This window comes from Quercus robur, chromosome 4 (genome assembly GCF_932294415.1).
Source record: "Quercus robur chromosome 4, dhQueRobu3.1, whole genome shotgun sequence".
NCBI classification, from domain to species: Eukaryota; Viridiplantae; Streptophyta; class Magnoliopsida; order Fagales; family Fagaceae; genus Quercus; species Quercus robur.
In genome coordinates, this window is record NC_065537.1 from 42,181,098 (window position 1) to 42,322,427 (window position 141,330).

A 141,330-nucleotide genomic window follows, 5' to 3' on the forward strand; every position below is an offset into this window, starting at 1 on the left:
GGTGATAGAAGGCCAAATGCGACTCGCTAGGCTCGTCGCCCTCTCACCTATACTCCATGCTCAAAGTGGAATGAATGTAGGCCTTTGCTTGTACTAGCTCCAACGCTAAGCCATCGGCCCTACTCCTAGCCTCGGCCCTACCAACCTCCAGTAAGGCCCTCTCCTCTTCCCAAGTATGATCCAAAGCGAAAATCCGCTGAGTAAGATCCACAAGCTCATCGTACAAACCCGCGACCCAAGATCTCAGCTAAACACACTCTGGCTCCGTGCCAAGAGGGGTTGGCCCCCTCCGATCAAGCTCTACCCTAAAAGTAGCGAGCTCACTCTCATGTCCACTACTCATCTCCTCAATATCCTCCATAATGGAATCAGCCAGCTCCCTACCATAGTCTCTATCCCTGACAGCCTCCTTTAGGCACTCCCACAGATCCATAAGGGCCCTCTCAACCTTGATCTCAAACTCTAGAGTATAGTCTCTCAAAACATCAGCCGAAAGTGGCAACTCGGCTGAGATTGGTGATGATAAGTCAAACACAAGGCTAGGATCTTTGGTGTCTCGCCACACTCTAAACTCAATAGAAACACTCCTAGTCATCCCTAGAACAAAGGGGGAAGTCAATGCTCAACTTGCGCATCTCCTAGAACTCAGTAGTATGCCTTATTACTGCTACATTGATATCCACGAGCCTGTACTCACAAGTGACAATAGAAAGATCACTAAGTTAGGGGATGTGTTGGATAGCCCTAAACTACCGCATAGCCATGCCTGGAAAGTACCCCGTGTACCCCCAGCTACCCACTAGAGGAATGCCAAGTAAACCAACGCAATGGGTTTGCCCCTACCATCTAATGATACCCCACTTGACTCTTTAGGTCCAATTAGTGAGACTTAAGCTACACAAGTACCTCAGCCAACCCTTAGTATCCCCAACAAAAGGAAGATCAAGAACTACAGTAGCCTGGACTCCATTCCACTCACAAAGCCCACAAGCTGATCCCTAGTAATAACACTCAGGTGGCTACAAAACCACAGTTGTAACATATAAACATAACAACCTAGCCTACCCCTATCGGTCTCCCGACATAAAGATAAGGACCTAATCGTCTTTGAAAGCAGAGCAAGAATGAAAGAGATACCATGAGGTAGGGCGCTCATCAGAGGGAGAACGGCAAGACTGACAGCTTCGAATAATGAAGGAAACAACACTGCACCAAAAAAGGCCACTAGGAAGGCCTGATGTCGGTAGGATGTCCACCGCTCCTCTAACTCCACAAAGCCATCTTGATAGCCAACAAGACACTCCAATGGGTGGAACCAATCATCAAAGGACATGTTCCCTCCTATCCCGTTGTCATACCAAGTTACCGCCTCCACAACAAGCCTCTTCAAGCCCAGCAAATCAGTGAGTCTCTTGCAGGGACGGAGCCAAGACTTTGAGTTAAGGGGGGCGACTCTGACCTTTAGTTCAGCGGCTTCTTAGCTGCAGAGGGTTTTTTTTTTTTTTTTTTTTTGATGTGTGCGTTTGTTGAGTAAAGATCAAATTATTCTGTTTAAAACTTTTTAAAGGGCCAGTTGTTTGTTTGATTAAAATTGGTTAATTGGACTTAATTTTTTTTAGCTTTGCTATTGGTGATTTTTGTCGTTGCACAAATGTTTTTGGGCTAGTATATGTTGTTTTAGATTTTAGATCTATATATTTTTTAAATGGCCTTTAAAATGAGGAAAGTGCTAGAGATATATTGTTGATATAGTGAGTGATTATTGGTAAGTAAAAAAAATGATGTAAGTGATAGACCTAGATGCAAACCAATAAAAATTTATACCTTAACAATTTATAAAAATATTATAGATAAATTTGTAACTGTAACGTTACTCTAAAAAGAATCAATGATATTGTTAAGAGGGCATAATGTAATTTTATATAACTAAATTGCTAAAATTAATGCACATATATATATATATGAATATTTTTTTTTTTTAATTTAGGGGGGGCCATTGCCCCCCTGGTCAATTAATGCCTTCGTCCTTTGTCTCTTGTGATAGTGTGGCCGCACTAGTGGAACAAAAATAGTGCTCAGAAGGGTAGAAAGGGAAAGAAAATGATCATACTCCTCCAAGGTAGGCACCAAATCAATATCTCCAATGGTGACACATCTCAAGATGGGGGTCCCAACAAGAGGTAATAATCTCCAACAAGTGCCAATCCAATGAGGTGTGAAGAGCAGTAGCATCTCCAAGAAGTTATCGAATGAATGCCTGATCACCACAAGAAAAAGAGCCTAACCACCTCTTAAGCTTCTTCTCATAGTAAGACTCCCTCTTGACCTCAAATAAAGTGTCGTACAAGTGAGTACCAAGAGCATCCATGAACTAATCCTGTTAAATCTGATGAGAATCTATGCAAAAAATGATGAAAAGCAGTGTTTTCTACATGTTTTGGGTGAAGAAAAGGGTAGGAGAAAACCCTAGAAAATCACAAACCAGAATGAGCTGGGGTTGGGCTAAACCCAACCTTTATACACGAAAATTGAGATGACGGCCCTTGACCCTTGGGACACGTGCCAGGGCTTTTCAGCCCCTCAAGCACAAACCCAACTTTATTCTGACTACTACCCCCCTTATTTAGGATGTTTTCAACCACCTTGCAGTAAAGATTCCTCTATCTTAGCACCTGCTGTAGTGCACGGTCGGCCTAACAGTGAACTGGATTGTCAGAAACTCCCTCTCATGCGTTTGAGAGTGTACAAATCCTACATTAGGGCAGTTTATCTTTGTCTGTGTCATTCAGCACCTCTAGATATCTTGAACCTCATTTTCTAAAGCTCGATTCACCTGGTTCAAGGGTCGATTCTGCCCTGGTAATCAAAACTTACAACAGAAAGACACTAAAGCCCATTCTCAGCCAGGTGGTAGCTTTTTTAGCTTGTTTTGAGGATGGAGGGAGCCATTTCCCACAAGGTCACCCCAAGAAACCCATCTTTGAATTGATAGCTGACTCAGGCAATAACGGGAGCAACCAGTGCATACCGCCTTAATGCATGTCTAAGGAGATCTCGTTTAGAATGTCTGCATTCATTATCCGCATTTGGTGTGGTCTACAAAGTCAAGGCCATTTTCAGCCAGTCTACAAGCTTGGAACCTCGCAAAACCCCAAACTGGGGCAATTTATTTTGCGCAATTCCCTCCCCTTTGTCCAATACATAAGAATGGGTCTGTCCTGCTAAGGATGTGTCTCTCATGTCGAGAATCGCATGAAACCCTAAATTGGGGCAGTTTATTTCACACGATCTCTTTATTTTCTCTCCCCTAGTAGGATGATCATTGTCAAAATCCACCAATAAACCCGTGAAACTGCGGTGCAAAACAAGTCAGTGTGACACAAGCTAGTTCAAAACCACCATCCACGATGAATATGTGATAGTGCATACATACAGTAGTAGCCCTTTGAAAGGCGACATCCAGAATTATACATGTAAGTCCTACCTAGAGACATTGTTTCTTACACATATCCACAGCCCTTTTAAAGGCTATTTATCTAGAATTATACATGTAAGTCCTACCTGGAGGCATTGTTTCTTGCACACATCAAGGGCCCTCTCAAAGGCAATTTCCGTAATCATACATGTAAGCCCTATCTAGAGGCATTATTTCTTGTTGCAGCCTTTTCAAAGGCAATTTTCTAGAGTTATGCATGTAAGTCCTACCTAGAGGCATTGTTTTCGCACATGTAAGCAGCCCTCTCAAAGGCGATTTATCTAGAGTTACACAAGTCCTAATCAGAGGCATTGTTTTTCACATATATCAGCAGTACTCTCAAAGGCACTTTTCCTAAAGTCATACATCAGCCTTCTCAAAGGAAATTTCCAGAATCGCACATGTAAGTCCTAATAAGAGGCATTGTTTTATACATACATCATGAAGTAATGAGATAGTGTCATACATTAAGGCCCACTATTGGGCAATATAATACACACATGTCCAGGCCTATCAAAAAGCAATGCATAATATACATACATAATTGGCCCACCATGGAGCAATGTTTACAAGATACATGAAAAATACATACATGCCCACGTAGGGGCTACATCATGCTACAACAAAAGCTAACCCTACTAAGAATCATCATCCCTAAAAAACTAGTCAGCATCATCGTTGTCGTCATCATCATCATCACCAATAAAAGGGTTGGTAGAAGGACCAGCTCCACCTGAAGCACCTGGAGTGTATCTTGGGTCCTAAGAAGGCCCCTGAGTATAAGCAAAAGAGCCCCAACCGCCCGAACGACCTGGAGGAGCTGGCATATACCCAGGCTTGTATGGAGGAATAATGGGCCCCTAGCGTGGAATATGAGACAGAGGCAAAACATGAACACGAGCCGTCGTATAGCCATGAAGCATGGCCAGCTCACCCTGAAGCTGGGTCATCTCTCTATCTACGGCAGTAGCATGGGCCTCTTTATCCCTCTACCAAAGCTCCCTCTCTTAAGCTAATGCTCTAGCAATCTCCTTTTGCATATACACCTCTCTAGCAGCAATAGCGGTCTTAAGCTCTGTCACTATGGCCTGCAAAGTCTCGGCCCGTGATCTCCACTTAGCTGCAAAAGCAACCTGGGCACAAGTGATGCCTCCTAACACTCTGCCTCCACTCACAAGGACATCTCCCATAATAGGTCCCGTAGAGAATGCTACAAACCAAGTGGCATAGTCTACGCTAGTATCCACATAGGCGTCAAAAGAGCCCGTCGCGTAAGCCGGGTTTTCCATGACAATGAACTCAAATGACAAGCCAAGAGGAGGCAGATCTCTAGGTACTCCAAAGACTGGCATAACCTAATGGAAGGCCCTCTCAGCCAAGAACAACTCCCAACTCGACAAGGCCCAAAACCAGTGTCGTACTCTCGACTGGCCCATGGCAATAGTAGGCTTTGGTCTCCCCAGCAGTGAGCCATCACAAGGGCGAACCACTGTCTTGCCCCAGGTGATGCAATCCAAGGCCACAATGATAGTAACACGCCGCACCAGCATGACTCTGGTAATAGTGTAGAGGGACCAAGCATAAGCCCGAGGATAAACGGTCACAGACAATCCCATGAACTATGGTCGCAAGGCTGGGATATACTCGTAGGCCCACCACGTCAGAATCTGCCAGCACCCCTCCAAGCTCCTGAAATTCCGCTGTATAGCTCGCCTAAAAAAGGCTATGAAAAAGCCAAAAGTTATAGACCCCCAATCATAACTCCCAATGTTTGAAACTGATCTCAAAGCCTACAGCAATTGGTAAGTCAATACTGATTAATTGTTGCCAAGAAAGAAACTACCGAGGAAATACATGAAGAACCACTGAAGATGAATGTCGATGGGTGCTATACTCTAGGGGATGCTACCCTGCAGCCACTCAATGCAGATCTGTGGCGATGCAGTGGGCCCAAAATATGCTCTTATGTCCTCCGTTAATGGGAAAGGGATGCCTAAAAGCTTACAGGCTATCTCAAGGCTCATGTCATCAGTCAGGATCGAGTATCCACCAAATCTAATGCCTAGGATGGCCATCGAGTCAAAAGGGAGGATTGCATACTTCCCATAACTCAAGTGAAAAGTGCTTGTCTCGGCATGAAACTGTCGCACCAAGGCCTCCCCAATCCCGAGCCTCATGGTATATGGAGGGATCCTCAGAAAATCCTCTAATCCCTGCTCTCTCAGGAAGTTTGCATAGCACCAGTGGGTCCCAAGATTAGATAACCGCCGAAGGAAAGTAGACCAAGCACCCCGACCATAGATCTTGTTGGGCCATTGCATTCAAAACCAAAGCTACCCATTAGCATATGCATTCAATAGGAATCTACTGCTCCCTTGTAAGCATCATCCCGGCTTGACATGGCAAAAATCTTAACTTTGCCCGGATAGATCTCCTCCTCACTAGACAAATCAGCCTCTATATCAAAAAGGAGATCCTCAGCTAGCATCTCTCCTCTAGAGGTCCCTCTCCCTGTAGCTGGAACGCACCGTGAGGAAGCCCCACTGGAAATAATGCAAGACTCCACGGAAGCATTAACTGCCTCGGCTAAACGCCGTCTCCTAGATTGGGTCTCCATAAGTATATCGTCGATGGGTCTGATGTCATCACCCACACGGTAAAAGTGGCTTTACAGAACTTGAGCCACTTGCTCTCCAGCGGATACACTCTCCTCATCAAAAGAGGAATCCCCCTCAGAAAAGACATAGATAATGGCCTTCCCCCAATCTCCTCCTAATCTCGTCCTCCATAACATGATCTACAAAAAAAATTAGAAATTCAGAAACAAGTGGTAAGCCTATGAAACAAATGGCAATACAGATAAGCTAACACTGTTTCCTAAACATGTTGTGCAGATTTATCCTACAACAGGTTAACTAGCAGTCACGCCGTATGCTCGCACCTTCTTTGGAGGCTATCTAGCAGCTACACCGTACGTCTCTAAAGTGGGTTAACTAGCGGTCGCATCATATAATCACATCCTACAGCGCGATAACTAGCAGTTGCGCCGTATGCTCACATCTTCTTTAGAGACTATCTAGCGGCTGTTTTGTACATCTCTACAGTGGGTTAACTAGCAGCCACGCCGTATGCTTACATTCCATCTTGAGGTTAACTAGCGGTTGAGCCATATGCCTCACCATCACATAGCTATCAAGTCACTAAAAAGTTTTCGAGTTCTTGATCTATAGTGGGTTAACTAGTGGTCGTGCCGTATGCTCACATTCCATCTTGAGGTTAACTAGCAGTCGCATTGTACGCCTCACCATCATGCAGCTATCAAGTCACTAAAAAGTTTTCAAATTCCTGATCTATAGTGGGTTAACTAGCGGCCGCGCCGCATGCTCACATTACATCTTGAGGTTAACTAACGGCCGCGTCGTATGCCTCACCATCACACAGCTATCAAGTAACTAAAAAGTTTTCAATTCCTGATCTACAGTAGGTTAACTAGCAGCCGCGCCGTATGCTCATATTCCATCTTAAGGTTAACTAGTGACTACATCGTACACCTCGCTATCACATAGCTATCAAGTCACTAAAAAGTTTTCAATTCCTTATCTCAGTAGGTTAACTAGCAGCCACGCCGTATGCTCATATTCCATCTTAAGGTTAACTAGCGACTACATCGTACACCTCGCTATCACATAGCTATCAAGTCACTAAAAAGTTTTCAAGTTCCTGATCTACAGTGGGTTAACTAGCGATTGCGCCATATGCTCACATTCCATCTTGAGGTTAACTAGCAGCTGTGCCGTACACCTCACCATCACACAGCTATCAAGTCACTAAAAAGTTTTCAAGTTCCTAATCTACAGTGAGTTAACTAGTAGCCACACCGTATGCTCACATTCCATCTTGAGGTTAACTAATGGCCACATCATACGCCTTGCCATCACATAGCTATCAAGTCACTAAAAAGTTTTCAAGTTCTGATTTACAGTGGGTTAGCTAGCAGCCGCGCTGTATGCTCACATTCCATCTTGAGGTTAACTAGCGGTCGCACCATATGCCTCGCCATCATACAGCTATCAAGTCACCAAAAAGTTTTCAAGTTCCTGATCTACAATGGGTTAACTAGCAGCCACGCCGTCTGCTCACATCCCATCTTAAGGTTAACTAGCGGTCACGCCATACGCCTCACCATCACATGATTCTCCTTGTCCGATCCTATTCTGAGACTAACTGGCAGCTGTGCCATACGTCTTGTCATTTTCACTATTTCTAACTACCATGTAAGTCCCCTTACCTATATCCCACATTTTATTTTCATCATTTAAATTCCCGCATACTTGCACACCCATATAACATAGACAAAAAGAAAAAAAAAAAAAAATATATATATATATATATATGCATTCCCCTAAGATAGCATGGCATGAATCATGGCAAAAATATATGCTTATGAAAACTCCAAAAATAAAATAAGCACTAGCATGCACCCCTAGTAGTATTGCTACTAACATGTTGCAGGAAAAAAGAAGAGAAGAAGAAAGATAGACATTGACCTCAAGTGCAGAAAAGACTAAAACAGCAGACTGAAGCTGAAAAGCCGGACCTGCTAAGTTTGTAGTCACTCTAAAGAATTTTTCAAAAGTGGGAAGTCAAAGGAAATGGTGAAATGAGGTCAAAATGAGCCTAAAAGGGGTTTTTATAGGCCTTTGGGGGCAACCTAGCTGCCCGACGCACCTTCTTGGGCTACCGGGTCAGCCCGGCACACCTTAAAGGGCCACCGATCAGCTTGACCAACTCAACGTTGACCGATTGACCTAGTTAAACCTCCAAAAAAAAAAAATTCCTACCCCAGAGCTCAGAGACAAGTCCAGAAAATATTTCAGAAGCAGCTGCAGCAGATCGGTCCAGTCAGGTAAAGTCCAGTCTCGATCCGTGAATAGTCTCCGCACACAATTTGGGGGCGACAAAATACGAAATCACGTTCTTTATCCGACACCTCTCATTACACTCGAGATGTCAGATAAAGAAGGGGCAGCTATTGATACCGTATTTTGTTTGCCCTCGATTTACGTGTGTAAACACTTAATTTTGTATCCATGATTTAATCAAGGAAGATGACTAGAATGACCATTCATGTACCCCAAAAATCATGATTTCATTACATGCATCAATTTTTTCATTGCATATAATAAAAATGATCTTGAGATTCTAACAGTCGTAATGGTATGCCTAGTTTCCAAATCGAACCATCGGATTGAAAGATATCGCATGATCAAGTTTGCATGATCAGCATGCATGTGTCTAGGTAGAGTCGACCACACATGATTAATTTGAATTAATTCTGATTGGCTGAACAATTAAAATTTTAATTTTGTGATTGGTTGATAATTAGTGTTTAAAATAGGTGCTTGTAGGGGAATAAAGGAGATAGTTGGATACAATAAAATTTTGGATAATCTAGACTTTATCAAGATTTATTTTAGGGTATTTATCTACAAGACAATTGTTGCTAAAAAGACTTGAATTATCCAAAAAAGAGTTAAAAATCTTAAAATACCGATTGAAAATATGTCTAAGTGCAAGTCCCAGCTTAAGAAAACCTAAAAAATGAGTCCAAAGAGAACCCTAACTCAAAAGCGTGATTGGCATCCAAGTGTTCCATTCGGCACTTTCAAAGTGCCAAATGGCACCTATTAAGGCTTTGGTCCGACGGTCTTTGGGTGACGATAAAACACATCTTTTTCGACCTTTTCGCAGAAGGACGCATCCCAATTCGTATTCTAATCGTCTAAGCTATTTTTTTGAATCTCCCAGCCTCTATAAATAGAGACTGGATCTCAAAATTTAGCACACTCTCAAAGAGACTTTTTCACACTCTCAAACTTCTCATATTTCTGACCCCTCCCCCCCCTTTTTAAATTCTCTGTCTTACGTTAAAGAGATTCTGGAGACTTTAGTCTTAAGAATTTCTTTTTTGTAAGCAAGGGTTTTTAAAAGACAATTGCATTAATTTCTTTGAACCCTAAAATATCCCCTCAAGAAGAAGAATGCTCCATGCAAGAGGTTGTTTTTCTCACACTTTTTTTTACGTTTCTCTTATTGTGATGATGCATGTTTATATATTTCTTTCAATTTAGTTTCTTTTAAATATTCATATCATGAATTGTTGATCTATTTTGTTGAAATATGTTCTTGATTCTTTTTACTATTGTCACGATCTATTTCTTAGTTTCAAAAATCTGCATGTTATCACATCTTTTTCAAATCAAAAACTGATTTGCATCTTCCTTAGATGCAGATCTGAATTTTTCTTAATCAAAAACTGATTTGCATCTTCATTAGATGCAAATCTAAATTTTTCTTAATCAAAAAACTGATATGCATCTTCATTAGATGCAGATCTAAATTTTTCTTAATCAAAAATTGATTTGCATCTTCATTAGATGTAAATCTAAATTTTTCTTAATCAAAAAACAAATTTGCATCTTCATTAGATGTAGATCTGAATTTTTCGTAATCCAAAAACTGATACACAAATTTGAATTTTCTAAATAAAATAAATTTGCATCTTCATTAGATGCAAATATGAATTTTTCTAAATAAAAAAAACAGATTTGCATCTTCATTAGATGCAGATCTGAATTTTTCTAAATCAAAAAACTGATTTGCATCTTCATTAGATGCAAATCTGAATTTTTCTCAATAAAAAAATGATTTGCATCTTCATTAGATGCAGATCTGAATTTTTATCAATAAAAAAATTGATTTGCATCTTCATTAGATGCAGATCTATTTTTTTTCTTACCATAGTAGATTTTGAAATAAAAAGGAAGGTCATGAGTAGTTTTGTTTGTTTTGTTTGATACATGTAGCATAGATTTATTTCATGAATAAAGTCCTCTTCTCAAAAGATCTTTTTCTTAATTTCTACACGTAAAAAACATATCTAATTTTTCTAAACCCAATTCTATTTTTTACTCACAAAAACAAATCCGAATTTTTAACAAAGAAGAGGATGCATTCATAAATAGACTTATGTGACTTAATTTAATTAAAGTGTTTCATATGTGCATTCATAAATAAACTTATGTGGAACAATTCAGTCATGTATTTTGTATTTAGTTTTTTCTTATTTCTTTTGTAAAATAATAAGTGGTGACTCTACACCACTTATCGAAAAAGAGAGATGCCCTTAAAAGTACTAAAAAATCTCCTTTTTTTTAGAGGCACTTTTGCGGTCTCTCATAGCATGTCCGAGCCCGAAGAATCCAAAAATATTGTTTTCTCTCCATGGGGCTGCAAGAACATTTAGAATGACATGGCATAATCTATTCAGACACCGGAGCACCCAAAGTGCTTATCTCTACTAAAATGCCCAAAATGCCCCTGGTCAACCCGAGGTTGACCAAAGGTCAAACAAGATAAAAATCCCCTCAAAATATCACTTTTCATAGTTTTACATCAAACTCGAGTATTTTGGAGATTTTTGGCAACTTTGACCAAGTTGACCCAACTTTAACTCTCGGCGGGCCGTAGAAACCTTAATTTTGATTTGGCCATCAGAACGGATTGAAACTAACATCATTGTAAAGAGTATCAAATTCTCAATCCAATGACTATTCATGGATTGAAATCAGAGTTAGAATGACCGAGATATCACGAAAACCAGGATAATGCACCGATTGATGTACCACTAACTTCTGGGAGCCATAACTTCTTATCTGATTATTGTATTTTCAAGTTCCATGCCTTTTTAGAAATAGGAAGTCAAGATCTTTCCAAGGGTGTCAAGACTAACCCGATCTGAGGCCATTTGAAGATGTTGGCCCTACAAGGGCTGTGGCCTCATAAAGTATGCTAGGGCTATAAAAGGCCCCAAGCACCCTCCAAACCAAAAAGAGAGACTCCCTTGGTCCTATGCTCTGCTTGGACAAATTTTAAGCTTTTCTCCTCTCCTTCAAACACAAAAACACACCAAAAAAATGCATCAAAGTCTCTTGATTCTTCCTCCCTCACCAAAAATACAAGGTATTGTTCTAATACCCAATCTTTTTCTCCTTGGTTCTACATCTTAGATTTGGGATTTAGGGGTGTGGATGTAGCTTTTTAGCTACTATCCACACCCCTAACTTTCTAAATCTCTTTCTAGCACTTACCTTGCTCATTTTGCTTGAATAACATGATTTATTGCTTTCTTTAGCATGTTTCTTGCTTTATTCATACTTCTAGCCTAAATCTCCTTACTTTTTATGCCTTATGCTATATTTCATGCTTAGATCTACATCCTTTCATGCTTAGATCTACATTCTTACATGCTTATATGTTTAGATTTACATGCTTTATGCTTTATGCCATGTTTTCCTATGCTTTGTTCCTCTTTTTGTTCTAGGTTGATGCTAGGGTTACATGCTCACATTCTTGTATGATGTTGTTGGATATGCCTTGCTTGGATCTGTGTTTATGTGTTTATTTCCATGCTATATGGTTAGATCCTTGTCTTCACATGCTTATTTGCTTAGATTCATGTTCTTCCATGTTTATGTGCTAGGCTTTTACATGTTCATAGGCATGTTTCTATGCCTATATGTCTAGATCTATGTTTTCACATGCCTAAGCACTTGGATCTATGTTCTCTACATGTTTTATGACATCTTCCATGTGCTTGTGCACTCCATGCCATGTTTGTGTGCCTAGACCTAGGCTATGTTTTTCATGGCATATGTTATTGTAGCTCTTTTATCACTTTTGCCTTCATTTATTGTGTTTTGGCCATTGGGTAGGATTTAGATCTATGTTCTCTATATGCTTTATGACATCTTCCATGTGCTTGTGCACTCCATGCCATGTTTGTGTACCTAGACCTAGGCTATGTTTGTCATGCCATGTGCTATTGTAGCCCTCTTGTTGCTTTTGCCTTTCTTTCTTGTGTTTTGGCCATTGGTTAGGATTTAGATTTTGACCCCTTCATGGTCTTGATCATCATCTGTACAACTTGGCCCATATCAAAGAGTTTGGATCATCCTTATTTGCATGTCTATGTTTGCTTGCTTCTATGCTTTATCTTCCATGTTAGCCTCTCTAGTTCTAAGCTTTGCCACGCTTGACGCCATTACCAGGTTTGTGGTTGTGTGGTTACATCCAACGCTCATGAGGCCTTGTTTGGATGTAACCATTTGGGATGCATCACCATGATGCTAGTTGCTTTGTGCATACCTTTCCCCTTTTCCGCTCCATGTGATGATGCTTGCCATGCTTGTTTGTTCCACCCGTTAGCTTTCTATGCATCTTTACACACTTGCTCACATGTTCATGCATGAGTCTTGCTTGCTAGTGTGTCGTCCATACTTCAACACAATGAAGTTATGGATATTCGATCCAAACCTATATTTGTCTCCCGTGGATGCCACCTTCTGTTTTCCTTGTTGCTTGTTTGTATTCTTTCTTGTTTGCCTATTTGCCTTCTTAGTTTCTTGTTTGTTTGTCTATCTTGTGGCTCATCATGTCTCCTGCCATATGCTATGATTGCCATGTCTATGCTTATCTGATTTATTCCTCTTTCACATAATCTTTGCATCTTTTTCCTTCCATTGCTTGTTTGCTAGTTTCTTGTTTTTACCTTCGCATGTACACATATGGAGTGAGGATGCATGGAGCTAGGGCACGATCTCCCAAGCGCAAGCAAAAAGGACGAGGATGTGAGCATATGGATATAAGCCAAGCAACTGTGTTCAGTAGGTTTAGGGGTCTAGCCTCTCCCATTTGGTTATGTACTCTTTTAAACCCACTTCCTTCCTCCCTCCTTTCTCTCTTGGGTGGGTTGTAATAGGTATATCATGCTATGTACCATTTGTTCTCATCTCTAGAGTATGGCGACCCCTGTTTACTTTCCAGCACCTATATTTTTTGTCGTGCTCTAAGGATGTAGGCATTTACATTCCTGCTTTGTGTACTCGCATTGTGCATGATGTATGTATATATATATATATATATACCTGCTCACCCCTTCCAGTGTGATTGTCACTGTAAAGGCCAAGCCCAATACCAAAAAAAAAAAAAAAAAAAAAAAAAAAAAAGGAGAGGATCAGATTTTTGGAAAGCCACACATGTGACCCCATCTATCCATTTGCTCCCCATCATTCATTTTCAAAATATCTCTTTTCTCTCTTAGCTGGCCACACACATTCATGGTTCTTCTTCTCTTTTCATTTTCTCTCAACCAACACACACACTCCTCTCCCTCACTCTCCCACCGATACATTCCACACCACCATATACTTCATTTTTTCCAGCAAGGATCACTAGAAAACTTTATAGGAAAAGGTAAGGCTCACTCACCTCTACAATTTAAAGTAAAAATTTCTAATTTTTTTGTGGGTTTGTATGCTTTGCTAGAGGCTTTCTTTATATAAGCTTTAATAATAATACCTGTTGGAAAAATGCATGTGCATAACAAATCTACTTCATTCGCAATAGATAACATGTGCTATGTAAGTTTTAGAATTTGAGAACAAGAATGCGTACCTTGGTGTGGTGAAATTCAAAATCAAAGATCAGAAGTTCTTGGGAAGACTTTTAATCTTCACTCCAATTCCACTTGATGCCCAAGATGTGTGGTCTTAATCAGTTTCCAAGGAGAGCATAAAGGTTGTCCAACACTCATATACAAACCATTTCATTCTTTGTATGATCTTTATGAAAGACCTTATGAAAGTCTCATCAAAATCCCTTAATGAAATTATGTATGTTTCTTTCCTTATATACAACTAATTATCTAATTGGGCTAACCTTTTGGCCCATTCCAATTAGGCTCTAGTGTGGCTTGGAGTGGGACCAAAATGAACCAATAAGACACTAACTCCAATTGGCCTTGGGCTTTTCTATCAACTCTTCACAAGTCCAAAGTTATCATTACCTATATTTAATACCACTATATAAATATAGTTGCACTCTAGGCCTTATCTATAAATTATATCCCAAGACTTTATTGTACATGCAACCTTTTCATTAAAATATTCGTAGTAATACAAAGTCATGAAATAGAATGCCACTTTGAAAATTACTACATTTTAATCATTGAATACCCGGTTTAATCCTTTATGTTATTCATCATGTATTTATGAAATCCAATTTTATAAATATATACTTTAGTAACTCCTTACTAAAGTGGTTAGGCCCAACACTCTGAATAACCAAACCCATTAAACTTATCTCAAGGGAATATTTTATATCTCCATTAAGAGACTATGAATTCCATCTTGAGAATATATGTTCCATCAACATTAAATGTGGCTACCCAACATAATAAGGTTTTTGACCATTACTTATAGATCTCACTCCTAATATATCAAAGCAACCTACATCTAATGATCAGGTCTATTATTCTCTCAGGATTTAGAGTTATGTAAATAGAAGTCGTGAGATTTATTATTCATTTGATAGTCATTAGGAAAATAATAAATCTCACAGCGGTCCAGTTCAATATGTCTTAGCTCTTAAAACATATCAACATACCAACTAGAAGTCTCCACTTCCATGATCAAAACAAATCATTGTAGTTGATATGTTATAGTCTTCACAGATGAAATGCCCAATTTTATCACCGACTACGAACTAAAATTCTGAGTTTACAAAGAACTTGTGATTGATATCTTCTGTGACTTTTCACATAAATCACATACTATGCATCTCATGGATTAAGATAACGTTTCATTAGTTCATTAATAAATAGTCTCATATAATTAAACAATTTAATTATTTATGTCATGCCAATAAATTGGATTTTAGGGCATAAACCCCAACAATACTCATGTGATTTATGAGCATTAGAACTGATATTTATGTGTTTTTATGTATAGGTTTTGGTCTTGTTGGATGTATTTGATGAGTGGGTTTATGATTTTTACAATGGTGGTTAGCTAAGTGGTGAAAATTTAGGGGTTTTGGCCTTTAATGTGAAATAGTTGATGAATCTAATTTTTATTGTGTATTTGGAGCTAGCGGAGGATTTACATTTGGGGTTTGTAATGGTGGGTATTGTCATATATGTTGTTGTTTTGTGGGTCTCTTGAAAATGACATGTATATTGAGGAAGAAATTCATAAAGTGTTAGGATCTCTTATGGTAAAGGTGAAGCTTGGAATGACATGATGATAAGTTGGAATCTATGCCTTATAATGAAATTGTTGAGAAACTTTGAAAGTGGAATACATTATTTGTGAGGTTAAATGCTAGGCTTGCCTAATTAATTTCTTAGTTAGCAATTTCTAATTCATAGCTAGATGCAATGTCAAGCTTTATGCCTATTGTGATAAATTTGCTTGATATTGTTTAGGTTCTAGCTAATCTTATTTGGAGTTTGGAAAATTAGGCCTTTTTGCGGGTTGCAAGTAGCTTTTTAATGAGATTTTTTGAAAAATAATCATGTTACATAAATGTTGTTTTTGGGTCAAACACATTTTGGGAAATTATATATGTGGATCTATGTTTTCTTAAATGTATTGTGTTGTAACCCTATTATATATTATTATATATAAAAAGGCATCATATTTGGTATTGCATTTGGGGAAATGCATGGATTTTTGACATGGAAAATATGAGCAACTTTGACTTAATCCTATGATAAGGAATTCATGAACTTTATGGTATGTTGGAAACTTAATGGTGCTTATTTATCTTGTCTTGTATTATTTGGGAAATATTGATGCAAAACATTTTTGACAAGAAATACTTTTGTGGATATTTGGTTGGTGTAATACCTTATGAAACTACTTGGAAGTAAATGATGTATTTTGAATACATTGAACTTGTGAGCTTTTGATGTGGCTTTGCCCTTATGCTATGATGTTGGTGATTACCCTGTCTTGGTGACAACAAGCCAGGTTGGGGACTCACACTTTGCATGACACAGGTAAATCATTGAGTGTGTGGGTGAGGCCGTTGCCTAAAGGGCCAAAAGACCACATGCAAAAGGGGTTCTGTGTGACACGTCATTCCCTACTGCCCATGGGGGGGGAAGAGGTAAATCCTTGAGTGTGTGGGTGAGGCTAGGTAGGGCCAAAAGTTCACATGCAAAAGAGGTACTATATGACGTGTTATCCCCTACTGCCTATGGAGGGGATGGGTAAATCCTTGAGGGTATGGGTGAGGCTTGGCAAGGCCAATAGACCACATGCCGAAAGAGGTACATATCATGCTAGTGTGTTTGGTCACTAACTTGTTTGTGGCAGTATGATATCTGGGTGATATCTCTATCCTTGTTGCATCTTGGGTGAGGTTTTCTAGTTTTGAAAAGGTATTGGATATTTTTATGGCTCAAAGTGAATGGAACATAGTTTTATAGTTATTTTCGGTAGTTTGGTACTAAACTATTCCTATCGTTCTTGTCATGTGGTTAGTGAAATTGTTTTTGCATAAATTAAATGGAAATTCCCAAATTATAACATGTTTTGTAAAATGTTTCATTATCATGAAACTTGCATCCCCCCAATTAATTATGCTGCTTACTGGGCTCTGTCTTATTCCATTATTTTAAAAACTTTTTCAAAGTAGGCAACTATCATTTTGAGATAGCTTTTTGATGGCTAGCAGTAATTAGACTAACTGCTAATGGAGGCTGACTTTTGTGATGAAGATAATTGATGATGTATAACTTAAAGTAGGCTTGACCCAATTCTTTTGTATCTAATAGTGGTTATGCCCTTATTTCCACTAATGGGATAAGTTGATGATATGTAATTATTTATTCAAACCTCCATTCTTTTGTGGCCAATGGTCCTTATAATTATTACTTAGAGCTCTAACTTATTTAGAGAGTATATTCAATGGAATTATTATAATAATTCTTGATGTTGGTACTTAATATGATTTATGTGGATTGGATTATCAAAAAGGAAAAATCTACAGGTACTTTGAGATGTCTTTCTCATGCATTGGACCCTTTAGGCTTTGGGGCATGATAGTCATAGTCCATGTCACCTAAGACAAAATGATGCCTAATTTCCACCGCGAAAGTAAGGTGACATGTCACCGAATTTTTGCCGTGGAAATTTGGTATTTTGCTCGAATGCCTTAGGAAAGTATAGATTAGGACTATGCCCATTCAAAAGCCAAACCTTAAATCCCTCCCATGCGTGCAAAGCCCCGAAAGCCAATACCAAAATCATGTTTTTTACTTTCAATATCTGAAAATTAAGGTTTTATCAAAACAAAGGACTATCCTTGGACAAGCATTGTCGGGTGCCTAACACCTTCCCTACATGTAACCAAACTTTTGGACTCAAGAATCAATATTTTTTTTTTTTGCCATCCACACTAGATTAGGAAAAATGCCCTTTTTCTTAGCCTAGGATTGGTAATAAAATCAACTAGAAACGGGTGACCAATCACACCTTAAAAAAACCTAATGATTCGTGGCCACTTCACTTACGTTTGGTAATCCCTTAAAATTTGGCCAAGATTCCTGCCACACCTCCAAAGGCAAACAAACACCTTCCTCCACTGAGAGAGAAAGTGCCCGAAGCACCGTGTGGACCACACGCAATTATCGAGGGGGGCCTCCAACGGGCCCCGCGCACGTGGGAGCATTGCCATGACAGGTGGTCGAACGAAGGCCCAACGGCAGTTTTCCGTTCAGATCGAGGCCTGGCAATGAGAAACACATTTTCGAAAACGTATTTTTCTTGAAGAAACATTCTTTTGAAAACATTTTTTTGTTTATGTAGGAAAAAAAACATTTTTGAAAACACTTTTTTTTGAGGAAACGTTTTCTTTTGAAAACATCTTTTTGTATGTAGTAAAAATGTTTTTTGAAAACATTTATCTTTCAACGTATCAATTTCGGATTTCTTCTCTTTTTAAAATTTTCTTTTATTTTGAAAAACTCTTTAAAATATATATATATATATATATATATTTTAGAAAACTCTATTTTTTATTTGAAAGACTTCATTTTTAAAAAAAGAGGTTGAGAAAAGATTTTGAAAAGCATTTCCATAGAATAGTGTGTAGAGGAGCTGTTTTACCCAAGCATATTTATTTTATGGCAACATTAATGATGAGTAACATAAAGGGGCAACAATTATAAAGTGTAGAAAATAAATTGCAAGGAAAGTAAAGTGCAGAAATTTAAATGGCATTAAAAGTAAAGAGCTGAAATTTAAATGATATGAAAGTAAAGATACTGTGCTCGAAAGGAATGTGACGCAGTGTTCTGTGTCGTTTTTTCTTGAAAATTTTGTATCTTCCAATCCAGGATAGATATTGTCGAGTTCTTTTTATAAGTAGCCAAGACCTTGTTCTTCAAGATGGCCAAATTGCTTCCGTTCTTGCCTAATCAGTACAGTTTATTGCACAAAGATGAGTAAAAAACTGTTAGTTTTTCCTTAAAAAATAGTGAGGATTTTATTAGGGTTTTTGGTATTTTATTGACATCTCATCTATTTTAACTCCGATTTTGGCTCGTAAACTATCATTTTGAGGGGAAAAATATGCCCAATGAGACAATCCAAAATTCAACACGATCGGACAGCTGGATCAAAAAATTTACCTTTTGACCACACCCGATTATAGTTTGGCCTTAATTGCTACAAAAATGGTATTTTAATATTGTGCAAATCTGATCATGTTGTATTTATTTATTTTTTCACCCTTTTTGGCTTTGAAATTTGTGATTTTTCACCTTTTTCAATTTGCTTGAATTTTTGGTCTATGTTTTGACACATGAATTGAGGCCAGACAAAATACAGTATCGACACTAGTTGCTAGAATTTTAATTTTAATTATGCCTTTTGATTTGATAAATAGAGTACAACTGCATCTCCATCTGTAAATTTGGAAAGTGATGATGATATAGTTATTATGGATACTTGCACTAATCATCCTTCACCATCTCTAAGAGTTACTTCAAATTCAAATAAGTTTAAGAGAACAAAAAATGTTCTGAAAAGACCCAAAAAAAAAAAAACCACTTCTAATGTAGATTGCATATTGATGATGATGGGATATGTAAGGTTATTTGTTAATGGTGTAAGAAAGAATATGTGGCGGATAGTCATAATGGAACAACAAGCTTGAGTCACCATCTTCTCAAATGTCCTAAACAAAATGAAGTAAAACAAGATGCTGAAAAAGAAGGGAATGTGTCACAAAGAAAGATAAGTCAAGAAGAGTTTCATGAGATGTTAGCAGAGGCTATTGTTAAACATAATTTACCATTTACATTTGTTGAGTATGAATGCATTAGAACAATTTTCACATATCTAATTCCAGATGTCAAACATATTTCTAAGAATACAACAAAAGCTGATGTTATAAAAATTTACATGAAAGAGAAGGATGACATTAAAAATAAGTTGAAATCAATTCTTGGCATAATATGTTTGACTTTGGATTTATGGACCTCTATTACAAATGAGGGATATATTTGTCTTACAACTCATTATGTAAATGAGAATTGGGAATTGAAAAATATCATCTTGAAATTTTGTCATATATCACCTCCACACATAAGAACTCTATTATCCAAGCAGATTTTAAATTTTTTGGAAGGTTGAGGTATTGAGGAGAAACTATTTTTCATTACCTTAGATAATGCATTTAATAATGATAATTGCCAAGATTTCATAAAGGAAAGGCTTAATGAGTAGGGTTTATTGTTATGTGGTGGTATCTTTTTTCATTTGTGTTGTGGTGCTCACATATTGAATTTTATTGTTCAAGAATGATTGAAAGTAACAAATGCCTCAGTTATTAAGATCCAAGAAACTATCAAATATCTTAAAGGATCAGAGAGTAGGTGTAACGACCCAAAGAAAAGCGCTAGCCACATCTACGCTATACCTCAAAAGGACTAGTCACAATTGAGACTCTTTATAGTTGTTAATAAAGCCAGATCTACCTAGTAAATACCTGATGTGGGACTCATCACAATCTCCCCCACTTAAATCCCTAACGTCCTCGTTAGGACCCACTTTAGGGGGTAGTGTCTCCGAGCCCACACAGGATTACCGGGTCAGCTCTGATATCATATGTAACGACCCAAGGAAAAGCGCTAGCCAAATCTGCGCTATACCTCAAAAGGACTAGTCACAATTGAGACTCCTTATAGTTGTTAATAAAGCCCAGATCTACCCAGTAAATACCCGATGTGGGACTTATCACACATCCACATACATCACACAATCAATCAAATTGGGGCATCATAGTAGGATTGTAGACACCCCCATTTTACAACTTGCATTTAACCAATATTAAAAGTAAAACAATAATGTTGCACTAAGGGCATAATTGTAATTTCAACAGGTAGATCTTTAGATTTGTGATACAAAACAAATTTTGATGCTCTAATCATAATGGTATGTCATGGGCTTTGATTAGACCACTTGATCAAAAGTTATCATACAAATTTTTTTTTAATGATCATGGCTTACTTACACAATGGGCTCAATCACGTCCTATTTTAAACACTTAATTTTGATTTGGTTCCAACAAGAATTAATTTAAAATTAATTAAGTGTGAATTTTGATTGGATTTCATTTTATTTATTTATTTATTTTAATAAAAAAATGTTTTCCTTTATGGCATCTTATCTGCTCTTTTGAAAGCGAAAAAGATATGATCCATAAAAAATTTCAAAAATAACAGAAAATGCTCAAAAAAAAGTTATTATTTTCAGCAGCAATTTGAATTGCATTTTTCACCTGGAAAACATTGAAATTTGGTTTTCTCTATTTCTGGAAAAGTTGTAGAGAACTGAATTTCCTTTCAAAAAACATTGATTCTGAATCAGTTGGAATTTTGAGTAGAAAGTTAGAGCCAAAATACGAAACAGGTGCAGAAGTTAACACAAGTTCAACATCATCTTCAACTTCCTTTCAAAATTCAAATGGGGATCAACACCAAATCTGTTCTAGCTTATCTAAATAGGTTTATCTCCTCCCTTAGCTTCAAAGGAAAGCTAATACCTTAGCTTTAAAGCTAAGCCATCCCTTCTCCAGTAAATAGAGAAGACCTCTTTCATTTTCTAGAAGGATTCCCTCTAGAGAGCTAGTGAGAAAGCTAAAAAGAAAAGCTATTATGCAACCATTGTTCTTACTTTGGTTGTAGTTTAGTATTTCCTTACTTTCTTCCTAACCCTTTAAGTGATTACTTCCCCCTTTAATTTATGTTCTATGCTGGTAAGTAGTTAATTATGTTCTTTAAGTTTCTGCACATGCTTGAATAAATGCTTCTAAATCATTATTTGTTTCTTTCATGTTATGCTTGCATGAACATGCCTATATATCTCATTGATATTCCTTTTAAATGCTTAAATGAACACTTCTAGGATAATGCACAACTTTCTCTTGAATGCTTAGATCAACATGTCTAGGTAGTTGTTTTAACTTTTTTTTAATGCTTAAACAAACATGTCTAAGGGATTTTTCTTTACTTTTTTTCATAATTGCTTGGATGAACAAATATTCTTAAATGTTTTATTTTTCTATTTGCAATTGTGTGGATGACAAATAGCATGACAATTTTCTGTTCTTCACATGCTTGGATGAACACTTCTAAGTTATTATTCGCTTTTCATAACATGCTTAGATGAACATGCTAGGTAGTTGTTTCTCTCTTTTTTGAATGCTTAGACGAACAGGTTTAATTAACATTATGGTTTTTGCTTAAATACTTGGATGAACATGTCTGGGTGATTTTCTTTGTTCTTCTCATGATTGCTTGGATGATTGGTAGGCCTAAAAATAAATTTTCTTTTGCAATTATGTTGATGACAAAAACATGACGATTTTGTTTTCCTTCACATGCTTAGATGAACATATCTAGGCTAGAAATTCTTTGTTTACATTAATTTCTTGGATAAACATGCCATTATTTTCATGCATTCTTTACATTTACATTGTTATCTAACAAATTTCACTTTTTGTTTCTCTTTACTTTAAATTCCCCAACACATATCTGTTTACAATTCTTGCAAATTAACATGTTTATATGTTATATTGTTTGTATTTGTTTGACATGACATGATATTGGCCACCTTAACCTAGGAGACCAATTTTACCAAGTGAAATGGGTGCTTAATCCCTTCTCATCTCGTAAATTAGCCTTCGAACCCAGATCAAGGGTTCTAGACTAGGCTCTTGTATATGCAATTTTACATTTTTTAGAATGTAACTAGGAAACAAAGCAATGTAATTTACTTTCTTAGATTGTATCTAGGACCAAAAAAGCATTGTAAATTTTGTTCTAAAATTGATGTAAATTGTCATATATATTAATGTAACAGAGGCATTTTTTTATAGAGAAGGTTTTCTTATTTTTCCATTTAAATTAAATAAGTGGCAACTCCACTTAAAACCCTCAATCTTGGGGGGAGTACATTTTACAATGAATTTGACATTTTGAGCATCACGATCCCACCCATTCGCTCGAGTTAGGCCCAGTTTGAGAAAAATTGGCGGGCCATGGTTGCAGTCACTCATAAGAAGTGTAGGTTTGATGAATGTGCCAAGATACTTGGTGTGAAGAGAACAAAGAGTTTACTTCTAGATGTGTCCATGTGATGGAATGCAACATATGACATGTTTGATAATACTGTGAGATATCATTTTGTGTTGAATTGTTTAGCACAAGATGATGTTAATTTCAAGCATTATCCATCAAGGGATGAATGGCATAAAGTTGAATGGATGTCTTGGTTTTTGAAACCTTTTAATGACATTACAACTCTATTTTCTAGAATCGATTATCCCACAGTAAATTTATTTTTTCATGGAGTGTTTTAAATTGAATTGCTCTTTGTTAGGGTCATATGTGATGTAATTCGCTAATCCTTTGACAAAACACACTTAATTTATAATTGGGTAGATTTAGGACGGGTTTAGTACTTCAAGAAACAAGTGTTCAAGTCAAAATATTAAAGCCATGCAAATCTAACCAAGAAACAAGTGAAGGAAGTGTTATTTAATAAAGCTCAATAGAAGTCTCGACAGAATCCTTTTTATCGAGATTTAATGTTAAAGCTTGACATAAGTTGTATCTATTGAGAATTACGAAATCAAGTTTTCCAAATCTAATTACACGTATATCCATAAGTATTTATGTAGGGTTTCTTTTCTCACAACCCTAGACATATATAAGGATTATTTTAAAGGTCGTCACACATGATGCAAGGTGTTGCAATTACTATACATGCATATTGTGACCAGAGACAAATTGCTCTAGTTCATCATTCCCTCTGTAGAAGCTATTGCGTCTTTACACCAAGGGTTTTGTGATCAAGGAGCTTCCTAATCTTCATTGTTGATGAACTGAAGAACTTTGCAGTCAACATCTTCCTCAAGTTGATGTGTTAGTCACATATTGGGATTCGTGCATCATTGGTTAGTCACATACTGAGATTTGTGCATTGAACGGAGATATTACCATTACAATACAAGTCCAATTGGGTATTGGGGTAAGAGTTCAACTATAAGTTAGTATTGGGTATTGAGATTTCTTATACTTCTAATCGCTTGTGATTGATAATAATGGATTCTCGAGAGTGGTGACCTTAAATTCACCCGGTGGGGTTTTGCCTCAATGGTTTTCTCCATTCGTAAACAAATCGCTTATGTCAAACTTATTTTCTGCTGCATTCAATTATCTAGTGATTTGTTTGTACTACCACGCTATTGCATGTTAAATTAACTTAGTTAATTAACTTAGATAATTAATTAATTAATTTGCCAAATGGGTCAATCCATTTTTGCCCTATCACTTTTACTTGAGGAAATGGAGAGTCAAGATTCATTTATCAATAATATGACACAACAGATGAAAGGTAAATTTAACAAATATTGGGATTGTTATAGTGTGGTACTAGCTTGTGCTATTGTTCTTGATCTAATGTACAAGTTAGATTTTGTGGACTTTACTTTCAAGAAGATAGAGCCAATTGAACACATTGCTAAAATGAGGGTGAAGCAAGTTCAAACAAAATTGTATAAACTTTTTTCAAAATATGAATGTCCTAAGCCTATGACTACTTCTAATGCTTCATATTGTGTTGGGAGTTCTAGTAGTGGTGATATGGATAATCATGATGAAGATATGAAAGATAATGTAAGTGTATTGAATTTTGGTTGGTATATGTTTGTGGTTTTTTTTAATAATCAAATTATAATGTTGTGTGGTATTGTTTTTTTTTTTTTTTTTAAATTGCAATTACACTAATGATTAGGAATTTAAGCATTATTGTTGGCACAGCAAGAGAGGGAGTACGCCTCGATCGAGTGGACCCAAGCGGAGAAAGAAAATGAAGCCGCCACCTAAATTAGGTTTAGGAACTATATATATAGCGTCCTTCGTGAAAGGGCTGATCTACTACTAGATCATGTATCTAGAATTTAGGTATGGGGATAGGAAGGTATTAGACACCCAACCCCACCCGACCTATAGGTCGGCTTCCACTCATTGTGTCTTACGTCTTAATCTTATTAAAGGCACATTCAATATTTTTATTCTAGACTCACACACACACAAGCATACATCGAAACAAACAACATGTCATTTTCATCCTAAAACCCTAACATATATCTATCATGCAATTCATCACATCTTAAACCCCAGCATGCTCCAATCACGCATCTCATCACATCATATCCAAGGTAGTAAACAACCAACATATTATGTTCAAAGTAGAAACATATGCATTTTAAGATCAAACAAACAAGTTATCACATCCAAGGCAAAGCATTTACAAACATTATTCATGTTCATCAAAGCAAGGTCAAGAACATATCTCAAACAAGTGCATGCTCATGTGAATACATGACTTACCTCACTCACTTTATTGCACCATAGCACCTATGCATCAATGCATAGTCATATCATATGCATGTTCATGGCATCTTAAAGAAAGAGAAGAAGAGAAGAAGAGAAACCCTAATCTAGCATGTAAAGGGCAGACAACAAGCAATCATGGAAAGCAGAGACTTATAGGCATGAAAATAGGGTAAAACAGAAGCATATTGTATAAACAGAATAAAGAAATAGAAGCAAAATGGTCAGATTAAGGTTTCTTGGCATGAGTATGTGTGCGCATACATTGGGCCTACTTACGTAACCCAGTTGTAGGCGTGCGCATGTAATAGGCATACACGCCCAAAACCTAACCCAGAAAATAAGAACAAAACAAAGAAAAAACTAACAACTAATAAACTAACATACTTAAAACAATAAAGCAAAGAAAACCTAAACTAAACAAGCATATTATAACATAAACAAATAAGAAAAACAAAAGAAATGAAGTTCGAAATAAAGAAAAGAAAATAAAAAAGCTGGAACATTATACCTCCAAAGAAAAAAAGCTTCTTAGTTTGATTTTGATCATCCCCCTTAGAATTTCAACACTATTGAGGAATGAGGGCTCGAGTCGTAAGGGATACAAAATATAGTGTCTACAATTATGAAAGTTCTTGTAATACCCAAAAAAAAAAAAAAAAATCTCAATTGGACTTGTATTTAGAAGAGTCTAGACTTAGCAAAAGACAAAATCCAAAGTTGGAAGTTCTCTCTTGGTGGAAAGAACATTACAATCAGTTTTCAGAGCTCTCTTTGTGGTGGTTGTTAATGGCGACAAAAACAACTTGCTTCACTTGGGAGATCACTAATGGAGATGAAAACCACTAAGAGAGGAGTAGTGAGTTTTGAGATAAAAAAAGAGAGAAAAGAGAGAAGGAGCAGAGGAGAGAGAATGAGCAGGCTAAAAAGAAGCAACAATAATAAGAGGGAATTTTCTCTCTCTAAATAAAATAATCATACTTTTACTATATAGCCCTATGACTCATCAATTTAAAAAAAAAACACATACACATACCAACACATAATTATGTTTTATTTTATTTTTTTTCACATTTTAAAATATGTTATTTGAAATATGATACCAACACATTCTTTGTATTATAACGACCTTAAACATATGTTTTCACAACACTTTTTAAACTGCAATTGTTATATAATTTTGAACAACAATACTTGAAAACTGCTATCAAGCAAGCCTTATGTCATTAATCAAATGTTTAAATTTCAAAACTTTATGATCTAAAATCATGTATAAAAATTAAGTTTATCGATCAAATACTAAATAACATTTAATTTGAACGAAATTTTACATACATATTAAGAATATAAAAAACATGCCATCCTATACTTAGATTTTCAAAATTCACCTAAAATAAACAAATATAGAAAGAGTTTGAAGAGTTTTTCTCCAAATTTCTTCAAAAATTAATTTGAAGAGAAACTTTGTCCTAGTGAACACATGTCATGATCCTAACTAACTTATGATTTGATTGAGATTCGCTTATTTTGCTGAAATTGAAAACTTTTTGTTGAAAGTATTGTATATAAAGGTAAAAGTTAGCTGAAATAGTACAGTGAGACCCATGAATAGAAAAAATGCAATAGGACCTATAAATAGTAACAAAAATAAATTGAATAGTAAAATAAGCTGCCAAATATAATCTATCCAAACACAACCCTAGTTCTCAAAATTTGTCTAAACTCTTCAACCCAAGAAAAGTTTGAAAATTTTTTTTTTCAAACTTCTCAAAAAAATTAATTTGAAGAAAAACTTTTGTTGCAGTGAACATGGGTCATAATCCTGGCCAATCTAGTTTTCAAAATCTGTCTAAATTCTAAAATAAAAGGAGGAAAAAAAAAAAAAAAAAAAGGGAAAGGGAAAAGAGAAAAGATCCGCCAAAATCTGCTATCCCACTGCACCATCATCATGCCAATGTTCATCACCATAGACCATCCACAGTAACCATCGACATCATTTCCTCAATACCAAAACTCACAATCCCACCCGCACCCACATTCTCCACTAATTTGAACGGGAATTCAAATTCCCAACCGAATCGGAAAACAAGAAAGAAGGAATTCAAAATCCCAAAATGGCAGAATTCCTGGAACTAGAATCCCAAGACGGAGTCCGAATGCCATGGAACGTGATCCCAGGCACGAAGCAAGAATCCTCCAACTGCGTCGTCCCAGTCTCCGCCATCTACTCTCCGATCAGACCTCTCCCGAACATCACCCTCCTCCCTTACTCCCCTCTCCGCTGCCGCACATGTCGCTCCGTCCTCAACCCCTTCGCCATCGTCGACTTCGCCGCCAAGATCTGGATCTGCCCTTTCTGCTTCCAGCGCAACCACTTCCCTCCCAACTACGCCTCCATCTCCGACGACAACCTCCCCGCCGAGCTCTTCCCTCACTACACCACCATCGAGTACACCCAAGACAGCCAAATCGACCAGTCGCCGCCGCAACCGCCGCTTGTTTTCTTGTTCGTGATCGATTCCTGCCTCATTGAGGAAGAGATGGGGTTCCTGAAGTCTTCGCTCTCGCAGGCTTTCGATTTGTTGCCGGATAACTCGCTGGTTGGGTTGATCACGTTTGGGACGTTGGTGCATGTTCACGAATTAGGGTTTGCGCAGATTCCGAAGACTTATGTATTCAGAGGAAATAAGGACATTTCCAAGGAACAGCTTCTTGAGCATATGAGCTTTTTCGCGAAGAAGCCGAAGCCGGCTGGTGTTATTGCTGGTGCTAGAGATGGATTGTCCGCTGAGAGCATTTCGCGGTTTCTATTGCCTAAGGCTGAGTGCGAGTTCGCGTTTAACTCGGTATTGTTGCTTTGATTTTAATACTTTAATCAATCAAACTAGGTGAAAGAAAGAAAGCTAGAAATGATTTGATGTGTTTTTTGAATTTTTGGTTAGGTTTTGGAGGAGTTGCAGAAGGATCCGTGGGGAGTGCCGACGGATCAGAGGGCCACGAGGTGTACTAGCACGGCATTGAGTATTGCAGCGAGTTTGTTAGGAGCGTGTGTTCCGGGTTCTGGAGCTAGAATTATGGCCTTTATTGGTGGACCTTCGACTGAAGGCTCTGGTGCTGTAAGGATTGCTGCTTTTTTTCTTTGTTTTGTTGTGAATTCGTTCATTGTGATAATGTTTTGATTCATTTTCGTTGTTCGCTCCTTTATGTTTGTTATAACTATTATGTTCTGTTTTAGTAATTGCTATGATGGAGAGTTTGATTGATATGAGGTTAGTCAGGATTTACTTGTGTTTAATATGTTGATGTTATAAAGTTGAGTCCGGTAGAGGTGTAATGGAGAGTGAGGGTGTGGAATTGTGGGATTAGTTGAAATGGCAAATGTTGAACAGAGTATGCTCTGCACTGCTCGGCAACATGTCTGAGTGATCCAAGCTTTGAGATATTATGAATGTCTCAAGCTAACATCTTGTTGTTTGACCACTGTTTCTGTCCTCATTAAAATGAATTCTTGTGAGTGATTAGTTTGATCGCTGGATTCAAAATTGTTATAATTACATGTCAATGCGGACCTTTTTTTTTTTTTTTTTTTTTTTTTTTGTGGCATATATTTGATTACAACTCTAGTTTACAAAAGGTTTCCAGTGTTTGCCAATTTTTCCTAGTTATTGCATTAGCAATGGAGGTGAAATAAGACTTATTTATTTTTTTTTTTTGAATGGCGCATGTCTTCTTGCTTTTGTGTATTAGCTGGTTAAACATTCCTGTTTATGAAATTCTGGGATTTGGTCTCTCTCTGCTTTTGGTTTTTGTTTTTAGTATTTCATGGTTACTCATTTACAGGGCCTTTGGAAGTTCTATTGAGTTTTTCTTTTTGAATCTGTTGCAGATTGTGTCAAAGAATTTGTCAGACCCAATTCGTTCTCACAAGGACCTAGATAAGGACTCTGCTCCGCTTTATCATAAAGCTGTGAAGTTCTATGAGGGACTTTCAAAGCAGCTTGTACATCAAGGGCATGTACTAGATCTTTTTGCTTGTGCACTAGACCAGGTAATATTAATTTCTGTTTTTGTTTTGTTTTGTTTTTATTCTGTTCTTGTATCCCACTAGATAAATTGATTCACAGAATAGTGGTTTGGCTATTACCTATCAATTTTTTCTTTTTTCCATTCCCCTTCATATAGGTATTCTGAATGTTACCATGTAAGTGGTTTCTTTGATGGATTAACTGATTAAATAGTCCATATGATTAACTTGTCAAAAATTTCTCGGGTTGGAAGAGACTTTACTTATCAACGGGTGGTAGGTTCACTTTGTTGAAAAGTACCCTTTCAAGTCTTCCGATTTATTATCTGTTCTTAAAGCTGTGGCTACTAGATTAGAATGAATTTAGTGGAACTTTTTGCGGATCCTCAGAGTTGTGTTTCAAATACCCTTTGGTGGCTTGGGAAAAAGTTTGCTTACCTCTTGAGTTGGGTGGATTGGGGATTTAGAAGTTGGTGTCTTTTAATCAAGCTCTATTAGGAAAATGGCTATGGAGGTATGGTCATGAAACTAATCAGCTTTGGCAGAGGGTTATTGCGATGAAATATGGGGAGGGGAAAGGGGGGTGGAGTACTAAAGTTGTAAAAGGGCCCATAGTTGTGGTTCATGGCTAAGCATTAGTGAAGCGTGGGTGAGCTTTTCTAAGCACTTGTTTTTTTGGTGGGAGATGGTTCTCGTATTCTTTTTTGGCATGATAAGTGGATTGGGGATAATTCCTCAAAACTCTTTACCTTGAGTTATTTCAGTGTTCAGCCAATAAGGAAGTTTTTATTTTTGATGTTCTGTGTCTTCTAGTGGGTGGACATGTCAGAGTGTGGAACTTATGTTTCTTTATGGAGTTCAATGACTGGGAGTTGGCAGCTTCTTTCTCCTTTCTACACTTGATTCAATCTCGGATTCCTGGGGGTGTTGGAAGTGACAATCTTTGTTGGGGCCTCAATAGTTGTATGAAGTTTCTACTCGGTCTTTCTGCCATAAGATTCAAGAGGCTCCTACTTCCATTTTCCCTTGGAAGGGCATTTGGAAAGTTAAGGTTCCTAAAAAGGTGGCCTTTTTTATGTGGATAGTAGCTTATGGCCAGATTCTTACATTGGATAATCTTTATGCTTTGAGGTCGCTCTCTAGCAAATTGTATATGTTGTTGTAACGAGGAATCTGTGGATCACCTTCTTCTTATTTGTTGTTCATTAGCTCATTCTTTGTGGGTGCATATGCTTCAGCTATTTGGGATTCATTGGGTCATGCTAGGTTCTGTTGCAGACTTAGTATTTTGTTGGCAGCAATGGCTTGGGAAACATAATTCTAATATTTGGAATTTGGTTCCAGGCTGTTTGTTGTGAATTATTTGGACAGAATGTAATTGACGAACTCTCAAGGATATTGAGAAATCTCTGGCTCAATTGATAGATTTGTGCCAGTGGACAATCTTTGATTGGTCTTGGTGTTAAGGGTCTCTCGGACTGTTCTTCTCTTATTGGTTTTCTTTTGTCTCTTAGCATAGTTTCTTGATTCCTATGTTTCTTTGTTTTTGTGCTGTTCTTTGTTCATTATCGTGAACACTTTGTATTCTTTTTCTTCTTTCTTTTCAATAATATTACTTTCTTACCTATCAAAAAAAAAGTTAGTTTGTTATGAGGTTGGGGAATAGATTACAAAGTGTGTTACAAGTAGTAATGGATGTAGCCTATTACAAGCATAAGCATGGGGTGGGATAAGTTAGTTTTGTTATGAGATTGGGGATGGCAGTAAGGTACAATTCTGCCATGACAGATGGTGTGGCAATCATGTATTGAAAGAGTCATATCATATCTACTTGCAGTAGACAAAGATGCTTCAGTGTTTTATTTAAAGCAAATGAACGAAGGGGGGCTAGGTCATGGCATATTAGTTTTGCATGTTCTTTTTAATGACTGGGAATTGAAGTCGGTTGTTCTCTTTTGTGATAAACTTTATTCCAACATCCAAGTGGAATGGGTCCTAATCAACTGAAGTGGAAGCCTACAATTAATGGTTAGTTTGATGTTAAATCATATTATGAAGTCCAAAGAGGTACGAATGGGTTAAATTTTCCATGGAAGAACATTTAGTGGACTTAAGGAGTTGAAGAAAGTAGCTTTCTATTTATTTATTTATTTTTTGGGTGTGTGTGGACAGCAACTTAGGGAAAATTTTTGATGGGCAGAGCCTTATCAAAAGAGGAATTGGTAGATTGGCATTGTATGTTCAGCTGTAGCTATGAAAATGTGGATTATTTATTGGTTCACTGAAAAGTTGATCATGAGTTTTGGCGTAGACATATATATTTTTTATGTTTGGTACATAGTGGGTGATGCCTAAGAGTGTTATAGAGGTTTTTATTTGGTTTGCAAAGCTGGTTTGGAAAGTTAGGATTTTATTCTTTTGGAAGTCAGTCCCTCTTAATTAATCTGAGTGATAAGGCAGGAGGAACATTTGCACTTCTAATGGAGCAGATCAGCAGAGTGAACTGTTATTGAGTTGAAATCCAGATTTTTGTGATCATTGTTTGATTGGTCTAAAAGAATAGGCACTAATATTGCAAACTCCATTGTTGATTTATTTGTCACCCTTTCTTTTCATATGTAATTATTGATTTATGTAATTCCATAAAAGTACTTCAGTTCAGGGACTTATTCAACATGTATAAAATACATCCTTTATTTTAATAAAACATTAATTGCTTATTTTAAAAATAAAAAAAAAGGAATTCTTGGGTCATTATCACACATGCTTTCTAATATCTAATTTTTATCATGTTTGTACTCCATATATTTATAATGCTCAAAATTATTTCTAGGCTGCTTCATTTCCCCCACCCCCCAAATCCCCCATTTGATCAGTCTTTGGCTGCTTCAAACTCACTGAATATGAGGTCTGAATTTGGTTTTGGTTATGCCAACTTACCCTAATTTCATGTTGGGTTTGACCAATGAACTATAGCTCAACTAGCACTTCCTCCTCTCATAATAATTGGGATGAATGGTGAGTTTGTGGGTTCTAGACTCACTAGGTGACTGGGTGTGTGTGTAACTTAGCAATAAAAATTAAATGTTGGGGTTGTGGCTATTTCTGACTCTGGTGGCTTTCTTTAAAGCATTGGCAGCTTGGACCAAATTTATATTGGATAAATTTTAGATGAATTATGAAGTATATCTGTTTTTTCTAATTATTAAATATGTATTATATCTGGATTTCAAACTACCGATTCATGTGCACCCTTGTATGTAAATTTTGGAGAAAATTTTAGTTTGTATTGAAATGTTATATGGAGTTCATGTGTTTATACACCCGAAGTAGGGACAAGGCTTTTGGCCTTGCTGCTTGTGCATCTATTGAGTAGAGCTTTAGTCAAGTAATGATCATTTGGAATTAAATATGGTATGTGGTGATCCCTTAGCTTAGAGTAATTCTGTTGACTTCAGTTTCTGTTCATATTTTTTGATAACCATTGCTGTGTCTTACCTTTGTGCCTAGTTATTATGCTTTTCAAGTAAATTTGTTTCCCCTTTGCATCCAGGTGGGGGTTGCAGAACTGAAAATTGCAGTTGAAAGAACTGGAGGGCTTGTTGTGCTTGCAGAAAGTTTTGGCCATCCAGTATTTAAGGATTCAATCAGACGTATTTTCCAGGCGGGTGACTATGATCTTGGTCTATCATCAAAGTAAGGGTTTATTTAATTCATTTCTGTCATTGAAGTATTGCTTGGTGAAATAACATACTACAAATTGTTCTTTTAGAGCCTTAAAATGTATATAGAGGTTCAACTTCATTGTCATATACTTCTTTGGTTGTCCCTCTTTCATCTTAAAACTAATTCAATAGTATGAACATAATTATTTGTCAAATGTATAATGGGAATTGTTGGACTATTTTGTATATTTGTATTATTACACTGTAGATTGACCTCATATTTTGATTGTTTTGTTTCTTGCGTGAATTGTTCCATATGGCCGTAAATTATTCCGTACATCTAATTAATACCTTTTCTATGAATATGTTAAACCAGCATTTGCCAGATATTTGCAGCAATTTTTTTTTTTTTTTGATATTGCAAACTTGTGTAACCAATATTTTGGTGAATGGTGACACTTTTTTTTTTTAATCTGAATATTTTGTAATTTAATAATCGTTAGGCTGTGGTTTTCAACCATCCATCTATAGTGCCAATTTGTATCTGACCATCATTGTTTGCCGGTGGAGGTAGGTGGTTTGGGGATCTGGAGGGTTGGATTTTTTAACCAAGCCTTGCTAGTTTAGTGGTTATGGCGTTTTGGGAAGGAAAGTAACAGGTTATGGTGTCAGGTTACAACAACCAAATATAGGCTAGAGGAGGCTGGTGCACTAGAGGTGTAAGAGGTACTCATAGGTGTGGCCCTGTGGGATGTGGAAGAGCATTAGGGAAGGAGCAGAGAAATTCTTCAGACAGATAGTGTAATGTGGGGAGGGTCATCTTATTAGGTTCTGGCATGATCCTTGGAGTGGGTGGGCATTCTTCTCAAAAGGATCTTTTTCCTAATTTGTTTGCTTGTTCCCTGTCTAAAGAAGCCTGGATTTCTGACCTGGTAGTATCTGCATTAGATTGGGGAAGTAGGAGCTGGAATTTACAATTCTGTCGAGTTTTCAGGATTGGAAGTTGGAATTTTTTTTTTTAGCTTCTTTATTCCTCTATGTTGAGGGGTGAGGGGATGATAATCTAACTTGGAAGTTGACTAAGACTGGCGTGTTTAATGTGCGCTCTTACTATTAGCTGTTGTCTGGTCCTCTCACTGATGAGTTTCCTTGGGAGTGCATTTGGTGTGCAAAGGTACCTAAATAATGTCTTTCTTTTTATAGACAGCAACTAGGGGTGGGATACTCACCATTGATAATTTAGTTAAGAGAGGTCAGTCCTTGGTTAATAGTGTTGCTTATGTTGTTGTGATGGGGAATCTGTTGATTATCTTCTCTCCACTGTAAGTTTTCTCATGCTTTATGGGGTTAAGTTTTTGAGGTGTTTGGGATTTGGTGGGTAATGCCAAAAACTGTTAGCTCTCTTGTTTTTGCTTGGAGAAATTGGTTTGGAAAGCACTTGTCAACCAGATGGAATATGGTCCCGACATGTTTAATGTGGTTAGTTTGGCAGGAACATAATACCCTCACATTTGAAGACAATGAGAGACCCTTAGACCTCTAAAAATCTCCTCTTTGGTACTTTGTTTCAGTGGGCTCGTATATGGGGTTTTACGTATTGGATTTCAATTTCTGAATTCTTATAATCTGTTCGCTTTAGTTCTTGTACTTATTGTATTTGTTTCTTGTTTAGAGTGTTCACCATTGTGAACATGATGTTCAGTTTTTTCAATAAAAGTCTTATTACCTATAAAAAAGGACACAATATATTCATTAGAAGAATGGTGCAATGTTATCATACTGATTTATATTTCCTTGCATGTCAGGCCGAAGTTATCTATTTGTATGTTCTGTATCTTCCATAATATGATTATTTGGTTCAGAGAACCATCTTGGTTGTCATTTTTTTTACTTCATATTCTATGCAGTGGTATATTTGAGATAAACTGCTCAAAGGATATCAAAGTTCAGGGCATTATTGGTCCTTGTGCATCTCTTGAAAAGGTATAATTCAAAGAGCTTCTAAGTTTTTTCTCTTTTCCTCTGTTGCATTTCCATTGTTTATTTTTGGCAACTTTGTGCAGAAAGGTCCTTTGTGCTCTGACACTGTTATCGGCCAGGGGAATACTACTGCATGGAAGATGTGTGGCCTTGACAAAGCTACATCTCTATGTCTTATTTTTGAAGTTGTTAAGAAGGAAAGCCCAGATGCTACCATACAATCTACAAGCAACCAATTTTACTTCCAATTTTTAACGTAGTATGGACTCCAAGCTTATGCCTCTTGAGTAATAAGTTATTTTTTGTGCCTAGCATAGATGGAAACTTCTTTTACTCATTACAGATATTTTGCTCCAGTTATCAGCATTACAGTGGTCAAATGAGACTTCGTGTTACAACACTTTCAAGAAGATGGGTGGCTGGACCCGGAAGCATACAGGCAAGCTTTGCTGTTTGCTTGTGTATGATACATTATTTGTCTTGTTTAGTAGGTTTCTGTTTCCATGTTTGCATATTAGTGACATGGACCTAAAAAGTCATAGCTTGTAATGATGAATGACTTAGGGCACCTTTTCCCTTGAAGTTGTTTACAGATGCCTAACCATGGAATGAATATAAGGCCTGAATTAAAATTAAAAATTGGTTACTGAGTGGCTGTTCATGTTAAATGCATTTGTGGCAAAAGTGAGGTGTTGGTAGGTTTTAAATGATAATCTAACATATGTGACAAAATCATTGACAATAAGTAAGCTGTATTTACTGTATTGTAGGTCTGAATCAGTTGATGTGTACCACTTCATCTGAAGAGGAAGAAGCTGTGATTTAGTCTGAGTTGACATAATCTTTATGTCGTCTTAGCAGTTGCCTAGATAAGTGAGGCGTTGATTACATTTATCATTGTGATATGCCAATTCTTGCAGCTAAACCATTTAGAGAAAGAGTATATTCTCTTTGGCTTTATATATTCATGTTTACTTGTTTTTTATTGATTAAGTTACATTCTGTTGTGACCGGGACAAGGATAGAGATAGGAGAGCAGGCAGGCAGTAAAGGTAGACCTGTGCAAGTGATAAAGCTTAATGTGGATTTGGATGGATTTGATTAGGATGAATAAAGAATTAAAGATTAGCTTGAGTTATTTCAAAATAACATTATCATTGTCTTGTAGTTTTAAATTATCTATCATTGCTTTGTAATTTAAATTATTAAATAGGAGTTGGTTCCATTACATTAGGAGTAGTTGGATGAGACTCATCCCATCTTTGTGGTTCGGCTATTTATGTAAGCTAACATGCAAAATAATGGCAACCAGAATTACACCCCCAAAACTAAAAATGTCTCTTTCTCCCTCTCAAGTTCAGGAGGCTAGTCACTTTGAATTGACTAAATATCATTTTATTTTTCTGGTTCATAAACACATGCAATCTGTCTCACTATAGATGAAACTTTTGAAATGGCATGAGTCAATGAAACCTAAAAAATTTAGTTATTTAGTTACAATATACTTTACTTTATATTAGAGGTGACACAACTCTTGCTAAAAATCTTGTTAGATTTTTGAATAAGGTGAGGGCAGTATAGAAAATTGAAAAAGTATGTACTGCCAGTTGGGACAACTCAAGGACGAAACATTATCATCTATTGTGGGATGGAAAGAGTATTTTTCCCCCCAAATAACCTGATAGAAAATTGTGGCAAAGGATTTAAAAATAATGATTTGATAATTGATTGCTAATTGGAGCTTTTGATTCACTCGCTTTAGGTTATTGATTGCCATAAATGAAAATATATGTTTTTTTATAAATTTGAATGTTTATTGTTATTCTTCTCTAATTTTCTTCTAATTTCGGCTTTAAAACTTTTGTCCTTAAATTTCCTCTATCCTAAATTGCCATACACATTTACTTTTTCTTTTGGGGGTCAAGCATATAATTCTACTGTGTATGCTGTAGGACTTGGTTGCTGGATTTGACCAAGAAGCAGCTGCTGTAGTTATGGCACGGCAAGTCTCTTTCAAAATGGAAACAGAGGTAAAAATTATAATTTACATGGTTTTTTTATACGCTGGATTTCATTTGATTAACTTATAGTTGAACATAGTTATTAGCTTTTCTATATTTCAATGATAATATAACATACATGATTTTTTTTTTTTTTTTTTTTTTTTTTTAAATTGTAATATATTGTAGAAGAAATAAGAGAAGTTTATTCTAATTGAAATGGAGTGAACCTCATGTACACAGGGTGGGTACATAAAGTTCACCTACAAAATTATCTGTGACAACAGACGCTTTTTGGTTTTTACCACTCAAACAAGGTTCTCAAAAATAATGACTTCCAACTTCATGATAGATAGCTCTAGTCCATCAAATGTGCTAGTATTTCTCTCCCTCCATTGTGGCTAGGTCCCTCTCTCTGTATCATTCTTTGAGGTGTATTGATTTGCTAGTTCTTTAACCACAAAATAGTTAGTCTCATTCTCACTGCATATGCACCCTGAACCATTGGTGATGAATCAGCAATTACTCTCTCTCTCTCTCTCTCTCTCCGTGTGTGTTTCTGTTTTGTATAACTTAAAAAGGCTTTTTGGTATACATTTTTGTTTTTCCTTCCCCTCTCCCCCCTCCCCTCCCCATCTTCCCGCCCCCTTTTTTAGTTCTCACCATTTGAAAAAATCCCTCATCTCTAGTTAGGCTTGAACTTTGGTCTAATGTGATCATGAGATTGTAGTTTTTTGTGAATTTGAGTTTGAGGAATATGGAATTGTCATGTTTTCTTATGTGAATTTGGAACTAATATCTATTGTCCTACACTAAAACATATCTCAAGGGATTAGCGTGTAGATGTTCTTGCATTTGCATTTGGTAAACACGGATGTCATTTTCTTTTTTAATTGTTATATTTAATTGTCTTGACAAATGGTGAACAAGTTTGAATAAGTTTTCACATTTTCTATGCATGTGGGATTAGGTATCAGATTTTACTTGTTTACCTATCCATACATCCTAGCTTAGAAGTTAGAAGTTGGAAATTATTATTTACTTTGGCTGAATCTTCTGAGTCTAAATATTTTTCGTTTGTTTTGCATACTCTATATCTGTAGCCTATATGATTACAATTTCCTTGCGTTTTTTGAGGTTTGGAAATAGAATAGCACCACTCTTACTAGCAAGTTTCTTTTCTAATGTTAGTTTGATAGTTGAATAAAGGGATTTTTGTGTTAAAAATAGAAAGAAAAGAAAAAAAAGAACTTAGACATTAGCAGCATTGCCCTAGAACCGTATAACAACACAAACAATCAGTGTCAGATTGTTGGACATGTAAAAATACTTCAAAAATCTGACTGTAATTGTTACATTAGCTTTGAACAATTACTTGGAATAGTTGGTGTTATAGAGTTAATCTCGTGTTCCACTCATTAGCTTGTTTGGCACATTTTATTTTCTTTCTGATGACTTATGACTTGCTTGATCACAACTATTGTGCCATTTTATGACATGATGCTATTGGTATTCAGGCTGAGTTTGACCCTATAAGATGGTTGGATAAAGCATTGATACATCTATGTTCTCGGTTTGGAGATTTCCAGAAGGAAAGTCCATCTTCTTTCAGCTTGTCTCCACGGCTTTCAATATTTCCTCAATTTATGTTTAATTTGCGACGTTCTCAGTTTGTTCAGGTAAATGGTTGTCTATTTGTGTATCATGTTTTATGCGTGAATTTATAGTTCTAAAATAGTTATAACTGCGATCTTGTCAATTCTGTTTGTTACAGGTTTTTAACAACAGCCCGGATGAGACTGCATATTTTAGAATGATACTAAATCGAGAAAATGTCGCCAACTCAGTTGTGATGATTCAGCCATCATTGATATCTTTCTCATTTCATTCGGGCCCAGAACCAGCCCTTCTTGATGTGGCTTCCATTGCAGCTGATAAGATCCTGCTTTTGGATTCATATTTCACTATGGTTATTTTTCATGGTGCAACAATTGCTCAGTGGCGAAAAGCTGGATATCACAATCAGCCTGAACATCAGGTAATGTTTTACAGATGTGGAATATGAATGTAATGATGTGACAGCATGTATATCTTTATTCTAAGTCTGAGGTTGGCTGAATTTTTTTTCCCTTTGGTAAATAATATTGGTGGATATTTCATCCACCTGAATTTTTTTTCTCTCCTATATTTTGTCCTTGAACTATTGAGTGTTCCAATCTAGTCCTTCAAATTTCAAAATTACCTCAGTGTTACCCTTACCATCTTATAGGTCAGACTCATATCAATATAAAGTTATTAAGTAGCAAATCTTATGTATGTGGATACAAATGCACGCACACCATCTAGTGGGAATCATATATATATATATATATATGAAGATATAAATGGTTCCTGGAACGTATTGTATTAGTGAACCAAACATGGGAATTAAGTCAGATTCATGAAAAGTTATGGGATTCTGTGAGCTAAATGACTAATTAATGTGCTAGAAACTTGATTGATATCTAGATGTTCAACATCTGAGCAATATTTAAATATGATAGTTCTCTTTGGTTTATATGATGTCTTTGAGAGTGATTTTAATAGGGAAAAAATCAGTTACAATTATGTAGGAGCTGTATATTAGGTTTCCAATTAAATTTAACCATGCAACACAAAAGATGTGATCTTCCCCCAAGGACATTTAAATTCAACTCTATGGCTTATGACCAATGTAGTCATATAGTTGAATTTAATTAGGGAATGTAAGGTACATCACTTAAGGAGCTGTACCTAAGTTTTGTCTATTTTAATACTATGTTGAAGCTTATGCTTAGTTCCCAATGTTAAATTCAATTTTAAGAGACGTATAGCATTATCACTAGTTCATGAAATTACTCCCCTAAGCAAGAGATGAGCTACCCTTCAGCATATTTGCAGTTTTGCTAGCACATCAGGAAAACTTGCATTTTCATCTCTAGGAGCTGAACTATTTTTGTTTGTTTTATATTTTTTAGCAGTTTAAGAGTTTCTATTGTAATTTTGTAACCTTGTTTTGAACACCATGTGGTATTGACTCTAGGAACTACTAATCTTATAAAAATGATATATTGTTATTTCCTAAGTTTGTATGATATGAAGATAACCATACTACATGGGTAATAAATGAAGATTTGTGCCAAATTTGTGAGGTGGCCATGGGACTAATACATAACTTGGTCACAAGAAGAATCATCTGTATGGGGTTGAACAGTCTGTGGTTTGGTGGCATGCAGGATCACTAGTTTATAGCTCTGTTGTCCTTATAAACATTATAGTTTGAGTTGGCTTAGCATGTCGGGAAATATTTATTCCTCTCATGACTTATCCCAGTCAAATGTTGGCAAGGTCCAAGAGGGTATTCTATTTCACGTATCTCTAAATTAACTTATATTGAAATGTTATTGCTCCTAAATCTGTTATTAATGGTCTGCTTATTCTGGATAACATTCATTTTTTCAAATCTTTTGCAACTTGATAGTACGATACACTCAAAAGCTCTGTGCTTGCAGGCATTTGCCCACTTGCTACAAGCTCCCCGTGATGAGGCAGATTCAATAATCAAAGAAAGGTTTCCAGTACCTCGCCTAGTCATATGTGATCAGCATGGATCCCAGGTACTCCTTAATTTCTTGATTCCACAAATGTGTTAAACAATGGCTAAAATTGTAATTGTCATGGAAATTTTTCTTTTTCACTTCCATCCTCCCTATAAAAGATGTCTTCCCTTGCTAGATTGGCTTTCATTGATAAAATGGTAGTCACTGTAAGCTTGCACCATAACCTAGAGGGAAGAATCTAATGATTCATCTTAAAGATGTAATGGGCCACTGCTTTTGGTTGATTAACATCTTTGATGGTTTTTGCAGGCTCGTTTTCTCTTGGCAAAATTGAATCCTTCGGCTACATATAACTCTGATGGTCCTCTACCGGGAGGAGATATTATCTTCACTGACGATGTTAGCTTTGAGGTCTTCTTGGATCATCTCCAGAGATTAGCAGTTCAATAAAGTAGAACATGACCATGTGCAAATATATTTATTTAAAATTTTTGTACCTTTTCTGATTTCGTGTACAGTAATGCATGACTTGTAATAATTTTTGTTGTTGGTTACTTATCAAGAGAAGGGGGGAAAAAAGAAAAGTTTTCTTGCTGGCTAGGATTCATAATATCTAAAGATTGCAAGTTTCATATTACGACAGCAGTTATTCAAATGAATTTACTACATGATTTCACTTGGGCAATGTTGGGAGATTTGTATATTTTGAATCTGGAATACATCAATCTTAAGCCTAAATATTTATAGTCCTTTGTTAGTGTTAAAACTATGGCTTTCTGCATATGATTATAGTTAAAACTAACAATAATTATAACTTATTATTCTAGCTTGGATTATCTTGCAAATTAGTCTAAATTGGATCTAGTTTTGAAATCTGGGATTGTAATTTGTAAGTTAGTTTGAACTCAACTAAAAAAATTTTAAGCAATTCGGTCTGTAGTTCAGTGTATGAGGTTAGAAGGTCAGGTTGGGCTATGCTAGGACTCCAGGTCATAAACTTTCAGCCAAGCCTGGATTAGTCTCTAACATGGACCAAACTGACAAAATTTTCATTTATGTTTTGACAGAAAAGAAGAGTTTGATTAATATACCAGAAGCGTCACATTGGAAAAATTCCCAATTATAAGAGTGGCCATGGTGAAGAAATGTTTTCCATCAAACGAACAGTTTCGAGCATACAAAGCTAAGGCATGGGCAGCCCATTACAAAATACAATTGACCAATTAAATTCTGCAAAGAGAAACTGTCGAGCCTTCATTAGGCTTCATACAGCAGATGCCCAGCACTCCCAATATGCATCAGTGGAGTTAAAAGCTGCTATTTGAAGTTTGCTATCTCCTTCAAAGACCACTTCGCCGGAACTCCAACTTGCCTGTAAATTGAACTTTCTGGATCACCAAAACAGCCTGTAAATTGAACTTTCTGGATCACCAAAACAGCCTTTGATTCAACATGATTGCGTCCCATGTGAGATTGAACTGCCAACGTTGAGAATAACCGATCAACATCGTAATTCCCACTGATCTGGTCATTGTATTGTGGCAACCATCAGAGTTTATCTTGGTAACATTTTGCAGGGGAAGCTTCCACCTTGCCACTATCGAGCTATCTTAGAAGCTTCACGTCGGTCATGTCTACATCTTGCCTTACTCCCATTTCATCCAATGAATCCCTTCTATCAAAACATAAAATCCATCAGTACCTCAAAGTGATTTATATTATCAAAATCCTTGTGTACATAGATAAAAGTAGCATTTTTCAACTTTTCACTTTTCAACTCAAGATAACAGAAGCAAAAGCAGAGTCCGGAACTTCAGTTCAAAGAACCAAACCAGTCTTCACCATTTGGCATTTTGTGTCGAAAGTAACCAAGTGACCATAATCATGAGGTATCAACTTTATCAAAAACAGTATCATTAGTGGGGGGCAAGCAGTACAATAATTGGGACTTCATCAGGGAAAATATTATAGCATTTTGGCCGTTGTGCAGGCCAGACAAATAGGAGAATCAATCTCTTCTATCTATGTACACAAGGATTTTGATAATGGACTTTGTATCATCGAAACAAACTTCACATTCAGTGCGTGATCCAATCTTCATTGCATATAAAGGAGTATTTGTAGGGAGAATACCCTAACATGCTCTCCACATGAAAGTCGGTCTTATTTGTAACCACCATTTGCCATTGATTAGTGTTTGTACCACCAAATGAACTCTTGCCCACCAAATTCTTTTCGATTCAACCAATAGATGACATGCATGCACTCTTAACTGAATAACACCATTTTTCATTCTGGCTCAGATGAGCATGTCATTTCTCATGCTTCAGCCCAATGGATTGGACTTGATGATCTCAGCTTCAAACGACAAAACACTTGGTCTGTAAGTTGTGCATTTTCGCAGAGGATTTGTTACTATGAGATCTTCAAATGTATAGCATTATCAAGTTGGACTTACCTGGGGAAAATTGTTGGCTTTATGGCTTGGGCTGCCTTCTATAACCCGAAATTTTCAATCACATCCATTCCCCACCATCCATTGTGTACCATGTGTACACACCTCATCACTCACAATTTTCCACATGATAAGTTATGAAAACATTACGTAAGTTTTTGTGTCCTAGCATTGCTCTTCCTAATAAAATTCTTTTTATTATTAAAAAATGTTAGGACCACAATTTTTACAACTTGCCTACATTGCAAGTTATGAATAGGGAAGTAAAAATGGTTGATTTATAAATTCACCGCTCAACTCCAAGTTGCGGCAAAGTTGTATCAAAACTCAATAGTTGTGGTCTCTTTGTTATTTCCCAAACCCACCAAACAGAGAAAGTATACAATGTTTTGGTAATACTAACTTAGCATCTGTTTTGGCATTTCCTACCCAATAAATAGACATGGCAAAATGGGTCAGAATTTTCTGACCCGACTTATTTGACCCGTAACCTAATTGACCCGTTTAAAAATGACCCATGACCCGTTTTGACCCGTAACCCGATTGACCTGACCCAAACCCGACTCGACCCGCCCGTTTTACCATGTCTACCAACGTTGAGTAGATTGAGATTGAGGTGTAATTCTTATAAAATATTTACTTATTCTTCTTTACTTAATATGTTATGTATTCCATTATAGTTTGTCATTCTTTATTTACCACCTTCATTTTCTCTTCCTTCTTTAAACAGATTGAAGATTATACCAAGATTAGCTTCTAGAAAGCTGGAACAAAAGTTGCACCAAATTTGAGTATCAGGCCAAGTGTTTAGTGGTAATTAGTAACAATATCACCAGTGAGAATCTAATCACTGTTAAGGAACTTATAAACAATTGACAGATTGCATCTATTTCCCAAAAAAAAAAAAAAAAAAAAAAAAAAAAACTTGTTTGAAAAATATGGATCAACTCAACCCGACTCGTGACCCGATTGACCTGTTTATAAATAACCCGTTTTGACCCGCGACCCGTTTGACCCGCAAACCCGATTGACCCGACCTACCCCGCCCGTTTTGCTATATCTACGTGATACCTGTTTCAAAAAACTACATCAGATTACTCTAATAAATTAATCACAATTTCTATACTATCGATAAGATAAATTAATCATTTATTGGAGTAGTCTAATGTGATTTTTTGAAACAAATATTACTCATTTATTGAGTAAGAAATACTAAAACAGATACTAAGTTTGTATTATCGAAACATATTATCTCAACATATTATCTCAAACAAACAACGTGAAAGCTACTCACCAAGTCAACTCACCAACTCCCTCCACGCGTAATGTGTAAAGATGGATTTAAGAAGTCAGTCATCGAACTATACACTTTACCAATTTTCCCACTTTACCATTCTTGCAGCTGAAATTCGTCTGTCTTTAATCTTTACTACCTCAAGAACATGGCTGAAACTGCCTATGGCGTCACAGTGAAGCTCCTGGGGCTGATTGGATCCCTTACTTACCTAGAGCTCAGCTTGGCATGGGGCGTTCGAAACGATCTGACAAAGCTTGAGAGCACAGTCTCAGCCATCAAAGCTGTACTCTTAGATGCTGAGGAGAAGCAGGCAAGTGACCATAGGCTGAACCATTGGCTAGGGGAGCTCAAAGATGTTCTTAATGATGCCGAGAATGTGCTGGATGAATTTCACTACCGAGTTTTGCAGAAGGAAGCAATGAAAAGATACGGGAGCACTAGCAAAAAGGTGTGTCATTTCTTTTCTAGTTCTAATAATCCACTTGCATTCCGTTTTGAAATGGCAAATAAAATCAAGGGTGTTAGGGAGAGGCTAGATGATATTGCAGATAAGAAAGATAAATTCAATCTTGCTCAAGGACTTGAAGATGGGAATATAACAATGCACCAGAGGGACATGACTCACTCCTTTGTTCATCCTTCTAATGTCATTGGTAGGGATGAAGATAAAGAAAACATCATACGTCTTTTGATGCACCAAGATGCTGGCAGAAATGTTAGTGTAATTCCTATAGTTGGGATTGGAGGATTGGGGAAGACCACACTTGCCAAGTTGGTGTATAACGATGAAGTGGTAGTTAGCCATTTTCAATTGAGGATGTGGGTGTGCGTTTCTGAGAATTTTAATGTCTCTAGGTTGATAAAAGAAATCCTTAAATCTGCTGTTGGTACAATTGATGAGAATTTGAGTGTGGATCAGTTGCAAATTCGCTTAAGAAAACTTTTAGAAAATGAAAAATTTATACTTGTCTTGGATGACATTTGGAATGAGGATCGTAACAAATGGATTGAATTGGAAGATTTGTTACTAAGCGGTTGCAATGGAAGTAAAATCATAGTGACTACACGGAATAGTTTTGTTGCTACTATTATGGGCACTGCTCCCACATACAATTTAGATGGTCTAATCCAAGAGAATTGTTTTTCTTTGTTTGTCAAATTGTCTTTTAAAGAAGGAGACGAAAATCAGTATCCAAACCTCTTGCAAATTGGAAGAGAAATCGTAAGAAAATGTAAAGGGGTTCCATTGGCAGTGAAAACTTTAGCCGGACTACTTTATTCAAAAGTTGATGAAGGTGAGTGGAAATATGTGAGAGATAACGAGATATGGAATTTAGAACAAAAGGAGGGTGACATCTTACCTGCATTGAGGCTCAGCTACAACCAATTACCCTTTCACTTGAAGCAATGCTTTGCCTATTGTTCTCTATTTCCAAAGGATCATGTATTCACTAATCTTCAATTGATTCAATTTTGGATGGCTCATGGAATTCTTCAATCACCTGTCAATGAAAATCAAGAGTTGGAAGATGTTGGTGACTTGTATATCAAGGAGTTGTTGTCAAGATCTTTCTTTCAAGATCTTGATGTGCAACAAATCTGCTTCCATACCTTTAAAATGCCAAAGGTGAGTGTTCAATAGTGACCAAGGATTCCTCCATTTCTACAGAGGTTTGTCATTTGTTCTTTTTTGACAATGACCAAGAAGTTACAACGCAATTAGAGAAGTTGAGTAAAGTTCGGACTATTATTTTTGAAACTAAACAACCAGTGTCCTTATTTGAAGCATGCATCTTAAGATTTAAGTATTTGCGAGTGCTTAATTTCAAAGAATCATCTTTTGAGGTGTTGCCAAGTTCTATTGGTACTTTGAAACTTTTGAGATATCTCAACCTATCAGGTAATCGCATAATTAAGCGACTTCCTAATTCCATTTGCAAACTGCACAGTTTACAAACTTTACTACTTGCTGATTGCGAAAATCTTGAACGGTTGCCCAAAGATATGAGGTTCATGATCAGCCTTAGGTTTTTGATGGTTACAACAAAACATACATGCATGTCGGAGAATGGAGAAGGTTGCTTCAATTCTCTTAGATTTTTGGTTATAGGTGCATGTGGACGTCTAAAATGTCTGTTTGGGGGGATGGATGGACGCCTCGCCTATCTTCGAACATTAATTGTTGGCAAATGTCCTAATTTGACATCTTTGTCACTCAGTATCAAAAACCTAACTGCCCTAGAGTTCTTGTGGATTGGGAATTGTAAAGAGCTTATTTTGATGGAGGGAGAAGACTATCAAGATTTGAAGTTGAGCCTCCGAATATTGAAGATTGTCAATTTACCCAAGTTAGAGGTTTTGCCCCAGTGGCTCCAAGCATCTGCCAACACTTTACATTGCCTAGAGATTGAATGTTGTGAAAATTTTACTGCTTTGCCAGTGTGGCTACCACGTCTAAAATCACTTCAAAAACTTAAAATTACCAATTGCCTTAAGTTGTCATCTCTTCCGGAGGGAATGCAAGCTCTCACCACACTAAGAGAATTGAAGATTGAAGACTGTCCAAATTTGAGTAGAAAATGTAGAGAAGAAGATTGGGCCAAGATTTCACATGTACCAAAGATTTTTATTGATGAGGACAATGGAAGTTCAATAGACACAGATGACAACATCAGCGATGATGAGGTAATGGCATATTTGACTTCTTGTACTATGATGGCTTTAACAATGGTATCGATCGAATCCTAAATGATGGCTAATGCTTAGTTTCTATTTCCAAAACCTAAACTCCCTTTTCATTAAAAAAAATTCGAAGCATTTTTTGTTCAAATTAGATTTAAAGTAATTAATTAAAACTTAAAATATCTTTTTGGATAAAATTGAATTTCCAAAACTAAAGCAGTCTTCTAAACCTTTATTTTTCAGCTGCCCTTTCTCAACAAAGAAAATTGAAAAAGAGAAGAAGTAACATTGAATCCTATGTAATTCATGGAGGAATTAAATCTTGTTTCTGGAACATTTTGTTTCGAACTAAGGCTAGAAAGGTATTGGCACCCAAAAACTTGATTGAACAGAATAAGTTTTTCTTTTTCTTTTGGAATTACGGTTTTCCTAGTGTTATTTTCAGCTTAAGTTTCTTATATATATGATTGCAAATTTCATTTCAGGAGTTCAACACAAATCACAACCAATAGAATGCAAGTGTTGCTCAATTCAAAGTCACATGTACCGTCCGAAATCGAAAAAACTTCTTCATTGCAATTTGGATTAAGAGATATAAGTAAATAAGTATTGTATTTATTTTGATTTTCCTTTAAGTGCTGTCAATAAATAAATATTTCCATTATTGTGATTTTGTATTGTGAGTTCACCATTCTAGACACAAGATTGTTGTTTGGGAGTATGCCATAACTGAGTGGACTGGAGGCAGATGGTTGGTAGGCGACACCTGGTTTAGGTCCAGGAACCAACTTTGACCTCTTGCGATGGTTTACAAACCAAATAATAGATCCAAAATATAGAAATTGGTTACTGTGAGGCTGTTCATGTTAAATGCAGTTGTGGCAAAAGTGAGGTGGTGTTGGTAGGATTTAAATGATAATCTAATATATGTAACAAGATCATAGACAATGAGTAAGCTGTATTTATTGTATTCTGGGTCTGAATCAGTTGATGTGTAGTATTTAGTTCTCCGTTTAATTGGTTGGGTACACCGGATTGTTTTATTTTAGTTCTTTGATTCTGTTTCTAGATCTGCTAAACTTCAGACATATGGTATTGTGTCTGGGAATTATAAATCAGTTGATGTGTAGTATTTGATTTTGTATATATATTTCATCTCTAGGAGCTGAACTCATTTTGTTTGTTTTATAAATTTTAGCGGTTTAAGAGTTTCTTCTATTGTGATTTTGTAACCTTGTTTTGACTACCATGTGGTACTATGTGAAGGAACTACTTATTTTATAATTCATAAAAAATGATATTTTGATATTTCCAAGTTTGTCTGATGTAAAGATAATGATAACTCCATGGCCCCCAGGTTACTCCTTAATTTCTTAACTCCACAAACATGTTAAACAATGTTTTAAATTGTATTTGTGGGGGAGAGTCGGTTTGCTTTTCATTCCTATCCTCCCTATTAAAGATGTCTTTCCTTGCTAGGTTGACTTTCATTGATAAATGGTGGTCAATGCAGGCTTGCACCATAACCTAGAGGGAAGAATCTTTTTCTTTTTCCTCTTTCTTTTCCCTTTGTATTTTTCTCTCTGCCTTATGTTTTTCTGCATAAGGTAGTTTTCTTCAATATAAATCTTTTTATTTATCAAAAAAAAAAAAAAAAAAAAGAATCTAATTTTTCATCTTTAAGATGTAATGGGCCACTGCTTATGGTTGACTACCATCTTTTGAGTGACTTTATATGAGTGAAAATCATGATGTGGAAAATGGAGAGAGAAATGCTTTAAAGAGTTGCTAGGTCTATATATTTACTTGCAGAATGCATTTGAGGTGTTTATTGGTTTAAACATATGGTGTCTTCTCAAGTGCTGAATGCTGCAACTATGAATTTTGTGCTTTGCTATGTGTGCGTTTGGCATTGGCTTAAAAAGCCAGCTTTTAGTACTATTGAAATCATCAGTTCAGTACCTGATGTTTGGTTGTGGTTTAATCAATACTATATTGTTGACTATATCTGTAGGACATTGTTAATTTTTTTTCAATAAATCATTAATTTAATGCCCATGTAGGAGCTAGTGCGCACTAATGTACATCATGGTTTTTGCAGGCTTGTTTTCTTTTAGCAAAATTGAATCCTTCGGCTACATATAACTCTAATGGTCCTCTACTGGGAGGAGATGTTATCTTCACTGACGATGTGAGCTTTGAGGTCTTCTTGGATCATCTCCAAAGACGTTCAATAAAGTAGAATACCATTACACCATGTAATGTATTTATCTTTAATTTTTCTTTTCCCATTTCTTGTACAGGAATGGATGACTTGTATTAATTTTTCTTGTTGGTTACTTATCAAAAGAGGGGAAGAGGGGGGTGGGGAGAGTTTTCTTCTTGGCTATGATTCATAATATATAAAGATTACAAATTTTATATTACTATAGTAATTATTCAAATTAATCAACTACATGACTTCACTTGGCCAGTGTTTGGTATTTTGTACATTTTGTATCTGGAATACATCAATTTTAAGCCTAAATCTCTATAGTCCTTTGTTAGTGTTAAAACTATGGCTTTCTACATATGATTATGTTTAAAATTGAAAATAAGTGAAACTTATTCTTCTAGCTTGGATAATCTTGCAAATTAGTCTAAATTGGACCGTTCTAAAAGCATCCACAGCAGATGTGCCAAATGCCAAATATTTGGCACATTTGCCACACCAAACACAAAAACGGAGCTTTATCAGATGTTCCAAATCTCAAAAATTATACCACATGGCTACAGTACCGTCTCAAATATGAGATGGTACGGATAGAAATGGTATAAATTTTTATAGTTTTTTATTCTCTTTTCTCTTCTCTCTTACCGGTTCCCTCTTTCTTCTCCTTGTACCGGTTATTATCTCTGTACTCGTCTCTTAGGATCTTCGACCAGTTCAGGATGTTCACCGGTAGCGACGACGGCGTAGCTCTGACGACGACAGCGCGTTCCGTTGGCGAGGGCTTGGAGGACAGCTTCTTGGAGACGTGTGAACTCGGAGTGGTTTGTTTGCGGAACTCACCGGTTCCCTCTCTCTTACCTCTGTTCCTCTCACTGATTCCTCTTAATCTCTTTCACCCTCTGAAGTCGCCACTGCCGATCTCGCCTAGCCGCCGTCAATATCGCTTAGCCATGCTCGATCTCACTCACGAGCCAATCTCACCTCGAGGCCACCGTCGATCTCACCCTCTTCCCTCTCCTCTCTGTCTGCCTTTCACTCTGCCTCTCTCTGGTTGTGGGGTTTTATTTATTTATTTTTTGCTACAATTTGGGTTGATCTGATATTGGTGAGTAATTGTGGTGGTTGGTTTGCAGTAGAGGTGGGTTGTAGTGGTGGTGATGGTGGGTTCTGATATGATGGGTGAGCTGTGGGGGTGGTATGGGTTTTGTGTTTGTTTTTTAAATTGTAGGTGGCAGGTGGTGGTTCAGTTGATTTGGGTGGTGGTGGGCTGTGGGCGGTGACAGTGGCAGTGGTGGTGGCTATCGGTGTTGTTGCGGCAGTGGATATTAGTGGCTAGTGGTTGTGTCGTTGATGTTGTTGTTATTGTTGATGATAATGGGGAGGAGATAATATATTATTTTAATGTGTAGTAAATATTATTTTAATATATAAAATTGAAATATAAAACATTTGATAAATGAAATATTGTAAAATGATGTGGTAAAATAATAAAGTAGGCTTTTGGTGTGTTAAAATGACATTTTCTTTTTTGCAATATCTGCTACGGATGCTCTTAGATAGTTTGAGCTCAATTCTAGTCTAAAAACTTTTAAGCAATCTGGTCCGTAGCAGAGTGTGAGTTATGAGTTAGAAGATCAGCTTGGGCTATGCTGGGCCTCTAGGTTATAAACTTTGAGCCAAGACTGGATTATTCTCGTACTTGGACAAAACTTACACATTTTTTTTTTTTTTTTTATGAACTAACAATTTTATTAAGCAAGAAACAAAACTACACAGGTAGAGAGAGAGCCTTGGCTCTAATAACAGAAACAAAGCAAGGAGGCCCTAGCCCCACATCAAAAGAGCCAAAGTAGTTGTTTGACAAAGACCACTTGGCTAAAACATGAGCAGCAACATTTGCTTCTCTAGCCACCCAACTGAAACTACAATTAGAGAAATTCAATTTTAAGGCTAAAACATCAGAGCAGATGGTTTTTATTCTCCAAGGAACATCCCAGTTAGGACAATTCAGCGCATCAATGCAAGACTTTGAGTCACTCTTGATGGAAACGGAGTTAACATCCAAGTTTGCTGCCAAGTGAAGGGCCCAGATTATAGCTTCAGCCTCTGCTTGGAGAGGGAGTGTGGTGTTCACTCTTTTAGAACAAGCAAACACCACATCCCCTCTCCAATCTCTAGCTACAACTGCAATGGATGAACCCACAATGTTGCAAGTAGCATCTACATTGATCTTAATAGTGTTCCTATCTGGTTTAGACCAAGTTGATTGGATCTTATTGCTTGTTGACCCCATCGGAATATCAAGAACCTTCCTAAACTCTGCAACAGATCTGGATATCTTTAACAAAATCTCATCCAAATTTGGAGATACTCCCTCAAATTGAACTTCGATTCTTAACTTCCAAATCACATCACATATCATTGCACCATATAATGAAAACTCTGCCTTATTAATTGAATTTAGCCCAATTGTATCCGGAGGGGAGATTAAGGTTTGAATGAATTGGGAGGAGGAAGAGAGACCCAAACCATCAAACCTGAACCCCCAATGGCTGTTGAACCAAATAGCTTTAGTTAATGGGCACATAACAAATAAATGGAGACTAGTCTCTTCTTCCATGCCACATAATGAGTAGGACCTGTCTCCAATATTTATATATTTAGCCAAAAAGGATTTAGTAGGGAGACAATTTGCTGCAATCCTCCATAAATGCATTTTTAGTCTCTCATGAATCTTGGTTTTCCAAATTTCTCCCCTAGACACATCTTGACTAGTAGGTGGGTTCTCTCTCCGACCAAGCCAGTAAGCTGATTTCATTGATATTTGCCCATTAGAAGTGTCAGTCCATATCCACTTGTCTGCTTGTGAGTGAAAGGAAATAGGAATTCTCTAAATAGCTTTGACAGTTTGTTCATCAAATAAGTTTTTGAGCTTATGACAGTCCTACCCTTTGTGACTTGGATTAATGAGTTGAGATACAATCAGTGCACTGTCTAGATTAGAGCCTTCCTTTGGGCAAGGGATGAAAGAAGGTATATCAGGAATCCACGGATTCAACCAGGTTCTAATAGAATTCCCATTACCAACTTGAATGCAAGCACTTTGAGCCATAAGATGTTTTGTACCTTCAATGCTTCTCCAAGTGGGAGATGAGCTACCTACTGTTTGGTGGTTCAGCAAGTTGGTTCTAACCTTATATTTTGCTCTCAATAACTTAATACAAAGATAGTGTTTTTTTTTTTTTTTTTTTTTTTTTTTGACAGTGTCCACCAAGCCAATTTGGAGAGAAGAGCTTGGTTGAAATCTCATGCCTTCTTAAAGCCCAAACCTCCTTCCTTCTGAGGCCAACATAAGGACGACCACACCATTGGGGTCAAGTATTGTCCCTCTCTTGATTTTGGGTTCCACCAAAACCGTTTTATCACGGCATCCAATTGCTCACACAGAGCTTTTGGGAATTGGCTGGTTGACATGTGATAGCCTGGAATGGTCTGAGCAATTGACTTGATAAGGGTGGCTTTCCCTGACCATGATAGGTTCTTACTTTTCTAGCCACTCAATTTATTTTCCAATCTTTCCTTCACTGGTTGAAGATCTTTGCATCCCCTGAAAGTGAAGAAAAATGGAACCCCTAGGTATTTTGTATTGGGTGGGAGCCTATTAAGACCCCAGCATGATTTTATTTGATTTAAGAATTGCTGACTTACCCCTTTAGAGGGAAAAATTCCAGATTTCTCCACATTCACTTTCTGCCCTGACCATGAACAATATTTCTCTAGGCAGATCTTAAGAGACGATAATTCAGACATCTTGTCCTTGGAAAATAAAATAACATCATCTGCATAGCACAATTTTGAGATGGGAAGAGCATTACTAGACACTTTAATTGCAGTAAGCTGCCCACGATCCACTTCTCTACTGATAAGCCTCATTAGCACTTCACTTTCCAAAATAAACAAATATGGTGACAGTGGATCTCCCTATCTAAGGCCCCTAGATTGGGTGAAACTTGGGCATTTACCATTGAAAGTTCAAAAAGTGTAAAAACACCCTTGAACATTTAGACCCCCAATTTACAAATTAACCAATTCAAGCTATATGTCAAACAACTAGTGTGCGGAAAATTAACATAAGCAATAATATAGAATTGGAAAAACTATCTAAGCCAAATTAAAATCACAACCCACAGCAGATAATAAAAGGCAAAGATAAAGGGAAGGAAGATGCAAACACAAAGACAACACGCGATGTGTTATCGAAGAGGAAACCGAAGCCCTCGACGTAAAATCTCTCCGCCGCCCTCCAAGCGGTAAACAATCCACTAGAAAATGTAGTTGGGATACATGGACAACAATAGACCCTCCAAGCCTAATCTACCCAATGCACCTAAGCCCTCCAAGCTTCTTGCTCCAACGAGGTTGCGCCGAACCTTTTTCTTTTCTAGCTTCCCAGATTCTGCTACTAGACCATAGCATCAACCAATGTAAATTGGTTCCTTCCTAATTGCTTCCCAGAACACCAAACAGCCCTCTCACAGTGATGAATATGGTGAGAACAAGGTTTTGGTAAAATGCCTCTCAAGGGTTTTACAATGGAGAGGAAGAGAGTTGAGGAATTTGAAGAGACTCTAATGTATAGATTGTAGGTGAATCAATCTTGTTTTTCTTTAGGGTTTCTCTCTCAAAATTCTCTCTAGAAGCTCTCTTTCATTTGTGGGTATAAGGGGTGTTTATACTGGGGTGAGAGGAGAATGTGAAATGTCAGGTTTTTCAAAACAGGGGTGGCTCGCGGCTTGGCCTCGCGACTTGACTGAGTCGCGAGACCCAGTCGCAAGATAACCGTATGGCCAGTTGTCCTGTTTTGTCCTGTAGTGCTCCAGCTAGCATGACTGTTCACCTTCTGGCATGCTTGGCATGTGTGCTGCATCTGGCGGCTTGCAGCCGCGAGTCACCCGCGAGATCAAGTTGCGAGTCTCTGTTTTCTTGCACACTCTTGAGCAATCAACACTCTATTTCACTCACTACCCTTACAACAAACCCACCTAAATACAGGGTTATTAAATGTTGAAATACAAGCAAATTTGGCATGAAATAAAGCCAATAAGATGGTTGATTAAATTCAACCTTACAACCACCATTAAGCAGCACTGAATATTGCACAGTGGACAAACATTGATTAATCAAATTTGTAAACTTGTTGCTAAATCCAAATGCTTTGAGAGTCAGAGGTAAGAACTTCCATTCCATCTGGTCGTAAGCCTTTTGAAAGTCTATTTTAATGCCTAAGAAACCTTTCGTCTTCTTTTTTTTCTTGAAACTATGCACAACTTCTTAGGAAATTACTACATTCTCAGTGATCCATCTATTGGGGACAAATGCCACTTGAGCTGGGTCAATCATACGCGATAAGAGAGGCCTTAATCTGCTCACAATGATTTTAGATATCACCTTATAACAAACATTACAAAGGCTGATAGGGTGAAACTGGTTGAAATTACACGAGCCATTTTTCTTGGGAATAAGAGCAATGAATGTTTCATTTAGCTCACTCAGAATCCTACACTTCGAAAGAAACTTTGTGTAGCTAAAATAATCTGGTCACCCACAGTTTCCCAATAATGTTTATAGAACAAGGTCGGGAAACCATCAGGTCTGGGTGCCTTGAGAGACTTCATTTCAAAAACTACTTTATGAATTTCTTCTCTGGAAGGAACTCTGCATAACTCCTCATTCTTTGCCTCCGAAATACATGGCTCAATTAAATTCTCTAAATCTTCAGGAACATCATTGCATTCAGATTGATACAAGGATTTAAAATTTTCATTGAAATAGTTTTGGATTTCTTCCCTTGTAGTTATCCATGATCCATCCTCCAACTTGATTTCATTGATATGATTCCTTCTTCTCCCCACCAAGGTGGAAAGATGGAAGAATCTTGTGTTCCTATCACCCTCCTTGGTCCATAACTCTCTTGATTTCTGCTTCCACTTTAGATCCTCTCTTTCCAGCCAATCATCAAGTTCCAGATTCAGTGATGCTTCTAGCTCAAGATTTTTCCTTGTAGGGTTTGAGACTTGTAACCGAGCAATTTTTGCCTCCAGCTCCTTAATTCTTTCTCTTGAATTCCCAAAGAATTTTTTATTCCACCTTTTCAAGTCCCTCCTGGTGGCATCCAGCTTTCTAGCAAGTCTATAACCTTGTGAACCCTCTACAGACGTTAGCCAAGTGTTCTCCACTACCTCTTTACTTGATTCCTCCTTAGTCCACATTGCTTCAAATTGGAAAGGTCGATTTGGAGTTGTATCTTCCATGCATGTATCCATAAGAATAGGGTTGTGATTTGAATTTGAATTACTTAAGTGTCTAATTCCAACTTTGGGAAGATTGTTTGCAATTCATGATCACAAAAACATTGGTCTAGTCTTTCCTTGATATTAGCTAGCCCCTCTCTTCTATTTTTCCATGTGAATGTTGGCCCAGAAAACCCCAGATCGATAGCCCTAATGTTGTTCATGAAGCTTCTAAGACCATTTACTGAACTCTCAGAGACATTGGATCCTCCTTTTTTTTCCCCTGACTCTTTAATGTTGTTGAAGTCTCCAAGCACAGCCTATGGCCTTGAAAATGCTTTCACCATCTCTTCAAGTTTGACCCAAAATCATTTCCTTTTGGCTCTTCTAGGAGGACCATAAATACAAAATAATAGCCAAGGAGATTTAACCGGGTCTGAGTAAATTAATGCAGCTATAACATTACCATCAGAGAACACCACCTCCAAATCAACTCCCATCTTCCAAAATAGGGCTAAACCCCCTGCTTTGCCCATCGCATCCACACAGTATGAATCAAAAAAATTCAGCTTAGATTTCATCATATCTATATTGGGTGACTTTAATTTTGTTTCAGGTAGGAAGACTAGATCCAGGCATGACCCACAGATTAGCTCCCTTATAGCTCGGATAGTCGGAGCTCTGCACGCACCCCGACAATTCCAAGCGAGGGCCCTTATGGGTTAGTAACTTTTGACTATATACCAGACCCAAGATGATATAAAACCCCAATCAATTCGGAGCTCTACAGGATGAAATAACCCCCTTCACTTAAACCACACTACTTTCCACAACACATTCTTCACTACACGTGCTCAACCAACAAGTTACTAGTAACAGAAAATATAAATAAGAAGCTTATATAGAACTTACAATTTGGGCTTTCTCAAATTCAGATAGGGTCCTTGATGCACGATCTCCACGAGCCCACCCATAGCCGGAAAAAAACTGCCTCACAAAGGAGGCAATCCAGCCCATACAGCAGCAAGGAGCCACAGAGGGGCAAGAAACAGCCACTTTCCATGGCAAAGCTCGCGAGACTGGCAGAGAAAAATTCAGCTTAGATTTCATCTTATCTATACTGGGTGACTTTAATTTTGTTTCAGACAGGAAGACTAGATCCAGGCATGACTCACGGATTAGCTCCCTTATAGCTTGGATAGTCGGAGCTCTACACGCACCCCGACAATTCCAAGCGAGGGCCCTCATGGGTTAGTAACTTTTGACTATATACCAGACCCAAGATGATATAAAGTATGTGTTTGGGAACTGAGTTTTTCTGCGTTTCTGGTTTCACGTTTTCCCTTTTTTTTTTTTTTTTCCCTGACGTGAACAGTAACCTCACATGAGTTTACTATGCAGAGACAAAAATTACTGTTCATAGCACTGTTTACGTACTAAAAAATATTAAAAATGGGTCCCACGATACTATTCACACATTTAAAAATTATTTTGCTACAGTGTTTTCAGTTTTCAGTTTTAGTAACAATAAGTTCAATCCAAACAGACCCAAAACCCCAATCAATTCGAAGCTCTACAGGATGAAATAACCCCCTTCACTTAAACCACACGACTTTCCACAACACATTCTTTACTACACGTGCTCAACCAACAAGTTACTAGTAACAAAAAATATAAATAAGAAGCTTATATAGAACTTACAATTTGGGCTTTCTCAAATTCAGACAGGGTCCTTGATGCACGATCTCCACGAGCCCACCCATAGCCGGAAAAAAACTGCCTCACAAAGGAGGCAATCCAACCCACACAGCAGCAAGGAGCCACAGAGGGGCAAGAAACAGCCACTTTCCGTAGCAAAGCTCGTGAGACTGGCAGAGAAAAGCTTGCTCGCACGATAGCGACTGAAGCTTATCGTACGCCGAGAGAGAAAGGAGAGACTGGGCTCTCAGATAACAGCTTTAATGTACTTTGTTTCAACTGATGATCACAAATTTTTTGTTTTTTAGATTGACAGAAAAGAGGAGTTTTAATATATCAAAAACTATACTTTGGAAACATCCTCAATTATAAGAATGGCATTGGGTGAAGGAACAGTTTTGAGCATATAAAGCTAAGGCATGGCCAGCCCCAATACAGTATAAATGGGACTAATGAAAGTCTGCAGAAAGGAATTGTGGAGCCTTCATTTTGGCTTCATCCAGTAGAAACCCTGCACTCCCAAGGCACATCAGTGAAGTATTTTGTTTTTGTTTTTTGATAATCAACACATCAGTGAAGTTAAGAGCTGCTATTTGAACTTTGCTATCAAATGCCAACTGAAGGAACCCCAACTCGCCTGTAAAATGAACTACCTGGATCACCAAAACAGCTAAAAAAATAAAAATAAAATTTAATAGTTTAGTCAATTCGAGATGACTAATCTCCTGAATGTTAAGAGAAAGAGAGACTTTTTGGGTTTAATTCTACTTATTTCATTCATAATTCCTACATACATAAATACTAGTGAGGAGATAATTCTCATCACAACAAATTCCTAAAATAGTTTGAATTGAAATACAAACACTAATCCTAATCCTAATTTACTGCAAAAATTCTCATCCTAATCTATTGAAGAATCTTATTTGGAAATCAACAGCTTTATTTGAATTATCTTGAAAACTAACACTCCTTATCTTCTTATATTGTTATCCACGAGCAATGCAATCCTAATCCTAATTTACTGCAGAAATTCTCGTCCTAATCTACTGCAGAATCTTATTTGGAAACCAACAGCTTTATTTGAATTATCTTGAAAACTAACACCCCTTATCTTCTTATATTGTTATCCACGAGCAATGCAATCTCCTTTTCGTGTTGTTTGAACCATAACAACAGCCTTTGCTTCATCATGATTGCATCCCATGCGAGATTGGACTGCCAAGGTTATTAAAACTGATCCCATAGAATCCCTTATCAACATCTCTATGAAAGTTTATCTTGAAAACATTTTGCAAGGGAGGCCTCCACTGTGGCACTATCCGGGGAGACTCATTATGCAGTGGGTGTTATCCGGCTCCCAAAAACTCCAACAGCTTGAGTACTCACCCATCAAGCTATCTATAGAAGCTTCTCGTTGGTCATGTCTACATCTTGCCGCATTCCTATTCCACCATAGTAGCCAAGCCGTTATGTAGAAAATACCTCAATCCAACTAATCCCTTCTATAAAGCATTGAGGCCACCAGTACCTCAAAGTCATTTATATAATCAAAATCCTTTTATCCATAGAGATAGGACTAGTACTCCACACCTGTATTGCAATTTGCAAATGAACAACTCCAAAGCACATGGACAACTGACTTTGTACCATCAAAACAAACTTCACATTCAGTGCTTGATCCAATTTTCATTGCATATAAAAGAGTATTTGTAGGGAGAATACCCGAACATGCGCTCCACATGAAAGTAAGCCTTATTTAGAACCACGATTCACCAAAGTTTTTGCCATTGATGAGTATTTTTACCACCAGATGAACTCTAGCCCACCAAATCATGCCTTTTCGATTTAGCCAATAGATGATATGCAGTGGCGACTCCAGGAATTTTGTCCAGGGTGTTCCTATTCCACTTTGAAAAAATTTCGGGTCATTTCAGTCTATTTCGGGTGTTTCGGGACGTTTCGGTAAATACCGGCCGAAATTTAAGATTTGGCCAGCATGAAGTTTGTACTTAAAAAAAAAAAAAAATGTTCTTAAAACCAAAACAAATTTACATTCTGTACACCGATAAACCTCAAAAGGAAAAAAAAAAATGAAATGAACAAATGTAACCGTACAATAAACTATAAGTTCATTTGAAATATTAATAAAATTATTAATTATTGTTGTTTAGTTGTTTCATTAATTTGTTTGTCTTTTATAAACTATAATTATAAAATTGGGTCATGCTAACGAGTGCCCTAAGGGCACCGTTAATAATCAATTTTAAGAAATTTTTGACATTACTTTCATGGGAAATGAAAAAAGCTGTCAAAACATTAATTGTTTTTTTTTTTTCCCATAAAACTTTCTTTAACTGGATTCTTAACTAGTGCCCTAAGAGCACTCGTTAGCATTTCCCTATAAAATTTGTTGTTTCATTAATTATAAAATTATTAATTGTTATTTAGTCTAACATAATTTAATTTATTTGTCTTTTATAATGTATTGGTTAATTTAATTATACAGCTTTAATTATTGTTGTTTAGCGTAACAATAAACTATATTGTTTTAATTTATTTGTCATTAATTATACTTCTTTAATTTGTTATATTGTTTAGCCCCCTGTACACATTACACATTTCATGTGTAGCACAATAATTAAAGCAGTGTAATGTGCAGCACATTACACTGCTTTAATTATTGTTTACCCGACCCCAGCCCATCAGCCCATCTACCCCCTCCCACTCAACAGACAAGCACAAGCTTGATGCCCCAATCACAATAGCCTACCAATCAGAAAATTTCACAATCACAATACACAATACACATTACACTAAAAGACAATCAATATCTCAACAATACCAACACCAACACCAACAGATAAGATAAAAGCCAAATTCAAAAAGACAAAAAACAACACAGGTAAAAAGCAAAATATAAATAAAGGTAATTCGGCCAACCAATCAGAGAATTCAAAAGAGAGAGAGATACTGAGTAAAGTTAGACTATTAAAGAATAAAGAAAGAGAACCATTGTTACTTTCATTTCATTTTTTCATTTCAGTGAGATAAAGAGAGAGAGATTGAGAGAGAGTCAAAGATAAAAAGAGAGAAATACCTTAAGGGAGGGAGCACCGAGCACCGGAGCAGAGCGATCTGCGATTTGCGATGAGGGGCGAGTGAGTGACGACGACGACGAGCGATCTACGGCTACGACGACGTGATCTGCGAGCGATCTACGGCGATGGCGATGACGTGACCTTGGGTTTGATTTGCTGGGGTTTGGTTTTGGACCTTTGGTTTGCTCTGTATTGGGTTTTTTTTTTTTTTTTTTGATAAACACTAAATCACCTCTGTATTGGAGTTTGTTTTGCTTTTGCTCTGTATAGACTGACTGTATTGGGGTTTGGTTTTCTCTGCCAGTGACGTGACCGTGGGTAAGGGTTTGATTTTTGATTCTCTATATTGGTTTTTTTTTTTTTTTTTTTTTTTTTTTTTTTTTTTTTTTTTGAGAATCCGTGGGTTTGCTACCATCTGTAATCTATTGGGCTCACCGTGGGCTTGGCTCTGTTACAAATTTTTTTTTTTTTTTTTTTTTTTTCAGATTTTATTTCAAATTATTTTTGGGCTTTTTTGTTTTTTTTGCTTGAAAGTAGAACAGATAATTTTTTTTTTTTTTTTTAATTTTTAATTTGAGGATGTTCCTAATTTTGTGATCAGGGTGTTCCTAATACAAATTAAATAGGAACACCCTGAGTTGTACATGGCGCCGCCACTGATGATATGCACTCTTAACTGAATACACACCATTTTTCATTTAACCCAGATGAGCATGTCATTTGTCATGCTTCAGCTCAATGGATTAGACTTAATGATCTCGGCTTCAAACGACGAAAACACTTACTATAAGTTGTGCATTCGAGCAGTGGGTTTGTGGCAGTATGAGATCATCTATTGTAGCATCATCAAGTAGGACTCGCCACGGGTAAACAACATTGAAAATCGTTGGCTGGGGCAGCCATCTATCATGCCAAATTTCACTCTAAAACACAGCATGCACAGGCAATACTATTCCCAAGGAAAAGAAGCATGATTTTGAATTTTTAGTTGACAAAATGCTTGTAGTAGGGAAGTGTTTTCGACTTCAAAACTATGTACAGTGAGGATTATGTATTGTGCGCCAAACGCCAACATCACTTCACTAGTAAGACCAAGTTGAAATGCTGTAAATTTTTAAAGCTAGTCTCCCATACCTTTTCACTTGACAAACTTTTGCCTAACTTTTACTCAACTAATGATATTTGAGCTCAGACTACCTCCGCACCCACCAAAAATTTAGTATGGAGTTTAATTCTTGACACAAATCATTTGGAAGCCTATAACAATCGCATAGGTCTGGTGTTGGGGAGATAACTACCTTGAAGAGCTTCCTTGAATAGTTAATATAACATATAGAGACAAACTTTAACTTAGAAGACCTAAGCTCAATGGGTATGTGCTCAATTATCTTATATTAACCACTCATTCTTTTCATCATTATTTAATGTGGGACTTCACTCACATGTGTAACTCAATAATTTCTCTCTCATGTGTGAGTTTTTAACTCTCTGTGGGCTTCAAGACCTCTTCGTGGGCCATGAACAAGTCCTACTCACTTCCTCTTACCTAATGGCCTTTCTCTTCACTAGCATCATCCATGGGCCTTCACATGTCAACTCCGCACATCTTTTATCCTCCATGGAAATTTGACACCTTACCGTTGTCTAGACTATTGGCAATATTACTCCTTCGTTGGGCATTTTCCAAGATCGTTTGTGTGCGCTTTATGGGCTTGCTTGGTGTAATATACCGCCCCCACTCCAATTGCGAAAGGGACCCGCCTTGCTCTATTTGCGAAGGGCTCGTTCCCACTCCAACTATGAAAGGAATCTCGATAACCTTACCACCTTTGCCCCACACCACCATGGGCTCTGATACTACTTGTTGGGGAGATAACCACTTTGAGGAGCTTCTTTTAATAGTTAATATAACATATAGAAACATTTTTTAACCCAAAAGGCCTAAGCCCAATGGATATGTGTACAATTATGTTCTATCAATCACTCATTCTTCTCATCATTATTTAATGTGGTACTTTATTCACACGTGTAACCCAACATCGGGATAGCTTGAGACAAAAATTTGATCAAAGACTTCATGTCCCACTTGTGTTAAGTACTTCGACTTTGACTTTCAACTCTGTAACTTTGGCCCACTCGATACATAATCTTTAAAAAAGTTGTTTTCATAGCCCTTCCCACCCAATATGGAAGTCCCCAATACTTTTCAAAGTGTCCTATTCTTTAGATCTTGAAAGAACCTTGGATGGCAATCAGGGTTGATAATGAGGCATTTTTGCTAAAGAAAAACATTGTTTTTTCACCATTAAGTTTCTCCACAGATGCTTGCTCATAAATATCCAAAAGTATAGAAGATAATGATGCTTGACAAAAGATGAGGCTATCATCAACAGTCTAAATATTTGCTATGCGAGGGCCCCAATGACTTAATTATAGCCACACCATGAATACTACGTTCTAATTCTGCCTTTCTCAACAAAGGCGATAGGCCCTCAACACAAAGTAAGAAAAGGTAAGGGGGGAATCGCCTTCCTTCAAACCTCGCAATGGATAAAAATAAATCTCAAGGTACCCATTTATTAATACTGAACATCAAACAGTACGTTGTTATACATTCAATGATTAAGGCAATCTATTTATCATGAAAACCCATTTTCTCATTATAGCTTTTAGGTGAGTCCATTCAACCCAATCATAGGCTTTGCTAAAGTCTAAATTCAATTCCATATAAGTTGTCTTACCTTTCCTCTTATTTTTCATTTAGTGAAAAATCTCAAAAGTAATGAAAATATTATATTTAATCATATGACATGGCCAGTCTTTTCCATTTCATTTTTGGTTGTTGGCAACTTGGCACATCAAAGCCATAATAGTTTCATTTTCATGTATGGCATGTTGCGTTTTCATGGCTCACAATGACTACACCCCTCAGGTTAGCTAGACATGTGAAAATGATGTTTTTGGTGAGTTCCTATTTTCCCACTATAATTCCTTCTTACCCATGAAAAATTATTAGGCACTTTCGGGGTATGGTAACGTGATGCATCCTCCTCATACATTAATGGTAAACTCCAACATGAATTTAATTAGCAGTATCTACCATGAATCTAAGAGAAAAAAGCACCACATTTTTGTACCCTGAAACACCTAATTACTCCTTCTCCACATATTTCCATATTCAAGTCCACTGATTCTTCAGAGTTTTCACCTCTTTAGATCCCATATTGTCTAAGCTTAGTGTCAAATCTCGAGAAACCTAGGATTTTTCTCTAGTCTCGTAGTTGATTATGCTTCTCTGTAATTCCATCTTGGGTTGTCTTGCTTGTGCGTTTGTCTCTTCCACAGTTTGTCTTTTGTGGCTTCTTCGAAAGATGAACTTTTTTTTTCATGGTGCCATTATCATAACTATAACTTTTGGTGTGGAATGTCCTATGTCACTCTCATCCTTGTTTCATATTGTTCTTCCTTCATCGATCTTGTTTTTTCCTTCAATCATTTTTTGCAATCTCAGTCACCAACTCACCATGGCCGATAGTTGACCTATGTGGGCTGTCTCCCTTGTTGAAGTGTATCTTCTTTGCATGAATAGGTGTTTACTTATGTCTAAATTCAGGTGTATTCCAGAATATTGGTCCTATCTGATTCCATCTTTTGGTATATTAACTCCTTGAATAATGTTTATTACACAAATTATTTTACACAGTTTTTACACACACCTCTAAAAGCAATTGAAAATCGTGACTCGAATTTTGATTTCTTTTGAAGGCAATTTCAGTTGCTTTTGGAGGTATGTGTAAAATAATTTTTGTGCAACAAGTTTAACCCTAATTCTTTTATGTTTCCCATGTCTCATCTATTTCATTCCCACCTTTGACGTCACATTTTTTATTGGAAGGTTGTGTACATGCATCCAAAAAGTTGCTTAGTTGAACTAGATCTTTGATGATGGTAATTCCCCCATTGAGTTGTTTGGGCATGATTAGGGCTTATCCAATGACCATGGGCTATTTAACATGACTCTCTCTTGATCCATAGTGTCATGTGAATAATAGGAATCTATTCTCACAAAGATTCCTAATATTCATTCCCTATTTCGGTTGTTATAAAGTATGAAGAGTTCTTAATTAGCACAACTTATAGGTTTATGGTTTTTCTCATCAATTTCACCGTTAACACACTTGCCTTTTTCTTGTAAGGTCTTGAAAATCTCATCATCCACCATGTGCCTTCATTCTCAATGTCAATGAGTTTTAGTTGCTTCCAACATCTCCTTGAGGTTGTCCATGGTTCTCTTCTTTTGTCACTGTTCCTTTTCCCACCAAGCCACCCAACCTCTCGTTAGAGCCAAAGGAATGAAACTACCTTGTACTAGACAAGACCGACCTCCTACTGGATTTTAGGTTTTGGAAAAACCTAGACCCTAAGGAGAAATCTCCTTTATAATCAATACATATATATATATATATATGGGTTTTACTAATGTGTGCCCTTAGTGCATACATTAGTAAACTATTTTAGGAAATTTTTATGAAAAAATGAAAAAGTTACCAACTTTTTTGACAATTTTTTCAATTTCCCATAAAATATTTCCAAAAAGTTAGGACATATGTGATTTACTTGTTAGGAACATATATCACTATTTTATATAATTGGCTTATCATTTGACAAAACGCACTTTACTTGTATTTGGGTAGATTTAGGATGTGTTTAAATACTTCAAGAATATTTCCAAAAATAGATGATTAATGTGTGCCCTAAGGGCATACTGTAGACACTCAATTTTGTACCCATAATTTAATCTTGGAAGACTGTTAGGACATATGTGATTCACGTGTTAGGAACATATGTCACTATTTTATGTAATTGGCTTATCATTTGACAAAACGTACTTTACTTGTATTTGGGTAGATTTAGGATGTATTTAAATACTTCAAGAAACCATGTTTCAAGATCAAGTGTTGAAGCCTTCAAGTTTATCTAAGAAAACAAGCTGAAAGTGTAGAGTTACTAAAGCTCGACAACTAGCTCGATAGCTAGCATGTGTCGAGGTTTAAGAAGCTGTTTCAGCCCCGTGGCTCGACAGCTATCTCGACAGATGCTCGACAGCTTCGATTTGTTGAGGTTTACAAAAACAGAATTTCTGGTTTGTTTTTCTTGGGCTCCATAGATGTGTCTTTGGGCCTTCTTTTTTTCTAACCCTAGACATATAAAAGGATTGTTTTAAGGGCCGTCAAACTGTTCACAAGTTGCACAAGCATTGAACAAACTTTGTTCAAGAAAATTGTGACCGAAGACGAAGTTCTTGCCCTAGTTCATCTCTTTCTCTTAAAGAAGTTGCTGTGTATGTGCACCGTAGGGTTTTGTGACCAAGCATCTTCTTGATCTTCATCTTCTTGAAGTCGCGTACTGGGATCCATGCAAGTTTAGTCACATACTTGGGAGCCGTGCATCAAAAGGGGAAACTGTCACTACAGAACAAATCCAATTGGGTATTGGGGTAAGGGTTCAATTGTAGGTTGGTAAGGTACTTGGGATTCCTTTACTTGTAATCGCTTGTTGTGATAATAGTGGAGTTTCGGAAGTGATGACCTGAAAATCACTTGGTGGGGTTTTTGCCGTTTGGTTTTCCTCATTCATAAACAAATCACTGTGTTATTTATTTTCCATTGCATAATTAGTTTATTGATGATTTGTTTGTGCTACCACGCATTTGCATATTAATTTGATTAATTAATAAACTTGGCTAATTAATCAATTAATTCATCACAATGGGTCAATTCATTTTTGGCCTATCAAGTGGTATCAGAGCAAGCACACTCTGATTAGGGTTTAATATTTGCTGTGTTGATCCATTGACCCCTGTTTGTCATGGATAGAGGACAGTCATTAATCATACCTCTTTTATTTGATGGCACTAATTATGCATACTGGAAAGTACACATGAGAGCTTTCATGCAGTCTTTAGATGAGAAAGTGTGGCAAGCTATTGAGATAGGCTGGACCAAGCCGAAGGAAGCGCCGGCCGATTGGGATGATGCCAAGATCAAGGCGGCAAACTTCAACAGTAGAGAGTTTAATGCCTTATTCAGTGCGGTCACCAATGAGGGGTTCAAGAAGATATCCTTTACTGAAACTGCTAAGGAAGCATAGACCATCCTCCAGACAACCTATGAGGGAACAAAGGCTGTTAAGGATTCAAAGTTTCAGAGGTTCACTACAAGCTTTGAAGAGATTAAGATGGAGGAGGATGAATCGTTTGATGAGTTCTATGCCAAGCTGAAGGACATACTGAACTCTGCTTTTAATCTTAGGGAAACCATTCCTGAACCCAAGATTGTGAGAAAGGTGCTCAGATCTTTACCTGAAAGATTCCATGCCAAGATTATGGCGATCGAGGAATCAAAGAACATTGACAAGATTCCTTTGACAAAATTTATTGGAAATCTACAGACCTACGAGCTAGGTTTGAGTAGGATTGGCAAGACGGGTAAAGGAAAGAGCATGGCACTTAAGGCCAAGAGCAGTGAGACAAATGAGTCTTCAGATGATGAAGATTCTAAGATGAAGTCCTACATCACCAGGTAGTTCAAGAAGTTTATGAAGAATGCCAATGAAAAGGGCTTTGACAAGGACCGTAGGCAATCCAGTTCTTCTCAGTTCAAGAGCCAAGATAAAGAGGAGAAGGATGCAATGGATGGTGGTCAGTACACTATTCCCGTAGGACCTAAGTGCTTTGGGTGTCAGGGCTTCGGTCACATGAAACACAAGTGTCCTACATATCTCAAGAGCATTGGGAAGAGCAAGGCGCTTGCTGCTACCTTGAGCAATACGGAGCTTGAGGATGATTCCGACAATGAGGATGACAGAATCTTGAATGCCTTCATTGCCACTGTTAATCCTACTGATGGGATTATTGAAGATGTGGTTGAAGAAGAGGAATTGGTGGAGTCCAAGTTTGAGAAGATGGATGATCAAGATGACATCTATACAGCCTATGAGAAATTGTACAAGCTTTCTGAGAAGCATGAGAAACTGTATAGGTTGACCACCAAGAAGCTCGGTGATGTGGAACTTGATCGTGAAGAGCTTTCTACAAAGTTTGATGAGGCTAATCAGACTATTGGAGCACTGAGGTTCGAGAACAATTCTTGGCTGAGAAGACCAAGAAGCTTGAAGTGGAGCTGTTTCAAGTCAGAGCTCAATTGGAGAGGACTTCAAGTGCAAAGCTTGATGAAATACTTAGTTTTTAGTAATTTGCTTATGATCGAACAGGATTAGGGTATGGTTTCTCTTTCTCTAATACTGCTCTTACATGGACTCACTGCAATCTCTAATTTAAATTTTTGCTATACTAATTTAGAAAAGTTGTGAAATTGTTGTCTCTAGCATTACTCAAAAGAAAATTTTTAGAGTAATGTTTACATTCACAATATTTTCACAATAAATTCTAAGTGGTAATTTGCTATTAATAGGTGAAAAAGTAATGTTAGTGGTGAGTCCAAATTAGAACCAATAACATATTACCACCTAGAATTTTTTGTGAAAATATTTTGAAAATGTTGTAAATATATATATATATATATATATATGTGTGTGTGTGTGTGTGTGTGTGTGTGTGTGTTTGTACACACACACACACACACACACACACACACACACACACATATACATATCATTACTCAATTGTTTATCAAAGACAAAAAGGGGGGCCGGAGGGATTAGCAAAGTGTATTTGTTTGGCAAAAATATATTTTTGGTCCCTACATTTTGGCATCATTCCCATTTTAGTCCTTACTTTTCTGTTTTGTCATTTTTAGTCTCCAAAATGAAAAATGCATTCCATTTTGGTCTTTACAGTTATCTCACTAACGGAAATAATACAGAGTGCATAGTTGGCACATAAAATGCCTACATGGCCATTAAAATAATAATAAAAAAAATTTATTAAGCATTTAAATAATGCCACACCGGCATTTTATACATTAAAAAAGCCACATAAAAAAAATTAAAACAATTTTCTAAAATTATGATTTAATAAAATAAAATATTATTTTCTTTTCATTATGTTTTTGGTTATGTTCTTCATTAGAGTTCTTCAACAATAAAAGATGAAAAAAGTCCTTTCAATAGAGCAATCCAAAGCATCAATTCCCTTCAACGCACAAAACCCATAACACAAATCGGTCTCTTTTTACTTTTTTTGTTTTTGTTTTTTGTTTTTATTTTTTGTTTTTTTGTTTTTCAAATCGATAACCCATCAAACCCCTCAATTTTTTTTCTTTTTCAAATGCCTTCAATGCACAAAACACAAAACCCAAATCATCATTGACTCATCTTCAAATACAAGTCTCTATCTTTGTTTCTTTTTCTTTTTCTCTCTCATATCGGTGTCTCTCTCTGAGATCAATGGCAATCTTTGGTGGGAGATTCCGATGGTGGGTTTTTAGGTTGTGATTTTTGTTGATCTGGGTTTGTGAGTTTGTAGTGAATTTGATTTTGTGTTCCATGGCTGAAGACCCATGGTTGAAGACCCAAGACCAATGGCCGAAACCCATGGCTAACTAAAAAGAACAAATAAATAATTTTATTTATTTATTTTTAAAATCAGAATTTATAATTTTTTTATTGTTTTTTTTACGTGGCTTTTTTTATTTATTAAAATGTTGATGTGGCATTTTTAAATTTTCAAATGCAATATTTTAAATATATTTTAAAGCCACGTAGGTGCTTAGTGTGCCAACTATGCACTCCATTTGCCACGTAGGCAATTTCCGTTAGTAAGATGACGGTAGGGACTAAAATAGAATACGTTTTTTTTTTTTTTTTTTTTTGGAGATTAAAGTTATATTTGGTAACAGTTTTTGTTTTCTATTTTCAAAAACTTGTTTTGAGGAATATAAAGTAAAAACACAATTTTCTAGTATTTTTATGAATCTATATTTTAAGAATTTGAATCAGCTAGCTCTAACTATGCTAGAATTCAACCATAGCAGGGTCGGCTTTACCTATGAGCCAAAAAGGCCCCCAAAATGTCTTAACACAATATCATTCTTTCAGAACTACTTAAAATAGAATATATCTTATAGTAATTGGATATATCGGCAATCGAACAACCCAAACCACCTGAATCGATGCATCGGCTCTGTAAAAGGCAACCAAAGGCAATTGGACATGGCCAACCCATTGGTGCGGTTGAGGAATTGGCCAAACCCACCTATGCAATTTGGTGGGAAAATGGCTAGTTCAATTGACTACACTAAACCTCTTGTACACCTCCAGTTTTAGATCTTTCAAATAAAATGAGATGGGTTTTGATTGTAATTTCCAAAATTCAATAGGGTTTGGCGATGGTTTTATATGTAAAATATTTTTTTTATTGAACATGTAAAATATTTAGAAAGTTTGGATTTGTAAAAACCTTTTGGCGAAAACACTTGTGAGGGTACTTTTTTTTTACACCTAATTTTATATTTGAGTACCACATATTTATTTTCAAATACCACTAATAAATTATTGAGTTTTCCCAAATATTTTTTACTCTATTATTATGTTAATCACAAATGTTTCATATCTCATATGTAAATTGGGTCATGATATAAACTATCACAAAAGCCCAAAAACTCATATTTTATTCAATTTATTATCATTATTTAGCTAAGCCCAAAACCGGCCCTATGAACCCAATACACACATCCTATTCTATTTAAAGCCCAAGAATATTTATGCTTGGCAATATTTGAAAAGCCCATAATTCAAGTCCATGGCAAAACAATTTTATCAATGGAAAGCCCATGATTTAAACTTGATGAAGTCGATAAATCACCAGTGAGCCACACAGTCCTTGCATGCTCGAAACAATACCTGCACAATAAAAAGAAAAGACCTAACAGAGAGCACCGGTGTAGTGTGGCTAAATACCCTCAAAATGTCAAGTTAGAACTTCTCACAACTCTAGAGTGCCAAAGTTGGGGTGAATTATGCGTACTTATTTTCTGAGGGTCTTTGGGTTTTTATAGTAGTGTAGAATCAAACTCCTATGCTTGCGCAATAAGTCTTTTCCCTATCGGGAAGGTCTTCATTAATGTGTGTATCTTTCAAAATCCTCCTCGTGTTAGAATTCTATTCATATTGGGATTCTATGGACTTAGGGTTAATCGTGAGACGCAAGTCGTTTCCATTTAAGATTTCTTGGAGATCACATAATGACCAATTCAGTGCCATGTGGCCTTTTGATCCGTCCACCTTGATTCGTTCACATCAGATCCGTTTATTTTTAGCCCATTTATTTCGATCTGTCAAGTCCATCCAAATGGATCCGTCACCTCTAAATTCCTTCCTCTTCAAAACCCATGGCAATTTATTTATTCAAATCCCAATTCACATTGAAAATATTTAAAACCCAATTTTTATTAGCAACATCAAAGCCCAATTCTCATTGGCAATATCAAAGCCCAATTCTCGTTGGCAATATTTAAAACCCAATTTTCATTGGCAACATCAAAGTCCAATTCTCATTGACAATATCAAAGCCTAGTTCTCGCTGGCAATATTTAAAATTCAATTCTCATTGGCAATATCAAAAGCCCAACTTACGTTGGCACTATTAAAAGCTCAAGCTAACTACTTAGCACTACTTTATCAAAAGCCAAGGTAATTAATACTTGGAAAAATACTATATCATAATTATTTCACTTAAAAGTCTAATAATGAACAATACTTTAGATTCTTAAACCTATTACTACAATATTACAAGCTCATGGAATTTACGAATGATCTATTCTTAAAACCCATGGCAATCATCTTATAAAAACCCATGGAAAGTTATGATTATTTATCTTAGACCCATGACATTTATTTATTTCATATCATATTATAAACTCATGTTCACTATCTATCTTACATCACAACATTCATAATATTTATTTCCAAAACTCATGGTAATTATTCATCCTACATGTCCATTATGATTATCTATAGAGAAACTCATGAGAATGTCACATTATTCCATTATAGTGGTTGTTACCATATTTTTTTTAAACCCATGGTAAATATTATTCTTAAGAAAATATTGGAGGTCATTATTTAAAAAGCCCAAAGAAAATATTATTTACAAAGTAATCCATAGCAAAAATTATGAGAAACTATACAAGTTGTTATTTAAAGCCCATGGAAATTAATACCCAAAATCTATCATAAATATTTATTAAAGCTCATGGATTCATTTTATTTTTACTAACAACTAAACCTCATGAGGATTAAAAAAAAAAAAAAAAAAAACTCATGGTAAAGTGTGTCTTTAATGCCCATTTTGTAGGCCCAAGAATCTCATGGAGTAGGGAACAAGCCCAAGCAAAGAAAGGGCCATATGGCCCAACTAAAAGTGCTAAAATGGAGCAAAGCCCTACCCAAAAAGGTCCCCAACAAATCAGAAATTCAAGTTGAAACAAGTCAGCCTAATCAAGTCCACCACCAGTGAAAGTTCCTCCACACCTCTAGGAATGAACCAAGGGGCTGTCATGGCAGAATTCTAACACATTTTCTACAGAGATCAGTAGCTAATAACTATTCCTAGCAGCTTGGAAGCTGATGGGTAGAGAGGCATCATCATCTCCCTCAAGGTCCTACATCCGACAGAAGCTAGTGGGCAATAAATACCCTTCTTCTCCAAGTTTTGGTTACAACTCAAGGAAGCCATGACCAAGACTCATGAAATGCTCATCTAAATAGTTTGTTTTATTACTAGAAATATATGTTACTGATTCATGAACCAAGCCCATGAATTCCTAAAGGGCAAAATTTAGGAACATGTGGTTTGGAAGGCATAAAGGGATCTCCAGCGAAACCCTTTGAAGTGGATTTAAACTTTGACACCTGGCTTGGGGTGTTGAATCCTACTTCCTAAGGTCCAAATCTCAGTTGCAGTACTATGATTCTTCCTTAATACTTGCCTTAATCTGATTGGCTGAACACAATCCCAGCAAGCTTAGCATTTAATGCAAGATTATCCCAAATACTACCCATGTGTGACATTGCCCAAAGAAGCAAAACAACCCCAAAAGCAAATCTCCCATTTTAGGCCAAATCCAGGTTATTAATTCAGCTATCCTGCTCCCTTGAATCAGACCTACGTTTTTTGGATTTTAGCTAATTAATGCTTGCTCTAATCCTCTTTATAAAAGGCAAACCACTCCAGCCCCTAAAGAGGGGGGACCAGGCCTCTCTAAAAAATTTGTCATTGACTACATTCTGCAGAAATTCAGTCCCTCTTAAGCTTTCTTTAAGATTCCCCAAGCTCTCTTGAGCTCACTCATAACCTTTTTCAGCCTATAGTCACCATAACACCAACATTCCCCCACCTTGCTTACACCTTCCTACTCCATAAACGTCCCATAACTGACCATAACCAGCCTAAACTCCCTCCACAAAACTCAGCCAAGCTTCTTCTTAACCAACTGCTCATAAGCTCACACACTCACCCAACAAAAAACCTTCTCCTTACATACCACCCACATTTCCCTTAAGGATCTTGGTAACCACATGCTGCATTGAGTTGGGATTCCCTCTTTCCCTTCATACCATGCCAAATAACTCTTTTTTCATCACTATGCAGCCACTAATATTTACTTATTTTTTTACTATAGGAGGCTATAATATATTTGAGACTTTTGGAATTTTTTCTTCATATTGATGTAATGATGGTTGAGAGTACTATGGACCCTATTGAACAAAATACACAAGAATTTCCTGAAATTAATACTTTATTAAAATTATTTAATAATTGAATATAAATTACCCTACCGCTGGAGATAATACCGTACTGTAGGAGGGCTAATTTGAACTATGATGCTGTAAAATGACTAATAATATAATAAACTAACAACAGTAACATGTTTATTGGGCTTTATTACTGTCTTCTTGTCAGGGTGCAACCTCTATCTCTTACTTGGGCGGGCTTACACGACATTGAAAGCCTTTGGGTTTTATTTCAAGGGCCCATCGTTGAGTTTCGGCTTGGCTACCCTATATTCTATTTGAGAACATCAAAATTTTTCCCTCAACAACACCATTTTGGTTTTTACATTTTGGGTTTACAGTTAATTTGATCCCTATATTTTGGTAGCAGTAAATTTAGTTTCAGTTATTTTCAACCTGAAGTTAATTTGGTCCATATCCTTAACTCACTAATGGAAAATACTTACGTTGCTAATAGATTGCACAGTTAACACATGCACTTTATGTCTACCTGGTTACTAAAATAATAAAAAAATATTTTAACTGTTATTTTTAAAACCACATCCACGTAATAAAAATCCATGTCAGAACATTAAAAAAATGGAATGATTTTTAAAAGGAAAAATAAAATGAATTTAACAAAATGAAACGTTGAAGAATTAGGAGTGATTTTTTTTTTTTTTAATGATTTATTCCTAGAACTATTTAGAGATCGGCTTGGCAAAGGATATAATTTCCTCCACAAGATACAACTCTTCTTGTACAAATGTTATCACCATAGCATTGGAGTTAAAACTTGTCTCTCTGCTAGAGGAGTTGACATGGATACTCTCTACCCCTATGTCAGCAAGCATCGGAAACTATCATTAATGCTCTCCATGACTGTGCAGTGGTTAGACCGATGTGGACTCAGCTGGGAAAAGAGACTTCGGACCCTCTGTTTTATGGTTGTGACCTTCTTGATTGGCTGGAAAACAATGGTAAAGCAAAATATGCCCCTCCCCCAAATCAAATCCCTTGGCGATATGTCGTCCTCTTTGCCATCTGGTCTATATATTTGGCTGAAGCGAAATCTAGTGGTTCTCCACAACAAATAGTCCCACTTCATGCTTGTTGCAAAAGTTATGAACAAAGCTTCAGAATATGTCCTCTGTGCTCTCTGCCCCAAAAACGCAACTAGGTCCATCGATAAGCTTATAAGGGGGAAGAGACCAAGTAATAGTTGGCAGAAATTGAATACTAATGGGTCATCTCTAGGGAACCCCGGGCTCGCCGGTGGCAGGGGTATTGTGCAAGATTAACATGGGAACTGGATGATTGGCTTCTCTAGGAAAATTGGGAGAACATCAAGCTTCCTGGCAGAGCTGGGTGATTGGCTTCTCTAAGATTATTATTGATGCTCTAACAAATCCTCACCTGTGTAACTTGAATTAGTCTCCTCTTATGGATGATTGCAGGATGGTCGCTCGATTCAACCACATCCGCTTTAAACACTACTGTCGTGAAGCCAATAGGTGCGCTGATGGCCTTGCTAGGAAGGGTGCAAATTCAAGTGTTTATTTTCTTTTGTTTGACAGTCTGCCTGTGGATTTGGAGACTATTTTTAATTATGACTTTAATGGTTTGTACTTTAGGTAATTATTGAATACTCTCGAAGTACCATAAATATGTATTCTTCCCTCTCACATAACTGTGGATCCCACTAATTAAATTTATGGTTGAACCCATAATTCATGTGAAAGAGAAGAGTACGCATTTATGATACTCTCGAAATATTCAATAATTTTCCATCTATTAGACATTGTCTTGAACCTCTGCTTGCTTTGTGGTTTTTAATGAATATCCTTTTCTACCACAAAAAAAAAAAAAAACAAAAATGTTTGACATAATGAAGGAAACGTAGAAGATGGCTAGAGAGATTATCAATGAAAGCTCAAGCCCTTGAGATAAGTCTGGCGATGATGATCCTAAAGAGATCGACATCATTTTCAAGCACAACAGTAATAGCTTGATCTCAGGCATAACTTAAGGAGCAGCTCGGCTTTGATCTATTTTTTTCTTCTAGGATACTATTTATTTGTGTAACTGTAATCTAGATCTTTCTTTCTTGTGTTTTGACTTTTGCATTTGTGAGATATAAAAATTTGCAGATCTGAGGAAAAAAAAAAAATTGGTTCAACAATGGTGGCTAAATCTTGGTTTTTGTGAAAGGTGTTGAGGGGTTTTGGGATTTTTTATTTATTTTTTATTTATTTATTTTTTTAATGGTTAAGGGATTTTTAGTCTAGGTTTGGTTAAAGGCCTTAAAAAACTGATTATGGGTTTGGATTTTTCTAGGTTAAACTCCACAAAGAATTTTTTTGGTGACTGCGTTTGGCTACCAAGAAAGTGCAAGAAAAACTGGGAAATTTTTTTAAAACTCCTCATTTTCAATTTTTTTATTTCTCTAATATGGATTTTTTTTTTTTAGTTTCTAATTTTTTTTTTTAGATCCTAATGTGGCTTTTAAAAATACCAATTAAAATATTATATTATTATTTTAGTAGTCACATAGGCATGAATTGTGCCAACTATACAATCCATTAGTCATATAAGCATTTTTTGTTTGTGAGTTAACGATAAGAATCAAATTGATTTCAAGTTGAAAATATCAAAAACTAAATTAACTGCTACCAAAATATATGAACCAAATTGATTATGACCCCAAAATGTATGAACCAAAATGACGCTTTCGCCAAACTTTTTTCCTCCCAAACCCAATTCATCAATCATCATTGCCATTCTTAATTAACGGTCAGGAGTCGGAACATGGTGAAAGTGAAATGAAATCCAAACAAATAATCAATACTAATACTGATAATTATTTCTTTCCTTTTACTAGTTCATTAATTATAATTATTATTACATTAAATACTTATATGTGATTATTAATTAAATCTAATAAATAATACTAGGGTTTATACCGCTTGTTTAGAGTTGGACTTCGTACAAGTTGGGTTTGATGAGTTGAGACCAATATTCTTAATCAAACCACCATTGATCAGTTGGAAAATTTTCTATCCATCAACGAACAACCAACCTCTACAATCAGCATGTCAATTGAAAATCTAGGTAGTTTCAACTCGAGGGTTGGAACAACGTGTATATTTTCTAACATTCCTTAACATGCAGTAGATCATGCTTTGCTTTGTTTAAGGCAGGAACAAAATATTCCTTCCATAATACAGAGTTAGCCACCGCCGCCGCCGCCGCCACCACCACACACACGCGCATATATGTAATTGTAGGTATCAGAGAGTTGAAAAATTCTCAACCCATGAGTCAATACAACCCATTATTTTGATGGTCAAAATCATCCAACCTGCACCGCCTCACATAATAAACGACTCAAGAATTGACGTAAAATGGACTAAGTGTGGTAGTTTCTTTGGCATAAACCCAATACAGAGGCTTTTTTAATATTTTTATCCCCAAAAAAAAAAAAAAGTATATAAAGGTATAAGTACACAGTTTTTTTATTAAAATTTTTTTAGAAAAAGACAAGTAATTATTATTATAGTGTAAAAAGTAAGGAATAGAGGACATTTGATTAAATTTTAAATGTGACTTGAACTTTATGTGTGTTTGAAATTTATTATTTTAGCTTATTCGAAATCTTTTAATTTTAAAATATTTTAAATAATATAAGATCAAATAAGTACTATTGAGGGCATATCAAAAAGAGAGAAAAAGATCAACGGCTTTGTAGCTCAACTAATTAGTACTTAATAACTTGGCACTTCTTGGTATTTTCAACAGAAATATCCAAAATTGAAACCCCCCACTTCCTCCGTTAAAACTATTGAATCAGAGAAATGAGATATATAATAATGTATCATCTAATCTATATATAAACTATAATAGTTGAAAATGTTTGACTATTTATTGACCTAATATTTTGCCACATAAACTTTGATAGTTCCACAATTATACACATCATTTTTTATTAATTTATTTATTATGTCAAAAGGAGAGTTTTAAACTGATTACAACTCAGCAAATTGAAGAATTTTAAACCAATTACTACTTAGTAACGTGGAGAGTTTTAAACCGACTACTACTCAACAACAATAAGAGTTTTATACCAAAACCAACTACTACTCACTTAGTAAACTGAAGAGTTTTAAACCAACTACTACTCAGTAATGTGGAGAATTTTAAACCGACTACGTATACTACTCAATAGTATTAAGAGTTTTAAACCAACTACTACTCAACAACATGGAGAGTTATAAACCAAACCAAAGATGTTTGAAAATTAGTTGACCTTGCCATATAAGCTTTGGTAGTCCCACAAGTTTACCCCTAATTTTTTATTAATTTATTTATTATATTAAAATGAGAGTTTTAAACCAACTACAACTTAGCAAACTGAAGATTTTTAAACCAACTACTTCTCAGCAACGTAGATAGTTTTAAACCAAACCGACCTACTAGGAATAGCAACGAGGCGGGTCTCCTATTCCCTGACCCTGCCCCACTTTTGCTTTGGGGTAGGTTTTTTTTACCCGCCTGTACTCGTGGGTGCCCGCAGTTACCCATCCCCCCATACCCAAATTTTTATATATATAATTTATTAAAATTTTATTTTGAGCACATTAAATTAAAATTCATAAAAATTTTTAAAAAAATGTTCTAAGATTAAAAAACCTTCTCAAAACATAACAATACAACAATTTAAGTAATAAAAAATACAAAAACAATTCAAACATTGCAATAGAACAATTAAAAAAAAAGTAAATATTAAAACATAAAAATATAAATTAAATAATAATAAAAATCATAAATTTAAAGTTAGGAGGCTAAAAACACATATGTATGCCTTGTAAAAGAAAAAAAAAAGACTATAAAACATGTTTTAATTATTTAAATATAAATGGGTCAGGTGCGGGGGAAAATGTTAACACCCATCCCCACCCCATTTGTTATGCGGGGTGGGTAAAACCAATCCATTAAGGGTGGGTGAGGAGGGTACCCACAAGTGCGGGTTTAAATTATCATTCCTACGACCTACTACTGCTATATATAGAGCACCACACCAAAACCTCCTATGTGGTTTACCCTCTCTCTAAAATTACCACTCTTTTGGTTCTACAAACTCTTCATGCTCAAGTCTCAAGGTATTTTTTACATGAATTTCTCTTTCGTAGTTATTTTTGTTTTTCATTTTTTTTTCTTTAATATTGTGTGTGTGTAACATTTTCATATTTTTACTTCAATTGCCCGTATGTTTGTGTAATATTTTATCAAAAACCAAACTTTTAGAGACCATGTTTGATTCTATAGTTTTTATAGATGGAGTAAATCCTAAAAGAAAGCTAGAGGTAATGGATGCCACCAAAGTATCTTGATTTTTTTTATTCTCATGTTTGACATCTTAGTTTTGTTGGATGAATACTTTGTGCTATAGAATGTTATTTTTGTATCACTCAATTTTCTTTTTCTTCCCCTAAAAGTATCGGTGGAACATAAATAGTGTGCCTTTGCTTCATCTTATAAAAAATATACAATATAGTTATTTTTTTCAAAATAAATATATCTTTGTTTCGTATTATAAATATTATTTTTCATTTATTTTTAACTAATTATAGTATTGAATATGTTTAACAATCGTTAACTATCCAGTGCATTGAACGAGTTAGCAACTATATAGTAAAAGTTGGGTAGATGAGTTTAGAAGCCATAGCTACTCCATGTGGCTATCTTCTCTCTACAACAAATGGTTAAATCAATAAATTTTAAATCAAAAAACTCTATTAGCTAAGTTTTAAGAAATTAAAATTCTACTCCAATTGAAGTTCAATTTCACAAAATTTCTTTTAAAATTAAAAATTTATAGTAATTATTTTGATAATTTATCATAATTTAATATTTTAATACAATAAAGATATATGTCTCTGCATTTTGATAATTTAATCTAAATAAAAGTGTCTTTCAATAATATTTTTTAAAATACATTTTTCTTTTATATAGAATTTTATTGAATCCATGTACGGGAATTCTAGAATACCGACCGAATACTACTAGTTGTGATTAATAGTCGAATTTTTTTTTTAGATGAATTAGTAGTGGAAATTAAATTAATCGTTTAAATTGAACACACTATCATAATTCATAACAGTAGTTTATTGTGGATAAAATAATAATAATAATAACGGTAATTCATTGATATTCCACTTCTAAACACCACCACCCCCCCACCCACCCACCCACCCCCCCCCCCCCCCCCCCCCCCCCCCAAAATAAAAAGAAAAACCACAAAACAAAGGTCTCCGGCTGCAAACACAGCATAGATATGATAGACATGAGAGGTTTTAGGGCTACGACTTTTTTTATTCATATTTTGTCCCAAAAAAAAAAAAAAAAAAACAAAAATTCTAATATCACGAGAGAAACCACCATTTTTGTTTTATGTGTCAGATTATAAGTGGTAAAAAAAAAATTGTAGGTTAATGTAAAAGTGACATGTAATTATTCAAACTTTTCCAGTTAGAATAGTTATGGCAAAAATTATGACTATTTATGCATACTAGAATTACTCATAAAAAAAAGTTATACTCCTACAAGAAATAGATTTTCTAGGCCCCTAGATTTTCTCCACAGATACACACGTAAGTTGTAACACGTTAAAGACGCGTGAAATCCTCAAACAAAAACCCTATCATCATCAGAGTAGAAAAGCCAAACAACCCAAACAATGAATATGACTCCAATTCAAAACCCTAACCCAAAAAAAGAAAAAAACAAAACATGTAGGTGGCAATCACATTCATAATAATTTCATCAATCCGACACATTGACACGTTAAAGTTACGATAAAGTTACAATAAAAGAAGATTTTTATAATATATATATATATAGATATAGAGACTGAAAGCCAAACCCAAAAACACAACAACAAAAAATAGAGGTTCTTCTATATATTTGTTTCTTAGATTACTAATCTTGTTTCGTTCATACCTACTATCAAGGGCTTTCGTTTTTCTTCTTCAACTTTCAGGTTATACATTGGTACATTCTCACACCTCCATTCTTTCTCTTTCTCTCTCTTTTTCTAGTGTTGGCTGTCTCTTATACTAAATATGGAACTATTGGGTTCTGTTCACTGCTGATCACAGTGCTTTGCTTTTTTCTTAATTATAGAAACACGGCTCTTGTTTCTCATCACATATGACATATACCATGGTTTTTTTTTTTCTTATAAAAAATACTATATATATGTTCTTCCTGGTTGTAAAGTTGTAACTCTTTGTTTTCCGAAGCTGTACGCTTTTGTGCAAGAATCATGTTCTTTTAATAATTTGCTTCGTTTTTTTTTTCTTCTTTTTTTTGGATAAATCAGTATAAGTTTTATTTGCTTCCTATTAATCGGATATTTATGCTAGCGTTTTTTAAATTTAAAAAGAGAAAAAGAGATTGTTTTTGTTGTACAAAGATTTTTTTTTTCCTTATCGAAAAAAACTAGTTTATTATGTCTTATTTTTCTCATACTTCAATAGGCATGTATACAAAATACTAATGTTTCAGTGTATTGTAAAAAGTTTTTTTTTGAGAATCGTGTATTGTAAAAAGTTAAGTATGTGTTATGCTTGTTCTTGTATATAATAATATTTAATAACGTTTTTTTTTTTTTTTTTTGCTGGTATATTTAATAACGTTTTGTTTTATGTTAACTTAAATGTATCAATGGACAGAGTTTGGTTACAAGTTTTTTTTTTTTTTTAGTGAAATAAACATATACACAAGAGAGAGAAAAAAGGGTAAAAGGTGTGGCAGCAACTAATAACTATAATTCTCACTAAAATAATTAATATAACTATATATTTTGAAAATCTCACCATTGGGTATTATTTACTATTTGATTCATAAACTTATTGTTTATGCATAATTTTATACTACAAAAATTTGAAATGTAAACATTTAATTGATGACATAACTATTGATCTTTGATCTCAACATGAAGAATGTAACCAAAAAAAAAAAAAAAAGTTATCCAAGGGTGAATTTATTAAAAATCACATCGAATAAAAATATATTAAGTGAAATTATTATCATTAGCAATAAATAAGTTTGTAGTCAAACTTTGTCCTATTGTTTATAATCATTATTGTTGATTGAATTGAGAGTCATCCTCATCTTTTCGCAGTCTATGCTTTGCTAAATGTCCTGTGCTAGATGCTAGATATTTTTACTATTAAACCTTTGGGTACCGCATGAGTCATGTAATTCTGTGTGTGGTTGGTGTGAATGGTGTTAAAAATGAAGGGAAACGCAAATTGGGTGTTTTCTTTGGATTTTTCTTCTGTATAAAGGGTTCATTCTCAAGATGTGAAGTCTCCTTTCTGTTTTAAAGAACCAGAACAATGCACTCATCCTTTTTGGGTACTTCTAAGTTAGTTATTCCATTTGTATTGCTTCTTTTTGGAGAGCCAGCAAATGAGAAATAGATTTTTTAACCTTTCCCTACATGTGTCCTGCATCCTAACAGAGCAGGAGGTTAATTGTATTCCATACATTTCTACAGTATGGTCTCCTTTAGATTGGATTGCCTGGCCTTGTTGTGGTAACTTAAAGGGCTTTGTTATTCCATTTTGTAGTAGTTATGGTTAATTTACTAGTTTCCTTTTAATACTCAGACATATTTAACAATACCTGAGGGCAAAAGTGTGAGATATATTGTTTTAGTTTACCATTATAGTGGCTTTTATTTGTTTTGATGGCAATGTTTGTGTATCGTCCCAGATTTATTAGATATTGATTGAGTGTTTGTTGTGGAGCATGTGCCAAGTCCTATATCGTGCATATACTAGGTACTTTTAGGCTTTAATAACAACTATAATGAGCTTCAATGGTGGCTAAACCAATCCTTTTGGAGTATAGCGTAGATGTGACTAACATTTTTCTTTTAGTCGTTATAAATTATATCAAAGCCATTAATTGGATATTAATTAAGTTTGTGTTGTGGGGTGTGCTCCGAGTCTTACATCAGACATATACTAGGTAGATTTGGGCTTTGTTAACAACTACAAGAAACCTCAACTATAACTAAATTAGTTTTTTTGAAGTATAATGCAAATATGACTAGTGTTTTTTATTTAATCGTGCATTATCTGTGATTACATTATGCTTTAATTTTTTGGCTAAACAGGATTCAGGAAATGGCTTCTCCAGAAGGCAGTGATAAGCTGGATTCTCTGCCACCTCCTCCACCCGTGGTCCCGGCCAATGTTATCCCCATCATAGCAGAGCCAGCAAAGGTCTCTGAACCATTAAAGAAAACATCAACTCCCAAACGCTTGCCCATGGCCAGGCGTGATTACGGAAATAAAGGGCAGAGGCTGTCACTTCTAACTAACCATTTCAAAGTTGACGTGCCCAAGATTGCTGGTTGCTTCTACCATTACAGTGTATGAATCTCCTTCGCTCAACACTCTCTCTTCAACTTCCTTTTAAATAACCATTCCTATGGATAAAAAGACGAGAGAGAATTACTTAAAAATGGTTCAGTCATGTTCAAAGGAGAGTGACTGATGAACTATAAGAAAGAGTGTATTGATAATAAAAATTGGGAAGCATGGACATGGCAAAATTGCCAACTTACTGGTGTGGGACACACATCCGACACGGACACAAACGTGTCAAGTACACGCTCTAGAAGAATTTTTTTTTTTTTTTTTTAATTCAATTGTTCTATTTTGATGTTGAATGTTGTTTATTTGAAGTTTTTAATGAGTGTCTAGTTTATATGAATTCTTTTATTCGTACTTTAAACAATATTTTATTGTCTTTAAATTAATTTTTATATATTTCCAAACATTTCATTATTGTTACATACTTGTTAAATCCATAATAAACATAACTTATTCCAAATATAATATATATATATATATACCTAAAAATAAATATTAATTAATTAGTAAATTGTCATATCCTCTATGTATCGTATCTTAATTTTTCAAAAAATGTCATGTTGTTGTACTACGTATCATGTTGTACTACGTATTGTATTCGTATCCGTGCTACATAGATCAAAAATCATATTAGTAGTATAAAATATCTGGGATCTGAACTTCATCTACACGTGAAACCAATTGATGCCTTGATTTGATAATAAAAGGCCATTATCATAGAGTGGATACCATAAGTTGAAATTCTATTTTATCTTAAGAAAAAAAATTCACATTAGTAAAAGTAAGAAAAAATGATATGTCAATTAAGGGGAAAAAAAAGACTTAAAAAATAGGAAAATAGAGGAAAATAATACGTATGGCAGACGCTAGCTAATTTTCAAGGATCCATAGCTGACCCAAAATTTCTCTCGGACTAAGGCTTTTTTTGTTGTTGTTAATGTTGGAATTGTATTTACAGCGATTTTTAAGTATATGTCCTGAGATTTTGGTTTTTGTGGGCTTAGGTTGCTCTGTCTTATGAAGATGGACATCCGGTTGATGCAAAAGGTATTGGAAGAAAAGTTATAGACAAAGCTAAGGAGGTCTACGATAATGAATTTCGAGGTAAAGAATTTGCTTATGATGGAGAGAATAGCTTGTTTACCTTCGGTCCTCTTGCACAAAATAAACTTGAACTCCTTGTGGTGTTGGACACTCCCTCGTCAAACAGGTAATGTGGTATTGGCTATAGTTTTCACTAGACTTAAATATCAACTAATGTGTTTTTTTTAAGACATTGGCTTAGTAAAGTTGTAATTGTCTATCAGGGTCAGCAAAAGAGGTAGCCCTGGAGATGATGAAAGTGATAGGAAGAGATCTAGGCGCCCATTTCAGTCCAAGACTTATAAGGTGCAGATAAGTTACGCCGCAAAAATACCAATGCAAGCAATTCTGGATGCATTGCATGGTCAGGAATCAGATAGATTTCAAGAAGCTGTGAGAGTTCTTGACATCATACTAAGACAGAATGCAGCAAAGCAGTAAGTTACTTAACTGTTTAGTGCTTGTGTGATAGTGATTTTTCATGGCTTAACCTCAACATGATTTGGTCTAACTTAATATATATTTTTTCAGGGGTTGCCTCCTAGTCCGACAGTCATTCTTCCACGGCAATGAAAGAAGCTTCATAAATTTGGATGGTGGTGTCCTTGGATGCCGAGGTTTCCATTCGAGTTTCAGAGCCACAGAAGGAGGTCTATCACTGAATATGGGTAAGTCTCTGTACAGATAGGCAATTTCTATTGAAAACCATTTTTCAGTCTCTGATTAATTGATTGTTGTCTTAATTCTTGTTCATGTGCAGACGTATCCACTACAATGATTGTACAGCCTGGGCCTGTAATGGATTTCCTCACCAGCAACCAAAAATCTGATCGTAATCGAATTGATTGGATAAAGGTAATTGTCTGTTTACTCTAAATGTTGATAAGGTTGATGTATGAGGTTTGATGGTTATGAACTTGTACTATTTTGCTTCCAGGCTAAGAAGACGCTGAAAAATTTGAGGATTAGAGTTAATAACAATGAGTACAAAATCACTGGATTGAGTGATCAAATTTGCAAAGATCAGAAGTAAGTTTTTTCAGTAGTTATACATTTACTTTTTGGCTGACAATTTCAATGATTAAGCTGTAATCACTAAGACTTGTTTATACTTTATCATAGGTTTTCATTAAAGCAAAGAAAGGCAAATGGTGAAACCGAAGTTGTTGAAACAACTGTGTATGACTATTTTGTTAATCATAAGCAAATATACTTACCCAATTCAGCATATTATCCATGCATCAATGTTGGGAAACCAAAGCAACCAACCTACTTTCCTATTGAGGTGACAGATACTTCTGGATGTCAGATTTTTTTTTTTTTTTTCTTTTCTTTTCTTTTTGGATTTAAAACTATAATCTAGTTTCTCTTCCTCTGTAGCTTTGCACCTTGGTTCCACTGCAACGCTATACCAAGGCATTGTCTGGTCAGCAAAGAGCTTCACTAGTGGAGAAATCACGGCAAAAACCAAAAGAAAGGATGGATTCTTTGAGAGATGTAGATTCTGTTAATATAGTTTGTATATTTTTCATTAAAAGCTGCTTAGATTCCAAGTTAAACTTGGCCTATTTTTGCAGGCATTTATAACTAGTAGGTATAATGACGACCAAATGCTTCATTCTTCTAGAATTTCAATAAGTAGTGAATTTACCCAGGTTGAAGGTCGTGTATTGCCAGCCCCAAGGGTAAATATCTGTTTGCTTGCCATGCTTGTGGCCTTCTCCTTCATTATTTCTGAATCTGGCTGCTTTGAATTTTTTTTTTTTTCTTCTTCTCTTTTTACTGATATGTTACTAATTTTGCTGCTTCTTTTTACTGATATGTTACTGCAGCTAACAACCGGTAACGGAGAGGAGTTCTTGCCTCGAAATGGGAGGTGGAATTTCAACAATAAGGTGTTGCTTTTCTTCTGTATTTTCATTTTGCTCGTTCTAATTTTCTGTACTTGTTACTTGACATTTTTGTTTAATTGTCTATAGAAATTTGTAAATCCAGTGAAGATTGAGAATTGGGCTGTGGTGAACTTCTCGGCACGCTGTGATATATTAAGGCTGGTAAGAGACCTTAGGAAGATTGGTGAAGCGAAAGGGCTTGTAAGTATGCTGTGAATTAATTGTCATTTCTGCTTACCTTTTTAGTTAATTCATTATTTTTCTTCTAATTCTTTCTTATTTTTTACACTGGTAGTCCATTAGTCAACCAAGGGGAGAATTTCATGAGAGTCCTCAAGATAGGCATGCATCTGCACCAGTTAGAGTGGGTAGAATGATAGAGATGATCGGGTCCAAATTAAAGCAAAAACCAGAATTCTTTTTGTGTGTTCTTCCAGAGAGGAAGAATTCCGAGATTTATGGTCTGGCCACTTGAGTATTTATATATATACACACACATGCGCATACCTAATCTTGTTTCTATTAGAACTTTGATATCTTAATGATTTTTCTAATAAAATCAACCCATCATATTGAAGGTCCATGGAAAAGGAGAAATCTTGTTCTTTGTGGAATTGTTACACAATGCATTGCACCTACAAGACTGAACGATCAGTACATAACAAATGTGCTACTTAAAATTAATGCCAAGGTAAAGAATCAAGATAACTTTGTGGACAATTGTCTTATCTTTCTCTGTTTATTCATTCTTTGATCCTGTTCTCACTTTCATGCCACCTTTCAGCTTGGAGGACTAAATTCACTGCTAACAATTGAGCTTTCTAATTCCTTACCTTTGATTTCTGAAATTCCCACCCTAATCCTGGGAATGGATGTGTCACATGGTTCTCCTGGCCGGTCCGATATGCCATCTGTTGCTGCAGTAAGTGATTTTTCTTTGATCTAAAACATTGTATGTCCTGGTTCTTGTTAAATGATATTCTTTCCAAATTCAAAAAAAATTCACCAATCTATGCTGACTGAAAACAGTGCCATGCTTTCACTTACAGAATAAGCCAAGATAGTAATTCATTTGAAACATAGATTTTACATTTTGGAATTTTATTAGGTTGTTGGTTCCAGAGACTGGCCACAGGTTTCTCGCTATAGAGCTTCTGTCTGTACCCAATCACCAAAGGTTGAAATGATTGATTCTCTCTTCAAGCCTGTGCATAAAACAAATGAAAATGGAATTACAAGGGTGGTGGATGAGGGAATTTTCAGGTAGGCTTCTCTTTATTTTCCCCAATTACAAGATTAGCAAGTGTTGAATCTTCTTGATTTCTGTAAGAATAAGATATTTAGTCTTTGTGCCAAATTCATCACTTGAATGCCAGAGATTTTAGCAGTCTATTTTTATTGGTTGACTTACATTTTCCATTGTGTTCTTTAAAATATACAGGGAGCTGTTGATGGACTTCTACGAAAGTTCAAATAGGAAGCCTCAGCAGATAATTATTTTCAGGTACACAGTAGTCACATATTGTTTTGCAATTTCCCCTTGGGGCCAAAACTTATAAAATTATTAAAATAAAATAAAAATAAAAAACATATTTTTATGCAATTGGTAAAATACCTATGTGTACATCAATAAATATCTATATGTATAAATATGCTTCTACAGAATTTTGGGAAGAAAATGTTTGAGAATATATGTATTGATAAGATAATTTGAATTTGATGACACAAGTAATCTAATGATCTTTTAGCCCATTACCCAACAACATTCTCCAATAGAGTTCCCATGGTCCTCTGTGTGTCTTGTGTCTAGGTAACATCATTTCAGGAGATGATACATTCATCTCCTGTAAAGATTTTTTTTCTAGTGGCCAAGTCGGTACGCTTGCTGTTGAAATTTAATTTCAATAAGTCATTATTAATACAAATTAATATTTTCTGGTGTGATTATCTAACAGAAAATTCGGTATACTAACTGATCTCTAATGCTACAACTTACACTGTTACAAAGATCAGTAAAGGTTTCTTCATCATTGTGCATTTTACTTGTCTTACTCTCATTTCATTTCCCTGATCTGCTTATTTCTGGGTTGAATCTTGCTTTAGGGATGGAGTGAGTGAATCACAGTTTAATCAAGTGTTGAACATTGAATTGGATCAGATCATTGAGGTATGCATATGACCAATCTATCACTTCTCTCTAATCTCTTTACCTTGTAAGAAAGAAATTCTAGCTTAAAATTAGCTTTTGTCTTTCAGGCCTGCAAGCTCCAAGAGGAATCGTGGCATCCAAAGTTCACAGTAATTGTTGCACAAAAGAATCATCATACAAGGTTCTTCCAGGCTAGAGGAGCTACTGAAAATGTTCCACCTGGTTAGTCAATCTTTTATGAAAAACTTCAAAAAAAAAAGAAAAAGAAAAGGTCCTTACAGTAATTGGTTTATCTTTTTTTCCCTTGATTCTTTACAGGAACTGTCATTGACAGCAAAGTTTGTCACCCAAGGAACAATGATTTTTACTTGTGTGCTCATGCTGGGATGATTGTGAGTGTCTTTTTTACTAGAACTGGTTGATTTTGACTACAAAATGATCTTAGTTTGTCTTTTCATGATGACATATGAAAAAGTCCATTTATTTCATTTTTCTTCTTTCCCTGCACTTTCTATAAAAGACGTATATCTATATGCCTTAGAAGTATAATTGCAGTAAGTACTTAGATATTCTAAAGAATGTTTATACGCTACCTTTATGTGTACCTTTTCTACTCTGTTCACGAGTTACTATTACACATTTGTGGTACCTGATTATGCTATGTTGAAAATGTTATAATTAATTGATTTTTGAATAGGGGACAAGTCGACCTACACATTACCATCTTCTATATGATGAGATTGGTTTTTCAGCGAATGATCTGCAGGAGCTAGTTCATTCATTATCTTATGTGTAAGTATATATATACTTTAAATTTTTCTTTTTAGAGACAAGTTTTAGATGATGGCAATGAATTTTTTCTGAGTGAATTTCAACTAAATTTACACATTTTTAATCTTATTCAGGTACCAAAGGAGCACTTCAGCCATATCAATAGGTAATGTTTCTATGTTATTTGTTTCTTTATCACATAATGCTCATGTTCCAACTATAATCCTATGCTAGCTCATTTTGGTGCTATAAGTTAATTAAAAGTAGAGTTTGCTTATGGCATGGCAATTCTAGCAACAAGCATTCAAATACAACCTCTTCCAAATGACTTGATGTTTGTGTTGGGCTTAACTTGATCGATTGAACCCGTCAAGTACTAAAAAATTGTCAGATGGGATGTTAAGGACAGTCCACCATGTTTTGGAGACTGATAAAAGTGTTCACATTAGTTCATCTATATATATATATAGCAAATGCACTCAGTATACATGAATCAGAATTTTTGGAGTTGAATTTTATACCTTATGTCGTTCTGTTAATGCAAAAACGTAGTGTTAGTATCATGGAGATGATCAAATCTTAGTGATATATATATGTGCGTTAGACTATTTCACTTGGTTATCTGAGTTTTTCTTAAATGTCTTACCATTTTATTTCTGTGGTTACTGCAGTTGCTCCAATCATGTACGCCCACTTGGCGGCCTCCCAGGTGACACAGTTTATTAAGTTTGACGACATATCAGACCGTTCCTCTTCGGGTGGTGGTGTCACATCTTCTGGTGCTGTCCCAGTGCCAGAATTGCCCAAATTGAATGATGCAGTTAAATCATCCATGTTCTTTTGTTAAGGATTTGATTTAAGCTGTCAATTTTGTAATAGCTATTGAGTCACTAGATATAATTTTAGGTATTAAGCTAGCTTAGGGAAGGATTACACAGAAGTTTTTGAATTAGCAATTTTTTTTTTTTTTTTTTTAATTTTGAAAACAATTAAACACAATTCTTTGTTTTCAATCTTATAAACAGTTCAATAGAATTTGTAATAGTACTGCTCCAACCAAATAGGATCTGATAGTTACTTTTATATGTTTTGAGACCTGTGTGTGGGAATGTTGATTGATGTCAATGCCTTAACTTTTCTCTTGGGTGTTTTCAACAGAGACGTTTAGAATTCAAATTCCTCTTCCCAGTTGTAACTATCAAATTATCAAAAAAGAACATTGCTATACATGCCTTTTTCTTTCTTCATTGATCTATTTGTTTATGTTACTGTGCAACTTGCAGTGAGCTACTAAACATTGTTCACTGGTAATGACGTTTCACTCCAGTTTTTTAGGGAACCCCTCTTAGTAGAAAATAATTTCATAGCCAAAAGCACAACTTGCAAATTTATATTATGAGAAATTCATGTATCCAATTTCATTTGACCTACTCTCTATTGGAAATGAACTTGTAAGAGTGCAATTCGGTCCTTTTGCCTAGTATGTTTAGAGATGAAGCTATGGTTTGAATAACGTTTTTAAAAATCTTCAATTAGGTAGATAGGAGTTGTCAGGGCCGGTTTTGTCACCTTGGCACATTGAGCTTTGATTGGCTTGACTTGTAGACCCAGGTTTAAGTTAGGAAAGTTGAGCCCGCTACTTGCATCAACATTCAACAAAGAGTGAAGTACCGTACCTCACACTTGAGTCAGCAAACTTGCAAAAGATATGAAAAAGGGGATTTACAACCAAGTAAGATGATATATATATTCTAATCACGAAGTTGGTTTATTTTGGAGCAGTGTGGTGAGGGAGAAAGAGGACTTTTTGTTTATGCTTTCAAATACATAGAAAATTCATTTAATATCTGTTGAATGTATTGGACAAAAACTGTGTATATGAACAAATGAGGAGTAAAAAGAGTGTTATTGTGAGATATGTGATGTCCCTTGAAGCACAAGAGATTCTTTGGCTTTTGCAACAGTTTAGAGGTACTGCCAAGATCCTCATTTTCAAGAGAAAGACCACTTTAACTAGTAGGTAAAAGCAAAACACCAGCCTAGAGCAGTGGGATTTCATAAAAAGCTATGATCTTCTAGTTTTATGTCATTTGAGGCAACTTGGTTCGTTTGGCCCCATCTGGTTGGTTCCTTTAAAGGAAACGCACCCCCTAGCCTTGTTAGAGCATGGACGGAGGCATGTATGGACTTGGGGGTCAATTTTGTTCAATAAAACCATTTAAATTTTTTTAAACAAAATCATCTTTTACCCTCCAATCCATAAAATCTCATATTTTCCCTTTAGAAAGAATACACATGGAATTGGTCCATGTGTTTGGGCTACTCTGTTGAAATAACAAAAAATTGACACAATAGTTTGGTTTTTAAATAGTTTGCTTTTTAAAAAATTTATAAACATATATATAGTTTTATAATATTTATGACCACATATAATATTATAATATAAATAATAAAACATGGAATTAATAGATATTAGATTTTTTAAAGGTAAATTATTACATAATAATTTTGATAATTGTAGATCGTATATAATGACATAACTTGACACAATAAACAGTCATAATACTGGAATACTAGAATACAAGTTTTGTTAAATTGAAATATTGTTATATATAAATTTAATATGAGCATTTTGAATACGTGTGTTATACTTTTAATTACAAAACATATTTTTTCAAAATATTTTTGTGTGATATTGTAACGAGTACACATGTATAATACTTTAATTAGCATATTTTACTATGGTTTAGATGAAACTATGTCATAGCACTGAGCATAAACATCTGTAGAAACTCATTAGTGAAAGAGTACAACAGTTTGAAAAAAATTAAAATTATAACACATAATTTCACAGAGAAATAGATACAACAACATCACATTGTAGGCTGAAGCAAACCATGGACTGCATTGCAACAGACAACTCATTCAGTGAGAGAGACGTATCAAGAGACAGCTTTGCTTACATCCACCTAAATAAACAAACTAAAAAGGAGCTTCCCCATATGTTTCATATCTACAGAGCTTCCACATACAGAAATACATGTCAGAATGGAGCTGACGTTGTTCTACGAAGCTGATACCTCGGCTCTGGAGGGGGCACAATTGGCAACATTTGCTCCAGCTCCTGAAAGACAAGGACCAAAGTTAAGTACAACATGACTGTAATCAAATTGGTTGAAAGAAGAAAGAATTTTAGGATAAGTATAACAAGTATTAAAAGCTTTACCTCTTATATTACAGTACCAAGCTACATTCATGCTTCATGACAAACAAGATTAGCATACCAACCCAGACTACATTATAAAAATGACCACTGTCAATCATGGCAATATGTTGCCATGTTGAATCCAGGTTCTAAAAATGACCACGTTATCAATTGGTCATCAGTATTTTTATCATTGCTATCATCATCGTCAAAATGATGAAGTTTGCTTAACTAGTAACAAACCATGGATCCTGTCTGCTTTCTGCTAATGAAATGCCTTAAGCAAGAAAGACGAAAGAATAACATGATAAAGGAGCCCCAGCAAGAAATAACTAAATGGAATAAATATGAAGGGAAGAACGTCAAGGCAGCAAATGATTTTCAATCATACTTATAGGTATGTGCCCCATACGAATCCTGTTTGACCACTGCCACCCAATTAAAAGTAATCAGTAACCAACCAGAGAAAAATAAGTACTAATATTGTTTATACGACAAAGTCATCACTATCTTTTATTGACAAAACTTTCTCCCCTGCTGCTCTTACTTTCTTACAGACTTTGACTTAGGTGAAAATACTAGTCAAATTTGATTAATATATTAAAGAACTAAACTGGTTTGGTTTAATGACCAACCTATATGAATGAAAACAGCTCTCATTGATAGTCTGCATGTTGGTCAATTTCCTTTAGACAGAGTGACCTGGTTGGATTGACAAATTCAAATTCTGATATATGAATGAAATGCAACTCTTTGCAAAATCATATAGGATGAAGTAACTGGTACTCTGAAAAGCTGATATTGTGAGTCCATATCCAGTGTTGCATAATTTTAAACGGGTTTCCATTTAAGATTAATAAATATAATTAAATATATGAATGCAATGTGATAAGTCCAAATACAGGGTTAAGTAATCACACAACATACAACATGCTTACCAAAAGAAAAGAGGCAACCACACCACACAACTATAGAGTGACTGCAAAACTTACAGATGTCTCTTCTTTACTAGTATATAAAAAATTAGTCCCTTAGGTCCAAAATCCTGGAATGGACACAGTTGATAGTTCTATATGAGAATATTTTCCTCTTCTTCTGAACAATATAGGGCATCTAGTGTTTGCTAATCCATATTTGAAACACTTACTAGAGTAATTATATTCCTAGTATAATTTCAATTAATGGTTCCACCATTTCAGTTGGTTGTAATATGTTGACATTAGTTTCAACTTATACGCAACACAAGTTTGGTCTCACCCCTAAAAAGGTCACACCCAGTGCACAAAGCTCCTAGTTTTGCATGGTCTGGGAGAGGTTATGGTAGATAACCTTGCCCCCAAGATTTTTTTCTTTTTTTGGAGATACTATATTCCCCAACTCGAACCTACAACTTGTCTGTTTTAGTGGAAGGCACTTGTCAACACACCAAGGCCCAACCTCTTTATTCTCACACCCCCTCTTTAGGAAAAATCATCTTATGATATAGTCTCATAGAGCGCCCCTCTCATGGTGTCCCCAAACAGCTGTGGGAACCATACTTTCTCCCTCTTTAGATAGGAAATAAAACTCTATTCAACAAGGCCATAAAACCACCCTATAGAAATAGACATCCCAAGATGAACATGCTTGTAAATTAAAATGTATTCATGTGACAGATTATTAATAACTACTTTCTGATATTGAAATCAAGGTTAATCCTTCAAAAATTGAATACAAAGTATTATCTACCATGGATTCATGTCAAGTAAATCACAAGCCAACAGCTGAGATGTCTACAAAACCTAGTGTATCCATGAGAATCTAAACGATCACAAATTTGCATCAACATACTGATTAGTGCAATATTAAAAAAATAAAAAAATAAAAAAAATAAAAATCTAAGTGTACATTTGGGAATAGCTTATTTAGCTTTTTGCTGAAAAAATGCTAAAGTACATTGTATACTTGTACTTTAAAAAAGACAAAAAAAGTAAGAAAAAATGAGGCTTTAAAAAGCTGTACATAAAAGCTAAAAAACAGAAAAGATGGCTTATAAGCCAATGCCAAATAGACACTAACAGGTTTAGAATTAAAACTAAGAAAAATGTTGTTTTGCTTGAAAAAAAATAGAACGAAAAAATGAAAGTTAGAAGTGAAATGTAAAAAAAAAAAATAAATAAAGGGAAGAAAAAGACTTAGGAAGATTGGTTGGCAATTGAATTTTGAAAGAGGGAGTCGGGAGATAGAGAAGATCGGAAAAAAAGGCCTTTCTCCTAATTACTGCTCCTCTCCCCAACGCCCAAAATAATAATAATAATAATCATGGGAGATTTTTTTGAAATAAATTCCAGTTTTTTCCCCACTCCTAGTTTCTTCCCTGGTCAAACAAGAGAAATAGACAGTTAATAGATATATAAAATTCTCGTTTTTCTTTTTCATCTTCCCCATAAATGTATCCACTAATTTAACAGTAAACCAAGCCTTGTGCAAAAACATAATGCACAGAGTTTCTCATCTTCAAAGACAAGAAATTAATATAGGAAATGCCAGTAAGATGGTCTTTGACTATTTAGCAAACAAATCCATATGAAATAGGATGCTTCCTGGTATGCATGCCATACTTCATCAATTTAGCAAAGTTTGAAAATAGGAACTTTCAACTTTTTGTAACATATCTAACACTCCTTGTGTGCTCTTCATGAGTATATGACCTTTTGCTAATAGAATAGTGTAATAATCATAAAGAGAAACACATGAAGAGTTTTTGAAAAAAAATTTAGTAACTTATAAATTAAAAAATAGCTTGAGTGAATAAGCTACTACTGAATAACTATAGCATATGAAAATTGACTATATATAAGTTTTATTCTAGTCTATCAGCATATGTCTCCAATGTCGTGTCTATTACTTTTTTGAAATTGTCATATTGAGAAAACTGCATCGGAACATACCCATAACCAATGCCCTATATCCATTCTAACTAAGACTTCTAATTTTCTTAAATCACAAATAGAAAAGAAATCATACTACTAGTACGTTTTTAAAACAATAAGGCATTAAAAATGTAAAATAAGGCAAAACACACAAATACGTCAATATCTTAAATGAAGAACCTAACCTTCCGTTTCCGAAGCCTTTCATTCTCTTCTTCCAGACGTGAAACTTTGTTCTCTAGTTCATTCGTGTAAGCCTGTTATAATGATCTTTCAGTCATTGGGAAATCAAGAAAACAAAAACTGAAAGAAAAAAAAAATTTAAAAATAAAAGAGGAAAATAAACAATAGTAATGGATTTGAAAAAATCAATAATGTTGATATCCAACCTGCTTCCTGGCTCGTGAGCGGGCAGCAGATTCACGGTTCTTGATCATCCTCTTCTGCCTTCTCTCAACAGTCTTCTCAATCATGTCCTCTGGGGCGCCTCTTTTCCTCCCAGGCATCTGTGTGTCTGACAATGCACCCATCAAAGGTGAAGTTAATGCCATCTGATTGTCGGGATATGGAACATCCATCACAGCACCAGCCCCCATATGCAGTGGCTGTGATATAGGCTGGCCTGGCATATATACCCCCATCATACTTTGTTGAGGATGCTGATATTGTGATTGTGGATACTGCATCCACTGACCTTGCTGTGAAAACTGTGGCACTACACTCTGATCAATTCCAACAGGACCAGCACCTTTTTTATCCGAAGATGTTTGAGCCACAACTCCTGCTTTCACCAAGAAATCCTCCAAAGTCATCTCTCCTAATGTAGGCTGCCGTTCCCGAGACTTCTTTTCTTGATTATTTTTGCTTTGCTGAATATCTCTCCAAACCTCATCAACCGTCTTCTTGCTCAGTGCACTTGTTAATGACAGGCTAGCCTGACGCTGCAGGGCAGTTTGATTGGCCTGTGCTGTGTCCTCAATGTCCAAACCTGTGGACTGGTTGGCCTCAGCAGTCCATACATTTTTTAGAAGCTCATCAAGGTTCATGCTGCTAAGTGGCTTCCCCAAGTCACCTAACTGATTTTGAACCTCATCAAGTGTAAGACTGTACATTGAATTTTGCCGTGCCAATGGCTGGAATTGCAACTGCTTGACACTACTATCACCACCACCCTGAGACCCCATTGTCTCAACCCCCATTAATCAAACCTCAATTCATTTATTCATTCCAATCCCGAAATCAATTTTCTAAAGCAACAGCCATAAAACTCTAAAATTTTAATCTAAAACCTGCTGAACCGATCTTCAATTACATTCAAGTTATAAGAAACCTGAAAATCCCAATTGAAAATTCAGACCTCCCAGCAATTCACAAACACTTTGGCAGCTCAGTTAATCTAAAATACTTTCAAATAATGATACCATATACAAAATACACACACAACATGCATATTTTTAATATAAAAGAAAAAAGTGAATGAGGGTCAGAAATCCTCAATCAATTTCTTTTTCTTTTTTATGAGTATAAATCTTTAATATATTCATGCAAAAGAACATGTAGGCACGCATAGAGCAGAGCTATAATCCCAATTTACCAGATAATCCCTAAAACCCTGAATCTATGACAAAAGAAAAGTCTGAAAAATGCCCATCAATTTACTGTTTAAAATCTTTTGAGAGATTAGAGAGTAACCCTTTTAAAATAAGAAGATCATCCCTAAAAGCTATCTTCAAACTCACCCCAGAAACCATGAACCACAGACAATGAGTCCCTCCAATATTCACGCTGATAAAAAAAAAAAAAAAAAAAAAAAACAACAACAACAACAACACTCGTTTTGAGAACAAAATGTGACCAATCTCTTGCATGCAACAGGGAATGGCACAACTATCTGACTATAGCCTCCCATAACCAAAATCCTATGAAACCCAAAACACACTTCTCAAAACTCCTCCCCAAACTAAACCACAGACTACACCCATTAAAATTCCCAACTTTACATGCTTTGAATTAAACAAACCAAGAAGCCAATTTTACCAGAACATCCTAAAATAACTGAATGAAAGAAAAAAAAAAATTACCTTTTTTTGTCACAATAAAACCAAAAAAACAAATTATACAAAACAAGATCATAGCATTACATCACCAGAATCCCAAAATGCAATAAAAATGAGAACAACTAAGAAAACAATAAAACGGGTCTGCATGCAAGAGAATCACTGTTCTCAATGAAGCCCAATTTTTTTTTTTTTTTTTTAATTTTCTCAAAAATCCCTTCTTCTTTTTTTTTTATTAACTAAAGAAAGAAGCAAAGCAAAGATCAGAAACTGCCCATGTGTACCCAAATGTAAAACAGTGAGACAAAGAGTGTGGGGTTAAGAAAATGAAAAGGAAGAAAATTAGAGTGTAACTTACTTGATCTGAATCTTTTTTTCTGTGTTGTTACTAAGAAGGGGATTGAGATACAGAAAAGGGAGTCGTTGTTTTTTTCTTGCGTTAAAAAAAATTGTGCTTTTGGGGTCTGAGAATTTTGTATTCACACTTTTGAAGTGGAAATCATCAGCAGCATGTGTACAATATGGTATGTGTTTGTACAATGTCTTCGCTTGCAGAGAGGGACAATCCCAGGTGGGTGTATCCGCGTATGTTTTAGTGTACGAGAGAGAGAGAAAAACGAAAAAAATTGCCCAAATTTTATTTATAGTACTTGAGAGAAACAGAGTTTTTTTTTTTTTTTTTTTTTTTTGAGGGGTGAGAGAAACAAAGTTAATTGGAGCATTTTACTTTTGTTTATTGTGTTTGTGTCCGATATGAATATATATATATATAAAAAAAAAATAAAAAAAGCAATGTTATCATGTGGGTGGCCTCATGTCTTAATTATGAGCTCTCCAACTTGTTTGGTCTACTTATAATGGCCCGTTTGACGATAAATATGTCTTTGCTTTGGCATTTGAATTTTGCAAGCCCCTAATAAAACACATAAATCTCAAACCTTAAAATTTTTCATCGGTCGGTTGGCCAATGAACTATTCAAAATTGAGGATTCTATGGTTTATGAGAGAGGATAGAATGTTCTCTTCTTCTTTTTTTTTTTCTTTTTTTTTTTTTTAACTACTTTTTGTTTGGTTGATAGCAATAAAGATCCTATCTATTTCATGATCTAGATTAAATTTACAAATCTAAAAAGGTACAATTTGTCACATTATTTAAAACTTGTCTGTAAGCCGTTAGATCCCAAAAAAAAAAAAAAAAATCTTAACCATGAAATGAATGAAATTGACAGTTTTTCAAACGAATCCTATTCTATGTGAATATTTTTAGGTTTGAAAATGAGCTACATTGTCCCCAAACTACGTAACTTTATCAAATTGACTTTAATACCATTTGTCACGATTTGAGAAAGTGTTGATCATATCTAAGTTATATCTCACAAGAATTAAACAAGTTATAATTGGAGTTCTACACCTTCATTCAATTTAGATAGGGTAAATGATAGTCCCCTCCTTTAAGGTTTGAGCTCTTTGGGGGATAACATTCAACCCTAAATCTAAAACGAAAAAACACTCCCCTCCCTTAAGATTTGGAAAAAAAAATAATAATAACACTCAATTCCCTTCTTTTAATATTAATAACAAGATATTCTAAATTTTGAAAAAGATTCTCTTTACCAAATCTTAATCATGGTTAGTGAAAATATAACCGATCAAATTTAGGATAAAAAGAAAAGATTTCACCTTTTTAAGAATTTACATTGCATACAAAACCGTTTTGTGGTCATAGATTTTATGGAAACCACAATGTTTTAGCACTTAAATAGAAACAAGAACTTACCAACTTTTAGCTAGCTTTTTATAAAAATCATTATAAGCTAATTTTTATTTCAAATAATCTAATTTTTATGCCAAAATCCTTAGGTGATGTTAATAAAAAAAAAAAAGGATGAATTTAGAAAATTAAAAAGAGATTGATCACACTATATACTTACTCAAGCCCAAGGTAAGGCAAGGAAGCGTTTGCGTGGAACCAAACCTAACTGACCAGATTTTTTGTCCGTTCTCTGCAAATCGAATATGTCTCCTCTATTTGGATTTATAACTCATACAGTGATGAGGCTCGTGGCACTATTTGGACATCGTTAGTAGGTAAATGTATGTCATTTTCTTCTTCTTCTTCTTCTTCTTCTTTTTAATTATTATTTTTTTCACTTTGGCTTCTTTTTGCCCCTAATTTTCGCTTTTGAGAAACTCAAAATTATATTTAAAAATTGTTTTGGAATGATTATTAGCCCACTTTAGATATTATACTAGGGTTCAAGAATCTACTGTTTGACAAGATTATAGAATATCATGTTGATAGCTTTTCACCTTTTTTTTATAATAATTTTTTTAAAATTTATGCCCTAAAAATATTGTCCTATTTGTGATTCAATGGAAATACCATTTTTTTTTTCACTGTGAATGGAAATACAACATACTTTTGTAGTATTACATCGTACAATATGTTACTCAAAGTTATGGATATACTACATGTCATACAATATACTTCCGTAGTATGTGTATGACATCATATAGTATGTTCACAGAAAAGAAAAGTAAAAAATAAAAAAAATAAAAACATTAAAGTTATTAATATAATCTATGTAAAAAAATTTATCAATTTTTTTTTTCAAATTATAATAAAAGTTGCATTATTTATTTTAACAATTCATTAATTATTTATTTTGATAGAAAGTTCAATATATATATATATATATATTGAGAAACGAAAGTTGGCTACTTGATTGCATTTACGGCATGTAATTTATAATATTTTTATTTTTACTATATAGCTCAGCTCAAGAAGTTCAAAGGAGGGACGCATAAGCACAGTTTGTTCTCATAATTATAAATTTTGGAAAAAAAGAAATACAAACTCAGCCCAACTTGCCCAAAAAACAAGTCAACATGTGTACTGACCACATTTTTGTAATATTTCATTAATTTTTGGGTTTTATAGAAACTTGATCTCATACTATGCATTTTCCCCTTGTAATTTAAAATACTTTTATTTTTATTGTAATTATATATTTTATTGTTTAATATTTACAGGATATAGCCAAGACTCGGTCCATATCATCTCCTTAGGATAGCACAACTTTGTTTTTTTTATAATCCAATATTACAGCAAGGGAGAAAGGATTTGAACTCAAGATATCTTTGAAAGATCATGATGAGGTGCCAACCAGCAAAACTTCAAAACTCTTAACATGATAGTACAACTTATGATCACAACACTTATACAACACATCTGTAATTAGCTCAACTCAAAGAGTTCAGAAGGGGGGAGAATAACCTTAGCTCTACCCAAAAAACAAGTCGACATGTATATTAACCACAATCACACCATAAATTATAGTCTTTATCTCTCACATTAACTATTCTTACAAAGATTCAAGAAATGGTCATTCACAAAGTGCCATAAAAGTTTTCTTTTTATAAAAAAATTGGAAAAAAAAATAAAGAATGTACAAATTCAAATTATCAAAAAAATCTTATCAAAAAAAAAAAAAAAAAAATCAGAAGATAACCTATTTCTACTAAGAAAAATAATACCCATTAACTCAAGAATAGATGGATCAACGCTTTTTTGTGGGTTTTTATTGTCCATGTCAACTAAAATTTTAATTATATTATTGAAAATTTTCTAATTCATATATGTTTTTCAATTAACTTGTGCAAAGTTAGGATCAAGCTACACTAAGTGCAACTCTTTGCAACATTACACTACTACAAAACTATTTATTAGATTAATATTTTGAGAATTCAATCATTAGATCACATATTCTCTTTGTTATTAATATGTGCATCAAATTTCATGTTATTTGTGTTGTTTATTATCTACTCTATAGGCTCATGTGCGTGGTTTTTTTTTTTTTTTTTCATATAATTTCAAAGTTCAAAATTCGTATAATTTAAAAATTGGCTAAAAAATATTATTACCAACCCAAAATTTGCATGAACTTTGATTCTCATCCTAAATTAAAAATAAAAAATAAAAAATCGTTGCCATCCCTAAACTTTAAAAACCGTTACACTTTCTATTTTAAAACTAGCCAAAAAAAAAAAAAAAAAAAAAAATTTCCATCCCTAATTTTGCCCCTAAACTATTGAAAAAAAAAAAAAAAAAAAAAAAAAAAAAAAAAAAAAACCCTCTTTAAAAAGAAAGTGCAATGATTTCAATAGTTTAGAGATTAAAAAAAGAAAAAAAAAAGTTTTTAAATATTAAAGACAAAAAATGATTTCATGCAAACTTAGGGACAAAAACAAGATTTTTATGATGAGACACTTATTAATCTTAGCTCATCTTGACATTTTGTAAGTATAAAACTCATGATTTTTTTAAAAAAAAATTATAAAGTGACATAATATCAAATGTTATAATCTTATATAACATTGCATGTTAAAAAAAAAATATTAGTACATATTTTGAAAATCTAACTGTTAAATTGCATATTTTTTACACTTTTAATACATGTCAAATTTTATGTTAATCGGATATTATTTACTATATAATTTGTAAATATAAACTTATTTACAATAAGCTTACATATTTTATGCATAATTTTAACTTACAAAAATATGCAATTTAAACAATTTATTGATGACATAGCTATTAATCTTTAATTTTCTAGAAATTTTGCAAGTATGGAGGATATAAAAAGAAGACGCAATCCAATGGTGGATTTGTCAAAATTCACATCTAATAAAAAGATATTGAGTAAGGTAGTAGTTTTAGGCTACAATCAATTTTGTATTGATTGTAGCTAAATTTTGTCTCATATATATATATATATATATATATGATAATAGTAGCCGTGTTTATGGTAGCATACTATATGGCATGCTAGAGCAAGAATTGGAACACTAATTTTGTTGAATGTTGCCAACTGGATTGAACGCAGGCTCATATACCTCCAAATGGCCACACATAATGGTAATACTATTAGCTAAAAAGGACAAAGAATAAAAGCCATGTAACATGACATCACAGCTTACTCATCAGTTATAACACTTTTCATGTATTCAAAATCAAAACATGACACCAAGGTTTATAAAAGCATATAATATAATAATTGCCAAATACAGCATTTCACAGGGCTACATCATGGAAAGGCAATTGTTGAACAGATGCTAGGGGAGATAGAATGTTTGAAGAATGTCTAAAAATTGTAAGTTTGAGGAAAGTTCTATCTATGACTATGAAGCTCTCAAAGGTTTTATGGCTGTAGGTCCTTAGAGAGGGTGAAAAGGTTTCATGGAAAGTTGCGTCGTTAGCGTCAATGATATAATAGCCAAAAGACCTAAATAGGTCTATATAATTATGGAACAAGTAAACTAATTCTAGGATTAGTTTAAAAGGTTAATTTAGGGTTCTTCAATATGAATTTATTGAGGTCACTATATACACTGTAAGGGCTTTTCACTCTTACTCTTACTCTTACTTTTCTTTTTTCTTCCTCAAACTCGACAACGTTAACATGGAATTAGAGCCAACTAGAGCCACAACAATGAATCCATTTAGGGGGCGTTTTGTTTACTGTGATGTGCCCTTAATGTGATACACATTACGATGATATGACATTAAGGTTTTTGATTTATTTGATTTTTTTTAACATTATCATAATTTAAAATTACAAAATATATCATATCATCTTAATCTCATCACCTTCCTAAACAATGTAATAATGTATTATTGTATTGTGATTATATTAATATAAGATTACAATAACGTAATATTACGGTGTAATGTAACATCACGGCAAACCAAACGCCCCCTTAACGTAACATTTGCTTACCTAGGCTACCACAACAAGCAACAAAAAGCAACCCATCACCGTTATTGGTCCACAACTATCTCTAAAACCTTCCTTAGGGTTAGTTTGTTTAGCAATTATATGCACCTATAATAAGTGCTTTTTGGGTAATGATATCTTTCATATATGGGTTGCAAAGCTCTCTAAGAAAAATTCAGATAGTTAAGAATCTTTAGAAAATAAAAAGGGGGGAAATTATTGTAGATAGGAGCTCAATGTGCAAGAGTTTTGGTGAAATAGTAGATCCTCTCCAACTACATTATCTAGTGGCTAGAGTTTTGTAGTCATTTAGCCTTATTCTCTATTTAGGGTGCAATAGGTAATAACTCAATCTGTGAAGGAGGTATTCACAGGTTGGAGAGGGAAACTTGGTAGATAAGAGACTGGAGTGATCTATAGGCAATCCTTTTTGTTTTATGTGGACTATTTAGAGGAAGAGGAATAACCCGACTTTTAATTATGTATAGTTGAATAGAAATTCTCTTAAAACCATCATTCCACAACCTCTATTTGACTATTTGTGTGTGCCTTGGGTAGCATGCGTCCAATGCGATATACTTTTTTTTTTTTTTTTTTAACTCAATTGTATACACTTGAAAGGATGACATGTACACATCATGTAGTACCTATTATTTTGAAGTAAAAATTTCATTACTTATCCAAAAATAAAATAAAAATATAGAAAAAAAAAAACTGTTCAAGAAATGGAGATTGATTTAGCAACCAAACATAAGCATAGAAGTTACTCAAATGCTATTTGAACAAGATGTTACCAATTCGATTTAATTTGTATCATACTCCCAAGTTGACTAGGTCTCTTAGATGCCTCCTCGCTATTCAATCTATACTTCCCCATTTTTCAGCAAGCTTCGAGTTACTATAGTACATTTTTGTCATTATAAAAAGCCTTATATGGTACATTTTCAAGATAGAGAAATCTCATGGGAAAAACCTAAGATTCATTAGAAAATAGTGAATTAAAAGGGAGTTTTTCACAAAACACCCTCAAGTCAATTTTGTTTGATTGGGACCTTTTCTGGCTCCAATCCTTTGAGTTTAAGATTACTAATCATGTGTTTATTAACTGTGATAGATTTGATTGAAGGGAATGGTCAAATCAAAGCTTGGGAAATCCTTTTTGAGGTATCAAGCTTTAACTCTTTCTTTTTATTTTCTGTTTTTCTTTCTATGTTTTAATCTTGTTTTTTGCTTAGTTTATGTTCACACATCTTTGCTTAGGTTAGTTTTATAGTTTTGTTTATGTTCTGAGCATGCTAGGTTATTAGAATTAGGCTTTTTGTTTGTGCTCTATTTTTTAGTTTCGTGTTTCTGTGTTAGGGTTGTTGAACAAGTCCCACGCACGCATGTCATAAGCATGCGTACATAGGTTAAATCCTACGTACGCAAGTCTCTGGCTGCGTACGCAGGTACTTGCCCACAAACCCTAATTCAGATCTTCTATGTTGTTTGGTTTGCTTGTTTCGCATGTTTTATCTCGTTCTAAACCCTTTTTTTTTTTTTTTTTATGTTTATATGTATTTGAGCCCCTGTCTTGTTTGCTTGTTTGTCTTTAACATTCTTAGATTAGGGTTTCGTGCTTGTTTTCTTGCTTTGATGCCATGAACATGCATTCACATGCCCATTCATGATGCCATAGGTGCTGTGTTGCTAAAAGGTAAGTGAAGGTAAGCCATGCATAGGTATAAACATGCATTTGATGATGTATGTCATTTGAATGTTTGTTTTAATTCCAATTATATGCTTTACATGATCTTGTGATTGCCATGATATGCTTGCTGCCATGTTTGGGGTGCTGCCTTGTTTTAGATATAATAGGGTTTTTATATGCTAGATGAATGTTAGGGTTCTTAGATGTGTTTGGATTTGGCTCTCTTTTGCTTTAGGTTGATATATATGTTGTTTTGGGATAAAGATGCCATGATTGTATGTTAGATGCATGTTAGTGTGTGTGTGAGTTTAGAATGCAAATTTTGAATTAGTTTTTAATAGGGTTAAGACATAAGACATAACAATGGGAGGCCAACCTTAGGGTTGGGCGATCTTGGATGCCTAACACCTTCCCAATAGCATACCTAAACTTCGAACCTATACTCTGGTAGTAAGATAAAAGGTCCTTCCTCGAAAGGATGCTATATATATGGTTCCTAGACCATTGTAAAAACTAAATGGCGACTCCAAACCCCTTGTGCCCACAGCGGTGATTCTGCTGGGGATAGTGAGTTTAATTCCTATGTGTCCTAGTTCTTAACCTTAATAAAAACTATGTCAATATTTGTTTGCACACACATCACTTGTTCTCTTTTGTCCCTTAACCTCGGTTGGTGATGAGTGGGAAGATGGAAGGCTCCATTCGGGCCCAATCTTCTGAAGTTCATCCCACCAACTCACAATCAATGCCATCACCTATAATGGGCTTTGAGTACGTTAAAGGTTTGCTACCAATCCACTATGGGATCCACTTAGGCCCTCGGTTGAAATCATAGCCCACCTAGTTGTGAGTGACCTACTTATCTATCCATTTAGCCTTAGGGAGCCTACCCACACTAGAGAGATCCTAGACCCTATCACAAAGGATACCCTTTATATCTGTTGTTTGTTCAACCATATATTATGTGTTCACCTAGTTCTAAAGGACAAAGAAAAGATGTAAAAAAATGGAAGGGGTGGCCTTAAAGTTATGGTATATCCTAAGATGTTAAGGGATAAAAGAAAACAAGTTCTCACATATAAGAGGCTTGTCCCTAAATCCAAAGGCATATCTTAACTTGAAAAGTTCATGAGACCATAGCCTAATTGCTATCATAGGCCCAAGTGGAAAAAGCCCTTTCGAAAAAGAGGACTTTGGGCCTAAGGTAACAAGTATGCTATGGACTTAGCATCCAACATCCTTCAAAGCCCAAAATGAAACTCCCTAATATTGGGCCTCCTTGTTGCATGCCTAGGCCCAAAATGATGAGAATTTCATGAACTTTGAGAGGAAGGCTAGAATATATTCTAGCTAAAGGACTTTTTTCAAAAAAGAAAAGAAAAGAAGAAATGATAAATAAAAAGGAAAAGCCCAAAAGGTGATGAATACATTGTAAGCCCATGTTTGAGACAAAGAGTTGAAAATTTCTAAACCCATTCTAATGAAAGCCCATGAGAGTAAGATGAGAGCCTTATTGTAAATGGATCAAAAGCCCAATGAAACAAGGGGCAAAAATCCACAAGGGAAGGGAGTGTCATTGTAATTGGGCCTTTATTATAATGAACTTAAGAATTTTCTAAGGATATCTTAAAGTTAAAAGGAACCTTTAATTGGGACATGAACTTAATGAAACAGGCATCATTGCACTATCAAAAAAAAGAAAACACGCCCCACTCCATTTGGATTCGAGAGAAAGGAAGGCGCTTGATCAAGCGACCCCCAAGAAATAATGACTACCTCTATAGAAGACCCAATGGCACAAAAGATCCTTAAGGCTTTGGACGAACATGGGGAGGCCCTTAAGAGAATAGGAGGGCGTCTCATTAGGTTGGAGGAATCTGAGCTTAAGAAGCCTCCACATGTGGAAATCCATGATGATAAGGAGGAAGAGGAAGAATGGGATGAAAAGGAAAAAGTAAAATATGAAAGGAACAAGCAATTTGAGAAGCTCATCATAGAAACCATGACCATGAGGGAAAAGATGGAAAATATGCAACTTGCCTTCCGTAAGGCGCAAGGAATAGTTGATTACCTCTATAACATGGGGGGAATGAGTTTAAAGGTTCCTATTGCATCGCTTCTCAAGTTTAAGATCTCCGATGCGGAAAAGTTTGATGGGACTAGATATCTGAAGTAACATGTGAGGAGATACCTAAGCATCGATGAAATGAAAGGGCTAGATGAGAAGCAAACTTTGCATGCATTTCCCCTCTCACTCATGGGAGGTGCATCAAGGTAGTACTAAGGTGTGGCATGAACTAGTAGAGTTGTTTGTGGACAAATTTATCTTCAACACCATGATTGATGTGACTTTAAGGGATTTGGAGACTACCAAACAAGGATTTGAGTTGTTTTCTATATGAATTTGGGAGGAAAAGAAAAATGGTGGGCTCAGGGGAAGAACTCCATCCACCCCAATTTTATTTCCCTCTCCCTCAGTCCAAATAGATCCATTAGAGTGTCTAGGTGGATTTGAATTCCCTCCATTTTATTATGTCCATTTAAAGGCTAAGATACATTTGTGGGCGCAAAGGAGAGCACGCCCCGACCGAGTGGACCGTGGTAGAGAAAAGTGGAGTTGCCACCTAGATTAGGTCTAGGAACCATATTAGGCCTTTTGGGCCAATCATTTACATACATGGGTCTATATACCAGATTATGGCACCCAAGACCGCTCGGCTTGGGAAGGTGTTAGGCACCTAAGACCGCCCGGCTTATGAGATAGCTTCCATTATGTGTTACTAGGCCATATTTGATTAAAGATTTTATTAAGAGAGCCCTAATCTTTAACCTAAACATACATCATGCACTTAAGGAAATAACACACACAACATATTAAAGATCACAATATAAAAGGAAACAAATAAAACATAATTAAACAAAATAAATTAAACATGGCAAGTTGACAATTAAATATAAACACACAAGGAAAAGATATTAAATAAACTAAATATGGCAAAAATATTCAAATGAACATGGAAAATAATTAAACTCGATTAATTAACCTAAACATAGTCAAACAGAATCAAATAACATGTGAAAAAATAACTAAATAAACAAAAACAAGAATTTTGCCATAATCTGGGTCCGAGGTGTGTACGCATAGTATGCATACGCATGGTTGGACCATGCGCACAAATACTCGATGGATGCATGCGCATCCCTTAACACAGATTTGAAAAATTACATTTTTAGAGATTTAATCAAACAAAGATATAACATGTGAGATCAAACAGGCATGTCAGAACCCTAAACACTAAACTAACATAAAGAAAATAAAACAAATATCAATATAAACAAATAAACATGAAACAAAACAAATGTACTAAACTAACATAAACGAAATATGCATGTTAATTTTACATGTGTTAAGGACATATTTCGTGTAATTGGCTAATCCTTTAACAAAACGCACTTTACTTGTAATTGGGTAGATCTAGGATGTGTCTAATACTTCAAGAAACATGTTGTTCAAGTCTAGTATTAAAGCCATGAAGATTGGACCAAGAAACAAGTGAACAAAAGCTGTTCATTAAAGCTGGACAGATAGCTCGACACCTGCGGACAGATAGCTTGACAGTTGCTCGACACCTCTCGACAGTTGCGGACAGATAGCTCGACACCTCTTGATAGCTGGTGGATCGATCGAGAAAGCTTCTGTCTCCTCGACAGCTCCTCGATAGCTATATCTGTTGAGGTTTAAAGCTCGACACCTGCTCGATACCTACTATCTATCGAGGTTACGGAAATCAGAATTTTCAGATCTGATTTTTGGGCCAGGCTTTTGTATTTGTGTAGGGTTTCTTTTCTCACAACCCTAGACCTATATAAAGCTTATTTTAGAGGCCGTCACATAAGAGAATACAAGGAGAACATATGCAAAAGGTGGCCGATGCCTTATTCTCTCTGAAAGAAACTACTACGTCTTTTGCGCCTTAGGGTTCTGTAACCAAGTGCTTCTTGATCTTCATTGTTAATGAAGTGAAGAACTTTGCAGCCAACATTCTTCTTCCTCAAGTTGGTGAGTGAGTCACATACTGGGATTCGTGCAACAAAAATGGTGGCGTTCATATATTAAAGAGTTCAGAGGTTCTGAAGCGGTAGAAGGTTTCTGCTGTGAGTTCATCTACGGGGATTGTAGAGTCTAGGGACAAAAGTTTTGTACTAGATCTGAAACTTCTCTTTACTATAGTGAATTGCTTTTTGGGAAGATTTCCCCCCAGGTTTTTTACTGTGAAACTAGTTTGTTTCATTGGTTTTCTAGGGTTATCATATCTTGTCTTATTTATTTTTCCGCTGCATGATTTTGACATAATATTGATGTTTATTTGATTTAACAATTTTTATTGATAATAAATCTAATTAACAACTTAAATTTAAAACTTGTTAATTCTATCAACCGGGGTCTGAATTTCCCAACAACATGAAACCAAAATAATAAAACAAGAACAACCTAAAACAGATTATAAACAGCCTAAAATCAAATTTAAAAAAAAACCAAACATAATAAAATCAACAAGCAAATAAAATAACTAGAGAAACTACATCAAGAACTCATGTGAATCATATGTAGCAAGGTGGGAAATCATGGAAAAGAGACTCACCTTACTTTAGAATCACAAATTTGAGATTGTTTTAATCGACCTCTCAGTGCCTATAATACAAATATTAGATGGAGAAGACAACAATAATGAAAGAACACAACAATAGTTAGTAATCACAACTCAAGAACACAAGGTTTTGAAAAGATTTTAGAAAACAATTTTGGAAACAAACTTTCTACCTTAGAACTAACTAAAAAGAGGTTTTAATTTTGTAAAAAACGTTCTAAGGTGCTGCCCTAGGGTTTTGAAAAGAGAAAAAAGGGTTTTAAAGAATATGGAGGCCAAAAAATCACTCCCTCTAACTAGAGTTTTGATTTGAGACATAAGATGAGTATTTAAAAGTTAAAATTAGAGTTTTCATGGCTTTTTAATGGTCTTTGGATGTTCCCAAGGGTCTAGGAGCCGGCCCATATCAAAGAATGATGTTTTGAGCCCTTAAAATGAAATTTTAAAACTCAGAAAATCAAACTACTCAGTTAGCCCAATTTCAAATGGTCATAACTTACTCAATATAAATTCAAATTTGGCAAAATTTGTGTTCAAATTGAAGTCAGGATGTCTACTTTCCAATGATTTTCCGCTGCATGATTTTGACATAATATTGATGTTTATTTGATTTAACAATTTTTATTGATAATAAATCTAATTAACAACTTAAATTTAAAACTTGTTAATTCTATCAACCGGGGTCTGAATTTCCCAACAACATGAAACCAAAATAATAAAACAAGAACAACCTAAAACAGATTATAAACAGCCTAAAATCAAATTTAAAAAAAAAAAACCAAACATAATAAAATCAACAAGCAAATAAAATAACTAGAGAAACTACATCAAGAACTCATGTGAATCATATGTAGCAAGGTGGGAAATCATGGAAAAGAGACTCACCTTACTTTAGAATCACAAATTTGAGATTGTTTTAATCGACCTCTCAGTGCCTATAATACAAATATTAGATGGAGAAGACAACAATAATGAAAGAACACAACAATAGTTAGTAATCACAACTCAAGAACACAAGGTTTTGAAAAGATTTTAGAAAACAATTTTGGAAACAAACTTTCTACCTTAGAACTAACTAAAAAGAGGTTTTAATTTTGTAAAAAACGTTCTAAGGTGCTGCCCTAGGGTTTTGAAAAGAGAAAAAAGGGTTTTAAAGAATATGGAGGCCAAAAAATCACTCCCTCTAACTAGAGTTTTGATTTGAGACATAAGATGAGTATTTAAAAGTTAAAATTAGAGTTTTCATGGCTTTTTAATGGTCTTTGGATGTTCCCAAGGGTCTAGGAGCCGGCCCATATCAAAGAATGATGTTTTGAGCCCTTAAAATGAAATTTTAAAACTCAGAAAATCAAACTACTCAGTTAGCCCAATTTCAAATGGTCATAACTTACTCAATATAAATTCAAATTTGGCAAAATTTGTGTTCAAATTGAAGTCAGGATGTCTACTTTCCAATGAAATAAACCTCACTAAAAAATTCTTTGTGGATATAAAGTTATAGTCAAAACAGTGAGTAACTGTCATTTTTCAGTATCGATTTTAAAGCAGTTTGAGCACTTTTGAGTTGTGATTACTTCCAAACTATTGTGAACTCTTTAGTTACCCTTGGTTGAAATATGTCAAGCTCATCATTGGGGCCAAAGACCAAAATTTATTAATGGGTACAAATTGAGGTGTTTACAACATTTTCAAATAAATTTAGGGTCGAGATCATGCCACTCTACCCAATGCGCACCCTTGGCACAAAGTTTACTCTATAAGTATAAGTGTTTGTTCGGTGTGAGGGGCAAAGGTCGACATTCAAGTCTCTACGATGGAGCTTCACTCACATATATACTCTTTTTTTTTTTTTTTTTTTTTTTTTAGAGTTTCAACCTACGATATCTGTTCCTTATGATAGTTCTTTATTATCAAACCAAGACATCAATTGGTTTTGGATGTAGGCGGGTATTGAACCATAGATATCTTATTTCACCATCATAGACGTTACTAGTTGAGCTAAATGAAACTCACGCACATATATGCCTAGATTAGCTATGAGTAGAATTTCTATCTTTTTTAGGTAATGTTTTAGTGGGAGTTAGAATTGTATTTTTACCAGATTGTCTTTTAGTTTTGTCTCTACTTAAACATAGGAGTATAGGTATATTTTTGAAAAAAAAAAATGAAGATCCTAAACTGACCTTATTTTTATTTGAAAATGTAACTTGACTTTTAAATGGAACACTCTCCATTTCAGGCAAAAGAGGTATCAAGTTCAAATTCTCCTCTCCTTTATAACTATTGTATTAATTTTTTTTTTTTTTTTTTTTTGGTTTTCTTGTAATTTGGTTTCTCTATCCTTAATTAATAAAATATTAAAATCATTAGCCTTTTTTAAAAAAAAAATATGGTAAGATTAATTCTAAATATCATCACCATTGGATCATTGACTTGAAAAAAAAAAAAAAGTACAATCAGATCCGACCCGCTTGATGTGGCACCCATCCACTGTCCAGAAAAAAGTCCATATTCCAGTGAGTGTGTGACTCACCCCTCTCTCTGTCCTTTTTAGGTTTTGAGTTTTTTTATTTTAAAAAAATCAGCAAAAGCCCTCCAAAGGTCGCGTCGGTTTTTTTATTTTTTTATTTTTTGGAATTCCCTCTCTCCCAATTCAATAATCAATCAATCTTCACTTTTCTCTATTATTAGTTTACTTCAACTACATAAATATATACATAGTTTTCACTTACTATAATAATAAATACTCACTCATCATTTCTCTCTCTCTCTCTCTCTCTCTCTCTTTCTGGATTTTATTGGAAAGTTGAAATTTTGAGTACCAAAATTTCAAAATCAAATGTCGGCTTCGACCGTCTCTATAACGGCGAACCCGGCGGCTCGACGCCGTCCTGTGGTGGTGTCGGAAAAAACTACCAACATCGAATTGCTCGGCACCACCGCCACAAACGAAGCCACTCCGCCGCAAGCCACGGCCGTCGAAAAGCACTCCAAAGATCTAAGCCACCACTCCATTCGCGGCGGCGAGAAGGACCTGGCGAAGAAATCGTCGTCCGTAGCGCCGAACAACCCGAACGTGACCGTTCGTCGGGGTCGGACCAAGGTTGGCGCGACCCGACCCGAACAGGTACAGTCGCGATGGGTTACGATTGCTCGAATTTTGGCTAAGAACTTGGTTCTCTTCGTTGTGCTCGCCGGGTTGGCTCAACTCGTTTACCGACTCGCTTTGAAGCCGAATCTCGATGAAAGCGGGAACGGAAACGCGTTTGTTAGAACGCACATGGAATTCGAGGGACGGATCGCTGAAATGGAAGCGTTTCTCAAAAAGACGGCGAAGATGATGCAAGTTCAAGTCGAAGTTGTTGATCGGAAAATCGACAACGAGATCGGAGGGTTAAAGAAAGAAATCGCAGAGAAAATTGAAGACAGAAGCGGAATTTTGAAAGAATTGGAAGCGAAGAGTGAGAATTTAGAGAAATCTGTATCAGAATTGAAGTCGAAGTCAGTGGAATGGTTATCGAAGGAGGAATTCGAGAAGATATATGAGGACTTGAAAACAGCGAGGAGTAAAGAGTATGGAGGCGATGGTGAAGGGAGTTTGGATGAGATAAGAGCGTATGCAAGGGAAATGATCGAGAGAGAGATAGAGAAACACGCGGCGGATGGGTTAGGCTGTGTGGATTATGCACTGGCGACGGGAGGAGGGTCGGTGGTGAAGCATTCGGAGCCGTTTTCTGCTGGGAAAGGAGGGAATTGGTTCTTGAAAGGTGGTAGAAGTATGGTTCCTAACAATGCGGATAAGATGTTGAGACCGAGTTTTGGAGAGCCTGGGCAGTGCTTTGCGTTGAGTGGTAGCAGTGGTTTCGTGCAGATTAAGCTGCGGACGGGTATTGTTCCTGAGGCTGTTACTTTGGAGCATGTTGCTCAGGTGATGCTTATTATGCTCTTTGCTTTTGCTATTGATGTTGTTGAATTTGTTTTTGAATTATGTGCATTTGTGTTATTTTGTTGAATTTGAGTGTATTATGAGATGTTGAATTGACAATAGACCTATGGATCGGATAGTTTAGACTTGTACTTTTCTGTGTCTTTAGGAAGCTGAAGATTTGATCTTTTATGGATAGTAGTGGTGGATATTGAATTTAGTTCTGAAATGTTTGATAAGGATGTTTTATACTTTGAAAGATTTGGTGGGATGGTTGTGAAAAATTATTTTTATGCATGAAAAGCAAATGGATAAATTATAATTATGCTAGATCATGTTTGCATTCATTTTTGCACCTTTTATTTTGAACAATGTATGCCTGAAAGTAAGATTTTTGGCAGAAACTGAAGTATTGTGTCTGAAGTTACCTAGTTTGTTCCTGGGTTCTCTTTCTGTGAGACTAAGGATTTATTATCTTCATTAGTTAGTGACAATTCATAGTTACGAAACGCCCAAAAAAAAAAAAAAACGCCCAAAAAAAAAACAAAAAAAAAAAAGAGAGAGAGAGAGGAAAAAAAAAAGTGGCAACAGTGTACTGTTTCCCTAAGAGTGGGGAGCATTTTTAAACTATGAAATCTGGGGTCCTTTGAAGCTCAAATTGATTTTTGGGAAGGACGTGTCCTCAATTTAGTGGGTGGTATGCTATATATTCCCGTTTACTTGGAATCAGATTAGTAATTAGCAATAATATTAACTATGGATTGGGGTGGAATTTGGGGTATTCTATTATTACTTATGCCCAAGGCAGGGTGGGAAGTGAAGACATACTTGAAAGCCTGACTTGAAGATATCTTGGAGAGCAACAGAAAGTGGATGATTTGAAGTTTCTTTCTATTACAATATTATGTGGGTCACTGTTGTATCTTCATTTCCTTGGTGGAGCATTTTGGTCTTAAGGTTACCAAGTAAGGTTTTTGCAAGGACAACAGCATTGGGGAAAATAATGACATTGGACAATCTCTGAAATGACATATCATTATTATTAATTGGTGTTGCATGTGCAAGAAGAGTGTGGAATCATTTGAGCACTTGTTATTCCATTGTCAAATGGCTATTGATATCTAGAATTTTGTGTGTATTTTTGGGATATTTTGTGTGATTCTCAAGATTATAATTGAGATGCTGGAGTGTTAGCAAGGAAGTTTCTGTCGTCATAGAATTTCAATCATTTGAAAGGTTGTCCCCTTGGGTGTTGTGGAAAATTTGGCAAGAAAGAAATAGGAGAATGCTTGTTGGAATGTCAAATGGCTATTGATATCTAGTATTTTGTGTGTGTATTGTTTGGGATATTTTGCCTGATTCCCAAGACTATAATTGAGATGCTGGAGTGTTAGCAAGGGAGATTCTGTTATAGAATTTCAATAATTTGAAAGTTTGTCCCCTTGGGTGTTGTGTGGACAATTTGGCAAGAAAGAAATAGGAGAATGCTTGTTGGAAGTGAAAGTCCTAGTCGTGTAATATCATCATTGGAAAGGTCCTTGTATGATTGGATGTCTGCTTGGGAAACATTTCCTCATTGTCTTTTCTTTATTTTGTAAATTTAGTTTTTAAATATGAAATTGTAACTATTTTTTTAGGAGTGATTTGGTCCACATCCTGTATTTGAACCATATCTTCTTTCTTCTTTTACATAATATTATTTTTACATAAGATGGAGTAATTTTTAAGGAAGAAGACATGGAATTTTAGCCTTTTTTAGAGTTGTAATTGCATGGAAGCTTAATATAAGGGTTGGAAGCTGATGTACATATTTTGAGGTTCGAATAATTTTTAGACTGAGATGTTGCACAGGTGAACTTTTGCCCCAGCTCACCTGGTTAAGTATGCACTTGTGAGCTTTTATTTCCTGAAAGTTTTTAAATTTACATGATATTTGCTAGATTTTTTTTTTTAGAGGGGCGGGGGAATGATTTATGAGAAAGCATCTTTTAGTTGATGATTTTGGATCATTCTGTTTAATTTTGGTTGGGGAAGGCAAAGGCCTGGAGAAAGAAGAATCTTGGGTTAGAGTTATATGTTTTGAGGTTCTTCTTGTGGTGTGACTTATGAGGCTTAGCAGTCGTTGAAAACATAGCGAACTCATGTACAGTTAATTGTCACCAATTGCATAGTTAAATGTGGCGGGGTTAGTATTTTACATTTTTGATAATGTGATTTAATGGTGCATATGGTTTTGGCAGTTGGTGGTTTATAATTTGGAGTTAATCTGTAGTAATTTAGTGGGTGAACAGAATGATTGAGTTGGTTTGTTGAAGTTGGTATCTTCCCTACTCGGTTAGGGCAACAATAACCTTTTGGAATATATGACCATATAGGGAAAGAAAATCTGAAGTAGTAATTAGTCAAAATGATATATACTAAAATTTAAATTGAGTCAGCTTTTGACCTAAGAAAACCTCATTCAAATGTGAGAGCATAGAAAATGGAAAGTGGAGAGACATAAGAGACAATGGGGAAAAAAGACACTTGAGGGAGAATGGTAGAGAGAGAGACATATAGGATCTCTGAAATGAAGAAAATTGCAGCCCTCTGATGTAGGGCAGAAGTCTTAATGGACTTTGGTACCAGTTTTGATGTAGGATCTTTAGAAATTCGGTGCTTAATTAGGATTTCTTTTTTGGAGATCTTGAAGGGTTCTTAAATAGGGTTTGATGTTTAAGATCTTAGGTAATGTTAATGAATTAAAAGAGTGGATCTTGAATGAATTTGATGTTTGTTTGGTGCCAGAACAGTAAATAGAACAAGGCACAAAGAACAATAAACCCTCCAGTACAGTCCATTGCAACCCATTCCAGAAAATTAAGAATTTTCCAAACTATCCCTGTTCTAGTAAAAGTTTCTTATAAATGAACCAGAAACTTTCTAACATAAGGAATTATATAAGATGCAGTGATTACTATTTAGCCTATGAAATGTGCCAAGAAGGGCCCCCATCTAAACTAGATCACAATTCTTGAATAATTTGATATATAAATTTATAAACTTGTATTTTCTTGAACTCTTTACTGTTTGCATCACCATCTCACAATGTGCATGGCATATAGAAGGATTTAATAAAATCATTTTACTAGAAAAAATGATGTTTTGGAGGACAAATTCATGTAATGTGAGAAAAAGAGCATGGAAATGATTTCAAATGGGTTCGGAGGAATAGTTAATGGAATGGAAAACGGAGATGAAGACAATTTAAAATAGTTGGAGGACGGTCTGTGAACCAATCCAAAATGGGGGTCTAGGCATTCGTGACTTGAGCCTATTTAATCAAGCTTTGCTTGGTAAATGGCTGTGGAGGTTTGCAATGGAGAGGGATGCTTTGTGGAGGACAGTGGTGGATGCTAAATATGGTAGTATGTGGGGCGGTTGGTGCTCCAATTCTGTACAGGAGCCTTATGAATTTTGCCTTTGGAAGAGTATTAGGAAGGGTTGGGATGCTTATGTTTGTTTTAGGGATGTGTCAGTAGCAGATTTGTTATCTCTATTAGGGGATAGTTATCACTGGAATATTAGCTTTGTTTGACCAGCACAAGATTGGGAGTTGGAATCAGTTGCATCTTTTTTATATTTTTCATTCTGGTTCAATGAGAAGTAATGAAATGGATCAGCTTTGCTAGAAACCATCTCACAAGCAGATTTTTCATGTTTTAAGTTAGATCCTATTATAGGGTCTTACGGTCTACCACTCAACCCCCTTTTCCTTGGAAAACCATATGGAAGTTGAAAGTGCCAACCAAGGTTAGTTTCTTCCTTTGGACTGCTGCTTTGGGAAGGATTTTAACTATTGATAATTTGAGGAGGTGTCAAGTTGTTGTAGTTGACTTGTATTGCATGTGTAAGAGAGGTGAAGAAACTATTGATCATTTAATTATGCACTGCTCTATAGCTAGAGAACTGTGGAATTTGGTGTTTCCATTATTCGGGGTTCAATGGGGGGTGGTGGAACTTTTGGCCACCTGGTTTCACAAATTCAACAAGCATAGATCTGCAGTGATATGGGCCATGATCCCTCATTGTCTTATTTTCTTATGTGGGGTATTTTACTTGAAAGGAATGCTTGTACTTTTGAAGGAAGTGAGAGATCTATTCATGATTTGAAGCTATCTTTCCTCTAGACCTTATTTGAGTGGACAAATGCTTTGGGTGTTTTTTCTTTTGTTTCTTTGGCTGATTTGCTTGATTGTTGTAATTTTCATGCATTGTGGTTTCTTTTTGTTACGTCCTTAGTACACTGCCTATGTGCTCTAGTTCCTTGTGTTCTCTTTGTTTTTATTCAATGAAGTATTATTTACTTATCAAAAAAAAGTTTTGTTCATTGGTGGATTTGGCCCCCCTCCCAAAAAAAAAAAAAAAACTAGCAGTTTTGATTTTATCCTACTATCCAAGTTTTGTTCATTGATTGATTATATCTTCTTCTTCTTCTTCTTCTTCTTCTTCTTATATATATATATAATTGCTAGTTTCTGAATCTTCAGAGTTGTTTGGAAATTTTGATTTGTTATTTAAAACTGCCGTTTTAGAAATTTTTTTATTGCCAGTCTATTGGGAGGATGTTAATTTGATTCCTTCATATGTTTTAAGATGTCAAATGGAGAGCAGCCTTTGGGCTTGGCATGAGCGCTTTTTGGTAACATGCCACTAGTATTATACATTGTAGTTTCCCTGACTAGAGGGATTCCATTCCTTTCTTTCTTTATGGCTGACTGTTCCATTTTCTCACTCCTGAGTTTTTGTTGGATGCCTGTTAAGAATAGTTCAATAGTTTTGCCTCCACGTAAGTCTGGGACCAAAATAGTGGTTTGTTCTAATTTGATTTATTTCAGGTTTTGTTAGATTAATGAGGGTGTGGATTCAAGACCATGAGTGCATGTGTAACTTATCAATAGGGGATAAAAATTAGCAGTTTTGATTATCAATCACTTCTTGTGAATGGCCTATTAGGTTCTGCAAAAGACACATCAAGCTTTGGACTGGGATGTGCCCCTGTTTAGGTTCCTTTCCTGGTCTGTTTTGGGGATTATTCTGTGTACTCTTGTTTTTAATGAAATGTTGGCTGAAGTATCTAAAAAAAATCAGAATTTGTGCATTTCATGGTATTATTTTGCACCATCTAGATGAGGGGACATGTGTATAAGGTATAGTTCTACTTTGCAGGTTGTATTTATTAAACTGTTGTGTTGAGATTCATTTGAGCCTTTTTTCTGTTTTGTTACTTGCCTTATCTATACTGACCCGTTTTATTTTTTGAATGTATATTCGAGATTTATGGACCTGAGGGATTAAGATACAAGAGAAGTTAAAAGTGCACCTTCTATAATGAATTTAAAAAAAAAAAAAATTCACTGTAATTTGTGCTTATTCTTGTATACCTATTTTTTGCCTTACAAAGATTAGAAGAATTGACTACTAAGATTGCATATGTTATGTTTTATTCCCATTATCGGTTCTTCTTGAGTTTGTACTTGCTGGATTTCTGCATTGCTTCAATAACTCTTTGTATGAGGAAAGCCTTTGTGCGAGGCCATTTCATTACTTGCCTGCATTTCCAATTTGTTTTTCTTTTGCATCCTCATTACACTTAATAAACTGCAACATCATTTGGTATCATATTCTGTTCTCTCTTTTTCTCTTGATTGCTCCCCTTTTTCAAATTGTGCTAACAATTGATTCACTTGAAAATTTATTTTGGAACAGAGTGTTGCATATGACAGATCCAGTGCTCCAAAGGACTGCAGGGTCTCTGGATGGCTGCAAGGGCATAATATGGACATGGCAGTTGAAACTGAGCAGATGTTTCTTTTAACCGAGTTTACTTATGACCTTGAAAAGAGCAATGCTCAAACCTTCAATGTGTTGGACTCAGCGGGCTCTGGCATTGTTGACACAGTTAGGCTTGACTTCACATCCAACCACGGAAGCCCTTCCCATACATGCGTCTATCGCTTCAGGGTGCATGGTCGGGAGCCTGACTCTCTTTCTACGATGGCAATGTAGGCTGCATCTCTGTCACTTTTCTTGTACTTGTTTCTACTTTCTTTATTCTTTATTTAGATCTAGCGTTGAGACTTCTAACTTTCTAGTTACTAGATATAGACGTCCAGTCACCTGTTTAAAGTTCACTATTCCATCATGTTAGTGTTCATCAAATAGATGTGTATTTCATTTTGTGCTTGCTTTCTAGTTATGAAGGAGCTTAATTGACCTTACAATGTTAAGGTGAACTAAAAACCGTTTTAATGGGACAGTGAACATCTAATTTGATTGTAGACAAATGTAGAGTGAATGTAAGTTTGTTACATTTGTGTCAACATTTTCTCTCTTGTGCCCATATGATGGAGTAAATGAGTGCTCAATGGCTTGCTTGCTTCTGGCTGAAAAGGTAAAAGAAATGAAAAACTAGCGGCTTCCACTTCCCATCACATGGCGGTTTGATCTCATTGCTGATCGAATGGCAGAGGAGGTCAGGTTCCAAAGAAAAACTAGCCACTTCCACTTTTCAATTTTCAATTTTGGAAAGATCCAAAAGGCCGGGTCATCATGAACTCTACTACGGATGGTGCCTTCTGTCATTTGGGGATAGCCATCAGTGACAAATAGAACCAGAACTTTCATCTTTCATAATTTGAAGTATTGTAAGCTCAATTTTCATTGGTTTTGTTGAATTTAATAGTTTTGTAAAATTAGGATTTATACTGAATTTGTTTTGAGGATTTTGTTGTTTTGAATACAATTGGAGCTTTTAGTATGTAACTGAGACTTGGAATTGAAGATTGGTAACCTCATCTTGGTTCGAAATTGATGAATTTTTGGTAAATGGCTTATTCCAAATGTAGGCCTTCATAAACATGGGATTTCAAATCATTAGGCCCGTTTGGTAATGTTGTTCTAGTAATGTTGTTTGTATTTTTTGGAAATATGTGTGGACGAAAAAATGTAGAAATATGTATAATGTTGTTTAAACATTAAAAACTGTTGTTTAAAATACATTACCAAACTGCTCACAGCCCAACTTTAAATTTCACTGCCGTCAACATCAAGCAGTTGTCTTCAACAGAACTTTGAACGACTGGTATCCCTCCAACCTCCATCAACAGCACCTCCTCTGTTCAGTAGTCTCTCTCTCTCCCAATAATATAACATTAAAACTACACTTGGCCGCCTTGTCTCCAAAAAAAAAAAAAAAAAAAAATGTCAATATGTTCTATAAAATAATAAGGATCTTTTAGAGATCTATATTTTTCATTTTCTATTTTAAGTAAGAAATATTTTATTAAATAAGGTTAAGAAATATTTTATTAAATAAGGTTACTTCATACTAGGAGAATGAAGTAACCAAAAAAAAAAAAAAAAAAAAAACAGAAGAAAAATACATTTTTCATGATCGTTTTATATCTACATTATCTGAACATTCAATTTTTAAGCAGAAATCCTCATCTTATGGAAGAATCTCCTTGTAGACATTAGTGGGCTCTTTTGATTCTGTTATTATCAAATATATAATAGCTTCATATCAGCAACATTGGAAATAACAGTGAGACAGCAACGTTTAGGCTTCATATTTCCCCATGCAAAACCAATGACTTCAATTAGCACACGAAGTAGTCTAGCGAAGTGAGTGAATGTTGTCACCATATCACTTCGGTACACACTCTGGCAGACCCAAAATCTATGTCCACTTTGAAGCCCCAATTGGCATCTCCACCCCCTAAGCTAAGAACATCAAACCCAGCCACCATCCCACAAAGTCAATGCCATTTCAAAATTTTTACCGTCCACCACAAGGCACTGCTAAGCTATGTGGAGAAATTGCCGATAATGAAAAACCCAGTCTTCGTCGAAGACAGATAGGGATAGAGGCTTAAAGGGAAATACTGCTAATAGCCTACTACCTACCATATATTTTGATGGTAAATTTGACCGGTGCTGTAAAGCTAATGATACTAAACATTGAACATCAAGAATCTCTTACCTTTGGTTCTGGATAGAAATTCAAAATCTACATGGAAGAAAGGCATCGAAATCTATAGCTATATATAAATATGGGAATAAATTTTTTTGCCTATGAATGGCAGTATAAAACTGTAAAAGTACCCCATGTGATTGGTTTAATCACTCTCTTCCATCAGATATGTTTTTCCATCAATCATAATGATAATAATAAACATCCAACTAAGTCATTAACGATAACCATTTCAAGGACATTATATTATGGAATAAAGATTATATCAACTTTATTCTTGAACCAGAAGAATAAACAATGCAATTTTGCCATAATCAGGTATTATCTCATTAAACTTTCTCCAACAGCCTTCAACTTACGTCATTTCATATACAAATGGGAGGGAGAAGTCCAAAAACAGAAGAAAAGAAATTAAAAATAAAAACATGATACACCAAAATTAAATGCCGTATGATCCTTGCCAGGTCCTCCTAGGGAAAAGATATTAAATACAAAAAGAGAGACAGAACACATTACAAAGAAAACTTAAATACTTTATAATCTTCCACCCATGGACACACCAAAAGAAAAGTGATCCATCAAAAATAAATACATCATAATCCTCCCAAAAAAGATCAACCAAGACCACCATGTAAATGGCATGGTAAACAATACTCTGTCATCAAGATGTCAAATGAAGGTCATGGATAGGATTACCAAAGAAATCTGAAGTGAAAAGTTTTGTATTAGAATTATGTTGAAACTAATCAACAAAGAAATTCTTTGAACTGCTAAAAGACCTACACCACCTTCCATCTACAAATCAGCAAAGTAACTCTTCAAACTACTAAAATTGGTTCCTTTAATTGCACTTTCTCTCTTGGTACCTGAAAGATTCAAACATTGAAATCAAATATACACATAGACGCTCTCAATTAAATACAGTCACCTTGATCCCACTAAATTATTGATAGGTATGTGATATTCCCTCAAAATAGTTAATGTGCAAAGGATCAAAAAGCGATAAATGACCCTTAGTATTAGCATTTGAAAAGACAAATTAGCATGCTTATAAGAAAAAAATGATAATAAAATTGGTCATTTACAAGGATCAATTACAGAGTCAATCATCTAAACAAGCTATAAGAAAAAATTGTGAGTTGTTCAGATTCAATACAAAAAAAACAATAAGCAGAAGTCCAAATTATAAACCTTGTGTTGGTTGCAAATTCTATTGCAAAGCCAAATGTTAATTCCTAATGAATGAATGTACTTTTCATTGGTCTTCAAAGCAATCATAAACGCATATGTAATTTTCATTGGCTTTCAAAGCAATCATAAATGCATATGTACTCGTAACAATAATTTGCACCATATCTCAAGGTAAGATCATGGTGCATAAAGCATAAAGAAATATTTATTTTAATTCAGTTTTATTTAATTTTGGAAGTCAATTTTGTTTTATTTTAAGTCTTAGAAGTTAATTGGTTTTATTTATTTCCTAGAGTCAAGGTTATTTTTATAAATCATTTTATTGGGATTTCCCAAATCAATTAGAATTAGGGTTTCATAAGTCATATAGAATTATGTTTTTGTCATAGTAATCTATATTTTACATCTTTGGAGACAAGTTACAATTTGCTTGATTAATATAAATTTCTCTTGGAAATTTTTCAATGGTCTAGTGTTGACTCCTGCCAATCCTAGTTGCTTACTCCTAGGTCTTCTATCTCATTTGGTGTTCACTCCAAACAACCCTGGTTGCTGACACCTAGGTGATCGTTATTGTGTTTCCATTTTTCAATTTTCATGGTATCAAATTTTGATTTTTTCCTATATCATAACAAGTGACAAGTAAACAAACACTCATTTGGGGATTATTTGAGCTTTTTATACAGCCAAAAAGAATACTGGGGTGTTCAAAGCTTTAAACTACAGCCCCATCCCTTGGCCAAGTTGCCACCAAAATTTTGAATAGAACAAGATTATTCAAGAAAATATTATTTTGTCAATCACAGGTAAACAACAGTTTTAAACACATCTTCAAATGAATTTGTTTAAAAGCATTCCAATTAAATAATCTTTGACAGGCTTATCCAAAAAATTAAATAAATTCTTTGATGAAGATAACAAGGGTTTTCTCAATAGATCAAAGGTAAGATATTTTTTCACATAAAATCCCCTAAAAGATTTATACACTAATATTTGGATCACTATTTTCCACGTCCATCTATCAACACTATCATATCATAGTTGCCACAGTAGCTTGACTGGTTAGACTTTTTTCCAGAACCTCACAGTAAATCATCTAAATCCCAAGCTTTTAGGAATAATGCCAGATAGGTTGTTTTTGCATAAAAGCATCAAGAATACTACTCCAATTAGATGTTTGTGTAGTTTAAGGCATGGCCCTCTCCTCTGTGTTTGATAGCATTAGGTAGTCCTAAGTGGCTTCTGGTTTGGGCCAGGTTGTTTCTCTATTTCTTTCTGTAGATTGTTTCTACCTTCTTTAATTAAAGTTATGTTCATTTATTAAAAAGAAATAGATTCCCATAGTTGCATCAAGAACTTCAAAGAATTGATGGTTGCTCATAATACAAAGAAAATATTGCATCTTTTAAATATACATTCTTTATTTTTTGATCGGTAAGTTACACATGCATTTGCTAGGTGTTGAGTCTATTATCTCAACCGTGGTTAAAAGATATAAGTTCACAATAAAATGTGGGCAAAGTTTCCTTCGACATTAACACACACACACACACACACACACACACACACACATATATATATATACAACTGCACTGTAATGACAAAAACTTGAACCATGAGGGCAGATGCAACCCATTTGACCAATGAAGCATCCAACAATAATTTATATTTACCAAATTCTCTACAGGTTTCATGTTATCGTATAGACATATAATGAAAGAGAGAAAGAAAGAGATTCACACCTTCAACATCTGTTCACATGCCATACTGCCAAGAAATTTTCTGTTGTGGCAAAAAGCTACAAGACAGACATAGATTACAAAACTTAGTATAATGATCAATAGCTGCTAGTCCTGAATAAGAATAGTGAGGATAAAGAAGAGGGATATCAATGACAAAATTTACATCTTAAACTAAAAATATGGTGTCTTGGTACTAATTACGAACACAACTTTACACTTTAATAGACGGTTGATACACCAAAATGAAAGTTTCACCACACACACACACACACACACATATATACATGGTGAAAATTCAATTAATACATCTACAGATAATTCTCTTTATTAGTAATTTACATGTGCACTTGGTTGGTCTTATAACCCATAGCTTCACCCTCCATTTTACTCCTTTTTTTATTAAAAAAAAAAGAGTAGTGCTTCACTACATGTACCCATAATCTTAAACTCACAACCTCACCCTTCACCTTACCTTTATAAAAGTAGTGCTTCACTAATAGCCAAACAAACAACTGTAGCATTGTGGAGCACATTATAGGTAAAAACAATTCAAAAAGGTTTTCCCAATTTAATCTCTACTAAGAAGTGCAGCACTCCTCAATTGATTTCTATTGCTTTTACTCCCTTCAGTCATGATTAGTGCTTGTAAATTATAACAAACAGTTTATAGGATCCCTGTTTCCATGTGATTGCTGCATCTCTACAAATAGCAAACAGGTAACAATGGGAATGGGGGACTCAGGACTTTACTAACATTAACACTTATTGCTTCATGGAGCACTTCGTTTCTATGGATCCAATAGGCCAGAGAGTGTTGGCAAAGATGAAAGTGAAATGATAACACATCTTGTGCTTTGTACACTCTATCCAACCAAATAGCAACCCAATTCTGAATTGACTATGTAATTCACAGGTAATAAGTAGGTAGTCCAAGGACTCCTCTATTGTAGCACAGAAAGGAAAAGAAGCATCATTGATAAAACTCGTCTTAGCAAACTCCCTTCTCATAGGAAGACTATCATTTAATAGTTTTAATACAAAAAGTAAGGACTTTGAAAGGTAGTTTAACTCTCAGAAGGCAACCCACATCTGAGAACTATATCTGAGTTCTACTTCTTCCATCGGAGCATTCACTATAGAGAAGCAAATAGACTTGCATGACTCTAAAGAGAAATGACAAATTCATGGGACCAATCAATTTATTTGCAACTCCCAACCTAGGAGGCTTCTTAACAATAGATTTGGTTACATCATGTGCAAATAATAACATCACCAATGTGCTATTCCATTGTGATGCTACTTGATCAACAAAATTACACACCCTTGAAATATCTATTCTCCAAAACACATGGGATCTTACTTTAGGCCAAAAGTTAGGGTTGATAGGAAGAGAGTTCCCAATTCCCACTATCCATTTAGCTTCTAAAAGAATAGATCCCAATGCATTTAGTCATAAACAAACTTAGTAATCCCAATTATTTCAACTGGAAATCATCTTCCTTTGGCAACCTCTCCCAGATTTCCACCAATTAGTTGCTTGAGTAGCTAATATTGAAACTTTATTAAGTCAGTACTTTTCTAGTAAGACCTAGCTTGGGTTTATCAGGTTAAAAATAATGAAATATCACCAGAAAAATCAAAATCTCAACAAACACCCATCTCAATTTTTGGCCAAGAAAATTAAGGAAGAGAACACCTACAAGGCATATCATAGGTCTTATGTTTTAAATATCTTTTTCTCACTAGACAGGGTTCATAAGTTACGAGAATTTCGTTTATCTTGTCCAAAATAATGGAACAACGGAAAATCTCTTAACATAATTAGTTGGCACTTTTCAAGCAGAACAAATATCTTTTTGGTTTAAAAGAATCAAATTATTGTCTTAATATTTGAATTCAAAAGGTGAACTTATTTTTAGTACTTCAAAAGATGCCTTCTAGAACATAATGCAAATAAGTTACCAACCTTTTTAGCTGTAGAAGTGTAACATCTTGATGACCTTAACATAGCTATAGCCTATAGTCCTTTGTAATAGTTGCTCCACAATCTTAGTCAAACATACAAACAAACAAAGATTTAAAACAAATAATTTCTATAAATAGAATTAAATTTCTAAATCATAATTGACTGAATAATAAAATTTTAGTTTATGCCATAGCATAGGAGCTTACTTTTCACCTTACAATCCAACATGTCTCCTTCTTAAGTGTTGAAGTTGATTTGAGCACCAAAAAGGGTAAAGAGGTATGGGTTTTGTAGCTATCAGGTGCTATAAAATGGAAGGCAAAATTGGTTAAAGAGATTTTCAAAGTATGTATGTTCCCATCCAAAAAAGAGAAGTAGAGTATGTACTTTGTGCTGATTCTCCCATTCCTGAATATTCACCAGAACATCACTAAAGCAGGGGATCTGCAAAACAGCTTTTGTACAGTGATGCCTCAGCGGTTTTGAACTCCCTTGAACAAGACAAACTAAAACCGAAAAGAAAAAACAAAAATAGTCCTTTAGACTGATAGGACCTTTCAAGAATTTATCACAGTAAGCATTACTTGATTCATCTTGCATTTATAGATCTAAGGTATTGTGGTCTCTAAGAATTGAACCTGAAACATCTAAATCTATTTAACATTAAATTTTATATCATAAAAATAGGATACATAGAAAAAAATGATACAAATTGAAAAATAAAAAACAAAAAATTGTACAGAACATAAAAATCTTAATCACATCTGGTTTTTAACTTGCAAAGGATATGGACCTAAATTGTTGCAGGCCATTTCTCAAAATTTACATTTTCTTACACATTCTATCCAAATCTAGAAGTTCTCAACAATAAAACTAAATTAGAAAAGATAAAAATATGGAGAAGAATAGTAAGCATAGGAGGAGCAATGGAATCAATAAAAAAATGTTCTTTATACGAATTAGTTAGAAGATTAATAGTTTGTCTGCAAGCATTTCATGTTTGGATGCACACTTTCATTGTAGTTTGTTTGGCATTAGAAAAGAAGTAAGCAAAAAAGGTTAAGGAGAATTATAGATAAGCATAATTTTTTATGAATGAATGAATGTATTCGGGTAACAAACCATACAAATAGCATAACAAATAGAGCAAGCATCAAACTAAATAGCAACTAAACTGAACTTGCAAATAATCAAACAAGAACCCTACAATTGTGGCTATCATCAAAAATAGAGAAATTCACCCCAATTAATATAAAGACTATTTGGTAACAAAATTTTCCCTCTTCACAAATTCAACCTAGGCCTTAATGTCTCTTCTAATCATAAGGAGAATAATCACCTTAGATTTGACATTGCCATTGAATACAGGAGCATTTCTTTGAAGCCAAACATAAGAAACCATTATAGACCAAGCAAGTTTGCATATGACCTGTAAAAAAATTTTACCCTTCATACATAACCACTTAATGCATGCTATATACCACTTAATGATTCCTACTCGCAAGGTAGCTCCTGCATAAGACACATAACATTTCAGCTTAATCATTTAAATAGCCTATCTCATGTGGAATGTTTCCCTGATCAAGAAAACAAAATAAGGGAATGTTAGGAATAATATATGAATGCAATATCAATTTCAACTACTTCACTTTAGGAAATCTAGTTCAAGCTGATTTTCAGCAGAACTGCAAAGTTCAGCATTTTCTTCTAAATATGAATTAATCTCACTACGTATTACTCATAACATGGCTCAATGCATTATCTATTATTCTTTAATTAGAAGGGAAAATGCAATTATTTCTTAAATGAAATCAAACATTTAAGGAAATTAAGCAATAACGCACTAAAGTCACCAACTCTTGTTAAAAAGAATAATAATAATAATGGTAAATGAAATCAGGATAGCTTTCTTTGCAACATAATATAGTGATTCTCTATTCCTTCTCTCCACGTTCATATATCAAAACCTGAAGATTGTAATTAACAAGAATCTTATAAAGTCTATTCCTTCAAGTTGATTTATGGCTCACCCGACTTCTACATATAACCTTAATATCATCTTGAATCTTCATTCAAATTGAACTCAAGCATTTCATTTTTCGGTCAGAAAGTAATAATATATAGATTCAGCATACATAGCAAATATATGTTATAAAAACCGTCATATAGATTCTAGTACATTTCTATATTAATATATGCATTCACGAAAGCAACAAAAAAAAAATGGAACATGAAAAACAAAAGCCAAATTGAAAATGTAAGGATATGGTACATAACCCAAACATAAAACCAAGAAAGGGAGAAATCGGGCCTTACTATCAACAACAGAGGTATTGAGCTATTCCAAAACATTGAAGGTAACCTTACTTGGCACTTGATTGATGCTAAGCTAAGCAAAAAACATTACAAGGTGGAAAAGGATCTTGGGGCCTCCAATTACCACAACAGCAGCAAGTCCAGGTAACTGCATTACAATAAATGAATAAAAGAAATTAATACTTATTTTATAATTTATAATTACAATTAAATTCATGATTTCCCAATGAGTGAAGAGAGAGAGAGATAGAAAGAGAGAGGCACCTATATATGTAACTGAAGGAGGCAAACCTTAGTAGAGAAAGGTGGCAGTGTGTCTTCAAGGATATTCTCTTCTCTTAAATCATAATTATGTGATGTTTGCAAAATGAAGAAGAAGAAGAAGAAGAAGAGATTGAAAAAGGATGACGAAAATAGCAAGTGTTAAGAGAAGCTTTATCTTTAGCCCAGTCTTGCCACATGGAAGGGGTTGGAGTCGAATTCTTATTTGCCGTCGCAGTCGGATTCTGGCACGCCTGGAATGTCCTCCACTGTTGGAAACCCCATGATCTAAATCTGAACAATAAGAAGTGGAGGAAACCGGTGGCAAAGGTAGTTGTTCAGTGTCATCCAGAACTGAGGAAGACTCACAAGTGCTATCCAAAATCTGGGTCACTGAAGATGAACCCAAATCAAATCCATCTGTAAATCCCAAATATGTTAGATCCATTGGAGGAGAGACCCGTCTCTGATTTCTAATGGGCGACAACAAATGCATTCTACATGGACCCCCATCCATTTTATGCAGTCAGTGTTATCATCTGATGGATGACACTGAACAACTTCACGTACAACTTCAATGTGATTCACTCCAGATGGATGTGATTCATAATATAACCCACGAGATACACAAATAAACCACAGATGATCACACGTATCTTCCATGGGTGAATAAAAGGTACTTGCGTCGTCTAAGTCACTGTCGTCTTCTGCCTCACCATTGATGAGAACCTTCAACTGACACGTTACTGATCCATATGAATTCATCCCTTGAAGAGCAATAAAGACACCAAATTTTGGAATTTCAGGTCCAACCAAGAATGATATGGAATTTCCAACACTCTGATGATGGTTCGATTTGAACCACATTGGAATCTTATCTCCTGGTATTAGAATTCCACAATCATGGTCAAAGAATACATTGCTTCTTGGTATAATCCCTAGAAATTCCCCACACTGCTTGCATTGGCAAATACAATACAAGAAATTGAAATTTAGAAAATCTCATCATACGTAATTGAGAAAAGTAACAATAATTGAGAGATAGAAAGAGACCTGATCTAATAATCTCCGTGATGATTGTAGATCCAACGAACGGCACCCCCGTGCTTCCAGTTTTACTATAGATTGTGGAAGCCTTGGAATTTCCTGAAGCTGCTTGCAATTAGTTAGATCAAGAAATTGTAATCTAGTAAATTTGGTAATGCTTTCAGTTACGGTCACCACATTGGAGTAACTTAGATTTAGATCTTCCAATACCGGGAAGTGATTGGGCTTCAACCAAATATTTAAATCAACCGTATTTCTATCAAAATAGCTTAGATCTAGATCTGTCAAACTCTTAAACCCATATTGCAAAAAGCTGAGATCTAGGTTTTGAAGTACAGGTAGATGAAAAGTATTGGGCCTACTGGTTTCATTACGTAGCTCTAGAGTATCCAATACCGGGAAGTAATCGGGCCTCAACCAAATATATAAATCAACCATATTTCCATCAAAACTGCCGAGATCTAGATCTGTCAAGCTCTTAAACCCATATTGCGCAAAGCTGAGATCTAGATTTTGAACCCCACGTAGGGATAAATCCGAAAGCCCACTGGTGAGATACTTTAGTGATGAGGGCAATTTGCTAATACGAGTACGACTCAAACTTAATGTTAAGTTCTTCAAACATTTCATTTCTGGATGAATCTGGGGGAACTTTTTAAGCCTTTTGCAGCCATCTAGAGTTAAATACTTAAGAGATTTCAAATTGAGCTTGCTGGGAAGAATTTTGAGCTTTTTGCAACCATCAAGTTCCCAACCTTTAAGCTTATCAAGTAATCCAATGTTGTCATGGACCTCAGTTAAATTTACACAACCACCCAATTTCAATGTCTCTAAGTTTGGCGCGCGAAAACCAGGAAGTTTTCTAATGAATTCACACCCCCTCAAATTAATACTTTTTATATTTTCATACAAATACTCCTGTAAGGGGGAAAAAAAGAAAATTATTATTTTCCTGAAATTCTAAATTAATATTTAAAGAAATCAAAATTCAAAAATACAATTAAACATTGATACCTCCTTAAATATCTTCTTCAATCTAATGCAACTTCCCCGCATCTCGAGTGCAACAAGTTGTTGAGGGCAATAGTTGGATGGAAAGTCAAAAGGATATTTTGGCCATTCAAGAAGCCTTAGTCCACTAGGGAGATATGTAAGTGCTTCAGAAATTTCAACATTATCAACCATAAGAAATATGAGATTTTCCATCATTTTGAAAGCTTCAGGGTGTAATCGCACTTTCACTGGAGTAGGTGAATACAGCATTATACCACGAATATAATCAGAGCCCTGGTTGGATAAACATTAAGAAACCCAAATATCACAATAGAATTTACCAAAACTAATTGGATTTTTTTTTTTTTTTTTTTTTTTTTGTGCAATGTTAAAAAGAAACCATATCAAAGGGAAAAATTATTACTTCTTCCTTGGGAAAGAAAAAGAAGAAGAAGAAGAAGAAGAAATTATACCTTATTTCCAAGTAGTACTTGAATAGCATCCTCATAATTGCATAACCTGCTACGTTTTCTGGGATTATTTGACGATTCCTGCTGAACAATTTTCATACCCATTTGTTGTATCAAGTCATGCAACGACAATTTGCCATATCGATCAATAGTTATGAGGGATTTATGAACAAGTATTGGAATACCAGACTTTGGATATAAATTGCACTTGTCTAGTATATTTTCGACAAAATCTTTAGACCTTCCCTTGAAGAAACATGAAATATCAAGAAATATATTCTTTTCGTTTTCTTCCAATCCATCATAACTTACCTCAAGTATTTTATTAATTCTTTCATCGGGATATTTTTCATATTTACGTAGTGTACTTTCCCATATAGGTTTTGTTTCCCCACACAAATTAGAACCTATTATTTCTAGAGCTAATGGAAGACCTTTGGCATAATACAAGACTTGATTTGTAAGTTCAGAATATTCTTCATCGGGCTCGACTTTTTGGAAAGCATATTGACTAAAGAGTTCAAGAGCTTCATGATTGTCTAATTCCTTGACCTCATAATTTTTAGTTGTACAAACTTTTCCAGGAGTAGTTAGCAAGTGTTTATCTCTTGTTGTTATAATGACTCTACTTCCTGATACCAACCAATCATGTTTTCCAAGAAAATTTTCTATTTGTTTTGATTCATTCACATCATCAAGAACCAAAAGAACCCTTTTACTACGAAGCCTTTCCTTTATCACATTAATTCCTTCGGATACATTGTTCACCTTCAAATGTTGGTTTGGTAAGATTTTAGAAAGAATTTTCTCTTGTAGCTTAATTGTGCCATCATCTGTCCTTGAATTTTCTCTAACATTTTCTAAAAAGCAGCTTCTTTCAAAATTATCAACAATGTTGTTATAAACAGCTTTTGCGATTGTAGTCTTACCTATTCCCCCAAGACCATGAATTCCTACCATACGTACATCATTCGACTTAATATCTATAAGAGATTCTACATCCTTGGCACGAGAATTTACTCCAACAGAGTATTTGGCAACATATAAGAGTTTTCCCATTATTTTGAATGTTGAAATCTCTTCAATAATTTCTTGGATAAATTTAGTTTCCGAACCGCTGCCATTGACAAAGCATAAGAGACATAAGTTCAACTAGTTGGAAATATAAATATGAAAATATACTAAATTTAAGATGTCTAATCTATGCACTGCAGCTCACACATCTAATCTTTTCTTTTCCTTTTTTTTTTTTTTTTTTTTTTTTGAGAGAGTTTCAATTATGGTGTCTACTCCCAATGGTGCAGCATAAGAGACATAAGTTCAACTAGTTGGAAATATAAATATGAAAACATATTAAATTTAAGATGTTGTCATAAATTTAAGATGTCTAATTTCTGCACATCCACTCCTGATGGTACTCTTTATCATCAGACCAAAACACTAATTAATTTTTGGGTGTAGATGGGGATTGAACCACAGATCTCTTATTCAACTATCAGAAACTTTATCAGTTGAGCTAATTGAAACCTACAACTCACACATCTAATCTAGTATATACTAATATCTTTCTTTTTTTTTTTTGAAATAATAAAAGAATTTCTATATTATGTAACTCTCATAGACTGCCTCATTTAGCGCAAAAGTGTAGGATTGTAGCCATAAATTTTTTTTGGGGACAACTTGTGAGACTAATTTATTAGTCTATACAAACTTCTATACACATGCACAAACACAAACATCTATTCACACACATAAATTAGTATCCTCCATAATAAATCCTTAATATTTCCATTTTTAATATAAGTCACCAAATTGTCTACCAAAGTGAGTAAAAAATTTTCAATTGAACTAATGAAGTATTCAATGACATGAATAATCCAAAACATTAATAGACACAAAAACACATTTTACGATAAAAAGTGAATGTGAGGGAAAAAAAAAAAACATTCTCTGTAACTGCTAGAACAATTGAATAATTTTTTTAAGAGTATCATTGGACTTACTCAAATATTTGTCACCGCTAAGTCCCATTTTTGTAGGCTAATTATTAAAATGTTAAATATTTGCATATATAGTAAAAAAAAAGATATTTTAAAATTTTTGGGAGGATTTTAGCCCCCACTTAAGCATGTAGCTCCACCTTGGCCAAGTGATAAGTGATATAACTAATTTTACGCAAATCTATAATCCTACCACTTAGATAAGACTTATTTAACATTAAATGTTAATCTACACTCCTACTGCTACAAGACTTCCTATGCCAAAAAATTTATTTTTTGCTCCAACTTTGAACACACCAGGGGGGTAAAAAAAACTGAAAACGTTTGGAGTTATGCCAAATGTACACACAGGAACCCAAATGGAGAAATAAAAAAATCCCACAAATCAATTTCAAATGGCACAACCTTCACAACTATAAATCAACTCACAGACGAGCTTTGCCCCTTTTGTTTCTATAGTGAATTACAGAGGAAAAATAAGGGAGGTTTGTGCATCTAAACAAGAGGGAAGGTCAGTGTAATTTTTCAATTAAAAAAGTGTCACTGGAATCAGAAAATGAAAATTGAAAATATCTAAAAGGTTTTCTCTTCTTGTTTTTTTGCTTTTTAAATTGATATATCAATTTTTAACTTTCCAAGCTCTGGTTTGGATTTACTGCTTCTTATTTTGAAAGTTGAAAATTGTTCATGATATCATTAATTGGAAGGATCAGTAGTGATGAATTTTAGGATGAGATGACAGACATTTAGTATACTGACTCATTTGATGAATTAAGGCCCATCTCTCGTAAATTATTTTCATCCAAATGCATCTTGTGGCACCCAAATTTATTAAGGATCATACTAATGAGTACCCTTAGGGCATTAGTTAACAATCCATTTTAGAAAAATTTTGACACCACTTTTATGGGAAATGAAAAAAACCTGTCAAAACATTAATTTTTTTTTTTTCTTTTCCCATAAAAACTTTCTTTAAATGAATTATTAACCAATGCCCTAAGGGTATTTGTTAGCATTTTCCATTTAGAAAATCTTGAATTGTGTAAGATTGTGGTATTTAATCTTGAAGGACTAAAGGTTGATGATGACCCCTAGAGAGCTCTTGCTCAATTAAAAACTTTATTACGGTTTTTATCTATGCTTACATGTACGAGGAAGAATGTTTCACAAGGAATTCAGCACTTTCAAAACCTAACATCATAGAAAGAGGAACTATGGGGACTTGGGATTATCTCTCTCCCTCTTTGAATAACTTTTAAATCTCAAGGATCAATAATACAAAATTGATAGCACATAGATTAGTTTAAAACTAACTCAAAGACAAGGATCTTTTTGCATCTTAACCTTGTGTTAAACAAAATAAAAAAAATCAAGTTGTCAAACAAGATTTTTCTTAAAATCTGGCTACCAAACAAAGCTGATATTGAAGTATTCGATAGAGTTCTTTTTTTTGGATGTGAGAGACCGGAACAAGTTTCATCATTTTGCAATGTGAGATACTTTTTTCCTATGATTACGTTCAATAAAAAGACATGGCTAAGTTTCAGAAGATGGGCTATATCCATGGATTTTTGCTGAATGGGCCGGAAATACTTAGGGGGCACTTAGTTCGCTATGATGTGATGTGACATTAATATTTTTGGTTTATTTTATTTTTTTCTAACATTACCATAATCTAAAATTATAAAACATATCACATCACCTTAATTTAATCACATTCCTAAATAATGTAATGTTGTATTTTTGTATTAAGATTACATTAATATAAGATTATAATAATGTAATATTACGGTGTAATATAACATCATGATGAATCAAACGCCCCCTTTAAAGTATGTAATTGAAAATTAATTACTCTATCATAGCTAGAAGGGCGTAGTTTCATAATTGCTTTTATTATAGACATTTTTTTCATATTTTTAAATCTTAGGTTGTGTTTGGTATTGGCTAAAAAAGTCAGTTTTTTTTTTTACAATTTAGCTTATTTTTGTTACTATTCAACTTATTTTTGCGATTATTCATAAGTCACATTGCACTTTTTGGTACTATTTATGAGTCTTACTATACTATTTCATCTAATTTTTAGCTTTATCTACCGTACTTTCAATAAAAAGTTTTAAATTTTAGCTAAATAAGTTGTTTGAAAACGGACACTTAATTTAAGCAAATTAATTTATAATAGGCCCCTAAATATTTAATTAAAGTCTTAGGCAGTGATACTAAGGTTGGGTAGTATCGGTTTCTATCATTTAGTACTTTTATGCAAAATTTGACTGCCATAGGGCATGTTAAAACATAATAAATACTGCACTAATTTTTTTGGAAAAAAAAAAAGAAGCAAAACCCTTAGTTAAAAGTGCTCTTTTTTTATTATTAGTGATGAATACATATGAAAAGTCATGAGATGGAAAACAGGAAAAACAATTTCCACTTTCACTGAAAAAATTTAAGGTGAAAACATATGAAAAATAAAACAGTTTTTTATTTTTTTTTGGAGTGTCAATTATAAATGTCAAAAATTGTTTGCATGGTTGAATTGACTAGCTGTTAACCTGCACAATACACATAAAAATCTCATATAAAAGATAAAATAATATATATATATACATACATATATATATATATATATATATCTTGGAAGCTAAAATAGAAAAAAATATTAATTCTTTAAATAAAACCTAAAATTTTGTGCATCATCATAGAATTCTATAAAATGGAATTCTTTTTCAAAACAACCTTTCTCAAAATCAAAATTTTTTCTTCCTAATATCCAAAACATATAAAATGTATTTAATAAATTTACAAATGAAAGAAAACTATCTCTCCCTAATATACAAAACACCAAAAATAAATTATTAAAAAAAACCATAAAGACTTTCAGAATCCGAAATCCAACAAAATCACAATTCAAAATAAAACATATTATTTATAACTTTATTTATAAACAGAGCTAGCTTCATAGCATTGATTTATCTAGTATCCCACTCTTTTATTTATTTTTTTCCCCTTCTTTTAATTGCATCATTTGTAAACCAAAATTTAGATTCACACTCAAGTGGTGAATAAAATGTTGCATAAGATAATATTTCAAACAACAATTACAGGAATTTTGATGATCATTTATGCTATTACAATTGGAAGAGGTGAATAATTGATATCTATAATTCATCATCAACACAAAAAAAAAAAAATAAATAAATAAAAAAATAAAAAAATAAACATTTGGAATATAAAATATAAAACAATTGAAACAATTGAAAAAACAAAACAATTGGTAAAATGTAAAATAGAAACAAACAGAAAACTATTAAACAAAATAAATATACTTCTAGGAAATGAAAAATCATTCCAATCAAGATATATATTCTTCTCTTTGTACTTCTCGTATTTCTATTGGATTATTTAAGAAATTCATGCTAGCATAATTTCCTTTAATTAATCCATTGCCACACTAAAAGATTTCTTTTTTTTTTTTTTTTCATTTTATACTTACTGATCTAACTCTATATAGTATAAAGACATATACGATGGTATGTTTGTTTTAGTCAAACCTACTATACCAGAGCTTAATAAAAATGAAAACAAAAAAATTAGTTTAAAAATGGGAAACAAAACAACAAAACACTAAAAGATATGTGCCAAACTGTGCAAAACACATCCAAGGGTAAGATTATATATGGAGTATGAAAAACATAAAATAGACAAATTTTAGCAAATGTGATGTGAAAATGTAATCGATAGTAACAAAAAGAATTGAGAAGTATTATTCAAATATTTGAGAAGTATTTTTTTGTGAGGAGATGGATCTTGAAATTTGGGGGGTTTTCTGAGTTTTTTTTGTTTCGCCCGGCATCTATTTTCCGGCCGAAACCCGGTATTTATCCCGGTATGCCCGAAACGGCTCCGGTACGGCCGGTATTTAAACCTTAACGAAACAAGAGCATTTCTGTACCGGCCTAAGCATCGGTACAGCAAATTCCGGCGGTACCGGCCGATACGGTACGGTACGAAATTAACTTACTTGATTAAACTACCTCAGTAGTAGAAGACATTATCAAAATAAAATACTTTCTTAAATTCATTAAAGAATGAGCCTATTATAAAATACGTACCCTTTGTAATGGCATCCAGACAAATGACCAACTTCATTTAGAGCTGCTTTCCAATTTTGCACCTTATCCTTGAATTTTTCTTCATGTTTACTTAAGTTGTCTCCAAACTTTTGCTCTTGTTTACGTACTTCCGACGGTTCCACTTCGTAAAAAACCGGCAACACGAACTGGCCATCTTTCTTACATTTGAGAATATAGTCAAGTTCATCCAAACACCAAGTAGAAGATGCATAGTTTTCAGAAAGTACAACAATTGAAATCTTGGACATTTCAATTGTTTTGAAAAGTTGTTCTGAAACTATTTCTCCTCTTTGAAGGTTATTATCAATGAAGGTGTAAAAGCCTGCGTTACACAAAGCTTCATATAAATGGCTTACAAATTTATTACGGGTATCTTCACCTCTAAAACTCAAGAATATATCATATTCCTGTTTGCGAGTAGAAAAATTGGTGAGGTTAGCCATAGGTATGATATGTTAACTAAAGATTGAGAAGATGCAGAAAGAGGAGAAGGTAAGAAAGATTAAAGATGTGATGAAATGGGATTTTTTTTTTTTTTTTTTTTTTTGTGGGGTTTTTTTGGATGAAGATGAAATGAGAATTATGAAAGATAAGTAAACAGGTGCAGTTTGAGTGGAGATTCACGGATGAGTTGAGAGCTCTAAATTTGAAAGGTTAAAACAAGTGCGTTTGATTGGGAAATTGATGAAAGAAAGATAATTTTCACCAGGTGTGCAATATGAGAGAAGAAAAGAAGTCTTCGGTGGCTCCTAATGGACACCGAAAGAGGTATTTATACAAAGAACAAGAGAGCAAATTCTCTTTCCTCTTTTGCCTGTCAACTCCTCCTACATTCAGGTACTAAATGAGTAAATTCACATTTTTCATTCTTTGAAATTAAAAAAAAAAATTGAAAAATTGTTTTTATTTGTAAGACACGCTTCTATACAGTGCCTCTAATTCACTGAATCCACTATAATCATGACATGTGTCCAAAATAAACACCTGTCATAATCACAGTGGGTCTAGCTGGTGCTTCTTCTCATATCTCTGATGCTACCTCGTGAACTTCTTCTCCTTCTTTTACTTCTAGCAAGTTCCTAGCAACTTCCTTCTACCCCACTTTTTCTTATTCTCTGTTTTATCCGGCTGTGAATCTCAATGCAAAATTTTGAAATTTGTGGTCGGTGATGGAAAGTGAAAAAGACAAGTCTTCAAGTTCACTTTTTATACATCCAAATGGTCATGTCCCTTACGTGGCCTATAGGTGGTGTAATTTTTATTTCCTTTAACTATGTAATAGGCCATCTATAGCCTATAGATTTTTTTTTTTTTTTGTTTTTTTTTAAGAAACAGGTCTATAGATATTTTGTGTGCATAAGAACATCCACGTCCGGATCTTAAACCCTATCTTATTTTACTATCCCAAACAAGACCTGTCATGTGTCCAAAATAAACACCTGTCATAATCACAGTGGGTTCAGCCGCTGCTTCTTCTCATATCTCTGATCCTACCTCATGAACTTCTTCTCCTTCTTTTACTTCTAAAACAAGTTCCTAGAAACTTCCTTCTCCCCCACTTTTTCTTTTTCTCTGTTTTATCAGGCTGTGAATCTCAATGCAAAATTTGTGTTCACTTTTTATCCATTCAAATGGTCATGTCACGCATGTGGCTTATAGATGGTGTATTCTTTATTCCCTTTAACTATGTTATAGATTTTTTTTTTTTTTTTTTTTTTTTAGAAACAGGCCTACAGATATTTTGTAGGTGAAAATATATTTTTAGTCTCTATATTTTGGGTATATTCATAATTTGGTTTTTAAATTGATTTAGCTCCTAAGTCAATCCTTGATTTTCAAAATTCATTTTTAAAATAGTCCCTACCGTCGATCCAGTGACAGAAAATACTGAGATGGCAAACGGAAGTCCTAACTGTTAAACCCATTTATTAAAATAATAATTAAAAAGTCAGCGTGTCCCACTTACACCCACGTGAAATCGTTTTTAATATAGTCCCTACCGTCAATCCAGTAACAAAAAATGCTGAAGTGGCAAACGGAAGTCCTAACTATCAAACTCATTTATTAAAATAATAATTAAAAAGTTAGTGTGTCCCACTTACATCCACGTGACCCTTCACATGACACTGCCACCTCATCCATGTCAGCATTTTAATAAATAAAATAAGCCACGTCATAAAATTAATCAAATATTTTTTTATGGAAGAAAATTAATCAATTAAAAACACATTCCAGTACTAAAATAAATCAAAAATCATATATATTTAATTAAAAAAAATTTCTTCATGTTTTTTATGTTCTTCAACTTGTTCTTCATGTTCTTCCCAAATCAAACCCAACAACAAGAACTCAAACCTGTCACAAGAACTCAAACCTGTCACAAGAACACAAACCCAACAACCAACAACTCAAACCCAGATCACTAGGACCCTACCGTCAATCCAGTGATAGAAAATGCTGAGGTGGCAAACGAAAGTCCTAACTATTAAACCCATTTATTAAAATAATAATTAAAAAGTCAACGTGTCCCACTTACACCCACGTGAAATCGTTTTTAATATAGTCCCTACCGTCAACCCAGTAACAAAAAATGCTAAAGTGGCAAACGGAAGTCCTAACTATCAAACTCATTTATTAAAATAATAATTAAAAAGTCAGTGTGTCCCACTTACACCCACATGACCCTTCACATGACACTGCCACCTCATCCATGTCAGCATTTTAATAAATAAAATAAGCCACGTCATAAAATTAATCAAATATTTTTTTATGGAAGAAAATTAATCAATTAAAAACACATTCCAGTACTAAAATAAATAAAAAATCATATATATTTAATTAAAAAAAATTTCTTCATGTTTTTTATGTTCTTCAACTTCTTCTTCATGTTCTTCCCAAATCAAACCCAGCAACAAGAACTCAAACCTGTCACAAGAACTCAAACCTGTCACAAGAACACAAACCCAGCAACCAACAACTCAAACCCAGATCACTAGGACATAAATGACAACAACAAGAAAAAACCCAAATTCAACACCTCAGAGATCATCAAACCCAACACCGTCAGATCTACTACAAATCAAGACCATTGAATTCTTCATGTTCTTCCCCAAATTCTAATACAATCAACGCTGAATTCTCCAGCAAATCAAACTCATAAACCCAATATGATGTTAACCCCGTCAAGAATAACGAGACCCAACAACGAAAGGGAACCCAAGATCGTTCTATGGACAGAATCAAATGGGAGACCTCGACCTGTTGTTTATGACAAACAAGAACTTCGGTATAAGGAAAACGCCACAAATGGTGGTGGAAACTCCGTTTGATAAGTCGAGATGAACGCCACGGAAATTCTCGATAAGTTTGAGTAATTCTTCAAAGAACCAAAGAGAATAAACCTCACGAGTTTTATCAATAATATCTGAAAAACGTTTACAGACTTAGATGACTATTTAAGGGCTCCTTAAAACTTGACAGACAAAAAAATATATTTTAAAATAACTCCTAATTGATACCTAACCATATTAGGAATAAAGTTTGACCTAAAAAGTATTAAATGCACCTAAAAACAAGGAAATAAATCACTTAAACCTAGAATAACGTTTTTTACATAGACCCAAAATATTTCATGCCAATTCTTAGCCTTAACCGGATCCTTCTAGAACTTAAATCAAGGTGATGATTTTTGGTTGCCCACATGGACCATGCTCAATGGGCCTCCACAAATTTGCTTAAGCCCATAACTCTTGGATGAGTTCGTTGAGTACATCCTTAAACTTCTTTGTTCGTGCTCTTATAACCGGCCCAATTGGTACTTGAACGAGATCCTTCGAAGCGGTGCCTTGATCTCCATCACAGTAAACAAACCAATCTCCAACAAACCCATAAACCTATAAATTTTCTTGGGAAACAAACACAAAAAACCCAATAAACATACCTTTTCCTGTTCTTCCCTATTCTTCATGGCAGAAACCCATCTTCCCCACAGCCACACTGATCTCAACGGCCACACTGATCTCCACCTCCATTACAGACCACCTACCCCCACAAAAACCTAGAAAAACCCAGCCACCTCCAACGAAACCTGTAAACACCAATCCAAAACCCACAATCCAAGACCCATGGCCCCGATTTCGACGGCCACATCGATCTCCACGGCCACGACCCACTCCAACGAAAACCCATAAAAACCCAATCAAACCCATTACCACCATTGCCGATCAAACAAGAGAGAGTAACCTGCTGATTACAACAACGATGGTTGAAGATTCGAGCTTCGAGGATGATCAATAGTGATGGTTGAATATCTAAGCTTCGAAGATTCGAGGATGGCAACACCGACGACATCGTTCGCGCATCTCGTCTCCTCAACACCGAGATCCGCATCCTCAAGGTCCTCTCTCTCTCTCTCTCTAGCTAAAGTTTCTTCAGCAATACCATGAAAACTAAAGTAAGCCTCTTGATCTATTTGTTTTCATATTTTTAAAATTTTTATTTATCCATGCATTATAATTTTAATTTTATTGATCGATTTATAAAAAACAAATTCCAGTTTTTATATCTGTTTTAATTTTAATGTAAAGCTCTCTTTTTCAAAAAAAAAAATATATATATATATATATATATGATTTTTGATTT

The 141,330-nt window shown here is 35.0% G+C and overlaps 8 protein-coding genes across 15 annotated transcripts; 4 read left to right on the forward strand and 4 right to left on the reverse strand.

Annotated features, from left to right (window-relative positions):
* The first annotated feature begins 27,167 nt into the window (after window positions 1-27,167).
* On the forward strand, window positions 27,168-41,282 carry LOC126721850 (protein transport protein SEC23). Its single transcript, XM_050424920.1, has 12 exons — window positions 27,168-28,132; window positions 28,229-28,402; window positions 29,173-29,334; window positions 32,864-33,006; window positions 34,883-34,958; window positions 35,039-35,214; window positions 35,313-35,394; window positions 36,908-36,985; window positions 38,473-38,634; window positions 38,730-38,993; window positions 40,486-40,590; window positions 40,843-41,282. Exons 1-12 carry the CDS (start codon window positions 27,401-27,403, stop codon window positions 40,981-40,983), a joined length of 2,295 nt encoding a protein of 764 aa, XP_050280877.1. The 5' UTR covers window positions 27,168-27,400; the 3' UTR covers window positions 40,984-41,282.
* A 3,043-nt stretch (window positions 41,283-44,325) lies between these two features.
* Window positions 44,326-49,440, forward strand: LOC126721852 (disease resistance protein RGA2-like). Of its 7 annotated transcripts, XM_050424927.1 has the most exons (4): window positions 44,326-46,970; window positions 47,211-47,329; window positions 47,453-47,510; window positions 49,069-49,440. In XM_050424927.1, the coding sequence occupies exon 1, from the start codon at window positions 44,431-44,433 to the stop codon at window positions 45,925-45,927; it is 1,497 nt and encodes a 498-aa protein (XP_050280884.1). In that variant the 5' UTR covers window positions 44,326-44,430; the 3' UTR covers window positions 45,928-46,970; window positions 47,211-47,329; window positions 47,453-47,510; window positions 49,069-49,440. The 7 variants fall into 7 exon arrangements, with proteins under 7 accessions (XP_050280884.1, XP_050280882.1, XP_050280881.1 ...); XM_050424925.1 differs by having other exon boundaries at window positions 47,453-49,440; XM_050424924.1 differs by lacking the exon at window positions 47,211-47,329 and having other exon boundaries at window positions 47,453-47,573.
* Window positions 49,441-50,947: 1,507 nt separating this feature from the next.
* LOC126721901 (uncharacterized) lies at window positions 50,948-51,997 on the reverse strand. The gene has a single exon (XM_050424980.1). It carries the CDS (start codon window positions 51,995-51,997, stop codon window positions 50,948-50,950), a length of 1,050 nt encoding a protein of 349 aa, XP_050280937.1.
* A 2,731-nt stretch (window positions 51,998-54,728) lies between these two features.
* On the reverse strand, window positions 54,729-55,490 carry LOC126721903 (uncharacterized). The gene has a single exon (XM_050424983.1). It carries the CDS (start codon window positions 55,488-55,490, stop codon window positions 54,729-54,731), a length of 762 nt encoding a protein of 253 aa, XP_050280940.1.
* Window positions 55,491-79,928: 24,438 nt separating this feature from the next.
* Window positions 79,929-89,426, forward strand: LOC126721855 (protein argonaute 4A-like). The gene is made up of 23 exons (XM_050424930.1): window positions 79,929-80,047; window positions 82,185-82,443; window positions 83,451-83,656; window positions 83,754-83,966; window positions 84,061-84,197; window positions 84,290-84,384; window positions 84,467-84,558; window positions 84,652-84,814; window positions 84,910-85,026; window positions 85,107-85,214; window positions 85,362-85,424; window positions 85,509-85,622; window positions 85,717-85,882; window positions 86,000-86,112; window positions 86,206-86,343; window positions 86,530-86,684; window positions 86,863-86,925; window positions 87,525-87,588; window positions 87,678-87,792; window positions 87,889-87,962; window positions 88,268-88,362; window positions 88,476-88,507; window positions 89,013-89,426. Exons 2-23 carry the CDS (start codon window positions 82,195-82,197, stop codon window positions 89,186-89,188), a joined length of 2,748 nt encoding a protein of 915 aa, XP_050280887.1. The 5' UTR covers window positions 79,929-80,047; window positions 82,185-82,194; the 3' UTR covers window positions 89,189-89,426.
* Window positions 89,427-91,105: 1,679 nt separating this feature from the next.
* Window positions 91,106-97,152, reverse strand: LOC126721857 (ABSCISIC ACID-INSENSITIVE 5-like protein 2). 2 transcript variants are annotated; one of them, XM_050424932.1, is made up of 5 exons: window positions 96,874-97,152; window positions 94,848-95,788; window positions 94,644-94,715; window positions 92,182-92,248; window positions 91,220-91,465 (listed from the first exon to the last, which is right to left on the reverse strand). In XM_050424932.1, the coding sequence occupies exons 2-4, from the start codon at window positions 95,655-95,657 to the stop codon at window positions 92,225-92,227; spliced, it is 906 nt and encodes a 301-aa protein (XP_050280889.1). In that variant the 5' UTR covers window positions 95,658-95,788; window positions 96,874-97,152; the 3' UTR covers window positions 91,220-91,465; window positions 92,182-92,224. The 2 variants fall into 2 exon arrangements, with proteins under 2 accessions (XP_050280888.1, XP_050280889.1); XM_050424931.1 differs by lacking the exon at window positions 92,182-92,248 and having other exon boundaries at window positions 91,106-91,465; window positions 96,874-97,148.
* Window positions 97,153-111,350: 14,198 nt separating this feature from the next.
* Window positions 111,351-119,405, forward strand: LOC126721858 (SUN domain-containing protein 1-like). The gene is made up of 2 exons (XM_050424933.1): window positions 111,351-112,559; window positions 118,305-119,405. Exons 1-2 carry the CDS (start codon window positions 111,471-111,473, stop codon window positions 118,602-118,604), a joined length of 1,389 nt encoding a protein of 462 aa, XP_050280890.1. The 5' UTR covers window positions 111,351-111,470; the 3' UTR covers window positions 118,605-119,405.
* A 1,468-nt stretch (window positions 119,406-120,873) lies between these two features.
* LOC126721859 (disease resistance protein RUN1-like) lies at window positions 120,874-137,132 on the reverse strand. The gene is made up of 12 exons (XM_050424935.1): window positions 136,669-137,132; window positions 130,560-131,673; window positions 130,108-130,380; window positions 129,100-130,011; window positions 128,050-129,000; window positions 127,786-127,933; window positions 126,809-126,981; window positions 125,857-125,975; window positions 125,676-125,773; window positions 125,470-125,551; window positions 123,504-123,559; window positions 120,874-121,436 (listed from the first exon to the last, which is right to left on the reverse strand). Exons 1-5 carry the CDS (start codon window positions 137,130-137,132, stop codon window positions 128,485-128,487), a joined length of 3,279 nt encoding a protein of 1,092 aa, XP_050280892.1. The 3' UTR covers window positions 120,874-121,436; window positions 123,504-123,559; window positions 125,470-125,551; window positions 125,676-125,773; window positions 125,857-125,975; window positions 126,809-126,981; window positions 127,786-127,933; window positions 128,050-128,484.
* Between the last annotated feature and the right edge of the window lie 4,198 nt (window positions 137,133-141,330).

What these genes read in the sequence shown, in the direction of transcription:
- LOC126721850 (XM_050424920.1), top strand. Translation starts at nt 27,401, where the DNA reads ATGGCAGAATTCCTGGAACTAGAATCCCAAGACGGAGTCCGAATGCCA. An exon ending in CGACTGAAGGCTCTGGTGCT is followed by an intron (nt 28,403 to 29,172) that starts GTAAGGATTGCT and finishes AATCTGTTGCAG; the next exon opens with ATTGTGTCAAAGAATTTGTC. An exon ending in TTGCTTGTGCACTAGACCAG is followed by an intron (nt 29,335 to 32,863) that starts GTAATATTAATT and finishes CTTTGCATCCAG; the next exon opens with GTGGGGGTTGCAGAACTGAA.
- LOC126721852 (XM_050424925.1), top strand. Translation starts at nt 44,431, where the DNA reads ATGGCTGAAACTGCCTATGGCGTCACAGTGAAGCTCCTGGGGCTGATT.
- LOC126721901 (XM_050424980.1), bottom strand. Translation starts at nt 51,997, where the DNA reads ATGAAATCAGCTTACTGGCTTGGTCGGAGAGAGAACCCACCTACTAGT.
- LOC126721903 (XM_050424983.1), bottom strand. Translation starts at nt 55,490, where the DNA reads ATGGAAGATACAACTCCAAATCGACCTTTCCAATTTGAAGCAATGTGG.
- LOC126721855 (XM_050424930.1), top strand. Translation starts at nt 82,195, where the DNA reads ATGGCTTCTCCAGAAGGCAGTGATAAGCTGGATTCTCTGCCACCTCCT. An exon ending in CAGCAGATAATTATTTTCAG is followed by an intron (nt 86,926 to 87,524) that starts GTACACAGTAGT and finishes ATCTTGCTTTAG; the next exon opens with GGATGGAGTGAGTGAATCAC. An exon ending in TACTGAAAATGTTCCACCTG is followed by an intron (nt 87,793 to 87,888) that starts GTTAGTCAATCT and finishes GATTCTTTACAG; the next exon opens with GAACTGTCATTGACAGCAAA.
- LOC126721857 (XM_050424931.1), bottom strand. Translation starts at nt 95,657, where the DNA reads ATGGGGGTTGAGACAATGGGGTCTCAGGGTGGTGGTGATAGTAGTGTC. An exon ending in GCTCACGAGCCAGGAAGCAG is followed by an intron (nt 94,716 to 94,847) that starts GTTGGATATCAA and finishes TCATTATAACAG; the next exon opens with GCTTACACGAATGAACTAGA. An exon ending in AAAGGCTTCGGAAACGGAAG is followed by an intron (nt 91,466 to 94,643) that starts GTTAGGTTCTTC and finishes CTTGTCTTTCAG; the next exon opens with GAGCTGGAGCAAATGTTGCC.
- LOC126721858 (XM_050424933.1), top strand. Translation starts at nt 111,471, where the DNA reads ATGTCGGCTTCGACCGTCTCTATAACGGCGAACCCGGCGGCTCGACGC. An exon ending in CTTTGGAGCATGTTGCTCAG is followed by an intron (nt 112,560 to 118,304) that starts GTGATGCTTATT and finishes ATTTTGGAACAG; the next exon opens with AGTGTTGCATATGACAGATC.
- LOC126721859 (XM_050424935.1), bottom strand. Translation starts at nt 137,132, where the DNA reads ATGGCTAACCTCACCAATTTTTCTACTCGCAAACAGGAATATGATATA. An exon ending in AAGTACTACTTGGAAATAAG is followed by an intron (nt 130,381 to 130,559) that starts GTATAATTTCTT and finishes TTATCCAACCAG; the next exon opens with GGCTCTGATTATATTCGTGG. An exon ending in TGAAGAAGATATTTAAGGAG is followed by an intron (nt 130,012 to 130,107) that starts GTATCAATGTTT and finishes TCCCCCTTACAG; the next exon opens with GAGTATTTGTATGAAAATAT.